Raw genomic sequence first — 140,095 nt, forward strand, 5'->3', positions numbered from 1 at the left:
GACAGAGGACAATTTTTTGAGATAAGGTCTCACTCCCATTGTCCAGGCCAGAGCACACTGGCGTGATCTCAATTCACCGCAGCCTTGACTTCCCGGGCTCCAGTGATACTCCCACCTCAGCCTCTCGAGTGGCTGGGACTACAGGTGCAGGCCACCATGTCTGGCTAATTTTTTGCATTTTTGGTAGAGATGGAGTCTTGCTATGTTGCCCAGGCTGGTCTTGAACTCCTGGGCTCAAGCGATCTGCCTAACTCAGCCTCCCAAACTGCCGGGATTACAGGTGTGAGCCACCGTGCTCTGGCAAGAACAATGTTTTAAGAAGCATGAGGATGTTGAATATCAAATGCCGCAAAGTTCGGGTGAGAAAACTGAAGAGTCTACTCGGCAATCAGGAGTTCATTGGAGACTCTGGCAGAAGTTTTCTATAGTAGAATGGCAGGAAATGTAGCCATACTGAAATTTTGTCAGGGACAAACAGGTGATGAGGAAATGAAGAAAATGAGAATGAAGACTGTTTTTAAGAAACTGGAGTCTGAAGAAAACAGTAGGACAATAAGTAAGAAACCTCAACGGGGTGTGAGGACAAGTTCCCCAGGATAAAGTGGATAAGATGGAGGTTGGCACTTAAGATTTGGAGCAGGTTCAACAGAGAGGAATGGCAAGGTTTGAGGGATGGTTCCTGACGTCTAAGGGCGTATTTAATATTCTTTCAAGGTTAAGGTGGGGCAAGATCTGGAGGAGAGAGGATAGTACCCCAAGTGTCATCATCCATTGACAGGTCAATAGGTAGTACAGCGACATGGGAACAGAGCAGGTGTGCACAGAAAGCATGGTTTCCCAGGGAGGGCAGTATTTTTCCATGAGGATGCAAGAGTGAAAAGCCTGGGAGATTCCACGAAGAGCTGAGGGGCTTCTGAGCCACAGCTTAAACCTTAACCCTCCTCCTCTCAGATACATTCAAATCCAAGTACTGACAATAATCTAGTAAGACCTGGGCTTCCCTGGCTACCGTCTATCAAGGAATGCCAGTGTCTGCCTCTGGGCAGTGCGCGTTGGATTTGGGTTCTCTGCGGGGTCTTGCTGATCTTAAAGACAATGCAGGGGCCTTGTGAGTCTCACCTCTGTATCCCCAGCACATAACAGGTGTTCAACACATTCGCGAGCGGAGCGCTGAGCAAAGCGGAGGCCCGGGTTCCCTCCTGGAGAAACCTGCTTCCCCTCCAAGGCCTCAAGCGTCCGCTCCTTCACTGACCTCAGTCGTTGATTTCGGCTGCACTTCCTATCCCTGGGGGAGCTTTCAACGCTCCGCCGTCCAGGCCGCCGGGCCCCGCAGCCCGCGCCCCGCTCTCTAGGGCTGGGCCCCCAGGGGCTGGACGACCTCTCTCGCCTTCGCTTTCTCAAGCGTAAATCGGGCGGCGGGGGCTGCAGAGCCTTCATCTCTTCCTCTGTCCCGGGATGTCGGAGAGACGGCAGCCCAGCCTCCGCCATCGCAAAGCTGCTTAACGGGCAGCGCGAGTCCCTCGGGCACCGTTGGATGCCGTTGCTCACCGTTGGGCAAGTGCTTTAAGAAGCACGAGGATGTCGAGTGTCAAATACGGCAAAGGGCTCAGAGCTCGCCGCCAAGGGGCGAGGCCTCCGGGCCGCGGCGGCCTCTGGGAGTTGTAGTCCCGCCTCAACCTGTGGTGGCCTCTTTAAAAAAACAAAAAACAAACAAAGAAAAAACACTGGCGCTTAGGTCCGTCGCTGCCTCGGTGTCCCTGTCGGGCTTCCCAGCAGCGGCCTAGTGGAAAAGTAAAAGATGTCTGAATATATTCGGGTAACCGAAGATGAGAACGATGAGTCCATTGAAATACCATCGGAAGACGATGGGACGGTGCTGCTGTCCACGGTTACAGCCCAGTTTCCAGGGGCGTGTGGGCTTCGCTGCAGGAATCCGGTGTCTCAATGTATGAGAGGTGTCCGGCTGGTAGAAGGAATTCTGCATGCCCCCGATGCTGGCTGGAGAAATCTGGTGTATGTTGTCAACTATCCGAAAGGTAACAAAAGAAAAATGGGTGAGACAGAAGGTTCATCAGCAGTGAAAGTGAAAAGACCAGTCCGATTTAATAGTGTTGGGTCTCCCACGGAAAACAACTGAACAGGACCTGAAAGAGTACTGTAGTACCTTTGGAGACGTTCTTACGGTGCGGCAAAGCCAAGATGAGCCTTTGAGAAGCAGAAAAGTGTTTGTAGGGCGCCGTACGGAGGACATGACTGAGGATGAGCTGTGGGAGTTCTTCTCTCAGTATGGGGATGTGATGGATGTCTTCGTCCCCAGCCGCTCAGGGCCTTTGCCTTTGTTCCATTTGCAGATGAACAGATAGCGCGGTCTCTTTGTGGAGAGGACTCGATGAAAGGAATCAGCGTTCACATATCCAATGCCGAACCCAAGCGCAATAGCAATAGACAGAAAGAAGTGGAAGATTTGGTGGTAATCCACGTGGCTTTGGGAATCAGGGTGGATTTGGTAAGCGTAGAGGCGGTGGAGCTGGTTTGGGAAACAATCAAGGTAGGAATATGGGTGGTGGGATAAACTTTGGTGCGTTCAGCATTAATCCAGCCATGATGGCTGCCCCCCAGGCAGTGCTGCAGAGCAGTTGGTGTACGACGGGTGTGTTAGCCAGCCAGCGAAGCAGCCAGGCCCATCGGATGATAACCAAAGCCAAGGCAACATGCAGAGGGAGCCAAACCAGGCCTTCGGTTCTGGAAATAACTCTTATAGTGGTTCTAATTTTGGTGCAGCAATTGGTTGGGGATCAGCATCCAATGCAGGGTTGGGCAGTGGTTTTAATGGCGGCTTTGGCTCAAGCATGGATTCTAAGTCTTCTGGCTGGGAACGTAGACAGTGGGGTTGTGGTTGGTTGGTATAGAATGGTCGGAATTCAAATTTTTCTAAACTCATGGTAGGTATATTGTAAAATACATATGTACTAAGAATTTTCAAAATTGGTTTCTTCAGTGTGGAGTATATTCAGCAGTATTTTTGACATTTTTCTTTAGAAAAAGGAACAGCTAAAGGAATTTTATAAGTTTTGTTACATGAAAGGTTGAAATATTGAGTGGTTGAAAGTGAACTGCTGTTTGCCTGATTGGTAAACCAACACACTACAATTGATATCAGAAGGTTTCTCCTGTAATATTTTATCCCTGGACTTGTCAAGTGAATTCTTTGCATGTTCAAAATGGAAGCCATGAATTAGAACTACATTCTTTATTCCTTGTTTTAATTTGAACCCCACCATATGGATTTTTTTCCTTAAGAAAATCTCCTTTTAGAAGATCATGGTGTCACAGTTTGGTTCTTTTGTTTTGTTTTTTAACACTTGTCTCCCCTCAAATACAAAAGTACAATATGAAGCCTTCATTTAATCTCTGCAGTTCATCTCATTTCAAACGTTTATGGAAGAAGCACTTGATTGAAAGTAGTGCTGTAAATATTCTGCCATAGGAACACTTCTGTCTACATGCCTTCTCATTCAAGAATTCGTCATCACGCATCACAGGCCGCGTCTTTGACGGTGGGTGGCCCATTTTTATCCGCTACTCTTTATTTCATGGAGTCTTATCAATGCTGTGAACGCAAGGCTGTGATATGGAACCAGAAGGCTGTTTGAACTTTTGAAACCTTGTGCGGGATTGACGGTGGTGCTGAGGCATGAAAGGCTAGTATGAGTGAGAAAAGGAGAGAGCATGTGCAGAGACTTGGTGCCTAACGGATATTTTTTAACTTGGCGAGATGTGTTTCTCAATCCTGCGGCTTTGGTGACAGTGTGCAGACAGCAATGATAGCAAATAATGTACGAATGTTTTTTGCATTCAAAGGACATCCACATCTGTTGGAAGACTTTGAGTTTTTGTTCTTAGATAACCCACTTTATTTGAACGTGTTAAGTGAAATGATACTTGTACTCCCCCTACCCCTTTGTCAACTGCTGTGAATGCTGTATGGTGTGTGTTCTCTTCTGTTACTAATATGTAAGTGTGGCAATGTGAACTGAAGCTGGTGGGCTGAGAACATGGACTGAGCTTGTGGTGTGCTTTGCAGGAGGACTTGGAAGCAGAGTTCAGCAGTGAACTCTGGTGTCTCAAAGAAGGGTAGAAGTTCTAATGTCTGTTAGCTACCCATAAGAATGCTGTTTGCTGCAGTTCTGTGTCCTGTGCTTGGATGCTTTTTATAAGAGTTGTCATTGTTGGAAATTCTTAAATAAAACTGATTTAAAAAAAAAAAACCAAAACTCTAAGTAAAGGGGTTGGAACTACATCTCCCAGGAGGCCCAGCGGCTCGCCTCTGGCGGGGCGGGGCTGGAGGGGGCGTGGTCAAGGCCTCGGCTCCTCCGAGCGCCTCCCAGCTCACGGCGCGGCGCCCCCGAACCCGGCTCCAAGGGACTCGGTATTCCCCAGCGCCGGCTCCGGGCAGTCCCGGAAGGGCTCAAGGGCTGGGCGCGCTGGCTGATCGAGACCGTCCGGGTCCTGACTCTCGGGTCACTTGCAGAGGCCTGAGCAGAGCGTAGGGAGGGCTGGAAGGGAGGAGCCCCGGGGGGCGGCGGTGCTGAACCGGGTAGAGTCTTGAAGGTCGCGGTCAGGACTGGAGTGGGAGGGGAGTCAGAGGCCTGCTGCGGAGGCCCGGGTTAGAAACGAGGCTGCCTTGGACTCGGTCGGTGGCAAAGAAGACGACACGTGGAGGCAGGGCTTAGAAGTAGAGCTTGGCCGGGCTTGGTGGCTCACGCCTGTAATCCCAGCACTTTGGGAGGCCGAAGCGGGTGGATCACGAGGTCAGGAGATCGAGACCATCCTGGCTAACACGGTGAAACCCCGTTTCTACTAAAAATAGAAAAAATTAGCCGAGCGGGGTGGCGGGCGCCTGTAGTCCCAGCTACTTGGGAGGCTGAGGCAGGAGAATTGCTTGAACCCAGGAGGCGGAGGTTGCAGTGAGCCTAGATCTCCCCACTGCACTCCAGCCTGGGTGACAGAGTGAGACTCCGTCTCAAAATAATAATAATAATAAATTAATAAAAATAAAAAAGAAGAAGAAGTAGTGCTCATGGGCTTGACTGATAGGAAGTGGGATGGCAGGAAGAGGGTGAACTTGAGGGTGACGTCTAGATTTTTTTGCTCAATCCATGGGGTGCCAAGAAGTGGTAATGCCTGAGGATCTGTTGTTTTGGTGGTGGTGAGCCCATCTGACATCTAAGTGCAGTCACTGAGTGGACAGGAGGATAGAGAGGAGCCAGCCGCCTGGAGAGGGGCTTTGAATCAAGGGCATGGGATTGGCAAAACGGGCCAGATGGTGTCACTGGGTGTGGGGGCGGCAGGGAAGGCTGAGGACAGAGCCTTCGGAAGAACACGTCCAGTTGGAGGTCGGCAGGGAGGAGCATTGAGTACAGGGGACTGAGGATGGCCGATGAGGTAGAAGGAAGGCTGGTGTGGTGCCCTTGAGACTGGAGAAGGAGCCTCCAGATGGATGAGTCATAACCCAAGAGAGGTGAAGCTGACATGCGGACATGCCCACTGGGTTGGGAAACATGCTCGTTACTGGAGATTTTGACTGTGCAGTTCCAGTGGAAGGGTGGACAATAGCTTGATTGGAAAGGAATGAAGAGGAATGGGATGTGTGGAAGTGGAAGCAGTAAGTGTAGATGACGCTTTCAAGGAATTTTGCTTTAGAGCAATGAGACAGAAGCTAACAGTATGTCACATCCAGGGAGGTTCTTCCGAGTGGAGGTATTCATATTACAGCCTGTTTGTAGGTTAATGAGAATGATCCAGAAGGGAGGAGAAGCTAATGGTGCAGTGGAGAGCAGAGTCCCTGAGCAGGTGAGCAGGGATGGGGGCCCATGGCCATGTGGGAAGCGGGCGCCACACTGCTTCACGATGGAAGGCAGAACGCCTGGGCCAGGGTGCAGGCAGGTGTCACAGAGAATGTCCTTCATGACCACATCCTAATTCCCAGAACCTGCGAATATGCTACTTTACATGGCAAAAGGGAGTTTGCAAATGTGATTAAGAATTAAGCTAAAGACCTTCATACAGGGAGATTATCCTGGATTCTCCAGGGGGCTGGTGTCATCACAAGGATCTTTAAAAGCAGACGTAAGGAGGAGACGTGACCAAGGAAGAAGGGTCAGAGAGACGCAACGCTTCCGAGGAACTCTGAGGATGGAGGAAGGGACCATCCTCCAAGGAATGTGGGTGGCCCCTGAATGAAGAGGCAGGGGAAGGAACACAGCCCTGCCTGCCAACACCTTGATCTTAGCCCAGTGAATCCTGACAGACTTCTAACCCGTGGAACTGCAAGACAATAACTGTGTGTCTGAAGCCACCAAGAGTGTGGTCGTTGGTTTTGGCAGCCATAGAAAAGTAATACAGGGGTCAGGGATCCGGGTGGGAAGGAGACAGCCCTCAGAGAAGGGATCCGGGTGGGAAGGAGACAGCCCTCAGAGAAGGGATCCGGGTGGGAAGGAGACAGCCCTCAGAGAAGGGATCCGGGTGGGAAGGAGACAGCCCTCAGAGAAGGGATCTGGGTGGGAAGGAGACAGCCCTCAGAGAAGGGCTTGTGGGGAGCCTGGGGGTGCTGGGAGAGGAGCTGGTGTGAAACAACCAGCTGACTGGGAAGCTGGTGGCCCCAGGCCGCACCGCAGGCAAGAGCAGCTCTCAGCCCCAGGAGGCCAACAGTGGTCACTGGTGTGGGAGCCAGTTACATTTCCAAAAGAAGCTGTACTTGAGGATTACTGTGAAGCTGACTTTAGGGCTGGAGGGGCACAGGGCCAGAGTTCTGGGTTAGTGGCTTCTGACCCTGGTCCTAGCAACGCTTTTACTCCAGGTCAGCCTCCTGCACCTTGCCTCCTGGGCTTCCCCTTGACGCCCTCCTAGGGCATCTGGGAAGGTGTGATGAGTGGACTTGAGAGGTGAAAGTTGTTTCTTTGAAGCAGCCCATGGCTGACGCTCCCTGAATGGCATGAGAGCTCATTGGCATGGCCTCTGGGTGCTACTGGGAACCAGAGCTTTCAGGATGGCCCATTATCTATCCGTGTCCCGGTGGGTACATCCTACATCAGCCTGTCTGAGGACATTAAAATAATCCCAGGAATGATATTTCCATTGCTCAAGCCTTCTTCTGTGGCACTGGCTCCCCCACTGCCCCCATAGCTCGGCTCCAGATGATAAAGTTAAGCTGCATCTGGTTATAGCCCAGTGGCTTCTATGATTGAATTGAGGTGAGCCAGAGTGAACCTCAAACTTTGAAACACCCCTGGTGGCCAGGACCTGCTTGGGGGCTTTTGTAAAGGGACTGCTGGGAAAGGTGTTCTTAAGGCAAAAGCACATGTCCAGAGAGGAGACCCCGACGTCAATCCTAAGTTGTCAAACCTTGGCCCTAGCCTGGGGACTGCCAACCCACAGTGAGAAGCTGCTGCTTTGGGGTCCTGGAGCAGGAGGAGGGGGCTAGGCTAACTGTGGCGGTGACTTCAGCCGGCTGACCACGTGCTATCTGCAGGTCTGGCCCAGCCAAAGAGGGCAGGCTTCCGCACCCCAGCTGCCCATCCTGCCACCCTCCATCCCTGAGGGCTCTGACCTCCTGGACCCAGTTTGACCTAAGGCTCAAGCCCCCTGGGGCCTTGGCGCTTTCATTTCAGGCCACAAACTGGGTGGGTCTCCTTGACCCTGAAGTCAATGGCAGCAGTGGGGAAGTTCCTTCTTCAGTCAAGATAAGCAACAACCTCACACAAGTAGACTCATGTCTATGTCACGCTCGTGGGTCCTAAAACAGGTCTTTGAAAGATACTTTCAAACCAAATAGGTAGCAATTAGGCATTATTTTATTATTCCTGAAGCTCATGAACAAGAAAATGGCACAGAGACAGGTCATCTCCCTATTGCTGAGTTACCCTGGAGACAAGCCTCATGCAAACAAAATCCTTCTCCAGGACACACAATGCCCAAGAACAGGCTGGGCCTGAGGACCTGCCTAGCATGGGGGGCAGAAGCACTGCCTGCTGCAGAGACAGCCACGGAGTGCATCCCCACCACCATCACACTGCTCACTCTGCTGAGAAAGGGTGAGGTTTTAAAGGACATTCACCAGCCTCAGATGCAGGGGAAATGTGCTTAGTTTAGCATTTACATATCTGACACAGTAATGACACATCACTCAACAATACTTCAAGGGTAACTAACTCCAAAATTCTTTATTTAGTAAAATTGTCACATTTGATGTCAATGGAATACACAAACTCAAGTGTGCTACAAACAAGATGTACAGAGCATCACAGCTCTGGGCAGTGCAGCTGAGTGCACCTGCCTCTCATCTCCCCGCTGAAGTGGCAAGTTCAAGCTTTTGTTTAGCCCAGGGCTGCCTGGAACACTAGTGCCCAGCACCATTCCTGCCACCTCTGCCCCCAGAGCCCGCACAGGGCTGGTGAAGGCTGGGTGGGTGAACCTGGGAGAGCGCTGGCAGCTCTACAAGATTCTTCCTCCTGCCTGTAGCTCCCTCCCTCCACCCACTCCAGAGCTGCAGGGTCCCTAAAAGTTTCTTAAGAAACGGGGCTGGGGCCTGACTGGGCTGGTTACCAGGGGCTGCCCTGCAAGCCATCCGAGGAGGGAGGGAAGACCTGGGAGACTTCCAGGGCCCTACCCCACCACATCTGAACCCCTGGGAGGAGGGAGGAGATCCAGGGAGGGCCAGGCCCACCCCCGCAGGACTCTGGCTGGCATTGGTCACCAAGGCCTCCAGACACTCCGGGCTATTTCGGCTGTGGTCAGGCTGCCCAGGGCTGCGGGCACCAAGTCAGGCCCCTCAGCAGGAGCCCGACTCAGTTCAGCCTCAGGGGCCTCCTCCAGGTCGGAGCACAGGTCGTCCCCAGGACCGGGGGGGCTGGGTATTGGGGATCCCGGAGCGCCCCCCGCAGGCCAGCCACTCCGTCCAGGGGCTCCAGGTGGCCCCGCCAGGGCGTCCCCCAGCAGATCCTGGAAGCTGCTGCCCTCACGCAGCGGCATGGACTCCAGCAGATGGTTCAGGAGCTCGGCAGCGACGGTGGCGTCGATGGCCTGGCACGTGGACACGAACGTGTGCACCTCGTGCATGCACTGGATGTAGCCGGCAGCGAAGCGCTCGCTCGCTTCCGCCTGCAGCTGCTCGCGCTCTGGGCCCGAGGGTGGGAGGGAGAGAGCCGCGTCCCGCGCGGTGAGCGGCGACTGCGTGGCCCAGCCCACCCGGCCCGCGGGGACGCGGCTCACCCAGGAGACGCGGGGGCGCACCCTGCTCCGGTGGGAGCCCTCGCCGCCGACAGGACACGGGCGCCGGGAGGGAAGTCCTCCGTCTGGCAGGGGTTACAGGCGCCCGCGGCCGGCGCCCCCGCCCGCCCCGCCGCCACTCACCGCGCGCCCGGCCCCGCAGCACACCCTGGACCCGCCGCACCGTCAGCTCCAGCACCTCGGCGTTCTCCAGCTTGGCCTGCACCTGCGCGGGCGGGAAGGGCGGTGAGCCGGCAGCGCGCTCCCGGACCCGCCCGCCCGCCCCGCAGCCCCACGGCGCCTGCCCGGCCGCCGCACCTCGGCGCCCGCCAGCAGCAGCCGCAGCTCCTGCAGGCTCTCGTTGATCCGCGCGCGCCGCTTCTTCTCCACCAGGGGCTTCCGGGCCTGCGGGGAGCGGGGCATTGAATCCCAGCCCCGCACGGCCTCCCGCCCGCTTGCTCGCCCATGGCCCCGGCCAGCACCTTGCGGTCCCCTCGCGTCTCCCAGCCGTCCTCATCCTCACGGCCCATACGGTCCCGGCCAGGCGCCGCGGGTGGCGCCATGCCCGCTCCGCCGGGGACGCGGCGGGGACGGGGAGCGGCAGGGACCGAAGCGCCGGCGCCCTCCGCTGCCCCGCGGCCGCCCAGCAGCAGCCCAGCCGTCCGCGCTCCTCGCGGCTTCCGGCCCGCCGCGGTCCCGCCCCTTTTATAGCTGCTTATTTGCATCTCAATGCGCCGATTGGCCGCGCGGGCCCGGGGCGGCCGACCGCGAGGCGCGCTGCAGCCAATCGGGGCAGCGCGCTTTGTCCGGCCCCGCGGCTCTGGCGGGCGGGCAGCTGGCTGAGCTAGGCGGGGCCCCCAGCCCGGCCTTCCCTAGACCCCCGCGGGGGCGGCACCGGGGCGGCGACCCCGGGGAGCTGCGGCCCTGCCCGCGCTTGTTTCTCTCCGTCTGCTGCTCTAGGACCACTGATCTGCCGCGCGTGCGAGCAGGCGTCCACCCGTCCGTCCGTCCGTCCACTCATTCATTCACCCATTAATTCATTCATTTCCCTCCTTCACCGATGGCGCCTCCAGAGTTGCGCGCTGGGGCCACTGGCCCCAGGAGATGCGTCCCTGGTGTGCAGAGCCACAGTCAAGTCCGCGGTCTCTGGACCTAGAGGGGTTTCAGGTCCTGTCTGGGGTGGCTGCCAAGCCCCGGAGAGGCAGGGTCCAGTGGGCAGCGGTGGCGGGGCGGCCCCTGAGTTTCTTCCGGACTCGTCCAGACGCCGGGCCGGACCCCCGACGCCGCCCTCCGCCAGCACTGGAGTCCTAGTGGGGAAGGGTCCCGGGTGCTCCCGCCCGCGCCGCTCTCCCCCTGGGCTCTGCGGGTCACCATCCCCGCCCCCCTCTGAGCTCCCCCATCTCCCTCTAGTCCCCTTTGGCCCCCGGGGCCCCCTCCCTCCCTTCCACTGCCCCCCGCCCGCCTCCCTCCTCCCCTCCTCGTCCTCCGCGCCCCGCCTCCCAGGCCCGCCGAAGCTGCCGTCTGGTCCTGTAACTTGATGCCCGTGACAGTTGGCAGCTGCGGCCGCTTCGGCGGAGAAAAGCGGCGGCCGCGCCAAGAGCGACAGGTGTTGGCCGCGCCTTTGTCTCGCACGCTTTGTCCCGCGGGCAGGCGGCGGGCGCTTGTCCCGGCCAGACGCCCGCGACTCCCCCATCGCGGCGGGCCGCCCATCTGCTGGGTTCCTCTTGGCCGCGGGCGGGGTGCGTGGGCGGTGGGGCCGCGCCCTCGGGCAGCGTCCTGGGGACCCCTGCCCGGCTCCTGCCCCGGCGTCAGTCCAGACGCTGTGTGGAGGAGCCGGAACGCGTAGACGCCTTCTCGGACCCCAGCCGGCCGACTACCAGCCTGCCCCGCACAGCACCTGCCTTCCTCAGTCCCCACTACTCACCCGGGCTGGGATCGTCAGGGTCTGTTCTGAGCCCCTCCAGGCTATACGCGTCCCTGGACAAGGGCACAGTCTGACCTAGGACCCCCTGTCCACCTCCCCGCACCCCCAGCAGAGCCTGGCCTCACAGAAGCGCTGGTAGGTAGGGAAGGTGAGGGGTGGCCCTGGCAGGATGGGCTGGAAGGCCGCGTGGGAGGGGAACATCACGGGACCGCAGCAGCTGAGCGGAGCGGCAGGACTAGGCTGCAGACCGACCGCCCCACTGCCCCTAGAGAGGTCTGACAGGCCTCCCACGGCCCCTTTACTTGCGCCTCTCCACCAGAGGGACCCCTGCAGGCTTCCTGCTGGGTGAGTTTGGTGAGAGGTTTGAAAGCTCCCAAAGTCACCTCACTGACCTCTGTAGTTACCTGGCACCACCTCCCGCCGGCTCCCAACTGTCCCTGCTCTGGCTCTTGGTTGCTCTATGAGCAGGGTCCTGAGATTTCCCCCAGCCCAGCATCACTCACCTGGGTGTGAAACCACCACTTTACTTCACACACTCCCCACCTGCCCAGTAGTGGGGCTGGCAGGGTGGGGCTGGAGTGGTGGATCCCAAGGAAGTGGATTATTAGCTTGTGACTTTACTCTCCTTCACCACTTAGACATCACCCCAGGGAAGGAGAACCCCCACTCCCCCAAGTGGCTACAATGACATTTCCACTACTTCGAGAAACTGTGATAGGGAAAAATAAACTCACTGATATTTCCTGTACTCCCAAGTTTGCAAACTGATTTACACTCCTCTCATTATCCAAACGAACAAGGCCAAGTAGATGTTTTAGGATGCTCTCATCCTAAAACATCTGCTTTATGTTAGGCAATTTATATTGCAACAGGATGATCAGGGCCCCAAAGGAGGACTTTGGGTAAAGCCTGACTGAACACTTGATTGGATGGGGAACTGGATTTGAGGGGCAAGGAGGACATGATAAAGGCAAATGGTGCAAGCAAAAAAAAAGAAAAAAAAAAAGAAAAGCAACTAGGAACTCTAGGAAAAACAAAAAGCTTCCCAAGAAATGTAATCTTAGCACATTACTCGGCTCAGGAGACAACAATTTTCACGGTCACAACAATGTAACACTGTTCATAAGGTTTTAACATTTAGAATTAATCTATACAGAAGGCAAGGAAGGATTGTTTATGGTTATGGGACATGATATAAAGTTGACCTTGTAAAAACAAAAGGACAGGTGATAGGAGTTATGAGAGAGGAGGCTAAAGGGAGGAGTAGGGACCTCAAAAGCCCTGTCTGACAGTGGAGTGGGTGGGGGGTTGAGGAATGCTGTCTAGAGTTGAGGGAAGGAGAAATTAAGCACTGGGATATGCCTCGGTGTCACCAAGGACCCTTCAGGGAAAAGAGCTTAAGTAGAGAAGGCTGTACATCAGCAAAATCCTTCTTGGTTGGACTGGAAGTTGCCCAAGGTCCCCTCTGCAAGGTCAGCTTCAATTCCCTTTAGCGGTGCACTGGCCAGCTGGCATGGCCTTTTTGTCCCAGAAGCCTGGCCTATCTTGAGGTCACCAAGCCCTCCCTCCCTCCTTCACAGCAGCCTCCCCTAGCCAACACTTCCTGCCATTTGTCCCTTGGGCCAGTCCTGCCTTCAGAGTTTGCCTGAGTATGGACTTCCTGAGCATTTGAGCCCTTTGATCCCCCTAGAGCCAGGAACAGAGGCCAGCAGAGGCTGGGCAGGGTGGTGGTTGCTGCGGGGATACCAGTTAGCAGTGGGGGTGGCAGGCCATAAATCCCTGGGGGAACAAAGGCAGCTGCGGCCTGTAGACTGTCCAGGCCCCTTGTGGGCAATCTGCCCAGGAGACTCAGAGAATCTCCGTTTGGTTTGGAAATAAATCCCTTGGGGTTATATGGTAAATAAAAATATAATTAAGAGTCTTCCAAAAGCACTCAGGTTCAGTGAAACAACCATATCTGGCCATTTAGAGCAGTTTGCAGAGGCCTCTGTGCTCACTAGGAGGACTTTGCCTTTTATCCCATCAGCACTTGGCGTTAGGCAGCCAGGCTAGCAGGCAGAGGAGAGCCCCTTCCTTCTGCTCAGGCAGCTTCTCAGAGGCTGGGCATTGGGTTCAGGATCCATTCAGCTCTCTGCTCCCACCCCCAGGGTCATGGTTGGAAGAGTGGGAGGGACGGGGAGCAACTCTTCGGGCTTCCACAGTTTTGGCCTCACAAGGCTTCATTCATCACTGTGAAAGAAGGGCTGGGGTCAGGGGACTATGCCGCCCTGCCCATATCATTCGCAATGGAGACATGTGACCTTGCTGGTGGAGCCTCCTGACCGCCCCACCTTTAGCCCTACCTAGCCCGATGACCAGAAGACAGGCAGCCAGCCTGGAAAGGCCAGGTAACCCAGGGCAGGGATGCAGGGAAGACAGAGGTGCGCGGAGGCAGAGCTGGGGGCACTCTGGGGCTGAGCCAGACAGCTGCACCCCTCCAGCTGAAAGTGAAAAGACTGTGGGGCATGACACAATCAGGTTTGCATTACATGAGTTCACTCCTGCAGCCTGAAGGAGGGTGTGTGTGTGACACGCACAGGAAGAAAGGGAGCCAGCAAGAAGCAAACGCTATAAGGGAGCTGACCGCCAGGAGGCCTTTGGGATGTAAGATTCTTTAATGCAGAATTCCTGGAGTTCTTTTAAAAAAATTTTTTTTAATAATCTTTGCTCTCTATTCAGGTTTTCCTTTGTGCTATGTGAAAAATACATACAAGTAAAAATAAAAATATACTTGCTTTATTTACCAATTTTCTAAAAGGCAAACAGGTCATAAAAAGACACAAGCAGTCAAACAAATCTATTGCACTGGGTAAAGAAAGTTTGGTTTGCACACAAACAAACCACTTGTCCGGCAAGGCTCAACAAATCATCACACAAACTCTGAGAGCTTATTTACATATCTCTTCGGGAATATATTAAAAAGAAGGCTCAGTTTAAAATAGAGAAAAACTGTTTAACACCTGTGTAAGCACACACACTAAAGAAAACATGACTTGATGCTTGGCATCATGTAAACAAATTCACAAGATGATCCTATTAAGTCAACTGCTTGGCACGCGCTGAAGCTACAGTTAACAATCAATGAGCACATATTAAATGATAAAATAATGCTGATGGTAAACATTCATAACAGCAGAGTAAGATTTTGGCAGTTTTGTGTTTCGGTAACACAGCTGTGACCTTAGATTAACACCTATCCCTTCATGATCTGACTTTAGAGGCAAGGAGTTTGTAACATCTAATGGCCATAAGAATGCAGACTGCTACCTTATCATAGGCATAGGCAGCTGATGTTACTTTGTAAATTAATGAAAAATTAAAGTGTTCTTGTGTTTATGAAGAATAGGTTTAATAGGCATAAGATGGTTTTACGATGAAAACCTAGTGGATTACAAAGAGATTTCACCTCCATCAAAAAACAGAAAACCCTGGTCCCAGTCGGGCGCGGTGGCTCATGCCTGTAATCCCAGCACTTTGGGAGGCCGAGGTGGGTGGATCACTTGAGGTCAGGAGTTCGAGACCAGCCTGGCCAACATGGTGAAACCCTGTCTCTACTAAAAATACAAAAAATTAGCTGGCCATGGTGGTGGGTGCCTGTAGTCCCGGCTACTCAGGAGGCTGAGGCAGGAGAATCGCTTGAACCTGGGAGGCAGAGGTTGCAGTGAGCCAAGATGGCACCACTGCACTCCAGCCTGGGCAAAAAGAAACTCCATCTGGAAAAAAAAAAAAAAAAAGAAAACCCTGGTCCCTTTTAAGCCTCATAGTCTTGGTCCAATTTTAAGTCAACTGTTCTTCAGTGATAACTCTGAATTCCCACCAGGGACCAATATTAAATTTTCCAAACCATCTTTGGAATATACAATGCAACATGAGGTTTTGTAAAAAGCCGGGCAGACTGGCTTCACTTTTCCCCAAGTGTCCAAATGACCTAAAAGTGCTGGGGACACTGGCAGAGGCCTGAAGCTGCTCCGAGAGAGGTCGGGCTCATGAAAAGAATGAGGGCTGTGCACCCAACCCAGGGTGCAGTGGGAGAGGTGAGCTCACTGCACCCCTGAAAATACAGATGCAGTCGCAAGCTGTTGGACTGAGTGGCAGTGGCTGCTCTCGGCCAGGAGATGTGATGTGGGCTTGGCTGGGTGGAAGCAGATGTCTGGGTGGCTCCAATGGAAGAAAACCAAACAGGACTGGGTCTCACATGTGTTGGTCACAGCCTGGTTTGCAAAGGGAAGTCACCATAAAGAGATGACTGATGACATATTTTAATCTCCATATTGGCCATCATGGTCTGAAAAGGAGACAAGAATGATGCAGAAATATACAGAGGGTCTGTCTGTGTGTGCATTCATTCGATGGAGTTGGCCACACAAACCACTAGGCTTCTTTAGTCCAGAGCAAATGTTTCAACTTTGTTCACTACAAACAAAACCTATGTCAGATTGAAATATTGACCACACCAGAAGCCAAAGCTGTTGGTTTGCCAAACAATGCTTCACACCATTTAATGTGAAACGTTTTGAAATAAAACTAGGAGAGGCTGCTATCTCCATTTGGTATGTATAAAAAAACACTCTACCTTGACTAAATGATAATTCAGATAAAAAGCAGTCCCCAAGAGAGGACAAAATTTGATCTGATCCAAACACCCTGGGAAAGCTCTGGAAGCCAGAGTCCCCAGCTGGTGCACCAGACAGAGGTCTCGTCACAGTCACAGGACTTCTGGGAGCACTGAGGCAACTTCCCTGACACTAAGAGGCGCTTAGTCTTTCTCAAGTTAAATAACAACTAAAATCTCTTCCCCATCCCACAAAACTCCACATATATATTTTATATATAAAAACATATTTCTTTCCGAACCCTCCCCATTCTCTACAGTTTTAAGTCGCCCCTTCAGAAAACTATTTTTTTTTTTTTCTAAAACAAAAAAAGCAACATGAGCATATGTGTCCATTTCAGTGGAAACAGCCATGAAGATCTTTCATCTCTTCCAAGCACCACCTGGTGTACCTCACTGGCTGCCGGGCTGAGGTGGGGCAGGGGTTACGTCTGCTCTTCGATCCTGTGATTCAAGGGGGATCCATTTTCGTCTTCTTTGGTGTCCGACACTTCGCTGAGTCCCAGAGAAGGAATATCTTCCTCATATGGTATGCAAATATTACCTTTTTCCTTGTTTTCACAGTAAACACATTCCTTAAAAGAAAAAAAAAGAGAAATCAGTAACAAACTTGAGATCTGAGTTGTTACAAAAGTCATTCAAACTGGCCGGGAGCGGTGGCTCACGCCTGTAATCCCAGCACTTTGGGAGGCCGAGGCGGGCAGATCACGACGTCAGGAGATCGAGACCTTCCTGGCTAACACGGTGAAACCCCGTCTCTACTAATAATACAAAAAATTAGCTGGGCGTGGTGGCGGGCGCCTGTAGTCCCAGCTACTCGGGAGGCTGAGGCAGAAGAATCGCTTGAACCCTGGAGGCAGAGCTTGCAGTGAGCGGAGATCACGCTACTGCACTCCAGCCTGGGCGACAGAGTGAGACTCTGTCTCAAAAGATAAAAAGTCATTCAAACTGAGTAAGGTGCAGGTGACCAGGTGTCAGCCAGGAGGTGGCTGGCAGCAAAGGCCAAAATCCCTGTCCCAGGAGCTGGCACTCTAGTAGCAGAGAGAGACAATAACTAAGAAGGCTAAGAAGGGCTCCAGAGGCATAGGGTATATAGAGGACATCTGTGATTTTCAACTGGACATTCACAGCAGGCCACAGAAAAGGTGACGCAAGGGTTTTGAAACGCGTCCACACTCTTTGCCACTCCTCCCTCAAAAGGTGGGGCCTAATTCCTTTCTCCTTAAACCTTGGCTGGACTTAGGCATTTGCCTCTAACAAAGAGTACCTGACTTCTGATTCTAGGTCCTAAAAGGCACCTTGGCTTCCTCTTTTCCTCTCTGGGGAAGTCACCTGCTACACTGTGAGGACATCCAGGCAGCCCTACGGAGAGGTCCCCATGGCAAGGAGCTGAGGCCTCTGCCAAGAGCCAGCAGTGTGTGAGAGGCCTGCAAGTGAGGCTCCTGGAAGCCAGTCCTCCAGCTGGCAGGTGACAGAAGCCCCCACCAGTATCTTACCATCAACATCAGGAACGACCCTGAGCTAGAAGTACCCAGCTAAGCCGCTCTCAAATTCCTGACCCAAAGAGACCGTGCAAGGTAATACAAGTTCATTGTTGAAGTCACTAAGTGTTGGGGCCATCTGCCATGCAGCAGTAGATTACTAATGCAGCAGCAGGTGGAAAACAGACTCTAAGGCAGCCAGGGTGAGCCACGGGTCTATTTCAGGAAAAAGGATTCCAAGCAAAGGGCTGGGCATGTGCGAAGATCCTGTGGCAGGGGCCTGCCAGGGCAGTCGGGGAAACAGCCAAGGGGCCAGTGTAGCTGGAGAGGAGGGAAGGAGAGGAGAAATGGGAGATGAGGTAGAAGATGTGGATAGGTGGTCAGATGTGTATGGCTTTGCAACCATTTATTCTGATTGAGGTGGCACAGCACTGGCAGGGATCTGAACTGTCACCGGAGGTGACACAGGGAGCAGTGAGTGCAGCTTCGAGGCCACTCTGACATCCAGGGCTCATGGCATGGAAGCATCCTCATGGCTTGGACCTGTGTGGTGATGGGCTTCATCTACCTTCAAGGTTAAACCCAGACAATTTGCCAACCCACTAGCTGGGGCCTGAGAAGTAGAGCCCAGGATGCCTCCAGGGCTTGCAGGGTGCAGGTGGGGAAAAGAGGTGCAGACACTGAGCCCGAGGGTGGGCAGAAGAGGAAGAGCCTGTGGGGAGGCCAAGAGGTCAGAAGGACAGGCTGAAGAGCACAGGGCCTGGAGACCAAGGGCAGCAAGAGCTCCCTGGAGAGAGCCGCTCACTGCTGCCAATGGTCCCTGGGACGAGGACTGAGAAGTGACACTGTGTTCGGCTGCTGGAGAACTTGAGACCTTGACAAGAGCAGCTTCCACGGTATGTGGGAGGGAGGGGTCGGCAGAGAGCAGGAGAGAGGGGCTGGAGTGCCCACAGGGCCGCTGGAAGGACATGTGCCTGAGAGCACGCCAGCAGGAACTTGTTTTTTCCACCATTATTTAATGTTCTCCAGGGACACTGAGGGTTTGTGACAGGAGAGGGTTTTTTTTTTGTAAAATAGAAAACAGAATTGAAAGAAAGAAAAAACAGATTTCAGCAAGTGACTGAGATTAGATTTTTCAGCCTTTTTGGAAACAACACTGAAAAGCCACTGGAGAAAAGTTCTTTGAAGTGGACCTAGTGCTGTGCCTTTAAAAACATAAACCTTTAATTTTAGAAAAAAATTTTTTTTTTTTTTTGAGATGGAGTCTCGCTCTGTCGCCCAGGCTGGAGTGCAGTGGTGCCATCTCGGCTCCCTGCAAGCTCTGCCTCCGGGGTTCCCCCCATTCTCCTGCCTCAGCCTCCTGAGGAGCTGGGACTACAGGCGCCCGCCACCACGCCCATGTTAGCCAGGATGGTCTCGATCTCCTGACCTCGTGATCCGCCCGCCTAGGCATCCCGAAGTGCTGGGATTACAGGCTTGAGCCACCGCGCCCAGCCTAATTTTAGAAGTTTTAAATTGACAGAAAAGTTGCAAAGACAGTACAGAGAATCCCCATCACAGAGCCTTTTAGGGCCATATCAGAAATCGAGTCCCGTGAGCTTACTGCCACGTCGATGGCTGCGGGCAGGCTGCCCGTCTGCATCCACTGGTGGACCTCGTGCAGCTCCTGCTTCTGACTCTCCGTGAACCTGGGCTGGAGTTTCTGTAGGAGCTTCAGCTTCTCTCTGTCCTCCTTCAAAACCGCTTCTAAATTTCTTCGCAAGATATTTAGAAATCGGTAAGCTTTCAAATGTCTTAAGGGTATCTATTTTTATTCTTTCAGAATAATGTAGTTTTAGATGATTTTGTTTAATGCAAATTTCCTTTTCTTTAAAAAAATTTTCATTTAAGGCAACTTAAGCTCCCTAGTAAAGAACCCGTAGTTTTTCTATGAAAATGATGATTCTGGTCAAGATTTAATTTTTCTGTATTTTACAATAGGCCTGGGAGCTGCGTATCTGCAGGTGTAACCTTGTCCCCTGGGGCTCAGGTCCACACAGGCATGGTTCATCTGGGAGATTCTTGCCAGCAGGACGGCATTCCCCTGCCACTGGCCAGTGCTGGGCTGGACTACAGCTGCCCTGGAGATGGAGCCCCCATATCCACTAGCTGACCAGAGGACTTAGGGGTTTGATATGGTTTGGCTCTGTGTCCCCACCAAAATCTTATCTGGAACTGTAATACCCATGTGTTGAGGGAGGGACCTGGTGAGGGGGGACTGGATCATGGGGGTGGTTCCCCCACGCTGTCCTGGTGATAGTGAGTTGTAACGTGATCTGATGGGTTTATAAGTATTTGGCAGTTCCTCTTTCGCTTGTGCTCTTTTCCTGCCACCTTGTGAAGAAGGTGCTTGCTTCTCCTCCCTTCCACCATGACTGTAAGTTTCCTGAGGCTTCCCTGGCCCCGCAGGACTGTGAGTTAACTAAACCTCTTTCCTTTATAAATTACCCAATCTCAGGTATTTCTTTACAGCAGTGTGGAAACAGACTTACACAGGGTTCATTTTTCCTTCCTTTCTTTCCTCCCAGCTTCCCATGCCAAGCGGGTGCTCCGCAGGGGAAGGGACCACATGCAGTTCCCTATGGCAGCCTGATGTGGACACAGAGCCCCGGGTCACTGCAGAGCAGCCCGCTCCCTGGGCTGGTCACCTACCTTGACACTTGGTTCCTTCAAGTCTAAGTCAGACAGCCAGACACACCCCATTTACCTCACAGGGTTACTGGGCAACAAAGCAAGAGATGCTGGCACCAATGCTTTGTGAAAATTGAGCGTGGCACTGTGAAGGAGGCACCAGGAGCCTGTCTTCCTCGAAGGCTGTAGGGTGTGAATCCACATGGCCCCGGCTTATCCTGGCCACACTGCAGGGCCAGGGCCACCCTGTACTAGCCTGGCAGAATTGTCCAGAGGGAAGCCTGCTTCTCTGCTGCACTCAACTAAATCTAAGTCTTTCAGAGGGGCGTCCCGCCCCATCTGAATGACCTTGACCTTGTTGTTTCTGGGAACTCCTGAACCCCATCCCTCCCCAGGTGCCTAGGAAAACGCTGGGTGGTTACCGGGAAGGCAGCTGGTACGTCATCATGACGCTGCTGTCCGCATCTGCCATCAGCAGCCAGATGGGATCCTGCAGGACGCACTTAATGAAATGCTCACTTTCTTCCATACCAGTGTTCATTTTTGCTTTGTGATTATTCTCTGAGGAGTCAATGCTTCCAAAATATTTGCTGGTATGACTTGTGTCACTACTGCCTTTAAAAACAAAAAACGTGGTGCGTCAAAACATTGACATATGAAATTAAACCTTGCATAATGTGCTTCCTCAAAGTCAGAATGATTTGAGAGAGCCCATTGCCTTCTTAGGTATTGGGTATCTAGGCCGGTGCATGTTCCCCTTCTCTCCCACTTCTTGAATGCTCTGGGTAATTAGGAAACAGGATCTCTGCTAGTGCCATGCAGGCGATTCTTTCTTGTGAAGCCCTGAGCAGCTCAGGTGGAGCTGCGTGTTAGAAGCCTTGACCTTCTCTCCCAAGCTCTCACCATCTCCACTCATGTGGACCACAGGGCACTGCAGTTTCCCACAAGGGGAGGCAGCTGGCCTGGAGCGCTCCCTAGCCAGCCTCACCTGTGCAGCAGGCCTGCGAAGGGAGGCGAGGTGAAAGCTCACTCCAGAGAAGTAGGGGAGCTTCAATTTTGTGGAGAGTGTGTACATTTCTGGTGCCTGAGATTCCAGATCACATGTGAAAGATCCCAGCGGGTAGAGGCTTGCAGGTGCTCCATACCCTCAGTTCACACAAGTGGAACTAAAGCAGGAAGGCAAACCACTATCTGGGGAGTCAGAGGGCTGGTCCCACAAGGAGCCAGGGTGTGAGGCCTGTAGGCACTGAAATCAGAAGCAAACAGGGAGGATGTGGAATTCTGACTAGCTAGGGCCGGCCATGCTGAACAGGGAGAGTGTGTCTGTGTGGGTGTCTGCATGGGCTCTGACAGCTGCTTGGGGAGTGCCGGTGATCCCTGTTCTGAGCACAGAGGCCGGCCTGCGATTCTGGAGCAGTGCATCCTGCGGGAACCTCCCAAGTGCCTAACACCCCGCCAGGGCCAACATACCTGCCCCACTCGGGGAGGCGTCACAGCCCAGTGAGCCAGAGCCCAGAGACTCCGAAGCAGCAGAGCCCGAGGCTGAGCAGAGGTCCTCATTCAGCAGGAGGTTTAGGAGGCCGCTTGACGTGGAAAGGGCGTCACTGTTCTGTGTGTCTGAGGGTTCATCACGCTTTAGGGACAGGAAGCAGATACTGCTGTTCAGGGGCTCAGTCAGGACACAGCATATGCAGCGGGGTGGGGGTGGGGGGCATGAGTGGGGTGAGGGTGGAGGGGTGCTGTGGAGCGGCTGCAAGGTTCACGGCCAGGGATGGCCTAACGAGCAGACCACGCATCACCACCAGGCCTACGGTGCAAATTCCACTGATGCTCTATGGATGCCGTCTAGTTACATTTAATTTTCGGAGAGTCACATGGAAGACGGCAATACCTGGGCTCCAGGGGGGAAAGCCTCAGGCTGCTCCTTGGCCACAGCCCCCTCCTCACATGCAGCAGACAGGGATGGGGAAAACGCCTCTCACAGCACCCGGTGTGGGGGCTGCCTTGGGAGTGAGGGCGGGGCCTGGCCTGGGGAGCATCCCTGACCCTCCTCTCCTTGGAAACCCAGACTGCAGGCCCAGGACTCCAGAAGCAGGAGCCCGGAGGTGGCAGGAGGACTGGGAGAAGCTCCACAGATCTACATGCTTGCACTTCCTCACCCGGGAGCCCTAGGTCCTCTGGCCAAGGCAGGGAATCGCCTGAGGCCTATGGACTGCACTGCTGCTGGCGTTCCCACACACTTGAGCTTGTTCAGAAACACAAGTGTTTAACTGCAAATACAACTACCGTTTCATTAACTGGTTAAGAATCCCACACAGTGTCCCTACGCCTGCGGAGGATGGAAACTGAGGTCACGCTGGTTTTAGGGCTGTGTCCGCCTCCTTCTCCGCCTTCACCGGGGCCACCGGAGCCAGGCTCTGGCGCCACACCCTGAGGAGCCCTAGCTCTGGTATTTAACCTGACTGTGCTTTATCTTTGAAGCGTCATTTAAAAATTCGAAGCCCATAAATACTGTCAAGTCACATGCTGCTTTCTGGAGTCTGTATCACAATCTCTCCTCCTTCATTCAGATTCCACGACAATAAAAGGCTTCGAATAATCTACTCTGATAGGATTAAGTGGGAAGCATGAATTTCTGGCACACACATTCATGGCAAAACCTACAGGGTTTGGTGGAAACCTCAATCGTGTAACCCCCATGTCTGAACTGAGGATGTGTGGCCGGCCTGCCAGGTGTGCTGTTTGCTGCCTGCTTTGGGGAAAGAGCATCAGAAAATCCTTACGGTCAGAGGCGCCTTCGGCTGCTGGTCCCGAGAAGTGCCAGGTTTGCAGTCCGCCCCTACAGCTGCTGTCTCTGTGGCCCCTGTGGTCCCCATGGCTCCAGTGCCACCCTCAGGGGCTTCCTCCAGCTGCAGCAGGTTGAGCTGCAGGGGCGAGCTGCTGCGGGACTGAAAGAGCGGTGGGGAGGCCCTACCCATGGCCGATGGTGGGGTGGCCCGGGTGGCTGGACAAGCGCATGGCTGTCTGGGGATCGAGGTCCGGCTGGGGAACTCAGGCTGTGAGGCAGAGGCCACCTCGGATGTGAGTGTGGGGTGGCTCGGAAACTGAGGCTGGCTGGGGAAGAAGGCCTGGGGCAGGTTTGGGGTCCCCGAGGGGAAGGAATAACTGGGTAGCATGAATGCCATGACAGGCGCCAAAGGGGCAGGGAAAGGTGGGGGCTGGACTGCAAACTGGTGCTGGAGGTCCACGGGCACAGCGGGCACTGTGAAGCTGGCGTGGGGAGGTGCCGGGGGTGCTGCCACAGTCCCTGGCGCTGGAAACACGGGCAGTGAATAAGCTGCTGGCACTGGGGCGGGAAAGGGCACGGCTGGGCAGCTGGACTGGGACGTGTCTGAGGGTGACCAGGCTGTGGCGTTCAAGCCCACCAGCGGGGGCCGGGCGGACACGGGCCCCCCAGATCCGGTGCTCTCAGATGACTCTCGAGGTTTGACCCGCTTGGACTTCAATTTTCTGTTCTTTCCTGTTTTTTTCCAAGATGAATCTATTCCGGAAGTATTTCTTAGTCCTGGGGCAGCTAATGCAGAAAAACAAATACTCGGAGTTAAAATTTTAACTCCAAATTTGAAGACACCTCTTCGTTCAACAGTCCTGGGTTTCCAAATGCTGGCCCAGGGCCTGCCTGGTCCACCGAGCGGTTTTCCCTGATCCTCAGTGAAGTGAGAAAAATCAGGGCAAAACATCAGGTTTTTCCATAAAACTAGACTGAATCAACTTAAAGGACAAGCTCTTAATTGCAGGACACATTCCTTATTTTCTTCTGGTATTAAATGTCCTTTCTTTTATGAAATGCTAATATGATAAGTGGTAATACAAAGTTCTATTTGTTAAATAAATACACTAAAAAGCTGTCATGTCTCTGCTGTTCCCCAGTATTTGGGGGAAAATTGGTTAGTGAAATCTGAACGGGACAGCCACTGACCTCCTCTATTTTTCAAAGTATAAGCACTGTCACTGCTGTTCCTTAAAGAGGGATGTTCCCTCTTTCACCTGTCAAACAGCCTGGGCAAGATCAGAGGGGAGCACTGCCTTGCAACCAAATTCTTCCTCGGCAACAACAAGTGCTGTTGAGTAAGGCTTTCTTCAGGAAGACGGAGGGACTCAACTAGTAAAGGAGGGACTCTGGGTATGTCCCCATGGCCTCCCTGGGGAGTGGGAGGGGGATCCAGGGAACTTTGGTTTTCCTCTCACGTCACGCGGAGTGACTTGGGGCTCTTGCAGCAGGTGTCTGGGACATCTGTCAGCTGTGCCAAGGCAGTCCCATGCCTTTGGGATGTGCTGAAGGGAAATGGGCTCGTCCAAGGCAAACGCCTATGTAAATGGAGGTTTTGCAATTCAGCCTGTCTATCTGGTGTTCTTCTCACAAGAAATCTGTCCCCTGGTGGGAACAGTGGCTAAAGCACTGGGTTCCTGGGATATCATGTCTGGGTCTGGCAGGGCTGCCCTAGACAGCTCTGTAGTCTGTGCACTGCATAAGGCTACAGAGTTGTCTAGGGGGCAAGCAAGAGCGGGAACTCTGCACTAGGCTGGTCCCATGGGGTGCGTCTGCTCATGGCCATGGAGTACACCTTTTTCTAATTTCTACAGAGGTTCTCTATGGGCTGGCAGTAACTCTTGAATCTGGGGAAGAAGGAGAGAAAGGAAAGAGTGGAGAAGACATAATCCTCAAGGAAGCTGTGGGCTTAATTTCTTACACATTTCCCTTGGTGCGTCTGCCCAGAGATCCGGGGGAGCTGGGTCCTTGTGGTGAGTGGCTTCCTGGGCTCACTGGCTCTGATCCCTGTGCCAGTGTCCCAGGGGGAAGGGAAGAGGCAGCATCTCTAACAAGTGTCTGGGGGTATGGGAAGGAACTGGGGGATCAGGAGCCAGACTTCTGGGCCAGGAAAGGGGTGAAGAAGCTCATCTATTTTACTTCATCCCTTGACCTTCAACCCCCCAAGTGGCACCTGGCCTACAGAGCAGCTTCCCACACCATGACCATGGACTCTACCTGACTTTGGAGGCCAAAGCCCAGCCCTGAGGCTGGCCCAGTCAGGAGGGTGCATCTCCTGGGGAGAAGGGCACCAGAAATGGTACATCCCTCCTTCCTCATGTGCCCAGCACTACATGCCCACTATCTTGAGGTTGAATTCGCTGATTCTCTGGAGGTCCCGTCCAGGTGGGGCCCCTGCCCACATGGTTACTCAGGCAAGAAATGTGGACACGGCAGCACTGCCCTGCCATGGTTCTTCCCTCCTCGGGCACTAGCCTGGTGGGACTATTCCCCAGGGAATGCAAGCTGACAACCCGAGAGCACTCCCCCGGGTGGGAAGTTCTACAGAAACAGATGGCGTTGCCAGGGAAGTTCCAACAGCTGTCTTATATGTTAATGCTTCTGAAACTGGACACATTTCACATTTTGAAACCAGCACTGGACTCAGCACCAACAGGAATAAAGTTTTTTAAAATGCACTTTTAATTCGGGTATCACTTACTTCGTTCACTTGGCTGCCCCTTGGATCTTTCTTGCAAGTAGTAATGGCAGTGGGACTGGAAAATGCTGAGTTTTCTTATTTCTTTGAACTTCTGCAGGAAGCTCTGCTCCTCCTTCTGTGTGTGTGCAGCGAGTACCTCCTTGGTGAGGCCCAGCTTCTTGAAGGGCTCCTTCTCTTGGCTGAGACCACAGGCCAGGGCAGGGCCTGCCAGGCAGTCCAGGGATTCTGGCCCACTCGCAGCATCTTCCACCATCTCTGTAACACAAGAACCCAGGGCTCTGGTCCACACGTGCCCTGTTTATTATTTTAAGGCCACACTATATTCACGAACAAGACAAATCATTCACGTATAAAGTAACTTCATGATGCCTGTGGCATGAGGATGAGACTCACAGTGTTTTCATTTAGCTTTCTGAGAAAGTTCATGGCAAAAGGCAAGAAGCAGAGCAGGACAGCCCTGACAGCCAGGTGCTCAGGAACCTGGGGCTGAACAAACGGAAACGTGGGGAACCTTGGGCTTCAGCTCTGCTGCTGAAGATATCCCTGGGCTGTCCTTAGCTTTCAGAACACCAGAAACTTGGATCAACGTGCTGAGTCTTTCCGGGTTTGGGACCAGGCATGGTGATAGATGGGACCCTATGGGCCCATGGGGCAGACAGGACAAGGGACAGGCAGGGCCACTGACCATCCTGAAAGGGAGGGCTTGGGGACTGGATCTTGGACATACCCTTTTTCCTTATCATTTCCCTCTTCTTAGTAAAGAACAAATTCAGGATTCATTTTAATCATAATATTCTAAAGAACAAGAACACTCAGCCACCGATGCGCTCGTTGTAAATCTGTTTACCACCTGTACTGGCTCCTATCCACAAACAGGGAGGGCTAACGGTCGCACCTTCTGCTGGGCAGAGCTAAGAACACCAGGCCCACCCAGGGAAGAGGGAGGTGGGGCCTCGCTCCCAGTGCTCTCCGCACCAATTAAAGGGGATAAGATCTTGCACCACAATCAACCCTCCTGCGTTGATGCCAGAACAGACAACTGCCACTGGAGGGCACCACAGGGCAGCAGAGACCTGGACAGGTTGCTGCCTGGGCCCTGGCTGGCCGCACTCCACCCTGCATTTTACGTAACTGGATTTCCTGAAACGCCCCCTATCGGGCTATGGTGGAGTTCTTCTGCACTTAGAAAAATTTAAGATGGCAAACTTCTTGTTTTCATGTTTAAAAATCAAACTGCTCTCTGATCCAAGAGCCCATGGTCATACCTAACTCCGGCTGCGGCTTCTTGTCTCCCACATGGACGATGGTGCTGCTGTAGCTGCACTGGCTGGTGAGCGACGCCACACTCTCTGCCTTGCCCGGCAGTGCCAGCGAGGTCAGGTGCGTGCCTCCTCCCGTGCGGCTGTTCACCCTGGAGGGCGGCTCTGCCTCTTCATGAGAGGAACGGGGGAACAAACATTAGCGTGTCATTACAATGCACTGTGCAGATGAGAAACCCACACCCAAGTGCCCATATAGCTTCCACACCAGGGTGCACACAACCCATCCCATCCCATCCCACAGATGCTCTGGCCCAGGCATGGGGTGATTTGTCCCCAATGTTTATTCATAGGAGAATAGTGGAAAAGAGAAAGTTCTGAAATGGGAGCAGTTACACACTTAAATCCTGAGTCCTCTGCAGGGAGGCGCAGCAGCTTGGCAGCTGCAGGGCACGCTTGGTGAGGGGCTCTTGCCTGCAGCCAGGCAGCCCTTCTGCAGGCCTGTGGGGAGGGGCTTTCCGACAGTCAGGAGCCAACCATAATCCGGGATACCCTGTTTCTTTCTTTTTTCTTTTTTGAGATGGAGTCTCGCTCTGTCACCCAGGCTGGAGTGCAGTGATGCAATCTTGGCTCACTGCAACCTCCGCCTGCCAGGTTCAAGCGATTCTCCTGCCTCAGCCTCCCAAGTAGCTGGGATTATAGGCATGCACCATGATGCCTGGCTAATTTTTGTATTTTTAGTAGAGATGGGGTTTCACCATGTTGGCCAGGCTGGTCTCGAACTCCTGACCTCAAGTGATCCACCCACCTCAGCCTCCCAAAGTGCTGGGATTACAGGCGTGAGCCACCGCGCCCAGCCGGGGTACCATTTCTAATCCTGATGGTGAACATCAGCAACACTGACAGCGTTGTGTTAAGCAGCCTGGGATTTAATGTGATTTGTGGGGCATGTTAACATTCAGGCCAAGGGCCCCTCTGAGACACACTGGAAAGAGGGCCTGCCCTAGACTGACAACTTGAGACCAGTGTGGCTGCATGAGGGGGTCAGCAGACGGCCCCTCAGTGTGGCCGCATGAAGGGGACCAGGAGATGTCCCTGCAGTGCGGCTGCATGAGGGGGGTCAGGGGACGGCCCCAGGCCTCCAGTAGCCCCACTGGGTTCCTGTTCTCAAAGCCAAGGCTCTGACAGAACCATCTTTGCCTCTAGTTCCTAAGAAGGGTGCTGACTTTTGAACTACTTTCATCATTTGAAAAACAGCCTACACCCTTACACTGTGTCCACAGAAGCCATGGGGACGTCTGACTCTACTCCAGAGGATTTACATTATTTCACATGTACATGGCTCTAAACAGATTAGATACCTCCAGCGTGTGGCCCTGGGCTGACTGTGGCCTTCCGCTTATCACTGGACCTTAGCGCTGGGACGTTTGCTGGGAACTCGCATTTCCTCTTCAGGGTGGCAGCCTCATTGCAGCTCTCCAAGTACCTGTGTGAAAGGCATGAACCACTGGTGAGGCCACACAACATGAGACGAGGGAAGGTGTGTGAGATGGTGGAGACTCGGCTGGAAATGCCGGCATACCTGATGACGCTGTCCAAGCAGCTGATCTGCTGGTAGGAGCAGGTGGGCTGGTTCTTGCAGGCCAACTCCTCGGGGAAGCTGACCCCCAGGCTGTCCTTTTCCATGGCAGGGACAGCTTTCTTCTCAGCTGGGGGATTAGTTTGCATTTCTGAAGGAATGGCAAAATTGTTCTTTCATTCATTTTTCTCCCAAAGAAAACACTGTGTATTTAGAAAGCATTTTCGTTCTACCTGAAGACAGGGCTGGGGACTCAGAATCTGCTTCATGAGTATGGAAGCCTGGGGACAGCCTGGCATCTGGCAGCCCTGTGGGCACGAGCACCACAGTGCCGTCCACAGAGAGACCTGGGGGGGAGCTGCTGCCCAGCCTGGTGTCTGCTTCTCTCTGGGGTCTAGGCTGTCCCCAGGGGTCAGGGACTCAGCAGTGGGAGACAGCAGTTCTCACTTGAACTCTTAAACTTTCAGGGCCAATGAGAGCCCACGTACTTTATGCTCCTCCTGGGCCAGGCCAGTGTTTTCAAGGTGATCCCTGCTAGTAACAATTATGATGGCAACTGCCTGCTCACTGTGCTGCAGATTCAACTCTTGCCCCAACGACATTCATCACATGCCTGTCCCCTAGGGACCCTCAAGCAAAGAGCTGTGTCCAGCTCATTAGTGGGTCCCCAACACCCAGCACAGAGTCCAGCAGGCAGCATGTCCACCAACACATCCCCAAGGCCAAAAGTCCTAGCGGTGTCTGGCCAGAGTGTTCCCCACAGGAGGCTTCGGCCTGAGCACAGAGAATGAGCAAGGGCCCACCACGGGGAGGGGACTGGGATGCATGCATATGTGTGCACATGCGTCTGTGTGCATGCTGTGTGAGAAATACATGGGGGACAGAGGAGCAGCATGAATCTGAACCCGCGCATGACACTGTGAAGCTGCCTGGGAAGTGTGGCGCTGTGGTAGGAAAGGGCTGCTGCAGTGGGGGTGGGTCGGCAGCCCCTGGGTGGTACTCCCCACTTCAGACAGGTTTGGTTTGAGTGTATGTGGATGCTGGGCAAACCGTCGGCAGTTGTATGTGTGTGTGAGTGAAGGGTTTACAAGTGTAAACACACAGCCATACAGCTACTCTGTACAGCAAGAACAAGCGGCCCAGGCCGTGGCTCCCAGGCACACCCTGCTGGCAGGCCAGGGTGCAGGAAGGCACACTGGTCACGGCTCCCCAGGCCTGCACACCTAGCCACACCCCGCCAGGCCTGCAGGGCATCAGGTGCCCAGTGTGGACATCAGTGCCTGCAGTGGCTGAGTGCAGGACTGGGCTGCTCTCGCCTCTTGGAAGCTGCAGACTGTGCTGAACGCAGAAGGGGGTGTGACACGGCTACAAGGTAGACTCCCTGCCAGCCAGAGTCAGCATTTAACCCAGGTTGCCTCTTCTCATGTGGCCATACTCTAGTTTCAGTAAGGAAATGCTGAATATTTTTTTTTTTTACCTGTAACGGATTTTTTCTTTTGTTCTCCAGATTCATGAGAATAATGACTTCTATTTTTGGTCTTGTTACCATTTTTACAAATTTCCTTGAAGAAAAACAAAATGAACACGTTATTCATTCTAGGAGACCTCCTTCAGTCTGTCCAGCAAAGTGGAAACAGAGGATGGCTGAAATAATTTCAGCAACACAGAAGGAAACTGTGAATGAGAAATCTGACAGGTGTAGAGCTAGATAAAACCTATTTGATGATCCTAAAGAATAATAAAAAATAAAGCAAAACGGCACATTACATATATATATATATATATATATATATTTTTTTTTTTTTTTTTTTTTTAGACAGAGTCTTGCTCTGTCACCCAGGCTGGAGTGCAGTGGCGCGATCTTGTCTCTCTGCAACCTCTGCCTCCTGGGTTCAAGCCATTCTCCTGCCTCAGCCTCCCGAGTAGCTGGGATTACAGGGGACGCGCCACCATGCAAGGCAATTTTTGTATTTTTAGTAGAGATGGGGTTTCACCACCTTGCCCAGGCTGTTCTTGAACTCCTGACCTTAGGTGATCCGCCTGCCTCGGCCTTCCAAAGTGCTGGGATTACAGGTGTGAATCACCGCACCCAGCCCACATTTTCTTCTTTCTATCCTAGTTAAATCTTCACTTTTGCTTGTTTTGTCTGTTTTAAATAATTTTCAACCAACACTTAGCTATGGTTTCTAGCTCTTTCAACTCTTAAGAGATTAAAAAGTCCCAAGTGGACAAAGTTTAGAAAGGAAGCAGCAACAGCTGCAATCATGAAGCCCCTCCTAACTGCCAAAGGTTGTCTTGAGTGTGCTTTTTAACTCTGGAGGGACATCCACAAACTCATTTTCTCAGGGAGAATGGAAGGAGACGTACGGCTCTTCTCCGGCGTGAGTCCTCATGGCCGTTGCTGTCGCTGGAGGAGGTCTGGCTCATAAGGTGCTCGTGGGACCCGTTGCTGCCCAGACTCCCGTAGCCGCTGGAGCCGCTGTGGGGGACGGGCTGGGGAGACAGCAGACAGCGCTACAGGCACAGCCAGGGCTGCTGAGCTACGCATGTGGCCCCCTGCCAACACACCCTGTTTCACAGAGAGGATGGCGACCCGCCTAAGGCTACATGGCAGAGACCAGGGGAGCTGAGGTTTGAACCCCAGGGTCAGCTCCAGAGGTAGACTCCTGGCCTCCAGCCACGGTGCCTTGACCCAGACATGCAGTCACTGAGGAGACGGCACCAAAGGAATGTGTCCAACCTGCTCATCAACGCATGGCTGCAGCCAGCCACGCCTCTGTGGACGGGTTTAAAACAAACAAGATGCGATGACAGCTTCACTCCACAGTCTCCGGGAACTGAGAGGCAGGCGCCTACTCAGGTGTGGGGTTGACTACAGTGGGCCTGATTTTTTTAGGGACCTTGAGTACAATGTCCCTCCCCTAAGTCCCACTGCTCTGGATTAGAATGAGCCCCCGCACCACTGAGAGGTCACTCTGGAACTATGCAGCCTGTGTCAGAGCACGGGGTCTGCACACGTCCTTCAGCTACTCACTCAGGGCTGCAGTTCAGACAAGGTCGAATGCAAGGCTGGAGAGAGCCAAGGGTACTATGGACTGTCTCGGACTAGCACAGTCTATGCCCAAACTGTCCCCTGGGGGACGTTCAGAGAATGACAGATGAAGCTGTCTGAGTGGGTGTGCCAGGACCAGGGTTCAGAGCCTATGTCCTCTGCAGGGGGCTCTCAGGCTGCTACCTGGGAGGAGGGCATGCAGGCACCACACCCACCTGCAGCAGGAGCCGGTGGATCTGCTCTGTGAGCTCCTGAATGCTGGGGTGCAGGGCCTTCTCCTCTGTGCAGGGGTGGGCTGCAAACACGTCCTCATTCAAAGGGCCCCTGCGTGGTTTTAATTCATCTTGTTAGATGGGGCCCCACAGGAGGACCTCTCTGGCGTGACTGTATAGCCACTACATGCTGCATGCCTGGGTGGGCCCTCTGCCTCTCCCCTGCAGCCCCCCAGGCTGCTGCCTGTCCACTCCCTACTCTGCTTGAATGAGGTCCCTCCCACTTGGGGGCAGAGGACAGGTCATCCCTGCCTACCAGTCTGGGGCTCCAGATTGGTGGCAGGAAGCAAGGTTTCGGTCTTGGCCTCTCAGCCCCTCCCTATGCCATCTGTTGCTGGGAGGTGAGGACAGCCCGAGACCCCCGCCCGAGACCCCTGAGCCACCTCGGGCCCTTGGAGCACTCACACCCTGACTTTGTGCCTCCCAATGATGAAGGAGATTTTCCTGCTCCATGGGTTGATGAAGCTGGACCAGCTGGTGTCCAGCGTGATGTACTCTCCGTTCCGGGCGCGAAACCGAATGGGAGAATAGTCAAAAGGCTGCCCGCCTGACTGCAGGACTAGGAGAGCAAAAGCCAGCATTCAGGGGAAAAGGGGAGCAAACAGGATTTATAGTAGAGAGAGACAAGTCAAGATTCACTCAGGCCCGGGATCATTTGCAAACTGTAGGGGTATGAACACTTCTTCAAAGCCACTGCTTTCAACCTCCTGTTTTTGCTGTAGATTACCAGGAGGCTGTTTCCAGCAGGAGCTGTTTCATCCCATGTTTCACCTCTGCTAGTGTCACTTGCATCTATGAGGGCTGGGCTTGGTGAGGACATGCACTGTGCACTCCCCTGGCCTGGTGAGAACCTTCCTAGCCACAGATGAACTGGTCTCCCCTCCTCCCATGCGCCACTGAAGCCAACAGTAAACATGAGATGCTACGGACTCAGGCCACGGACTGAGAAACAACTGGCCACAAAGGAACTCACATGAGTTTACCCCTCTCTCTCGGCTCCACTGGGCACTGCAGTGCCAGGAGGGAGGCGTCGAGGTGGGCGTCTACCACCTGCTTGTCCTTAGCTGATCTGACCTGTCAGAGCTAGACTGGTCCCAAGAAGCAGCCCCAAGGACACACGAACTTCCACCAAACACTTCAGGATGTACCATGAAAAGGGGACCTACTCTTTTTGTGGATGGCCAGCATCAAGGGCCTGTCACTAGGGTGGAGCTGCACGAGCACTGGGGTTTCAATCAGGTCCTGAGGTAGGTAGCCCAGGAGAGGGACCGCCCTGGAAGGCAAGCAGACACACGCTAGGATTGGCATCCAAACAGCGGAGGAGATTGTCACTAAGAACCATCTTATTCCCTGGAAAGAGAAGATACACTCCAAACCCCACCCTCTCCCCCACCCCCGGAGATCAAAAGTTGGACTAACAGAACCAGCTAGACTTTTAATCAATAGCAAACGAAGGTTCACTGTCCAGGACGCTGAAGGAGGCTCCCTCTGCTGGGGCCTGAGTGCTTCAGCTCTGCGTTTCACCTCCCGAGAGATAAGTCATGATCATGCTTTTGTTTTCTTCCTTCCAGCATCTTTTTCTTTTTCAGTGTCATTTATTAGTTTGGCCACATGTGACCTGGCATGGATTTTTGCTTAACAAGTTTTGCCTGGGCCTCGGAAAACCCTTTGTATGTGCTTCTTTTCCAGCCTGGTCTCGTGTGACTTTGGCCTCAGCATCCAGTTGGTTTACTGTGGCTTCTTTGGAGTCTCGGTGGCTGGCTGGGCCTCTGCCCTTTGCGCTCATGCCTCCTCCCGGAGCTGTGGCTTTGCTCCATTGCAGGACGGAGCTGAACTTCAGCAGCACCTTCTGCTTCTGTTTGTGTCCAGCACCCTCTGCCGGTTCCACCGACCATTTCTTCTCCCGATCTGCCTCTTAACACTTGTTGCATCCAAACCAATGTTTCCTCAAACTCTGCTGCTTGTGTAGAAGGATTTTTCCCTGTGAATCTTTAGACCGTGGTGCAGAACTTTCTCAAGGGCCTGGCGTTATTCTTTGATTTCCTCCTTCTTGTCTGAGGCTCTCTCTTCAGGCCTCATGTTTTCCTTTGGACAGGATATACAGAATGTTCCTGGCATCCGTCCCATCAAGGCCTTGCTGAAGGAGGAAGAAGAGGAAGGAAGAGGAGTGGGGGAACAGGAAGGAAAAAGAGGGGGAGGAGGAAGAGGAGGGAGCAGAAAGGGGGTGGAGGGTGAAAAGAAGGAGGGGAGGAGAAGGGGGAGCCCTGGCTGGCCTTGGGCTTTGTGAGCCAGGCCACACACAAGGCTTCATCAAGGAGAGCTTGGCCCATCATGCCAGGTGAACCTGTCTGCCAACCTCCCTGCACAGGGCTGAGCTGGACACCAAGTTGGCATGGGAGTGGCTTAGAGACAGTTCTCAGATCTCTGAAGGAAGAAAAGTCTCCCGAGGCTGCTTTACATATACGGCCCCAGGCCCTGCCCTCCAAGATCCTGGTTCCACAGGGCAGGGTGGTGTCCAGAAGCCTGCATCTGCAAACTGGCTCTGCCCCAGGCAGCCCCGCAGACACACCTGAGCCACCTGGAGCTGGAAGTTGACGGATCCCTTTTTACCCATAGAGCCTCCCCAGGAAGCTGTGTGGCCCTGACTCCAAGAATGGGGGCCTGTGTCCCTGGGCCAAGAGTAGAGGAGGGAGAGGTCTTGATCCTCCAGCTTCTAGGTGACCTGGTTCATTTTAGGAACCCAGCACACTGCTGCTTCTTGGTCCACTTCCTGTGGTATCTTCGGAGGTCACTTTTCGGTGACTACTGCCAGTGGCCCACACATTTTTTTTCTTTCTTTTTATTTTTTTGAGACAGGGTCTTTTGCTGTGACCTAGGCTGGAGTGCAGTGGTGCAATCATAGCTCACTGTAGCCTTGAACTCCTAGGCTCAGTGATCCCCCTGCCTCAGCCTCTGAGTAGCTGGGACTACAGGTGCACAGCACCACACCCAGCTAATTTTTATTTTATTTTGCAGAGACAGGGTCTTGCTACGTTTTGAACTCCTGGTTTCAGACAGGCTGGTTTCAGACTCCTGGCCTCAAGTGATCCTCCTATCTCAGCTTCTCAGAGTGCTAGGATTATAAGTGTGAGCCACTGCACCTAGCTGGCCCAAGTGTTTTTGGAGTCTTCATGCATTTGTGGAGGAGCTGGGAGAAGATGCATGGTGGGGGCAGAAGCCACTCAGAACATGGGTGCTCCCAAATCTCACTGGGACTGTTCACACCTGCTACAGCACCCTGAGGGGGAGACCCAGAGAGAGGGACCCAAGTGGGACTCTGAGGCATGGAGAAAATCCTGTCCCCTGGAGAAGCCTCTAGCACACAGGCTGGAAGACAGACTTCTGCTGGATCCAGCCATGGCATCTCCGGCTTCCACCCTGACACTGGTCCCAGGCAACGGCGCCTTTGTCTGGACCATTATCTACTCCGAATGGGTTTATATGGGAGAATTAAGACAGGCTTAATTAGATCAACAGCTCTCCAGAAAGCCTCAATTACACCATGTGCATATCTTAGGAAGTTTTCAGTGTAATTCCATAATTATTTCATTGCCTGTATATAATTACATGTTTTTGTCCATTATCATGTAATTATAAAACCAAGATGCAGTCTTGGCTTTGGCTAAATAGCTTTTATATTAAAAACATGAAAAAGGGGGTGGGTCAAGACCACGTACCTTTCATCCACATCCTGGAACAAACAATTTGGTGTATGGGTGGTTGTAAAAATTCTCTTTTCAGGAGGAATTCTAGGGGCTGAAAGAATAGAATATTGCACACATTTGTGATCCTAAGAAATGCATATTTAATGTTATATTAAAACTACCAGAAAACACCCTGTAGATTCAGAGTAATGAGCAGCTAAAGAAAAAAAATTAAAACATGGACTCTGAACAACAGAGACTGCCACACTGAGAACCTTACGCTGGTTGTGGGATCGTTGGCCAGCCTTCTTAGCTTCTTTGCATGCTAGTTTTAGTCTAGTAAATCGAAACTGCCGTGTTAACAAAACCACACAGACCACGTAAAGACTACTCTTAGCAAAATAAAGCTGGAAGGCCATCTTTACGATTTTTTTTTTTTTTTTTTTTGAGACAGAGTCTTGCTTCGTTGCCCAGGCTGCAGTGCAGTGGCACGATCTCGGCTCATTGCAACCTCCGCCTCCCAGGTTCAAGCGATTCTCCTGCTTCAGCCTCTCCAGTAGTTGGGACTACAGGCGCGTGCCACCACGCCCAGCTAATTTTTTGTATTTTTAGTTGAGGTGGGGTTTCACCGTGTTAGCCAGGATGGTCTCGATCTCCTGACCTCGTGATCCGCCCACCTTGGCCACCCAAAGTGCTGGGATTACAGGCACGAGCCGCTGCGCCCGGCCCCATCTTTATGATGTTTAAGATGAAACTACAGTGATCTGACACATTATTTTTAGGAAAATGAGTTACATACTTGGATTCAAATTTCTTTTTTTTTTCTTTAATGAGACAGGGTCTCACTATGTTGCCCAGGATGGTCTCAAATGCCCAGGCTCAAGAGATCCTCCTACCTCAGACTCCCGAAGTGCCAGACCACAGGCATGAGCCACTGCACCTGGTCTGGATTCAGATTTCTTAGCACATGTCACTATACTGGAGAACTTCACAGTTTAGAAACTAGACAAAGGTGGACAAAGCTGATAGAGTAATTTGCATAAAGTGAGTCATATATCCAAAATTTTCCTCAATTCATGGACAAAACATTCAAAATTCCAACATTTTCATTCTTGAAGGAGACTGGTAATTTGGGGGGAATAACTTGTTGAACTCTAAGTACCCTCTCTAAACCTTACTATTTGGAAAAGAACATTCTGTAATACACGCAGGAACACAACAAACATTGTAGAGAAAGTCACATACTTAAAATATTTCTATCACTTTTAAGAGGCTGTCATTTGGCCGGGCGCGGTGGCTCGCGCCTGTAATCCCAGCACTTTGGGAGGCCGAGACAGGTGGATTGCCTGAGCTCAGGAGTTCGAGACCAGCCTGGGCAACACAGTGAAACCCCGTCTCTACTAAAATACAAAAAAAAAAGAAAAAAATTAGTTGGGTGTGGCAGCATCCACCTGTAGTCCCAGGTACTTGGGAGGCTGAGGCAGGAGAATTGTAGAATCCAGGAGGCGGAGGTTGCAGTGAGCCAAGATAGCACCACTGCACTCCAGCCTGGGCAAAAGAGCAAGACTCCATCTCTTAAAAAAAAAAAAAAAAAAAGCTGCCATTCACCACAGAGAAGGTGGTGAACACAGCACAGCAGACTCAGCTGGCTTCCCCGGGTTCAGCAGTTGCAGACTGCACCTGCCTTCAGAGAATCTGGAGATCATGTGACTCGCTCAGCAGCCATGGTGAGCACCTACAGTTCCTGGCCAGGGATTTCGGCCAATACAAGGACCAAGGTGCCACAAAGCAGGCTCTTAAGAGGGACCACAGGAAGGACCCATCAAGGTGGCACAATGCCTTGTATCCTCTGAGCTTCAAGAGAAGAGCCCAGATATTATTTTGGGGGTTGGGTAGCGAGAAGAGCTAATGGACCAAGAGGGTCAAGGTGAGGTGAGCTGGATTCTGTGAGTGAGGTGGCAGCAGGAGCAGAGACTGTGGTCCAGAATGCTGGGCATACAGAGGCACAGCAAGCCTTGTATGGAGGCTGACTCACCTGGAGAGTCATGTCAGTGCATGTCTGTCTGGGAGGAAGGGAAATTCCAGGAAAAGTTAGGATGGGCCAAGGTGGGGAGGGAGGGATGCCCAGCACTTCATTTCTTGGGGACTGAGGAACTGTTTGGGGTTCTGGAGCAGGCAGCGACATCAGTGCCCTTCACAGGGGCCCATGAGGCTGAGGCATGGGGCAGGGGATGAGGATGGGAAGGATGTGGGGCCCCAGACTTGTCAGGGCTATTCCCACTTTGTGGACAAAAGGCAGAGCAGCCAGGGAAAGGGGAGAAGGGGTCACAGCACTGGTGTGGATAGGGGTGAGAGATGCTGGCACCCAGATGCCATGATCTGCCATGGGCAGGGCCGGATGACAAGCAGGGTGTGCTGAGTCTCCAGAAAGATGGAGACCCTGCCCAAGGTGAGCTGGAGAGGCCAAGGCTGGGGAACTGCAGCTGGGAGTCCATTGTACAGATGTTATGTGTGAACCACAGGAGTAACTGAGGGGGAGCCAGAGACAACATCTGCCCTCGCCCTGGGCTTGGCTGTTACCTTCATAACCAGAGTGCACTCTCTCTGCCAGCAGAAGGCAGCAAAGCTGACTCTCAGCACCTTGTTGGTCCTGCACCTTGACCAGGTAGGGCGTCATGCGGAAGGGGTGGTAGCGGATTTCATTCTCGTGGCTTTTCCCGACACTGTGGAGAAGAGCCACGCTCAAAGTTGGGAACTGTGACACAGGAACAGTCCCCTGTTCTGTTCCCTCCTCACCTGGGCCCCATGCCATGCTGCAGGTGATGTGTACCTCTGCTCTGCCTGAGGAGCTGGGCCTGCCCCCTGCCCTCTTCGGTCCCTCCCTCAGTCCCATCATACTGAAGGACAAATCAGAGTTAACACCCCCACCAGTGGGGCAGCCTGGAGCAGCCTGCACTCTGGGTTGGTAAAGCAGACAGGAAAGGGGTGCTGCTCCCGCCAGGGGTCCTCGGCCCTGACTCCTGAGGGTAGCAGGGTCTGGCTCGGGGTCACTCCTGACAGTGCAGCTGGATGCTCAATCAGCCACCCTGGTGTGGACCAAGACCCTTGTCGGGAAAGCTACGGGTCTCTCCCCAGAAAAACGCACAGACAACCAAAAGACGCAGTGCTTTCAGAAACTCTGTCGACCCTGGGGTACAGGCCTTTGCAAGACACAGAGAGAAAGTGCAGGGTCCCCTGGCCACCATTTCCCATGAGGGGCAGGTTAAATGACTCCACTGCTGGCCGCATTCTTAGCGACCTGTACACATTTAAAATGTAACTGACTGTGTTTTCTGGTAGACTTCAGAAACAGGCGTGCTGAATCCCTGCAGGCAGGGATCACACCCCCCAGCCTCAAGCGGAGCAGTGCTGGGGTGAAATGTTTATACGGTTTTCTAATTTAAGAAAACTGGGAACCAGGCTTACCTGACACGGCAAAAGAAAGATTTCTCCTCCATGCATTCTTGAGTAAAAGAATCTAAAAGAGAGAGCCCAAAGTCATTCATCCAAACCAACAACTAAATACAGTGTTCCTCATTTCTCACAAACAAAAGAGGAGCAGCAGAATCAAGCAAGATTCAAGGTGAAAACTGAAAATTTATGGAAGCACAAAGTAAATCCTTTATGTGAGAAACCTTCTATTACATTTTTGACTAAAATTACATACACTTCATGAGTGTGGTGCATTACAAATTATGCAGCGCTAAAATTTTAGCACCAGGAGGCTCACATTTTCAAAACGGTACATGATGCTGCTGCAAACACACCAATTAATTAACCACCGAGCACGCTCACGGTGCACTGCTGCAAACACACCAACCTACAACTGAGCACACTCATGGTGCACTGCTGCAAACACACCAACCTACAACTGAACACGCTCACGGTGCACTGCTGCAAGCACACCAACTGACCTGCAACTGAACACACTAACAGTGCACTGCTGCAAACACACCAACTAACGTACAACTGAGCACACTCACGGTGCACTGCTGCAAACACACCAACTAACCTGCAACTGAACACTCACGGTGCACTGCCGCAAACACACCAACCTACAACTGAACACACTCATGGTGCACTGCTGCAAACACACCAACTAACCTGCAACTGAACATACGGTGCACTGCTGCAAACACACCAACTAACCTACAACTGAGCACACTCACAGTGCACTGCTGCAAACACACCAACCTACAACTGAACACACTCACGGTGCACTGCTGCAAACACACCAACTAACGTACAACTGAGCACACTCACGGTGCACTGCTGCAAACACACCAACCTGCAACTGAACACACTCACGGTGCACTGCTGCAAACACACCAACCTACAACTGAACACACTCACGGTGCACTGCTGCAAACACACCAACCTACAACTGAACACACTCATGGTGCACTTCTGCAAACACACCAACTGACAACTGAGCACACTCACGGATGTCCAGAACATTGATAAAGAAAGCTGTGGAGGCCACAGCAGCTACATCTTGGAAGCTAAGCCTCCATGCTGATTTTTGATTAACCCCACTTCTGGGAAGGCCTCGGAGATTTCATCTACCTACTGTCCCTGAGTAAGAGCAGGTACTTAAGGTAAATCCTGCCCTCAGGGCAAATTCCTACTGGTTCCCTCTGAAGCCCGTGTGCCAGTCCCACAGAAGCCCTGGGTCTGGGGGAATGGCAAGACTGGGATCCAGTCTTGTCTCATCGCCACCCACAACATGCACGGCCTCTGTTCTTAAGTCCCTGTTAAATATTTCTTTCTAAGAAACCGAATTTGTCAGCCTCTTTCTTTGGCCTCTCAGCTGCCTCAGACTTTGGGGTAGGTGTGCAGAGGCCTGGCCACAGTGAAACAGAAGCCCCAAATATTTCATGCTACATATTTTTGGGATAGTCAGTTCTAACAGAAACAACCTGGCATTCAAGGCTTACATTAGTATTTTGGTAAAATAGTAACTTCCTTTAAAATGTGAAATGTCTAGTGAAAATATGAAATCAATTGGGCAACCTCATCAGAAATGAAGGAAGAGGTGTTTCCCTAATAGTTGAAAGGGATTTAAAAAACAGAAATCTCTGCTTTCGTGGGAATCTAAACTAAAAAAAAAAAAAAATCTTAGATCTAGGTCTTTCATACATTTCATCTACTCAAAAGAAATTAGGAAAGAAGCAATGACCAGTTACGGAAAATGATATAAAATCAGCAGCTTGGAAAGGCCCCTGAGAATTCACCTGGTCCTTGACTTAGCTGGGCAGGGAGGAGAGCTGGGGCACAGGAGGCCCTGAGGAGAGTGGGGGTCAGAGGCACCGGCAGAGGCCCAGAGGCAGGCACACCCCCAGCTGGCTCCAGGGACTGGACCAGACCCGGCTGGGAGGGCCTGGCTGGGGAGCGGAGCCTGGAAATGAGGCAGGGTAGACGGTGGCTACAGGGGCAGGCCCGGCAGCCAAGAAGGCTGCCATCCACAGTGCAGCACACTTGGCCTGCGGTGCCTCGGGGGCCAGCGGCATCTGTCCAGGGATCTCACAGTCTGTATACCCAAAGCCAGCCCTGGTCAAGGCAAAGAACCCTCAGGAAGTCACTCTGGGATATGACCCACTCACTGGTTGTAGCTGCTACGGTGGCAGGGGGACGCCTGTGTGCAGGGAGCAGGGTGCCTTGCTCATGCTCCCCACTGCCCCCACGACCCGGCCTCCCACGACTGCAATCGCAGCAAGATTCCAGCTTTTCCAAACAACTTCATTTCTAAAATGCCTAACGGTTTTCTCTCTCTGAAATGTATGGAAAGACTATTTTTTTCTCTAAATTTATTCTGAAGGGACGAACAACTGCTTATCCTTTACCTTTGCCAGAGCAGGCAGCTGGCGGCCCCCACAGGTGGGCTCTGAAAGGTGAGGCAGGGTGCCTGCACCACATCTGGGTTGGGCCCAGCTCCTGGCCCCTTTCCCGACCCCAGAGGGAACAAGGCACTACCTCAATAACCTCACCTGCTCCACTGCACATGCTCCACAAGGGAAGCTTGTACGGGGAGGTGAAACTGTGGAACACGCCCACATCGTGAGGCGCCAGGAACTCCACAAACTTGGCATCGCTGAAGGCATCTCTTTTACAGTGAAATATGGATGCAACCTGGTCAGAGATGTACAGGATCTTCCCAGACACCAGGGACACGGCCACCGCAAACATATCCTGAAAAGGAAGAGTAGGGCTCTGGTGACAAGGTCAGATGGGGTCGGACGCCACATCCGACTCAGGCAGGCAGGCTGGAGGGAGCCGCCCACCAGGAGCATCGGAGGTGGGGGGCTCTCTGACCCCCTTGCTTAGCCCTCACCAAAAAATCCTATCTTGCCTGTTGACAGAGCAGGAGCATCGCCATCTTGGACAAGCCCCTCATTCTAAAGTTCACCTTAATAAAAAACAGCCTACATCCAAAGGGCATCAGCCTAATGGCTAAGGTCAACATGACCATAAACCACAAATAACATCTCCAACCAGAAACATTCCAAACTCCTCCCCGACCAGAGACATACTAGCCCCGAGATGACCCCAATCCGGGCCGGAAAGATGCCTGCCCCAAGATAACCTCCCCTCCTCCCAGAGAGATTCCAGCCCCGCCATAAACTTCTCCACACGCAGAAACATTCCAAGCTTGTGATAAGCCCCCTCACCCTAAAACCAACATATACTCTCAGCCTGTAAGAGAAAGCGCTCCTGACCAAAATCGGCCAGGAGTACCTCTCAGGTTTTAACTAAAGAAAACCTGTCTTTGACTGCCAAGCTGCATTTCATGTTTCTTTCCTCTTTAACTCTTACACCTGTTACAGATACTGGGAGGTCCAGCATGATATTATTTGGAACAACACATCAGGGTTCTATGGCTGGAAGAAACCCCAGCTGTCTCCACCCCCTGGGAGGCGCCACTCACCCCGCTGTCTTGGACATGGCACCTGGTGTCCAGGCTGGGTGACTGGGAGGTGGGGGACACTCTGCTCACTTGGCCTGCCCTAACAACCTCCACCAGCCTTGCTGTCTCCCAGGGTTCTAGGGGCTTCCTGGGGAGGAGAGGCCTCTGGTTGGGCCCCTCCAGCCCACCATGGGCGCTCTACCTGCTGGCTGGCCCTCTGGGCTCAGGGTTGGGGGCTGCCTGGGGGTTACGCTGGAGGAAGAAGATGGGAAGGATTAGGGAGCCCTGTTATGAGGCCAGCTTCATGATGGTCCCAGCACATGTGGGATCCCCACTAGCCCTCACATCTGTTCTCACCGGCTGAGAACTCAGGGTGGTAGAGTAGGTGTGTGTGTATGTGGCCCATGTGCCCTCCAAGGGGCCCACCTTTGGGTGTGCTTAAAAATGCACGGGCTTTGGAGTCTCAAATCCCAGCTCCCCCTCATGACCGCAAAGCCCTGGACAAGTGAACTGACTGTCACCAAGTGTGTCTCCTCACCTCGAGGACATGAAAACCCAGAGCCCCCCAGTTCAGTCACACTGGGTTTGCCCTTGCACCTATGAGCTACAGGACAAAGTTGATCAGGGACGAGGAAGACAGTCTCACAGAAGGCAGAAGTCCAGAACATGAATGCCACTTCCAGAATCACTGACTTCACATTCTTCCTTTTAAAGGTAGGAACTTATCTGCTGAAACCCCAAACGCTCCTGCCTTACAGCCACCGGCCGCAGTGCTGAGCTAGCTCGCCTGCAGGAGGAACTCCTGCCATTTTGCGGAAAGAGGCTTACGGCATTCTTCACAATGTGCTCAGAGGTAACGCTCTCCATCTCCTCCACGGTGTAGGAGGGCACATCTGCTCCACAGGGGTGACCCTCGCTGGACATCAGCAGCTGGTAATACTCTTCATTGGCTGCAGGAGAGACAGTGTTCACACTCAGTGGGCAGAACCCAGCGCTTGGCCGGAGACAGTCATTAGCTCTTACGAACTGAGGGCTCTACTTTTCTCAAATGAAAAGGCAGGATATAAATCTCGTCTTCCTGGGACACAGAACATACGGAAACGTGAAGGCAAAACAAACTCACAGGCAGAAATCGGGATATTTTTCCCTGAAACATCAGAAGGCCTTTGATTATAAAATTTTTTAAAAGTGGCAACTACATTATTTAAGGTAATACGGTCGCAGAGTTCCAGCTGCCTCTCACGTTCTCCAGAAGGTGCTTTTTTTTTTTTTTTTGAGATGGAGTTTTGCTTTTGTTACCCAGGCTAAAGTGCAATGGCGCAATCTCGGCTCACTGCAACTTCCGCCTCCCAGGTTCAAGCAATTCTCTTGCCTCAGCCTTCCAAGTAGCTGGGATTACAGGAACCCGCCACCACACCCAGCTAATTATTCTTTTTTGTTTTGTTTAGAGATGGAGGCTTGCTCTGTCACCAGGCTGGAGAGCAGTGGCACGATCTCAGCTCACGGCAACCTCCACCTCCCAGGGGTTCAAGCAATTCTCCTGCCTCAGCCTTCTGAGTAGCTGGGACTACAGGCGCGTGCCACCACGCCCAGCTAATTTTTGTATTTTTAGTAGAGATGGGGTTTCACCATGTTGGCCAGGATGGTCTCGATCTCTTGACCTCATGATCTGCCCGCCTCGGCCTCCCAAAGTGCTGGGATTACAGGCGTGAGCCACCGCGCCTGGCCCCTAGAAAGTCTTTAATCATGATGGTATATCCACTTTTCCACACACGACCACATGGCAACCCCTGCACATCTGACTCCCTGGGTGATGCCATCAGACACCCCCATCCAGGCAGAATTGACTGCTTAAAAAAATAACAGGCACAAGAAACATTTGAAAGAAAGTTTTCAAAATAGAATCTGAAGAGGAGGGCCACACCATCTGAGTTCCCACGTCATCCTGGGTGTATCCGGCGGGCTCTGGGGTGACAAGCCTGTCTCTGGGTGTCGGTGCTCATGGCCACAGCGGCCCTCACTCCAGGCGGGAGCAAAGGGGCCAGCTCGAGGCTGCCACTTGCCCTCAGGGCTCAACAGGCCCCGGACACATGAAACCTGGGGCTGCGTTACGAGTCTGACCCAGGATTCTGCCACGCGTGTGCTTCCTGCAATGTGGTGAGGAGACCTTTGGACCCACAGCTGGGTCTCATGTGCTTTCAGTTTTGCCACCTTCAGTAATTTCAGAAACAGGCACATTTCTGAGTATGCTCTGAAATCAAGATATAAACTGCTGGAAAGTGTGGAAAATGTCCATGTGGCAGAGCTTCTGAGCTCTGAAGTTACTGTAGAGGCCAACAGGGAAACACCTTAAATGGACATAATCACTTGAGAACGGAGCAGCCCAACTGATCAGAACGAACTTTCCCTTCTGGCTCCTCCTTCTGGAAAACGGGGCCTCCACAGGCATGCAGGCCCAGAGCGGTGCCCTCCATGGTGGGGTGCTCATCCCAGGGGCACCGGATTTCCATGCGGTATCTTTAGACCTGACCAGCACCGACGAGTAGCCCAGGCACCTTGTTCTGTCTGTATCAACCCTCACAAAATGGACAGTGGGATTAGGGAGGAGCCTGCAGAGAAACTGAGAGGACACCCAAAGCCAACACCCAAAAATGCAAGAGTCCAAGCTAGCACATGGCAGAGCAACCCTTCCACACCTGGCTCAAGGGACCCCAGAGATGAGTGCTGATGACCTGCTCACTGCTGATGAAAAACTACCCAAACATTTAAAAATATGAAGACTGCTTCAAATACGAGTTTATACCCATGATTACTAGTGAAGAACTTTGCCCTAACTGTACACTGTGCTTTGAAACGACTGATAATAGGATACAGCTACTGCTTCACCTTTAAGCCTTTCAGATTTTTCTATTTTTATGCATGTTTTTAATGTACAAGATCCACCAGCCCCTTAGTGCATGTGTGCAACACATGAAAAGGCACAGCTCCACAGTCGGGAGGTGCTCACACACCAACTGGCAGGAGGTGTGAAGATGCTCTGCAGGGCACCTTCCTTTCCCACCCTGGCTGACACTGATGGTCTCTGCCTGCTCGTCACAACAGACCAACACAGCTAAGGAATTCTTCAAAGTTCTGGAGGTGGTAGTTTCCACTCTAAAGAAAAAAGGCCAGGCCAGGCACAGTGGCTCACACCTATAATCCCAGAACTTTGGGAGGCTGAAGTGGGAGGACTGCTTGGGTCCAGGAGTTCGAGACCAGCCTGGGCAACATAGTGAGACCCCATCTCTACAAAAAATACAAGAATTAGCTGGGTGTGGTGGTACACGTCTGTGGTCCCAGCTACTCAGGAGGCTGTGGCAGCGGAATCGCTTAAGCCCAGAAGTCAAGGCTGCAGTGAGCTGCAATGAGCCTCAAGTTTTAGAAAGTCAACACAATCCAAGCTATAATTTGGGGGGATTTAAAACATATTTCTATAGGTTTGGAGCAGATGTGCGAGGCAGACGTACCTTTCACCTGCTTCACGCTCCTGAGGGCGTACTTCAAGGTGGCCAGCGTACTGGCCTTGCCCTTGGCCTTCTTGTCTGCAGGGAGGTGGACCTTCAGCTCCTTTAGTGTTTTTATCAGTTCTTTGTGTGTGTCCACTTTCGAAGACTGGTCGCTACTGCAGGATTCAAGAAAGAGGCAGCCAAATGTTAGCTTCCTAGGTGTCCTTTCCTGAAGAAACGTGCCTCTTGTCCATTTTCTCAGCCTCGGCTCTAGAGATGTTTTGGTCTGGGTGGTCCTCTGTGGGGCTCTGTAGGACACTGAGCAGCATCCCTGGCCTCACCCACAATAGACCAGGAAGACCCTAGCCAAGTATGACAATCAGAGCTGTCAACAGACATTGCCAGAAGTTTCTCGCTAGGAGACAAATTATTCCTGGTCAAGAGTCACCACTCTAACCCAACTGAACGCTGGAGAAGTCCCTCCAACTGTGTTCTTTTCCCTCAAGGGTTAGAGCTAGGCTTTGCTCAGGAAAGGATACTGGTCAACCCACAGTCTGGTGCAGTGGACTGTGCACTAAGCTGTGCCCTTCTTCCCTGCCCCAGGTTAAGAAGGACTGAGTGATGGGAATACAGAGGACAGCAAAGTGACTTCCTGGGACATAAAAGTGAGCCATGAACACAGAGAAAAGGGGATTGTGGAAAAGGGTCTTCAAACATTAATTGAGGATACAGAGATGTTATTAGAGAGACAGGACAGCGGGGCACTGGCTGATGAAGATGGGCCTGTTTGGAACAGAGGGTGCAGAAGGAATGATGGAAATCAAGGTTTCTCAGGCAATGCAAAGTGCCCACATGCCCTGGACAAGGAGCCGGGTCCTGCTCCCGAGGTGACATGAAAATTGACATAGGGTAAGTTTGTTACAAACACCTACGAAGGGTGAAGAATGTTCCAGATGAAAATGCCCAAGACTCAGGCAAAGTCAGCTTCGAGTAGAGCTGGGAGGAGCTACAGGTACTGGAGCGACATCCCGGGGGCTCTGGACGGTGAGGGGACACAGTCAGTGTCTGAAAGGCCAGAGTGAGGCTGGGTTCGTACCCACATAGCCACACAGATGGGTTTTAGCACAGCTTAAAAAAAGCCACGTCACTCCCAGAAAACTAACCTCCAATAAGAAGTCTTTCAATTTCTCTAAAAACTCTATGTATGAAGTTCTAATTGGCCTTACCTGCAGCCACTTGTAGACGGGTTGTGTTCAGATTTTGCCATCATCAGGCTAAAGGTGTCTGGACTATGAAAACAAAAAATAAAAGCAAAATTTAGGCCACTGTATGCACCAGACACATCTTCCCCTGCCATCCTACCAGTGATAACAGGCTAGATAATACCATGGTAAGACAATTTTTTAAAAATACAAGGTTAAGATAAAACTGGAATATAAAACCTTCAGACATCAGAAAAACTAAGTAGCAGGACACAGAAACACATGATAACAGGAGCCAGTTCCTTTTCTATAAACTGCCCAGTGTTGTATAAGCAGCCGCTGGCTGGGTTACCCACCACTGCTACCTCCCAAGATCTCCTTACACTACCCAATACCTGTCTGTTGGCAACTGGATCTGCGAACTCGACAGGGCCTCGTTATGAGGAAGGACAGACACTGGCACATTTTAGGCATTTTCAAAAATCTTGAAAAACTTGGTAATCATGATTTAAAGATTGCAAAAGCAATCAAATCACAGCAGAAATGAGCCACTGAGAAAACAACCTGCCCAGCCTCCATCTGGCCAGAGGCTGAACTCACCTCTGGCGGGCATCCGGTGGCTCCACCAGCATCCCCAGCTCCTTCCCACTGTCGTCACAGTCACTGCCCTGCGAGTCCCGCCCCGTGGAGCAGTTTTCGTTGGTCTCATGTCCACTGGAGCCACTGCTCATGTCCACATCTTCCTGCAGTGGGACCTGGCTGGGCTGGGGCTCCACGGGCTCCTTGGTGGGGTTACTGGGGCTGGGCGGAAATTCCGCGTATCCATTCATGCTGGGCTCTGGAACGAAGCTGGCAAACAGAGGGATGCTGTCACGCATTAACAAGCACACGCACAAGGGGCGCTGCAGTCATCAGGTAGAGCACCCATTTGACTCTTTCTGTTACTAATGAAACTGCAGTCTCTTTCTTTCTTCTCTCTCTCTCTCTCTCTTTCTTTCTTTTTTGGAGACAGGGTCTGGCTCTGTTGCCCAGGGAATGCAGTGCCTGGGCTCAAGCGATCCTCCCACCTCAGCCTCCAGGGTAGCTGGAACCACAGGCACTCACCACCATGCCTGGCTAATTTTTTGTATTTTTGGTAGAGACAGGGTTTTGCCATGTTGCCCAGACTGGTCTCGAACTCCTGAAGTCAAGCGATCTGCCCGCCTCAGCCTCCCAAAATGTTGAGATTACAGGCCAACCGCACGCAGCCAAAACTGCCCTTTCATCGGGATCAATCACACGCACATTAGTTCATCACATCACTTATTTGTTCTTATTGACAAGAGCTCCTATCTGCCATGGATTAGGAAGATGGTTGAATGAGGCAGCCTCAGCCCCTGACACAGAGCTGCTGATGGCCTCATCAGAAGGCAGACAAGAGCACTGATAATCACTACCCGGCCTGTGGAGTGCTGGGAAAAACACATGGTCCCTCTGAATAGGTGATCTGCCTTTTATAAATTTCCCCAGATGATGGTGGGGTGGGGGAGCCGGGTTCAGAAATCTTGGCTATTACAGCACAGCACAGTTACAAGAGGAGGAGCCAAGGCTAGCAGGAGACATGGGGACAGACAGGGTTTGCGGGCAAAGAGGGCAGAGAGGCCTGGCAGGTGTGGAACCCTCCCAGCAGCTCGGGGATCCCAGGCCCCACAGGCATGTACAAGTGGGATGGAGAGGGGCCAGGACAATGTGGCTTCACATTTACTGGGAATGGTTGGGAGCTGCTGAGGCACTCTGAGTGCCAGGCCCACGGAACTCAGCTTGCATTTGGACAGGCTTGCACTGCTGTGCTGGTCAGAAACTTTACCTCTGCACTTTGGGGTAGGTGGGTGGAGTGGCTGAAATTAGAGACAGACCAGCGATCATCCTGGACACAAACTGAGGGGGGGTGAACAGAGACAGGGAGTAGGGAGGGGTGGGACTGATTAGCAGGTGAGAGGCCAAAATGCCATCCCGGGTCCTCCCTTCTTCACCCAGTGATGTCTCCCCATCCCCAGGACAGCGTTTTCAGCAGGGTCCCAGCAGGAAGCAGGCACCCACTCAAGCGGGGCACTGGAGAGAGCCAGATGAAGGCCCTGCTTGACACAAGTGGTAACGCTTGAGGAACACAGCTGTGAGGCTCTGGGGTGATGCTGCTGACTACAGACATGATGCTAAGCACCCAACACACAGCTTCCCAGAAACTCTGGATCACTGTCTACATGGTGCGCAGGAGATCGTTCTACGGAGGAGCCAACAGGGGTGGGTAGCTCACCCCAGGCCACACAGTAGCAGATGACAGCCCTGGATTCCAGGCCTGCCGGCATCTGAAGATGGGACCCCCACCCTACACCCAGGCTCAGCTGTGTGGGGACCTCCTGCTTCCTGCCACAGCACTGTGCTCAGCCCCAACTCTGGCCCAGTGTGGCATTCCACTTCTGCATGGCATCCGTTTGGCCCTTCCCAGGGCAGCTGGAACAAAGGGAGAGAAGGGTTTCTGGATTCCACACCCCAAATCTTGTGAAACATCTTATGCTCCAGTTCCCATCTAGCTCTGGGAGAGCCTCCCCTTCCACCTCCTTCCCACCAGTACCCACGTGAAATGACCAAGGATCATACGATTGGTCGGGGGGAGGGATCATTTTCAGCAGCCCTAGAAGTCCCAAAGGGTCCCAATCATTTGCCACAAAGTGAAGGTGCGTCCTGCTGCTTGTCGCTCAGATGGAAGGAGCATGAAGAGTGCACTGGAGTCCAAATCCCCCTGAGGAAGTGGCTAGTGCTGAGATCCCTGCTACCCCCGGCCATGGAAGGAGACGGCCCAAGCCACGGCCAAGGCTGGACAGTCAAGAGCTTTACCACCAGGAAGATGCTTCGTGAGGAAGCTGTGGGAGAAGAACGGACACAGGAACAGAAATCCTGTGGGAAGGAGAGGTTCTCCTGGAGACGCTTCACCCACTGAACACCCCCAGGTGCGCTCCCCAACAGGGCAACTCTAAGAAAGGGCTCGACACCAGCCAGCAGTACTGAGGGCTACACACACAGGGAGGTGGATTCCGACAGCTGGCCCCAGGAACTGAATGGCTAAGCTCCAACAAGAGCCTTCAGCATCCCCTTCCCCAGGTCGAGTCCATTCGCTGGCGAGCCACTCCAGGACAGCCTGGTGAGAGGCGGCGCTCATGGAGAGTCCACCCACATCAGTGTCTGGAGAACAGCAGGGCCGACTAGACCTCACCCTGTTCACAAACTAATAAACAGAAGAAAGCCAACACGGGGCTGTGGAAAACACACACAGCAAAGACAACTGAACACAACCCTCATGCCACAGAGGAAGCAGCAAATTAAGACAGCATCTACTTTTCATCCTAAGAATTCAAGAAACGATGGATTCAATGAAACAAGTAACAAGGGAAGAGATAAGGCCACAGACTGAGATGAAAATGCCACATTAGAGTGGAAAACTAGAAAGGACAAAGTTCAGAATCAATAAAAAGAAAACGGCTTCAGTGAGAGAGAGGAGACGCGTGACAGACTTTTAAAATGCAAAGGGAAAGGAGAAGAGAAGAGAGATGGAGGACAGCCGGGTTTTACCTGTGGGTTACAGCTCTTTCTGAAAGAGACGAGAATAAAACAGAAACCATAATGAGCGAGACACATAAAGAGAACCATCCTGAACCAGAGACAGATCTGAATCTGCCAATCAAAGGACAAGGGTCCAACACCTAAGTGCATCCAGATGACAAACGGTATCTTCAAGGATAAAGAAAGTCCTACCAACATCCACAGAGAACAAGTTACCCATAAAGGATGAAAAAAAATCACACTAGTCTTGGATATCTCTTCAGCAATATTACATTTCCAGAAGACAATGCTTACACTTTTTTTTTTTTTTTTTTTTTTGAGAGGGAGTCTTGCTCTGTCACCAGGCTGGAGTGCAGTGGCGCAATCTCGGCTCATGGCAACCTCCGCCTCCTGGGTTCAAGCAATTCTCCTGCCTCAGCCTCCCGAGTAGCTGGGATTACAGGTGTCCGCCACCACGCCCAGCTAATTTTTGTATTTTTAGTAGAGATGGGGTTTCACCATGCTGGCCAGGATGGTCTTGATCTCTTGACCTCATGATCCGCCCACCTCGGCCTCCCAAAGTGCTGGGATTACAGGCGTGAGCCACCAGGTCCGGCCGTCTACATATATTAATAGCTTTGAGAGGAAAAGCTTATGGTCAAAGGGAGGAAATCTCAATTACAGGATACTTGATTGTGGGTTACATAGCTGGTTTTATCAACATCCTGAGTCACATAAAACCCAAAATGCCAGCATCATTCCCCTTAAAGTCAGGAACAAAATAAGCAAATCTGTTATTCTAGTCTTTTTTATTTTACATTTAATGGCAGTTCTAGCAAATTCAATGAAAGATGAATGGTAATACCTTTTGGGAACAGAGAGACTAAGCACGAAGACTGCCTAGGCCATTCCCACAAAGAGAGACACCAAAGATTTGTGAACTTGTAGAAAGAGGCTCAACCTCATTAGCATCAGGAAAATGCAAAGGACGAGGTTATCTTGCCATCAGGTTGCCAAAAATTAACAGGACTGATCACACTCAGCGTTGCTCAGGTGGAGAAGAGTGGCTCTTGTGTGTGGTGGTGTAGTAATAGGGTATTTCTGGAGAGAAATTTGAGTTCCCAGCAACATTTATAATCTGCATACTCTTCCCACCTCCAGGAATCCATTGCAGAGAAGTGCTTATTTATGTGCTCAGAGATGTGTGAGCATTGAATATAAAAACCTGGAAAGAACCATCAACAGGGAGGCTACGCATCCTGTCCACGATCATCCTGGCCAGGAGCCAGCCTCCAATTCCAAACTGGTCCCCTGCCTCCACCTGGCCCTGCTATGGTTAACACAGCATCTAGAGCGATCCTGGTGAAGGGGCTTAGCGTACGCCCGGCCCGTGCTCAGACCCTTGCTCAGAGCACAATTCTAGTGGGCACAAGGGCCAAAGGCTCTCCAAGTCTAGCTCCTACAATCTCCTGGGCATGTCCTGTTAACTGCCCACCCCTCAGCCCCAGCCCTGTGTGCTCTGACCACAGGGACTCTGCACTTGCTGCTCCCTCGTGCCCACAGCCCTCTTCTTGCAGATGCCTGGGCAGCCTGCATGAACAGCACCGCCTCCCCACCAGCTCCTTCTCTGTGCCTCCATCACTGCTCTGTGGGCTTTCCTCACCAGCACTGAGGGGCTGGGCTGTTTACTCCCTGCCTCCCCTCTGGGACCTAAGCTCCATGGGGGCAGGGGTTTGAGTTGGTCACTGCTGGATCCCCAGGGCCTGGCACATACTATTGAAGACACAAACCTGGGACATCCATACTATGAATACTATACGCCCACTAAAAGGATAGAGGCCAGAAAGACTGATGTGGGGAGAGTCTCAGACATAGATGAACAAGTCCAAGAACAATAAATAACAACAACAATAAAAAGGACAGATGGCACTCAGGCGGGGCCTGCCCGGTGCCAGCAGTTTCCCACTGACTGACTTGCCCTTATTCGCTTAGCACTGAGGGCTGGCACTGGGGCAGACAACAGAGCAGACATCTTTCCTGCCCTCAGGGAGCTTACATTAGGGGGAAACAGACAATAAACAAGAAACTAGAATATACAGTACAGCAGGCAACTAGCAAGTGGGAATAGAGGGGCTGGGAGTGACATTTCAATGAGAGTGGCCCCAGGTGTAGGTGGCATTTGACAAGGACCTTGCGCACGAGCCCTCGTGTGTGAACTGACTCAGGGTCCCTGGGCTTCGCTCTCTCAGGCTTGCAGCCACGTGCTTCAGCAGGTCCTTCTGGCTTCACACCTGAGGCTGGCACTGGGCATCTCTGGCTCTGCCTGCCCTGTGTGGACTCGGATGATGTGCCACACCACTGTGGGGGCCCTTGCTGCTCCTCACTGTCCCGCCTGCTGCCAAAGGGTCTGATGAGGCAGCTGGACAGGAGGGAGAGCTCGCTTGCTGGACAGGAGGCAAGGAGGAGCTGACAGAAAATGCCCCCTCCCTCTCTCCCTCAAATGGACCTTTCTGAAGTTGTCTTTCTTTCCTTCCTTCCTTTTTTGGCACAGCCTTTCTGAAGAGGTCCCAAGGGGGTGAGCACCCAGCTGGATGTCTCTGTAAGGCAGAGCCTCATCTCAGCAGGGTGTCGTCTTGTGTGTGCTTTCCAGACTTTTCTTCCTTACCTCCCTTTTCCTTTTCTACTGCTACCCTGGGACTGCAATTCCCAGTAAAGTGCTCACCTCAGACTCCATTCTCAAGAGAGCCTGAAGGCAGACCTGAAGAGAGTGGAGAGTGAGCTACCAGAGGAAGAACATTCTAGGCAGGGGGACAGCACACACAAAGGCCCTGCGGCAGGCAAGCACCTGACCTGTCTGAGGAAGGTGCATGAGGCTGGAGCAGAGCGGGCAGCGGTAGGAGGGCGGCAGCAAGGCCAGATCACGGAGTGCCTTGCGGAGGCAGTCAGAACTCCGATAGGGAACTGTGGAGAGTTCTGTGCAACAAGATCTCACTTACACTTCAATGGAGTTGCAGGGTTGAGGTAAGGTGGAAGCAAGGAGACCTCTCAGGGGGCTCTTGCCATGGTTCAGTGGAGCTGCCAAGGGGCCGCCCAGGGTACCAAGGGCATTCTCTCACTCCTGACCCCCCAACACCCTGGACACCACCCATCTCACCCCCACAGCCCTCCCCCAGATAAGCAGCTGGTCCTTTCTGCTCTGAGTGAGTCATTAAGGTGATCAGAGGCAGCAGCAGAGTGGTTAAGGGCACAGGTCCTGGGTGGCCTGGGTTTCAGCTGGGTTCCACCACCTCCTGTGTGATCTCGGACAAGTTCCTTAACCTCCCTGAGCCTTGTGTCCTCATTCGTGAGATGGGGTAACAGTAGTTCCTGCCTCCTACTGCTTGTTAGAAGGATTAAATGACACAACCCATGCAAGGTATCTGGAATGTAATATTAGCTTATCACTGCTAATCACTACAGAAAAACAGACGGCGGCTGGGCGCGGTGGCTCACACCTGTAATCCCAGCACTTTGGGAGGCTGAGGCGGTGGATCACCCGAGGTCAGGAGTTTGCGACCAGCCAGACCAATATGGTGAAACCCGTCTCTACTAAAAATACAAAAATTAGCCAGGCGTCATGGTGTGTGCCTGTAGTCCCAGCTACCTGGGAGGCTGAGACAGGAGAATTGCTTGAACCCAGGAGGTGAAGGTTGCAGTAAGCCAAGATTGCGCCACTGCACTCCAAGCTGGGCAACAGAGCAAGACTCTATCTCAAAAAAAAAAAAAAAAAAAAAGAGAAAACGAAAAAGAAAAACAGATGGGTAACAAAAGTAATTTTGGAAGAGAGAGAATGAATTGTCATGGCAGCTGTCTCTGGCTTGTATTCTTATATTTAAAGGACTAAGAACTCCGCGCCACCTCCAGCCCCGGCAGTCCTCAGAGGAGCATCAGGTATCTGAAGCCACCATGCTGTCTGGGCCCTGGGCGCTTTGCACGTAGCTCTCCTGGTTTTCACCCCTGAGTCCATCCCCTGTGAGCCTGTCTAAATACAATTCACTGGTGCCCCGGCATTACCTCAGGTGGAAGATAAGTATTTTTGCAAAGAGGGTAGAGTAAGCTTGGCAGAAATGTGAAAGCCAAATTATCAGAAACTTCGTCATTCCAGAAAATGCGTCTCTCAGCCTCAGCGGCTCTAATAGACCAGCCTCATTTTGAGAAGCTGGCAAAACCAACGTCCCTGTCAAAGTGGACTTTGCCTCCTGCCCTCCACAGATGTGTGCCCATAGCCAGCTGGACCAGCTGTTCCTGGGGAGCTCCTAGGAAACCTGTTCCTACCTCAAGGCGGGTAGGGGGAGGAAGGGCGGGCATGCACTTATGCGCTCAGGGTGCCAAAGCCCAGGAGGGAAAATGGCAGCCTGGTTGAAAAGGGGCTGCCAAAAGCCAACATGAGCCTCTGGGCGTGAACCTGCCCTTGAGGCCCTATTTGCATGTCCGCCTACTGGCTCTGCCCCTAAGAACAGTCAGATTCAAAGAAAGAGGTTAAGCTCAGACCCCTGACCAGGTCACTTGGCCACATTTTTGGTAGCTGGGTTGCCTCAACTTGACAGAGCACCATTCAGAAAGTGCAGTCCACCACAAGAACGGAGAGCCTGGGATCAGGAGGAAAAGCAGCTGGTGGGGGTGGGGAAGGAGAGGGGCCAGGAGCAGAGACTACTGGCTGGTGGGGTCGCAGGGGTTCGTTACCCTATCCTCCCCACTTTCAGAGATACTCATACTTTCCATAATAGTGTTTAAAAATTAGGAACGAAAGCAAGCCTGGGACCCAGTTCCAGCCTCCACTGCCACTGCCAGGACTGGTAAAGTCTTACTGTACTCAATACCTGCAAACCTAAGGCGGAAAAGCATTTTTTGTGGAAATCAGAAATCAGTGTTCAATCACCAGAGGAGTCCCACCTCATGAGGTCACAGCTTGATGTATATCCACAAACAACATGCCATGTCACATGTCACCAGAGGCAGGACAGTGCCAGCCCCCCCAGAGGCTCCTGGTGGCCCTCCCAGCCACCACCTACCCCGCGGGGACTCACTAGCTTGGCTTCTTGCAGCCTAGTGAATTCTGCCTGTTTTCGAACTTTACATAATAGGGCTCATACAGCATGTACTGTCTCTGCAAGCCCTGCAGGATTTTACAACCCCAAATATTCTAACATGTTTTCTACTTCCTGGTAGGAGCCAACTCCCTGAGGCCAGCCTGCTGTAATCCTGAGAAAATGTTTGTCCTGCTAAATAAACAGCCGCGCTCTCCATGGCAACGGTTGGGTAACTGAGGAAAATGTGACCGCAGCCATCCAAATATGGAGGGAAGGAGGTGCACCGGGGAGGCATTGTCTTGGCCTCACTAGGACACCTTCAATGATCTCAATTCAGACTTTTAAATCCCTACATTTTTAGAACTACAAGACTTTAAAGCAATAAGAAAGGCAAAAGTGTCAGCCTCCTAGCTCCCCGGTGGTCAGGGACTGAGCTACTCTGAATTGCAGGAAGCTCAGGCATCTGCTCCTCCTGCACCTGGTTTCTTAAAGAGTGGATTCTGATTCCTCTATGTCACCCCAGGAAGAGCACGAGGAACCCTTCGAGGCCGGTGAGGGTTCAGCACAGCAGCTCACTCTGTCTTGGGAACTACCAGTCTCTGAAAACCAAGTGGCCTTGACTCCTGTCACCAGTCACTGCTGTTCATTTACTGCTTCTAATTTGCTCTAGACTTGGAAATACGGTAACAAACTTGTTACAAATGTGTACACGATGAGCATAATGAGTTGAAAGGAGGGCCTGGTCCCTAGGGGGGAGTGCGTGGGCTGGGGGAGTGCGTGGGCTGGGGGAGGGGTCCATCAGAGGCCCCCTCTTGACTGATTCTCCCTTGGTTCCCAAGGTGGGCCAGCTTTCCAGAAGTGTGGGGACAGTCTCTGCCAAGCTTATGGAATTGTGTGTTTCTGGCTCTCTCTGCCAAACAGAGTAATTTTCAAAAGGTAAAAGCACATCCAGAGCCTGTCTTTCTTCTGACTAAACGCCAAGTGGCCCTGCCAGCTGTTCAATGACCTGACAGAGCCGTGGTTTGCCGAGTCCTGGTGAAGTTACATCATCGCTTAAAAACAGCAGTGTGACTACCAGTATTTTTGAGAAAGTTCAGTGGGTACGAGAAGCAGTGCACAGGAGAGGAATCTTTCCTTTTTCCTTGTAAGCACTGCAGACGTGGCTCACAGGAGAACATTACTTGGCCCAAAGGCAAGAGCATATCAGAAGCCTCTGTCTCCTGCGAGAAACCTGGGAAAAATCATCTGTAGGGTAACAGAAAACCAAAAACCTGGGAATTAAAGTAGACCTCTGAGACTGCCCAATCTGAGCCCCTCCAAACAAACAAGGAAACTGAGGCCCAGACTGGGAGCCAAGGCTCCCAGCAGCAGCCAGCTGGCTGACACAGGGCTCCCCCTTCCCACCTGGCACTCCAGTCTCCACAGAAAGCCAGGGCTGCGTTAGTTCTGTACCAATGAATCATACCAAGGCAACAGTGACAGATAACTGCAAACACCCACGGTGCCATCCCCGCGCTGGCACACCACACAGCTTCCACTCAAAAAAAACGGAGTCCCTTTCTTCATTATAGTCATATAGCACACAAAAATCAATTCACCTTGTATTTTAAAACTCAATTTCCAAATAAAGCCTTCAGGTAGAGTCCTGTTTTCTTCTCAGGCACACCCAGCCTGGGACCAGAAGCCCCAGGTGGGGGTAGAGGGTGGGCCAAGAAGTCTAGCAGTCCTGCTGTGCCATATACAGGTGAGAGGTGTCCATGTGGGGCTTTAGCCACGGTGTGGGGTTCTTAACACATTTCCCGGACTTAAGGCCCTTCCTCCCAAATTCCAGCCCACCCAGGGTTCAGCACGCAAGTTGAGGCCATCACTGAACCTCTGAAGCTCATCCTGCCCCAGGACGATGGGAAGATCCTGCAGACAGCCTGGGCCTGGGCCTCAGTTTGCTCATCTGTCAGGCTGAGGGGTTACTCTGGGTGATTTTCAGGGTGCCTTCTGGCTCTGTTGTTCTGTATGAATCAGCTTTCCAAACGGGTTCCTTCTGTGTAGGTTACAGAAACCCTGGCAACCAACTCGTCATCCCTTACCCTGGCCTTCCTGAAGGGGGAAGCAGGCCACCTCCCACCCCCTGATCTATGTCTGGGACTTGGCAGCCAAAGTACATCCCAGAAGGTAGGCGCGACTGCTGCACCAAAGAGTGGACACCCCCATTCCCTTCTATCCAGTCCGGGGAAAGGGAATTAATACAGGGTGGTCCAGGGGAGGCAAAGGGGCGAACATTAGAGGGTCTCCCTGCCCTCAGGTTCCCAGGCCTGGCTTGGCACCGGGACTTCCTTGTCCCTCTGATCACCCATTCCAGGAGACCCGTGGGTGTCCAGGAAAAGCTCCTAGATCAGCGCCCCTCCATGGCCCTTCCCCAGCCCAGGACTTAGCCCTGTGGCCTCAGAAGAGGCAGTCAGCTCCCCGAGGGTCCTCCAGATCCCAGGGCCGGCTGCGCTGACCCTTGGTTTCCTTGGCCTTCCCCATGCGCGGGGAGGGAAGGTTCCCAAAAGAGAATCGCCCACGGAACCGCAGCCCGCATGCAGTCACTCGGTAGCTCGGTGCCCTACACACGCTGCCTCACCTTTCGGACCTCAGGCTCCTGAGCTGCGAAACGGGGGTTCGAGTCCCCAACCCGCGGTGTCACCGCAGTTCAAACGAGCGCACCCTGCGCGCGGCTCGACCACCCTCCACCTGGGACAGGGCCAAGGGCACACGCCCCCACGCCGGCGCCGTTTCAAGCCGAGGAGTCCAGCAGCCCAGGGAACTTCCGGCGGCGCCTCCGCTGCCCGAGCCGGCGCTGGGACCCCGACCTGCCCGAGGCCAGCGCGCCGGCGGCGGTTACGTAAGCCGCAGCGGGGCCGCGCCGCGCCACTTACCGCCGGCCGCGCCCGCGTCAGCCCGTCCGCCGGTCCCTCCGCCGACTCGCGGCTCTGTCCGCCCGGCCCCGCGCCCGCCGCCGCCGCCGCCCACAGCTGCACGTATCCCCTCAGCGCCGCCGCCTCCGCCGCGGCCGAGTCGCCGCTGTCACATAGTGGAAAACGTGACCGCGCGCGCCGCGCCCGCCCCCGGCGTCCGCCATTGGCCGCGACTCCGTCTCATCTGCATACACGAGGGGCGGGGCCTGCGAGCGCCGCGCGCCCATTGGTGGCCGCGCCCGTCGCTCTTTTTACATAAGACGCACATGGAACTCCATGTTCACCTCGTCGGTTCCTCAATGGAGACGCGGCGCGTTCGTGCTACCCGTCGTCCTCCCTAGTGGTCTCATCCACTTCCGGCGTCGGCGCCTTCCATTCACTACGCCCTCAAGTCCGCCAGCTCGGGGAGCGCGGAGTGGCGCGTACCATTGCGGGCGGGGGAGCTGGGCGCGGGGCTCATGCGCACCTCCGGCCGGCCTGGCAGACCCGGCGCGCCGAAGCCGGACGAGGGAGACCTCCACCACCGGCCAGAGGCGCGCCCCCAGCGGCCAGGGCCGCGGGAAAGTCCGCGCGGCATGCTTCATTCACGCATTCACATTCATTCATTTACTCATTCACTCGCTCATTCATTGCGGGGCCCCGGAGCAGCCCAGGAGAAGGTGGCAGCACCGCCCTGCAGCCCCTCCGGGGGCACGCCCACCCGGGCCTCCGAGGTGCCTGTGGTCGACACTTGTCCCGGCAGCTACCAAGTGACCTTTCTTATTTTTGAGACCACGTGTTGCAATTTTTGGTTCAGGAAATAGAGTCATTGTTACTCTGGGGAGGTACAAAAGGAAGAAATGATGTTGTCCCTGCCCCCAAGCGCATCACTAGGGAGAAAGGACTATCTCATAAAAAGGAAACTTAATCAAATGCTAAATTGGGCGATGTGGGCTATAAATTAATCAGAGCTATCCCCACAGGCTCCGTGAGAAAGGCAGCACTTCCAAGGCGGGTAGGATGGGCCCTGAGAAAGGGACGCCTTACAAAGGTGCAAGCCGTAGAGACGCAGGAGCCAGGGGTGGGAGGTTGTCCTGGGAGACAGCGCGGGACCCTGCATCACCTTGTTTCGGTAAGCATTGTGTGAGGCATGTGGAGCCTCTAAACTTCCATTTAAAGTGTCAGGAGAGAGAGTACAATTTCCCCGGGTCTGGGTAGAAGCCTGAGACTTACAGGACAGGAAGGAGCTTTCAGGCTCCCACGCAGCGGGCTCTGAATGTGTAGGCTCTCATGGGGAAGGCGAGACTGTCCAGGAAGCTGGAGCCCGCAGCATCTCTCTTTACTCTTCTTGTTCTTCTTTACCTGGACTCACCTGGGGACCAGGGATGGGACAGAAGGAAAAGTTATGAACCCACATCAGGAATTCCAGAGTGTGATAACTCCTTCCCTTCTACTTGACAAGGTGTGTGTGCAACTTCTCAGATGCAAACCAGGGCAAATACCAAGTTCATCGGGGCAGCCCTTCCCACAGAAGCCCCGGGAGGCCTGCATGCTGTTCACACAGTCAGGTGGCCCCTCCTCCTGTTCCTCTGACATTGACACCTCGACACACTCCCCGCCCCCTCTCCCTAACACATACACACACAAATGCCAAGCAAACCCAAGCCCGGCTGCTGCGCCCTGCACACACCCAAAGGCTCTTTTGTTTCTTCCCTCCCATTGACGTCAATGGGGAGCTCCATTGTTCTGGAAACAAGAGTAAACAGACCCCTCATCCACACCTTACCGAGATTCTTCTTCACGCTTTTGCTGGGTCTTGCTCCATATTCAGCCTGCTACCTGATGTCACATTTCCTCCCTAAATGTAGCCTTTTTTATTTCCACCAATAAATCTGGTAGAAAGATATTGAAATCAATTCTTTTAGAAATTATCAAGTGCTTTGGGCTCTAGGACTCTTCAGAATCTCATCTATTTTCAGTGATTCACAGCCAGTTTCTTCTTTCCTATTATTGGAAATTTTTGTACACTCCACAAATACTTGTTGACACCTGAGTGTTGAGGGGCATGCAAAAATACATCTCACTGCATCCCTGCTTGTAAGGAGTTGGTGATGTAAAAGGGGGGAGGAGGCAGATTCAGAGGCAATTTTGTCTAAGTTGTGGTGTGTAGGTCCTGAGGGAATAGGACAGCCATGGACAGAAGCCTCCATCCCAGCTCCAACAGAGGACAGCGCTCAGGGGATGAGCTCCTACAATCAGGCCAAGTGCATGGATGCCGTTCTTGCTGAACCAAGATGGTGACAGAGAGAGAGCGCAAATTGGGGCAGTCAGATTGGAGAAGGAAGGGGGATGAACCCTTTCCTAGCCAGCCCACACTGGCCAGCTGTCACCTCCAGCACGGAGCTCAGAGCTCTTGGATAGGGGAATTGCTGTTGGCACTATGGGAGGCAGGCTGGCTAGGAGACAGCTAGTCCTTTAGTTGGGGGTGGAGGTGGAGTGGTAAGCCAGGGTCCCCACCTACCTTGGGAATGCTGCCAGTGGGAGGAGCTGGCCTCCCAGCTAAAGGCTGCTTGGCCCCTGCTCCACCCACTCCCACCAGCCTGTTTCCACCAGTAAGCCTGGCCCAAGTTGGCCCACCCATCTATGTCTGGGCCTGCCTGTAGGGCCTCTCTGCACCCAGGCCTCCATGCCCTTGCCAGTCCACTCACTGGCCCTCTCATTCACTCATGCACCCAGCCAATTGTTTACTGAGCAACTACTATGTACCAGGCAACTGTGCTGATCACTGCTTCCTCTCATTGTAGGTGGCATGGTTTGCGGGTTGGCTAGCTGGAGGGCCAAAGGACAGGCGGCTAGGAAGAGAATTCCCTCTGCAAATGGAGGAGGTGATGGCCAGCAAAGTCTCTCTAAAGAGATGGAGGGGACACTGTCAAGCTTTCTGGCCCCCTAGTGCTGGAGCCCCTTTCTTGGGTCTAGGGACATTGGAGATGGTAATGCCCAACCCTTACTCTCCAGCCTCCCTTGAACCCAGCGCTGACCTACGGCTGACCCCAGCTTGGCATGGTGGCAGCTCCTGGCAGGGAGACCCTCAGCCAGCTCACAGAGGTGACCTCAAGGGTGTGGGCACCTGTGTCCAGGGTCTCAGGGTGAGACAAGGACAACTTGCCTCTAGTGACCCGAGGGCAGGTGCCTGTCCCTGGACATGAGGTGGTTTGCGGACCGGTATAAAGAAAGTATCTTCCAGCTCTTTGGGAGGCCGAGGTGGGAGGATTTCTTGAACCCAGGAGTTTGAGAACAGCCTGGGCAACATAGTGAGACACTGTCTCTACAAAAAATAAGAAAGCCAGGCATGATGGCATGTTCCTGTGGTCCCAGCCACTTGGGAGGCTGAGGCAGGAGGATCCCTTGAGGCCAGGAGTTCGAGCTTGCAGTGAACTGTGATTGCATCACTGCACTCTAGGCTGGGCAACAGAGCAAGACTGAGATCCTATCTTTTCAAAAAAAGAAGAAGGCATCTTTATCATGCTAGCTACCTACTGAGAAGGCTTTTTGATTTTTAAACTAAATATAGATCCAGGGAGGCTGTTCTTTGTTTGGGGGAGACATGTGGGTGTGATGTGCACACACGTGTTCTCATATGTCTTCCCCAAGGAAGTCACAAGATTGAGCCATCCACGATGGGTGTGCAGTCCCCATCTTTCTTCGCCTCACCCTGGAGAAGAGCCTGGGGAAAGGAGCTTGCTTGGAGCCTGGAATGTAAGCATCCATGTCCCAATGGCTCCTTTGCAAAGGATGCCCTAGAGATCACAGAGCTGGTGGCACAAGCTAGGACCCGCATTTGATGTGGAATAGAATGGTGAGAGTGGGCATCCTTGGCCCATTCCACCCTGGGGGAGGAAGTGTTCAGTATTTCACCACCAGGTATGATGAGCCTTAGATGTTTGTTTTTTTATAGATGTCCATTGCCATATATTCTAATTCGCTAAGATTTTTGTTTGTTTTTCTTTTTCTTTTTTTTTTTTTAGACAGAGTCTCACTCTTTTGCCCAGACTGGAGTGCAGTGGCATGATCTCGGCTCACTGCAACCTCCGCTTCCTGGGTTCAAGAGATTCTCCTGCCTCAGCCTCCTGAGTAGCTTGGATTACAGGCGCACGTAACCACACCCAGCTAATTTTTGTATTTTCAGCAGAGACAGGGTTTCATCATGTTGGTCAGGCTGGTCTCGAACTCCTGACCTCGTGATCCGCCCGCCTCGGCCTCCCAAAGTGCTGGGATTACAGACGTGAGACACCGCTCCCAGCCTTGTTTTGCTTTTTTTTTTTTTCATCATACATAGATGCAGTGGGCTTTTAATCCATGGCAATAGTTATTACTTCAAAAATACCTCTCCAAAATACATCTAATCTTTTCTTTTTTGCAGATCTGCAAATAATTTAAATTGCCATAGCTCTGTCTCTGCTATACAATACTCTGTATAGACTTGTTTACTTCATTATTGTATCCTAAGACAAAAAATATAAATGAATAAAATAATTAGTACCTGAAGATTCTGTCTTTTTAATGTTATACATGTCCTCTTTATTGCTATAGGAATTCAGTGATTAAATGTGTACCCAACTGACTTCTCTTATTATCAGTTTTGCAAATAAAAGGCATGCTTTTAACCAAAGCCAAGAAAAAATTTGCTATCATGTCACTTGAAAAAGGATTAAAACTTCAAACTTTCTGGTCATTAAGGCCATTAAGAAAAACCAAGGATTTGGGAGGCTGAGGCAGGCAGATCACCTGAGGTCAGGAGTTCGAGACCAGCCTGGCCAACATGGTGAAACTCCGTCTCTACTAAAAATACAAAAATTAGCCGGGCGTGGTGGCGCATGTCTATAATCCCAGCTACTTGGGAGGCTGAGGCAGAAGAATTGCTGGAACCCAGGAGGCAGAGGCTGCAGTGAGCCAAGATCATGCCACTGTACTTCAGCCTGGGTGACACAGCAAGACTCTGTCTCAAAATAAAAAAAAAAGAAAAATAAAAAAGAGAAAGAAAAACCAAGGATTTCACTGAGACGAAAGCTGTGCCCTTTGGTGGGGAGGGGGTAGCAGTGGGTAGGTGATGCTGTATGGCGCTCCTGGTTTGAGTTGCAGGTCAACTCTCTGCCTCAGGAACTTGTGGACTAATTTGTGGATCAGGTTTTCTGGTCTCAGGCAGCTTGAGTTTCTTTCCAGGGCTTCTGGGCAGTCAGTACCCCTCACTGTCCTGAAGGAGCCCAAGGAGAGGCAACTTGCCAAAAATGCCTGCCCTGTCTGAGCTGATCCCCCCAACACCCAAGGTGATGCCCCCTGTCTGAGGTGATACCCGTGTTCAAGGTGATCCTCCACGTCCGAGGCGTCTCTTCCTTCCCAGGTGGAGGGTCTCTCATTGGTCAGGGTGTCATCCTGCTGGCCTTCTGGGCCATGGACCTTACCCGGGCAGGCCCCTGCAGCAGGCTCCCTGGCTCTGTCCCTCTCTGTCTAGTGTGCGTCCTGCAAGGCTGTTGCCTCAGTGTGGTTCTGCCAGCATTCCTGGGGGTGTCACTGAGGGGTAGCCCAGTTGGCACCTCCAACCATGGACATCTTGGAGTCAGGAACGGGAGCCTTGCATGCTCTGGGGACCAACAAGGCCTGCTGTCATTAGGGTCCCTGATCCTGGGTGACACTAACAAGAATGCAGGAGCCCGAGTTTGGGGCTTCACATTCATACATGAGTATGGCCGTCGGGCCCCCCGTGGCCTGTAAACAAGCTGTGATGGAGCACGTGCTTGCTGTGTTTAGGCATCACGCTTGGCGCTTGGCACACATTCTCTTCTTTCATCCTCACCACTCTATAGGACATGCGCCTGCATTCCATTGCCCCTTTGCAAAGGACATTCTCGACACCACGACGCCAAAGGAATCCTGTGTGTCTGTGTTGTATGTCATCAAGGAGAAACCACCTTTGTCTGCAGAAAGATCTCATGGCCACCCTCACCACCCTGCCCCTATGAAGCCTGAGAACCAGCTGGCTCAGCAGGGAAGGCTGCAAAGTCAGGAGCGACCAAAGTCCAAGCTCCAACGTGCCTCTCGTTCTCCAAACATTCTCCCCACCCAAAAGCTCCTCTGTGACTTGGCGAATGCAGGTGCTCCCTGCGTTCTATTAATATAACTCCGCTCTGAGTCCACAAGGGCTCACAGGTGGAGATGGCTGGGGTGCAGGTCCATCTTGGGGATCACCAGCCCACCAGCGATGCCAGCTCACAGTGCCCTCCTTGGGAGGGTGAAGGCTCAGGCCTGTGCACCTGCCTTGCCCTCTGCCTGCGACAAGCACTGCTTCTGTGGCTCACAGAGTGTTTCCTTTGGTGTTTGGGTGTCTGTTCTCTCCTGCTGGCTTCTCCCTGGTGCCCAACATGGAAAAACATCACTTATCCCTAAACGGAGTCTTGTTGGTTGGAAGCAACAAAGTTGTTGTTGTTGTTGTTGTTCTTCTTCTTCTCCTTCTCCTTCTTTCTTCTTCTTCTCCTTCTTCTTCTTTCTCCTTCTCCTTCTTCTTCTTCTTCCTCTCCTCCTCCTTCTCCTTCCCCTCCTTCTTCTACTTCTTCTCTTTCTCCTCCTTCTTCTTCTTCTTTTAGAGATGAGGTCTTGCTGGAGTGCATTGGTGCAATCATAGCTCAGTGAAGCCTCAAGTCCCTGGCCTCAAATTGTCCCCCTGCCTCAGCCTCCCAAAGCTCTGGGATTACAGGCAAGAGACAGGCAAAGGGGTCTGATTGGGTTACCTCAGGGTGGAGGCATCCCCTCAAGCGGTGAGTGACCGCTTTCCTGGCTGAGGGCAGAGGCAGGAGCCCGAGTGACTTAGACCTGTGACGGCAGTGATCGTGGGGCCTGAACTGTGGTGGTTCCATTGTGAAGAGCAGCTGGGAGCGAAGACTGCCCATGTACTCATCTTCTCGCTCCTCCTCAACAGATGGAGTCCTGCGATGAGGAGGAAGGGAAATTGGGAGACACCCTACCCACTCCCCAGGCCACCACTGAAGCTGGGGAGCTTTGCTACAGGGAGGAAGCCATGTGTAGGTGGACTGTTGGGGTGCACAGAGGAAAAACAGGCTCCCTCTGGCCCTGCTGCCCCCCACACCCGGGGAACTCTTTGCAAGCACGGATGGTTTGTTTGCATGATGAGGGTGACACGTGCTGCTGAATGAAGCAAATGGTGGGTCAGGGGATCCACACAGCACCCCTGCTGCAGAGTCAGTTGTGTGCCCTCCTGCTGCAGAGTCAGTCATGTGCCCTGTGACCACAGACACAGGCAGACACTCCCGGGCACTTCTCGCAGTGGGTGCTTGATGACCACGGTGTGGCGGCCCCAGGGGGGGTTCCCTGAGACCTTGAGCATAAACCCAGGCATCCCCACCGAGGCTGCAGCCACTGTGGAAGAGCTTGCTGGGCTCATGTGGTTGATGAGAACGCAGAGAGAATCCCTGCCAGCACCACACTCTGGGCTCAGAAAGTGCTGGGCGGTTCATGGCAGGCAGGGCCCTCCTCGCGGGGGGACATCTTCAGCTTGATTCCTCTGGGCACTGCCGGGCTGGAGCAGTTTTTCCAGGCTGGTGTGTGACTGGCCTCAAAATAAGAGTCACAAATAACCCCCAAAAGGGGTTCAGATCTCTACTTGAGACAGGAATGAGGAGCAAAGAACAGGGAGGGCCTGAGGCTGCACTGCCAATGCAGACCTTCCACCACATCCACCCCGCACATCCACCCCGCACGCTCTGCGGCTGGCCAAACCCTAAACCAAAGAAGGCGAGAGGACCAGGAGAAATGACAAAGGAAAGGGGCTCTCGGGAGGAAAGGCATTGCATGGAGAAGGTGCTGGAAGAATAGTGTGAAAACTGGAGAAGCTATCAAGAGGAGGAGCACAGGCAGGAGCCTGGGGCCAGGAGTCCCCCAGGCAGGGAGCTTTGAGACCAGAGCCTTGCATTGTCACCTCCTGGTCCACCCGGCAGGGCCTCTGAATCCTCTGAGAAGGGACTCAGAGGGTGAGTGAAGACACGACTGAAATGGGATTCCTAAAGAGCACTCTTGTAACGCTAGGGTCCACCCTGTGAGGTTCACCTGGATCTGGGCTTCCCCACACCCTGTTTGAGTCTTTCAAACCACAGGAAGATGAGGAATGGGACCCTGTTCCCCGAGCTCCCTGCAGGGCAGTGGCAGACTGTGTGCCCTGGACCACATATGCTGGAAACAGAAGGGGGCCCAGATGTCCCGGGCTTGCTAGACACAGTAGCCTGGGTGGCTGTCACTGCTGGCCCAAGAAAGGCCACTGCCATAGGTGCTGCCAGGGCTCTTCCCAAAACCTTTCAGTGGGAGGCAGGAGAGAGCCAGTGGATAATACCCTTACCCTTTGCCCTCTGTTGGGCCAAAATCCAAGGCATGGTTTCCCAATGGGCCAGGGCATTGGCGTTCACAAGCTGCATGAGGACATGCCGAGTGTCTGGCTTGCCTCGTGTGGCTCATCAGGAAGCAGCAACCAGCATGGGGATGCCTCACCTTGCCTTTTCTTCCTTTTTTCTCCACTCTCCCTGCCCTGGGATTGTGCCTCCCAATAAAGCTTTTGTTCTTTTTTTTTTTTTTTTGTGATACGGAGTCTCGCTCTGTCCCCCAGGCTCTAGAGTGCAGTGGCATGATCTCGGCTCACTGCAGGCTCCACCTCCCGGGTTCACCCCATTTTCCTGCCTCAGCCTCCAGAGTAGCTGGGACTACAGGCGCCCGCCACCACGCCCGGCTAATTTTTTGTATTTTTAGTAGAGACGGGGTTTCACCGTGTTAGCCAGGATGGTCTCGATCTCCTGACCTCGTGATCTGCCTGACTCATCCCCCCAGAATGCTGGGATTACAGGCATGAGCCACCGTGCCCAGCCAAAGCTTTTATTCTTAAGCCTGTTCCCTGGCTCTGTTTTCTAGGGAACCTAAACTAAGACACTGGATACTGAAAATGGTTTGACAAAGCAGACCCTCACTCAAGGCTTCACGTTGGAATCTATCTTCCCACCTGTTTCAGAGTCATAGGGTCTCCATACCTCTGGTAAGTGGGATTGTAATGACCAGGGGGTCAGCAAACTATGGCCTGTTCTTCCATGGCTTGTGGGCTAAAGGGAAAGGGAGGGGGAAAAGTCAGAGAATATGCTGCAGATATCACACAAGGCCCACAAAGCCTGAATTACTTACTATCTGTCCTTTTACAGAAAAAGTTTGCTGACCGCTGGTGACCGTTCATCACACAGTGGCGTTATGATTACTGGAGTTTTCACCTGTGGTCAGTTATGATGGGTGCAACCAGAGAGCAAGGCATTGGGTGGTGCTTCCTGAGTGGGAGACAATGATAACGATCATGATTATGCAGAAGGGTGGTGCCTTCTTATGTTGGAGCTGAACACTGAGAAGAAAGGAAACAGTGGGCTTGGGAGAGTTCATTGCCAACCTAAGACAAACTGTGAATGCCCAAGGGCCTCACTGGCAGCTCAGGAGATTTACATCTCCTACAGCCACTGGGTAGGAGAAATCACTGTTGCAAATCGGCCAGGCACAGTGGCTCACGCCTGTAATCCCAGCACTTTGGGAGGCCAAGGCAGGGGGATTACCTGAGGTCAGGAGTTCGAGACCAGCCTGGCCAACATAGTGAAAATTAAAAATTAGCCATCTCTACTAAAAATACAAAAATTAGCCGGCTGTGGCAGCGTGTGCCTATAATCCCAGCTACTCGGGAGGCTGAGGCAGGAGAATCGCTTGAACGCGGGAGGCAGAGGTTGCAGTGAGCCAAAAAGAAAAAAGAAAATCAGACCTCGAGGCTAGGCGCGGTGGCTCACATCTGTAATCCCAGCACTCTGGGAGGCCGACGGGGGCAGATCACTTGAGGTCAGGAGTTCGAGACCAGCCTGGCTAACATGGGCAAAATCCCCCTCTCTACTAAAAATACAAAAGCTAGCCAGGCGTGGTAGTGCGTGCTTGTAATCCCAGCTACTCGGGACGCTGAGGCAGGAGAATCGCTTGAACCCAGGGGGCGGAGGTTGCAGTGAGTCGAGATCACGCCACTGCACTCCAGCCTGGGCAACAAAGTGAGACTCCGTCTCAAAAAAAAAAGAAAAAAAAGAAAAGAAGACCTCAAATTCGATAAGGGTTGAAAGCTACAAAGGAGACTAAAGTCACAACCTTGACAGGCCTGCTGCATCAGTCAGGAGCCAGATAGTGAATGGTCCTGAGACCACGGCTATGGACAATTGAGTAGATAAGCTGAGAATCTCAAACCCCCAAATTCTCAGAAGCCTCCAAGCCAACAGAAGCAATTACTTCCTCCTTGCCGGAGAACAGGTTGTTCTTACGGAATACCTTACCTGTGGTAGGTGTCCTGCAAGGTGTTTGTTCTCAAGACCTGCCCTCACCACTGCTCCTTGATGCCAACATCCAGGGACAGGCTTCACCATATTTAGAGCAGAGAGGCATATGCTCAGCTCTGGTCAGAACTGTCCTATTCTCCAGAGGAATTGCAAAGCTAATGTGTGCCAGCGGGAGCTGAAGGAACACAGGTGACGCTGGTTCTTCGCAGTGTGGTGGCAGAGGAGCATAACGCTAGATGGGTGGCTGGAGAAGAATTCATTGGCACAGGGACAGTCATCTGTGATTTAAAACTCGATGCTTTGGCAAGGACACCAGGAACTGATTCCAATCATTTGTTGGGCTGACTCCAGTGGTGTGCTAGTTAACGTTTAACAATTGGCTCTCTGGAAAAATAAAAAAAAGAAAGAAAAAATATGTAGCATTTATCTATTTCTGTGACACAGATACGCCCACATGGCCAATTTCAAGCTCCCACCACGACCCCCTGTGAAAGTGGTGATGCATGTAGGGCCACATGCATGGAGGGAAGAAGCCCGCCCTGCTTGCCCTGGGTTCAGGCCAACGTGGCCAACCTAAGCGATTCCTTAGAAAATAGAGTTTTGATCTGCCCAGTTACAAGGAGAAATGGAGCTCCCAAAGTTCGACATCTAGAAGACTATTTTTCCAAACTCTTTGTTAGAGGATTTTAAAAGGGGCTGTTCTTACCAAATCTCAATAAAGTGTCCATTGTAAGATATTTCTCAAGGTTATTAAGGCTTCTTATAAACTCCTTTTGCTATAAGTCAGTTCATGTTGGAAGCCAGCCACAAAAATGATAATTTTGGATTTGTAATCATTGCCATTGAGACATTGTTTGTGGTAGGGACTGGCCTTTCTGTGTTAAGCCACTCCCCCTCTTCGTGGCCTTAAAATCTACCATCAATACAAAGGAGGCTGTTGTCTGCTGAGTGAGGGCCTGGGTAGGGCAGCGTAGCTCTCCCGCATATTGATGTAAATCATTAGGGTTCCAGTGGAAGATGCAGGTTCTGTCTGAGTGAGGAGAGCCAGAAGTCCGGGCTGACCTCAGCATTTTAGTCCCCAACTTATTCCAACTCTTGAGGTCAAAGGCCAAGAGGAGGTCCCAGGAAATCTGGGAAGAGTTTGCAGTGTTCCCGATTGTTTCCCGGATGCAGGAAGGGTGAGCGTTGTCAGCCATGGACTTGGCAGGCATGAGACCCTGCTGATCTTTGTGCCTCATGTTGGCCTGAGAAACCAAGATTTGCAATTTGGTTTGAAAAATATGAACTTACCAGCCAGGCACGGTGGCTCACGCCTGTAATCCCAGCACTTTGAGAGGCTGAGGTGGACGGGTCACCTGGGATCAGGAGTTCGAGAACAGCCTGGCTAACATGGTGAAACACCATGTCTACTAAAAATACAAAAAATTAGCCGGGCGTGGTGGTGCACACCTGTAATCCCAGCTACTTGGGAGGCTGAGGCAGGAGAATCACTTGAACTCGGGAGGCGGAGGTTGCAGTGAGCCAAGGTCGCGCCATTGCACTGCAGCTTGGGCAATAACAGCGAAACTCTGTCTCAAAAAAAAAATGAACTTACCTTATAGAGGAGGTGTATAAATTAACAGATAGGTTTTTAGGGGTGTGCCTTCATGTCAGTGTATATCTGGAAGAAAAACCTGAAGGAATGCCCAAACTTTCATAGTGCTTTCCTCTGGGTGGTAGAATATGGGTGACATTAGTTTTCCTCTTTATATATTTCAGTATCCTTCATATTCTATAATAAGCATTTACAATAATTTATATAAATTATAAATTATATGTAATATACTTTTATATATAAGCATTTGATAATTAGAAAGCATAAATATGGTAATGCTATAGACTATTAAATATAAAATAAGAAGCCTATTTTGAGCAGGATATTCAGCTTAAAATGGCTTGCTTTGTTAATAGAGATGGAGAACCTGCATAGTAAAAAGCAAAAGCATTAAATTTTTTGTATTGTGAAGTTATTTTTATTTGACTTCTATTCATTTCCAGTCTTTGTCTTCAGTAATTAGATATGAGTTTCATGCTATTTTGAACAACTGTTGCTGGAGGTTTACCAAGCTTATGTTTATCAACCAAACCTCTGTAGAGATTATAAACAAATAAAGTAGTCTATAGAGCAAAATTCAGATGATGAAAACAAATAAATCACAGAAAGCAATTCAACAGATACAGACCAGGCATGACTGTGAGGGCAACAAATAGCTAACATAGGAGCCGTGAGCACTCAGATGGGATTGAAGATATTCAATATTTGAGGGCTTTTCAGTCAAATCGGCACAAAAATGCTACAGAAAAGTAAAACATAAAATAATGGGCATGGGCATATCTGTGAAGCAAAAGAAGGCAGAGGTGGCAATGTTGCTAAAAGACAAAGCAAAACATGTGCTTTTCTCGGCCAATATCCTATTCTGACAGCCATAGAAAAGAATGTGCCAATGGAAAGTCCCAGAAGGGGAAATGTGAAAGTGTCTATTTCCATTGGGGTGGAAGGAGGAATGTGTCTTCCTTGCTTGTTTTCTCAGCTCTCCACATGGTCTTCCTGCTTTGCTCAGGTGGACTCCCGTGTTTTCTCACTTGGATTAAAAACAATAACAACAACAACTTTTTTTTTTTTTTGAGATGGAGTCTTGCTCTGCTGCCAGGTTGGAGTGCAGTGGCATGATCTCAGCTCACTGCAACCTCCGCCTCCTGGGTTCAAGTGATTCTCCTGCCTCAGCCTCTCAAATAGCTGGGACTACAGGTGTGTGCCACCACATCCAGCTAATTTTTGTAGTTTTAGTAGAGACGGGGTTTCACTATGTTGGCCAGGCTGGTCTTGATCTCTTGACCTTGTGATCTGCCCACCTCGGCCTCCCAAAGTGCTGGGATTACAGGCGTGAGCCACTGCACCCGGTCACAACAACTTTCTAGGAGTGTCTGCTTAAAGGCCATGTATCTCTGAGATGTGGAGGTGAGGGTCTTCCCAGAACCATTGGGGCAGTGTGGAGGGGTGGAGGGGGCCCTGCTCCTGCTCAAGACTCTGGATGTCGCCCCCAGCCAGGTCACTGTGCCCTCTGGGGCAAGCGCTTGTTCAGGTGGTTTGGGCCCTTCCTCCTCTGATGCCCAGAGGCGCCCAGGTTTGAATGTGGGGCTGCCCTACCAGAGCTCATGTTTTCCTATTGATGAAGATGAGGCTGGGCCCTGTGTGTCACCCGGTGCAGACACTGAGTCCTGCCACCAGGACGTCCATCTATGCTGGACTCATTAGAGTCCTGGCCCTCATGGGATGAGAAACGACTTCCCCTGTCCCCAGCGTTCACTTCCTGCGTCCCCAGCATTCACTTCCTGCTAGCACCTGAGACCAGCGACTTGGGTCTCATGGTGCCTCCCACTCCGGTTTTCCAGCTCCCATTCCTCTTCGTCGTCTCCATGCGCCCTCTCAGGACTCCTGAGTTCTCGAAAACTCAAAACTCATCACACAACTGTCCCTCCCAGGCAACTTTTGATGGCATCCCATGACAGGGATAGTGGAGGCTTTTTTATTTCTAGGAATTAAGTTCTTGTCATCTTGGGCTACAGGTTTAGGGCTTCTCCCCAAGGCAGTTCGGAACTCACTCAAAGTAAGAATCATTTCCCCCTTCTCCCAAGGATGCACTTCACCTGATCCTGTCCAAGGCTTCTCATGGTTGTTTTTACTCTTTTCTCCCCATTTCTCCTCCCTCTCCCCAATATTCAGGACATAAAGGTTTCAGGCCATATTTATCTAACTCCAGAGATGACTTTCCTTTAGGACATCTTATGTCGGCCAACAGAGTGCAGCGGCATTTGCTGCCTCATCTGGGGAGGGCTCCCTGCAGACCTGTGGGTGGAGCTTCTCCTACTGGGAATTGCCCCTCCAGGGCATTGGAGGGGAGGCCAAGGCCTACGACACCCAGAAAAGCCGTTTCTAGCCCTGGCAGCTCTGTACCAACAGCTGCATGGCCCAGTGTGGGGTGTGTGTGTGTGTGCTACCAGCAGGGACCAGCATCTTTCACTGGCGTCAAAAGACTGACCCATTTTCAGCAACAATATTTTTGCAGCCGACGAAGCCTTTGTTGGGTTTGTATAGGCGACCAGTTGAGCCGGGTTTGTGTTTTAGAGAAGTGGTGAAGTCTTAGCAGGTGGGAAGGAAGCTCGGCCATGGCTCTCCAGTGAACTCCCCCCTCCTTTCTTCCTGGAAAATTTCCAGGACCCCATCTGAAGCGTCCCCTCCCAGGACTGACTCTGGTTTGTCTCTTTGCTGGGTTAGGTAGGAGTAAGGCTAGTGGGATGACCATAGCTGATTTTTGTCATCTACTGCTCAGTCTGGATTCCCCACTTCCTCTGCTAGCACCTCTGCTGCGCTTGGGCACCCATCTAGCAGGAGGACACAAACCCTCATCCCAGCCACTACACCCTCTTCAGGCTGCAACTGCTGTGCTTGCTTGTCCATTTCCCACCAAAACTGGGCAGGAGCGTGCCAAGTGATGCCCCAGAAGCTAACTGTGTGCCAGGGTGATTCTCCTCCACCCCGGTTCCAGCAGCCCTTCCTGCTCTTGAGGATCAGAGCCAGTCACCCCTGCTGGGACACCGACTCCTTTCCTTGCTTGCTGGTCTTTTGGCACAGAGCCTGAGTGACCAGTGACAGCCATCGCTTATTGTCCACTGGATCCCCTGGTGGCAGTGTTCCCCCTCTGGAGAACAGGCCTCTAGACCTGCAAAGCACAACATGGAGGGGACAAGAAAATTCACCAACTGGATCCCTGGAGGTCATGGTTAGGGGGCTCTTCCTGCTTCTGCTCCTGGGTTCCCAGACCCATGCCTTTCATCAGCTGGAGACAGCAATTTATGATGGTCACTGATTTAGGGTATATTTTGTGTCTTAAAGGATGGAATCCCATCCTCAAAGGGTATTTTCTCCTCAGCAGAGCTAACAAGAGGACCACTCCATCACTCACCCAGATTGGCAGCATCTGAACGGCATGGTAAGGAATGGGCCCAGTGGAGCCCACGGTCATGTACCCAACACCATAGCTCCTTTGCTGTAAAGTGAGTCTTTTTGGTCCAAAGCAATGTTATGTGGTATTCTATATCCATTGATCAAACATTTTATAAACCTCCAGATAGTGTTCGTAAGGGCAGGAAAGACAAATCCACACTTGGGATATCCAAATCCACACTTTGGGTCAGTCAAAATGAATCACTGCCTCACCTTTAGGGCAATATAATTGAGTTTAAGTCCAGTGTAATCAACCTTCCACCTAGTGGCCAGTTGAGTTCCTCCCGGTGGCACTCTGCTGGGAGCTCAGCTTTGGTGTCTTGCTGTTAAGCTGGATGTTTAGCAGTTGCTGGAACTAACTCAGCCTCGGTGAGTCGGAGGCCATACTGTCAGGCCCACACCATCCTGCCTCCCTGCCACCACTGCTACTCACTGAATGGCCTATGACAGAGGCAGGCTGACTCCGAATGGTCAAAGCATCTTCCTACATGGCTGCTGGGTGCCTTTTCTGTGGTGGTGCTCTCTGGTGCGAGCAGGGATGCAGAGACCTTCACATGCATGTCCACTCCCATGGTCCTAGCTGCATGCATGACCCTTCCACTAAACTCCTGGTCCCCAACCTTTGAATTTTCCAGGCCCAGAGCAGCAACAGCCGAGTCTTTTGCCGCTGTCCATGGGTCTGAACATATTCTTATGCCAAGCCACTTCTCTTTCTACACAAAATGGAGAGCTACGTGTACTGCCTAAGCATGGTGGGCAGAACGGTGGGCCCTCACACACGCCCATGTCTGGAACCTGTACATCTGTTTTGGTACAGGGTAAAAGGGACTTTGCAGATGTCATTACATTGAGGATCTTGAGATGGCAACATTATCCTGGATTATCTGGGTGGCCCAACGTAATCATAAATGTCCTTATAAGTGAAAGAGGGAGGCCGGGTGTGGTGGCTCATGCCTGTAACCCTAGCACTTTCAGAGGCTGAGGCGGGTGGATCACCTGAGGTCAGGAGTTCGAGACCAGCCTGACCAACATGGTGAAACCCTCTCTCTACTAAAAATACAAAAAAAATTAGCTGGGCGTGGTGGCAGGCACCTGTAATCCCAGTTGCTCGGGAGGCTGAGGCAAGAGAATCACTTGAACCCGGGAGGTGGAGGTTGCAGTGAGCCAAGATCGCACAATCGCACTCCAGCCTGGGCAACAGAGCGAAATTCCATCTCAAAAAAAAAAAAAAAAGTGGAAGAGGGAGCCAGGAGGGCCAAAGTCCGAGAAGGAGGCATGGCCATAGAAACAGACGTTAAAATGATGTCGTTTCTGGAAAGGTTGCATGAGCCAGAGAATGCAGGTAGCTTCTAGAAGGTGAAAAAGGAGAGGAAATGGATTCTCCCCTAGAGCCTCCAGAAGGATTACAGCCCTGACCACACCTTGACTTCAGCCCAATAACACCCAGTTTCAGCTCTGACCTCCAGAATTGTAAGAGATTCCATTTGTGATGTTTTAAACTCCCAAGTTTTTGGAAATTGGTTACAGCAGCAACAACGAACTAATACACCAAGTTTCTGTCCATGGGGAGATTGGGAGAGGCAGTCTGTCAGCACTGCCTTTCAGGGAGGCCCCGGAGTGAGGCTGCAGTGCAGCAGCTATCTATTTTTAGGCATTTTTTGCATCCCACACTGAGCCAACCCATGCATGAACCAAGCTCGGCCTATTTCTTCCTCCACTAGGTGGTCATAAGTGACACCGCCACCCAACACAGCAGTGATGAAGGTGAGGGACCTCCAGTGGTGCAACAGAGGCAGATGATAGGAGGGTCTTGTGCAGTTTATCTGTGGCTCTGGCCCTGCATAAGCCCAGTGCTGGATGTGCCCTTTCATCTTATCATAGATTTCTGTCGAGCATGCCTGACCTATGCCCTGGAGGCCCTGGCAGAGCCCGGCTCAAGGCAGGCAGCTCTAGTGGTGTGATCACCGCTTGGTGTCTCCCGCTCTGCTAGGGTGCAGAGGCATACCAGCATCTGTCTTCCTTTGCTGCAGATAGCATGGCCTTGCTCCAGAACCCCCAGGGTCCAGGTTGTGATTCTCCCACTGGGGCTTTGCCATGAAGTTATCACACACTCAGAGATTTAAAGCAACAAGGCATCTTTTCCACCATAGGTTCCTCTAGAACCATAGAATCTTCCAGATCTTTTGACCTAATTTGCTGGGCTGCTAGCACCATAGCCTGTGCCCGCTGCAGAGTTCTTCCCTGCGCTGGCAGCCTTTCACACCACCTGGTAAATGTAACCACGCAGTATTCCCAAGTGTGGCACGTGCTGCCTCCAGAACCCACAGAGGCGACCAGTCCTCGTGGTCCTTCTTAGTGGTGGGAAGTACACAATGTAGTCCTTCCTTCACTGTGGAGATGCCTGTTATGCTCCAACCACTGGGCCCCTAAAAACTTCACCAATGCAGCAGACGCCTGGAACTTCACAGGGTTTCTCTCCCACCCTCTGCAGCACATGCACCTTACTAAGGCCTCTGAGGTTTCTCCTCATCAATCTGGTCATCCAGTTTAATTAATAGGGTTCAGTATACTGAACCAATGCAGCAGTGTGCAGAGTGTCTGGTCCATCCAGACTATATTAGGAAAGAGGGAAAAGAGTTAATATGGCCCTGGGGTGAGACAATCAGTGTGTATTCTTCTTCTTCTTCTTTTTTTTTTAAGACGGAGTCTCAATCTGTTGCCCAGGCTGGAGTGCAGTGGTGCAATCTCGGCTCACTGCAACCTCCACCTCCCAGGTTCAAGCGATTCTCCTGCCTCGGCCTCCTGAATAGCTGGGATTACAAGCGCCCACTGCACCCGGCTAATTTTTTTATTTTTAGTAGAGACGGGGTGTCACCATGTTGGCGAGGCTGGTCTCAAACTCATGACCTCAGGTGATCTGATGATCTGCCCACCTCAGATCCAAAGTGCTGGGATTATAGGTGTGAGCCACCGCGCCCGGCCAGTGTGTGCTCTTATCCATCCTGAATGAATGTAAGCGGCTTCTGGTTCTCCTCTTAAGTAGGGATGGAAATGAATGTATTGGCTTCCTACCATGGACTTGAGACTGTGTTGACCTGCTATAGCAAAGATACCACAATTGGGGCTCCTATTTGTTTGGGTTTGCAGTATTCCACTGTCAATCCCCAGGATCCATGTGGTTTTTGCAGGGGTTTGGCTAATTAAATGACTCTATAATGGGGAGAAAGCATACCTGCATCCTTCAGGTTTTAAGTGGAATCTATTCGTCCCTTATAATTGCTGTAACTCTCTTCAGCATGCGATATTGGTTTTTATTTACTGTCTTGGCTGGGGGAGGGGCAGTGTCAGAGATTCCCACTCAGCTTCCCAGGTCTATAGCTCTTATTCCACAATCCCAAGTATCTGGCCAACATGGGGTTACCCCATATGCCAAGTGTGTCCACTTCAATCATTGCATTTGAGGGCTTGGGAAATGACCACCAGGTGGCTCCATGGACCCTGTGGACCTACCAAAATCCAAAGCGGGGCTAGGGCTCTATCACCTGACCCCATATGCCCTCCCTTTAACAGGAGTCAAGATGATGCTCCATGTCCCCAGGATTCTGTGTGCAATAGTCCTTGAAATGGTTCTGTATTCCCCCTCCCTGTGTATAGTTACTTGAATGAGTGGCCTTAGGTTTCTTTGGGGAAGGACTGTGGGGGCAGATTTTGGCTCCCTGCACCAGCAGTGATGTTGGGAACCTGGCCTTTCAATGAGTTCTAGGTCCGAAACCAGGCAAGGGATTGTAGCCGGGGACTGGGGCAGCCACTCTCAGCCTCCTGCTCATCCATGTTTGATTTATTTTAGTTTCGAAAGCTCAGCCACACCCTTGCTGACTGCTCATCCCCCTGGTCCCTAGGAACATTTTGTTGTATTATCCGGCCACATAGCTCTCTGCATGTCAGGTCTTCCTGGCCACCACTCTGACCTTGCCACTCTTGGCTATAAGAACCAATATTACATGCCAAATATTGTCACTTTGGTAAACGAAGTGACCTCCGAGCCCTCTCACAGGACACAGTGGGCTGGTAGGTTTGCTGGCCAAACATCATGTATGTGCTCTAGTAGGCTCATTTCCCTACCATCCTCCATGGTGGGGCTGGAAGTTTTCCTTCACTTAGTGAAGGCCGTAGCTCTTTGCAGGTGTCCAAGGGCCATTCTAACAGCCCATTAGCACTGTCTCCCTGGGACCCAGCCAGGGTCACAAGCTTCTATCACGGAAAGTCCTCCCACATTCATCAACTCTTGTCTTATCCGTCTTTATATTCTGTCCCCTGCTGGGTCCAGCACTCTTGGGATGCAGTCCTGGATGTGCTCTCCTGGATCTTGCTGGTCCATGCTAGGCAGATCCTGCAGTTCCTTCGGAATACAGTCTCTTCCTCCCTTAGCAGGCCAGCATGTCCTAGCTAGGTTATGTTGTTGTTTGACCCTCATGATTGGTCTGGTGTCAGGAGGGGGATATTGGCATAGATCCTGAAAAACGCATGCGTTGTCTTGCAAGGCAGACATCTCTCTCTCTCTCTCCCCCCTGCCCCCCAACTATAACACACACATTCTCTCTATATAAAACACTTCAAGAAAGGGGGTGCTAGCCTTTAACAGGAGCAGTGGGCCTCCTCTGTAGGTCCAGATGATTCAGGAGAATCTGGGAGTTCTAGTTTGTTTGTTTGTTTGTTTGTTTGTTTGTTTTTGAGACAGTGGTCTCTCACGCCCACCCTGGGGGCTTCACTTGAGCCGGTCAGTGGTGATTCAGCTCCGAAATCTCAATTTAGGGTCCATTTCCTCACACCACTTCTGAGAGCAACTCTCTTGGGTAGAGATCTCTGGGAAACTGGGTTTGCACCCCCAACTCCATCAGTCCTTGAATGCGGGTGCCCATAGGGAGCAGGAGGCACAGTAGGCTCCTTTGGCTAAGTCTCCCCAGAAGGGAACCTGGCTGTCAGCCCACAGGGAGCACTGCTTCTGGCAGCTGGGGCAGTGTGGGCCTCAGCCCTGAGTGGCACAGCACCCGCCACAGGGACCAAGGCAGCCATAGCTGAGAGGGCCACGCCTTTTTTTTTTTTGAGACGGAGTCTCGCTCTGTCACCCAGGCTGGAGTGCAGTGGCATGATCTCAGCTCACTGCAAGCTCCGCCTCCTGGGTTCATGCCATTCTCCTGCCTCAGCCTCCTGCGTAGCTGGGACTACAAGCGCCCGCCACCACACCCATCTAATTTTTTGTATTTTTAGTAGAGATGCGGTTTCACCGTGTTAGCCAGGATGGTCTCAATCTCCTGACCGCGTGATCTGCCCGCCTCGTCCCCCCAGAGTGCTGGGATTACAGGCGTAAGCCACTGCGCCTGGCCAGGTTTTGTTTCTGGCGCCCGGCTGCGCCACTCCTTTTTAAAGACTTCCTCCTTCCTCCTTCAGCCACCCACACATTCATGCAGCCAGTATTCATGGGGTGCCCTGAGGAGACATATGGACCCTGTCCCAGCCTTCCTGGACCTTGTGCCCTAGCTGGGGAAAGTCATGCCCTTGTTTAAGCATGGGCCAGGGAGAGCTGGACAGCACCGCCGGAGCTTGGAGGAGGGCCCCTGGGGTCAGTGGGAGTCAACTGCAGGCTTTCAGGGAGTGGCAGGTGGGATATTTCAGGTTGGAGGGCTCAGTCAATTAACTTCAACAAAAGTGCCAAGAGGCCAGACGTGGTGGCTCACACCTGTAATTTTGGTATTTTAGGAGGCTGAGGTGGGAGGATAGCTTGACCCCAGGAGTTCAAGAGCAGCTTAGACAATATAGCAACATCCTATCTCTACAAAAAAAAATTAAAAATTAGCTGATGGCCGGGCGCAGTGGCTCACGCTTGTAATCCCAGCATTTTGGGAGGCTGAGGCAGGTGGATCATTTGAGGTCAGGAGTTTGAGACCAGCTTGACCAATGTGGCGAAACCCCCTCTCTACGAAAAACACAAAATAATTAGCCGGGCGTGGTGGCGCATGCCTGTAGTCCCAGCTACTCGGGGAGGCTGAGGCAGGAGAATTGCTTGAACCCAGGAAGTGGAGGTTGCAGTGAGCCGAGATCGCACTACTGCACTCCAGCCTGTGCAACAGAGCGAGACTTCATGTCAAAAACAAACAGACAAAAAATTAGCTGAGCATGGTGGCACACGCCTGTAATCCCAGGTACTTCGGAGGCTGAGGTAGGAGGATTGCTTGAGCCCAGGAACTTGGGGTTACAGTGAACTATGGTTGTGTCATTGCACTCCAGTCTTGGATGCAGGGCAAGTGACACTCTGCCTCAGAAAAAAAAATGCCAAGAACACACAATGGGGAAATGATGATTTCTTCAATAAACGGTGTTGGGAGAACTAGATCCATATGCAAAAGAATGAAACCAGACCCTCATCTTGCACCATATACAAAAATCAGCTCAAAATGGATTAAAGACTTAAATTTCAGACCCCAAACTATAAAACCATAGAAGAAAACATTGGGAAAAACCTTCTTGACAGTGGTCTGGGCAATGACTCTTTGAATAGGACCCCAAAAGTACAGGCAGTGGAAGCAGAAATAGGCAAATGGGATAATATCAAACTAAAACGCTTCTGTACAGCAAAGGATACAATCAGCAGAGTGAAGAGACAATGAGCAGAATGGGAGAAAATATTTGCAAACTATACATCTGATAAAGGGTTAATATCCAAAACATATAAAGAACTCAAACAAGTCCATGGCGAGGAGAACAAATAACCCAATTCAAAAATGGGCAAAAGACCCGAATAGGCATTTCTCAAAAGAAGGCACACAGATAAATGGCCAACAGGCATATGAAAAAATGCTCAATATTATCAATCATCAGGAAAAGGCAAATTAAAACCACAAGTCATTATCATCTCACATGTGGGAGAAAGTTATGATCAAAGAGACAAAGGATAACAATGTCAGTGAGGATATGGAGAAACGGAACCCCATACACTGTTGGTGGGGATGGGAATCAGAGCAGCCATTATTGAAAACAAGATAAAGGTTCCTCAAAGAACTACCAATAGAACTACCTTATTTTATTTATGTATTTATTTACTTTTGAGACTGAGTCTCACTCTGTTGCCCAGGCTAGAATGCAGTGGCATGATCTCAGATCACTGCAACCTCCACCTCCTGAGTTCGAGTGATTCTCGTGCCTCAGCCTCCCGAGTAGCTGGGACTACAGGCGCATGCCACCATGGCTGGCTAATTTTTGTATTTTTAGTAGAGACGGGGTTTCACTCCATTGGCCAGGGTGGTCTCGAACTCCTGACCTCAAGTGATCCGCCTGCCTTGGCCTCCCAAAGTGCTGGGATTATAGGCATGAGCCATTGTGCCTGGCCAAAAAATAGAACTACCTTATGATCCAGCAGTCCTACTTCCGGGTAGATGCCTGAAGGATGTGAAATCAGTATGTCAAAGAGGTAATTGTACTCCCACGGTCATCCCAGCATTATTCACAATGGCCAAGACATGGTATGAATCTAACTGTCCATTAGCAAATAAATGGAATACAGAAAATGTGGGATTTACACACCATGGAATATGAGTCAGCCTTAAAGAGGGAAATTCTGTCCTTTTCTTGGATGTTTGAACATAGAGGACATTACATTAAATGAAATAAGCTGGCCAGGTGCAGTGGCTTATGCCTGTAATCCCAGAACTTTGGGAGGCTGAGGCAGGCAGATCACTTGAGGTCAGGAGTTCAAGACCAGCCTGGCCAACATGGTGAAACCCCGTCTCTACTAAAAATACAAAAATTAGCCAGGCGTGGTGGCGGGCACCTGTAATCCAAGCTACTTGGGAGGCTGAGGCAGGAGAATCACTTAAACCCAGGAGGCAGAAGTTGCAGTGAACTGAGATCACACCACTGTACTCCAGCCTGGGCGACAGAGCGAGACTCCATGTCAAAAAAAAAAAAAAAAAAAAAAAAAGAAAGAAAGAAAGAAAGAAAGAAAGAAGCCAGAAACAAAAAGACAAATATTGCATGATCTCAACTCATATGTGGAATCCAAAGTTGAACTCATAGAAGCAGAGAGTAGAATGGTGGTTGTCAGGGACTGGGGAGTGTTTGTGTGTATGAAATGCAGATATGTTGGTTAAAGGGTACAACATTTCAGTTGGACAGGCTGAGTAAATCCTGGAGATTAATGTATAGCATGGTAACTGTAGTTAGTAATAATGTATTAATTATATACTTGAAAATTCCTGAGAGAGATCTTACATGGTCTCACTGCAAAAAAAGATGAGAGGAAATGGATATATGAATTTGCTTATTTTAATCATTTCCCAATATATACATAAATCAAAACATCATTTTGTACACCAAATATATAAAATTTTTATTTGCCAATTATACCTTTGTAAAGCTGCAGGGAAGGGGAAGAAAAAATAAATAGCATGGCAAAAATATAAAACTAAATTACAAAAATAAAACGTGCTCTGTGTAACTTAATAAGAGTGGAGAGTATCTGCCAGGAGTATAACTAGGGGCTCCCTTGAGACACCTGAAAACTTCTTACTCATGGTGGTCTCTCTTCTCAGATGTGGTTGGGGCCTGTGGCGTGCAGGATCCCCCAGCTCCACCCTCCTGGTGTCATCTTTGCATTGACTGGGCAAAGGAAGGGTGTCTTGGGCTGCCTGGGGAGGCAGAATCTTACACCCCTCACCCAAGAGTGGCTACTCACCAGCAGAGCTTAAGATTGTTGGGAAATTGGCATGGGTGGCTCAGAGGCCTTTGGTGGATGATGGGACCCAGGCCCCTGCCCCTTCAAAGTCATGGGACCCTCCTGGAAGGGCCTGAGGGCCTGTGAGAGGGAGGGTAGTGAATCTTTCCCTCGGACTGCCCATGGGGGAGAGCTCCAAGTATTATGGTCTGCTCGCTATGTACTGCACCCCCATACTCTTTGTGGGACCCAGAGGGCCGTTCAGCTTGCACAAGGCAGACATAAAGATTCAGTGACAGGGGTGAGGGGGTGAGAATATCTGAGCTGGATTTCAGAAAGGTGAGGGACCTTCTTTTGTACCCCAAGCTGGGGAAGCAGATGCGACAGTCACAGCAAACACTTCCTGCTTGTGATGGAAATCTGTTTCTGCTGGGCCTCTTGGGCCTAGTTCCCCTGTCTCTGCCCAGTGGACATGCATTTGCTCCATAGTGACCCCCCACCCCACTCCCTTGTGGATCCAGGGCTGGTGAGCCCATCTGCAGCTCTGCACTTCTCTGACCTGGTATCTGCTCCCCAGCCCTTCCCAAAGCCTGACCCACATCTTGGGCTTTTGGTAGAAATGGAGTTCAGGGTGGGGCCAAGTCAGCCTCCCCAGGCCTTTGTCTCTGGGAATGTCTGCCTCCCGGTGAGGGGAGGCAGGGCCTGGAAGACACATTGGAAGCTTTGTGGCTTCTCTCTCCTGGAGCGAGTCAGGGCCATGGTTATCATTCATTCAGAAACTGTTCATTTCAAAACATCTCCTGCCAGCCTTTTATGTTTCCAACACTTTCTTTGCTGTGATTTTCTATAGTTGTTTAATCAATTATCTTTTTTCTTTTTTTATGAATGACTCTTTTTTATGTTCTCTGCCTTTCCCTCTGATGCTTTTAGGACTCTGAGAAGCTTAGGGGTAATTTAGGGTACATCGTCCCTCCTACCTGGTACCTGGCTTGGAGCCGTTAGAACTGGAGGCTTCAGGCTGCCCTCTGCACCCTCCTGCCCTGGGAGGCCCTGGTTGCAGGTCTCTTTCTTGGAGTCAGGAATCCTTAGCTGCTTCTTCTTAGGCCTGCTTTCCAAGCACCCCGGATGCCCATCCGCCCTCCCGCTCTGTGCAGAGGGTGAGGACTCACCTCGAGGCAGTGTTGGGGCCTCAGGAGACACAGTGGGTGGCATGGAAGAGAGTCCATGCTCCTCAAGCACTGCACTGTCCAGGGACGCATGTCCACTCCCTGGCCACCTCCCCCGCTCCGTAAGGATCTTGGTGGGACTGGGTGACTCTGCTCCCTTGTCCCAGATCTTCTCAGAGCTCCTGATGCCCAGGTGGGCAGGAGGGTCTCCGATGGCTCACAGTTCCAAACAGCCAGGCCCTGTGCCCTCAAGGCCTCCACAAGGCCTTGGCCCACACGGCTCCTGCTCTCCATAGGCTGGGGGAGAGATAGGAACCAGCTTCCCCTTTGGGCAGCACTGGTTCAGGGTCCCTGGCAGAACCTCAGGGGCCCAAGTGTTCTCCAGGCCGCACCTACCTCTCCCACCACTCAGGCTGGCCACTGTCAGACAAGCGGGTTTCTGGCCATCAGGCCCAGAGGAGGATACTGCCCCGATGGGACTTTCTGGGGTGGGGGCTGGGGAGCTCTGCTCTTGGGAACATTGTTCCGAAGGCAGGGCGCTTGTGGTCTCTGTGCTCCTTCCACCGCTGCTCAGGCTGACTCCAGCCAGCTCAGAGCTCAGAGACGGATGGGCCCTTGCAGGAGCCTCTTGGCTCCCAGCTTGGCCATGGTGGGCAGATCAGGGAAGGCGGCCCAGCCGGGCTTCCTCCAGTTTGGGAAGACGCTCCCGCTTTCAGCCACCACAGCATCACCTGCATCTGGTGCAGCACCCCTGAGGGCCTCCCTGTCATCCTGTGAAGATGACCGCCCTCTCTCTAACGCCTGGGAGCAGGAGGCTGCTGCAGTCTTGTCTAAGGGCTTCATCGTTTCACAGCTTTAGGCCAGCCTCTGCGAAATGAGGGCCCAGCCACGAAGAAGTACAGTCTCACCATGCTCCTCCCCTATAAAAACTTCCAGGGAGGCCTGAGGAGAGGTTGGGTGGTGGGCAGGAAAGGTGAAATGCAGGAATGAAGGGAGCTAACAGCATTCTCCATGTTCATGGGAAGTGTTAGTGTCACTGGGTGGGGGATGTTGGCAAATGACAGGGCAGTATGGAAACTGTTTATTTTTCTTTATGGGGTTTGATCAACTGTGTAATTAATGCTTGTTCTTGGGAAGGAGGTACGTGTGTGATAAGGACACGTGTGGACAATCAGGAGAAGAACGGGAATTTGGGAGCCCTAGAAGGAGCGTGATTCAGTGATTCAGTGTCCACCGTCATCCTGGACTGTTCCAAGAGACTGCAGTGCCAAATGTCACAGTGGACTGTCCTGCAGAGGTCCTTGGGATGGTGTGAGTCTGGACTGGAGACCATATACTCTGGGAAGTGTAGTGCTGAGAGAAAGGGGATGGATGGAAGATCACAAAAGCTTCTGTGGGTTGGGAGTGGAGTTTCCAGAGTCAGGAAGATTTCATGAGGCAGGAGTCAGAGGCTGGTGGTGCTCTGGCCAAGGAGTAGGGTTATAAACGGAGAGCAGCCAAGATGGAATCCCTCTCAGGGTGCAACTCTTTGGGGGCTTGTTTTCCCCACGGAGCATGGGATGGTTCTGTATGGTGAGTGTCGTTAAATTCCCTCTATCATGGGCTGTCTCTCTCTTAGGTGTCTCCCAGCCTCTCGGCCGAGTCTCACACAGCCAGCCCACCTGCAAGATGCAGTGTAGGAGGAAGCAAGGCCAACAGTTAGAAGGAGATGAGCCCTGGCCCCTTTCATCTGGCCTCTGTCTAGGTGACCAAAGCTCACTTGGTCCCGGATATAGTTAGCAGCATGAGGAGTGATGTTCCTAGGACCAGTGGACAGCATGGACGCTGCCTTCTAGAAGGTCTTAACTCCCCATTAAATCCCCAGCACTCAGACAGTAATCCATACATAGCAGTGATTCAGTAAATGCTTGAATGATACTTGATGTGGTATCTTCACTAGAGATATATGAATATTTAGCCAGGGCAGGGAAATATGCTCAAAATCACTAATCACTACAGAAATGTAAATAGGAACCATAACAAGACACCATTCCACACCCGTAGAAAGATGAACGTTAAAAAAGACTGACAGGGTTGGGCGCGGTGGCTCACGCCTGTAATCCCAGCACTTTGGCAGGCTGAGGTGGGTAGATCTTGAGGTCAGGAGATTGAGACCATCCTGGCCGACATGGTGAAACCCTGTCTCTACTAAAAAATACAAAAAATATCTCGGCGTGGTGGCAGGCACCTGTAGTCCCAGCTACTCAGGAGGCTGAGGCAGGAGAATGGCATGAACACGGGAGGCGGAGCTTGCAGTGAGCCAAGACGGTGCCACTGCACTCCAGCCTGGGCGACAGAGCAAGACTCTGTCTGCGGGGTGGCGGGGAGGTGCAGGTGGGAAGACTGACAGGCTGGGCACAACGGCTCACACCTGTAATCCCAGCACTTTGGGAGGCCAAGGCGGGCAGATCACCTGAGGTCAGGAGTTCGAGACCAGTCTGGCCAACATGGTGAAACCCCATCTCTACTGACAATACAAAAATTAGCTGGGTATGGTGGCGGGTGCCTGTAATCCCAGTTACTCAGGAGGCTGAAGCAGGAGAATCACTTGAACCCAGGAAACAGAGGTTGCAGTAAGCTGAGATCATGCCACTGCACTCCAGCCTGGGCAACAGAGCAACACTCCATCTCAAAAAAAAAAAAAAAAAAAAAAAAACCAAAAACAAAAAGAAGAAGAAAAACAAAAAGACTGACAATACCAGATGTTGGCAGGGATTCAATATATTGCTGGTGGGAATGAATGATGATGCAGCCACTTTAAAAACAGCATGGTAGTATTTGCAGAGTTAAACATATTCTTACCATACAACCCAACAATTCCAATACAAGAGAAATGAAAACTTTCACAGACTTGTAAGTGAATGGTTATAGCAGCATTTTTTTTTTTTTTGAGACAGAGTCTCACTCTGTCACCCAAGCTGGAGTTCAGTAACACGATCTCAGCTCACTGCAACCTCCGCCTCCCAGATTCAAACATTTCTTGTGCCTCAGCCTCCTGAGTAGCTGGAATTACAGATGCACCCCACCACGACTGGCTAATTTTTGTATTTTTAGTAGAGACAGGGTTTCACCACATTGGCCAGGCTGGTCCTGAATCCCTGACCTCAAGTGATCTGCCCACCTTGGCCTCCTGAAGTGCTGGGATTACAGGTGTGAGCCACCATGCCTGGCCAGCAGCATTATTCATAAAAAATAAAAAACTGAAAGCAACCCAACTGTCCATCAACTGATGAATAAACAAATTACACTATGAAATACCATTCAGCCACAAAAAGGAATGGCATATTAATATACGTGTAACAATATGAATGAATCTCAAAAATATTATAAGAGAAATAATGAAATACAAAAGACTATGTACTGCATGATTCCATTTATATGAAACTCTAGAAAAGGCAAAATTATAATGACAGAAACCAGATTAGTGGCTGCCTGGGGCCGGGGTGGGGAAGGAGATGGGCTGCAAATAAGCAGCAAGAAATGTTTTAGGGTGCAGGGACTGTTCTATATTTTGATTGTGGTGGTGGTAACATAATTGTATATAATTACCAAAATGCATCAACCTGCACACTTAAAATGTGTGAATTTTATTGTATGTAAATAATAAAATATAAATTTTAAGTAGAAGAGACCCCCACATCTAGATATACCATGTGCAAACTTCTGGCAAACCAATAATAAAAATAAAATCTTGAAGGCAGCCAGAAACAATAGACAGAAGAACAAAGAATTACGGAAGACTTTTATTCAGAAACTATGCAAGCCAGAAGTCAACGGAGTAACATCCTTAAAGTACTGAAAAACAAAAACAGTCAGTCTAGAATGCTACACTTTTCTTTTTGTTTGTTTTTGTTTTTTAAAGACAGAGTCTTGCTCTGTTGCCCAGGCAGGAGTGCAGTGGTGCCATCTTGGCTCACTGCAACCTCCAACCCCTGGGTTCAAGCGATTCTTGTGCCTCAGCCTTCCAAGTAGCTGGGGTTACAGGCACACACCACTACGCCCAGCTAATTTTTATATTTTTAGTAGAGACAGGCTTTCACCATTTTGGCCAGGCTGGTCTCAAACTCCTGACCTTAAGTGATCTGCCTGCCTCAGCCTCCCAAAGTGCTGGGATTACAGGCGTGAGCCACTGTACCCCTAGAATTCTTTTTTTTTTTTTTTTTTTTTTTGAGACAGAGTCTCACTCTGTCACCCAGGCTGGATTGCAGTGGCATGACCTCGGCTCACTGCAAGCTCTGTCTCCTGGGTTCAGGTGATTCTCTTGCCTCAGCCTTCCTAGTAGCTGGGATTACAGGCGCCCGCCTCCGCACCCAGCTAATATTTTGTATTTTAAGTAGAGACGGGGTTTCACCATGTTGGTCAGGCTGATCTCGAACTCCTGACCTCCCAACCCTAGAATTCTAGACTTCTATGCTTAATAAATATTTGTGGCTGAATTTATTGGAGGTGGTTGTAGGGGAACATGGAAGGAAAACTATAAAAATGCAATTTAGTATTTGTTGATAAACCATACAGCCTGACTGGCATTGCAGTTGGTTGTCTGTATAACTTTTCCATTACCAACTGAATGTGCTAGAAGAAATATTAAAGGAAGTTCTTCAGACAGGAGGGGTATGACACCAGATGGCGATTTAGATCTCCACAAAAAAGAGGAGGCCTGCAAATGGTAAAAATGAAGGTCAATTTAAAAGTTATAATGGGGGCGGGCGCGCACGCCTGTAATACCAGCACTTTGGGAGGCCGATGCGGACGGATTGCCTGAAGTCAGGAGTTCCAGACCAGCCTGGCCAACATGGTGAAACCCCGTCTCTACTAATAATGCAAAAGCGAGGCTGGTGTGGTGTCGGGGGCCTGAAGTCCCAGCTACTCATGAGGCTGAGGCAGGAGAATCACTTGAACCTGGGAGGTGGAGGTTGCAGTGAGGCAAGATCGCGCCACTGCACTCCAGCCTGGGCGACAGCGTCAGACTTCGTCTCAAAAAAAAAAAAAAAAAAAGGTTATAATGATGTGCTCATTAGAAGAACTACAGACCCCAGAGCTCTCAAATCGCCGGAAGGATTTCTGCGGTAGGCCTGTGCATGATGGACAGAGGACAGGTGGGAAAGAATCACGGACACCTAGTAGGACAACTAGGCATGGCTTTGTCCCGGTTTCAGAGCACCGACACAGCATTTAGTCACCATTTACCTTCCTGGGAGGTGGGTTAGGCAGCGGGCACACTAGTCCTGCTTTGTGGGAACAGAAGTGAAGTCTCAGAGAAAACAGGTGACTTGTCCAAGAAGCCTTATTAATTACCAGCCAGGACAGCGTATTTTCTATTCCGTGTGTTTTGGGACAACTTAGTGCCGTCCCCTCCGATGAACCAGTGCCTTCGAAAGCCCTTGAGATTTGGGAAACAGGCGGCACAGATCTTGGAGGTTACCTTGTTCTTAATCAGTCCTCAGGCAGTCGCCTCTAACGCGAGCGAACACCCGCTTCCCGAGGCCGTCGCTCGGCAGAGGAGGGGCCAGGCGCCCGATCCCAGATCCCCTTTCTCCGCCCCGCCGCGCCCCGCCTGCGCTGGCACAGCCGCACTCCCGCAAATCCCTCCCGCGGAACCCCCAGTCCTGCCTGCGCGGGCGCCGGAAGGCGGGCAGGGGGCGGGGCGCCGCGGCGCGTCCGTTGCTAAGGCCGCGCAGCCCTAGTGACCGAACGCCCTGCGGCGGCCGCGCAGGCGCTGTGGTGGGCTCCGGTGCACTGTGGGATGGAAACCCGAGCGGCGCGTCCTGGCGGGACCGGGCGGCGGCGGCGGGGCCGGCAGCGGCCAGGGACCCGGGCTTAGGCTCGGCCGGGCCGGCTGAGGGGCGCGGGCGGCCAGCGGGCGGCGGACGCCGTCATGAACGCGGCGGTGGTGAGGCGGACGCAGGAGGCGCTGGGGAAAGTGATTCGGAGGCCGCCGCTGACAGAGAAGCTGCTGAGCAAGCCCCCGTTCCGCTACCTGCACGACATCATCACGGAGGTGGGCGCCGGGGGCCGGCCCGGCCAGGTGCTGGTCGGGATTCCGGTGGGCGCCGAGGTCAGGGCCCGGGCCGGGTGGCGCCGGGTGCGAGCCGGGCTCGGGCTCAGGTGCGGGTCGGAGGTCGGGGGCCGGGGCTGGGCCGGAGTCGGGGCCCGGGCCGGGTGTGAAACGGGTGTGGGCCGGGCTTGGGGTGCAGGTCGGGGGCCGGGTTAGGGCCGAGTGTGGACCGGGTGTGGGCCGGGCTCGGGGTGCAGGTCGGGGACCTGTTCAGGGCCGGGTGTGGGCCGGGCACAGGGTGCGGGTCGGGGGCCGGGGTCAGTTCCGGGGTCGGGGCGAGAGTTCTGTGCGGCCCCTGCCTGGGAGCCCGGCCTGTAGGCCCAATTCCGCGGCGCCCTCCGTGAGGAGGTCCTGCCCCTCCCCCGGCTCCGGGCCGCCGCTTACAAGGAGGCTCCGGGCCCTTAGGAGCATTCTTACTTCTTCCCTGCCTGCCCGTGTATTTCCTTAGAGTGCATCTTCCATTATTCCTGGCAGAGCTGCTTCTGTGACTCCTGCCTCGTCTAACCTTGCAGAACCCCTCTCGCTTGTCCTGAAGTATGTAGCACGTGGAAGGCACTCCCTAAATCCTGGGAGAATGGAAATAATATTTTTTATACAACCCTTCTGCCCCAAAGTTTCCCTCCATACCACATTTTGGGTGCTTAATAAATGCCTGCGGGTGAATTTAGTGGAGGTGGTTGTAGGGAGACTTGGCAGGAAAAACTGTAGCAGAGATGCACACCCTGCCCTAAATTGAGATTGGTGGTCTCTGTAGCTTTTCCCACTTGCGGATGGTGTGCTCCTCCGTGACGGAGACCCTGGCTTGCTTATTAGCATGGCTCTGGTGATCTGCACTGGGTAAGGTACATAGAAATTGCACAACAAACATCCCCTGTTGAGTGGGACCTGTCAAGGCTCGTGGTAACTCCCTGGTAACTCTCAGGAGCGTCACTGCAGCGGGCGCAGCACCCATTTCCGTGGTGGACCCAAGGGCACGTGGGAACTCAGAGGTGTGTTTTGGGATTTAGGATTCAGGTTGGACTTGCAGACTTCCAGGGCCTCATGACCTCACCTGGTGATGGTCCTCAAGCTCTGTTTCTCACTCTTTTCAACAGGTTGGGTGCCTTATTCTTGCACAGACTTTGCTTTACCGGTTCTGCCCTCCTACCTTAGCTTATAGCGTGTGGCCTCCTGGAGCGTGTGCCTCTGTGTTAAAACAGTGCCTAAAAATGCTCTCGAATCCACCCACATCCCAGGGCATCGCCAGCCCTGGTCATGTCCTCCCAGCTGGTGCAGCACTTACAGCCTGTCCTGGACAGTGTGTGGGGAGAGGACCTGCTGTGTGGATAGCCCGGTGGGAGGGGGACAATGTGCCGCATCACCACCGTCCCGTGAAGTAGGCGGGTACCCGTCCTCTGACCCAGAGGGAACAAGAGCCAGTGTGAGCCCAGCCCACTCTAGCTGTGGCTGCCAAAACCTTTATTCTCCCAGGCCTGTCTGTCCCACTGAAATGCAGAGCCCCAGGAGGGAGGTGCAGGGAGTGTGCCTTATCCTTGTGGGGCAGTGATGGCGCTCAGCTCACGGTGGCTGTCCAGTCACTACCGCATAGTTGGTCAGAGGAATCCTAATGGGAGAGGAGGAGGAACATGGGCTGGGTGCTGTGGCTCACGCCTGTAATCCCAGCACTCTGGGAGGCCAAGGCGGGCAGATCACTTGAGCCCAGATGTTCAAGACCAGCCTGGCCAACATGGTAAAACTCCATCTCTACTGAAAATACAAAAATTAGCTGAGTGTGGTGGTGCACCTGTAATCCCAGCTACTCAGGAGGCTGAGTAGGGAAGATTGCTTGAGCCGGGAAGGTTGAGGATGCAGTGAGCCGTGATTGTACCACTGCACTCTAGCCTGGGTGACAGAGTAAGACCCTGTCTCAAAAAAAAAAAAAAAAAAAAAAAAAAAAAGAATTGCCTTCTTGGCCAGGTAGATAGGGTGTGTGGAACGAGTTGCATGTTCCCAATTAGGAACGACTGGTCTGCTCTTCTCCCATAGACTTCCTCATCTAATGCCAAAGTTGATTTCTCTCCCTGTGTAAAGATAAATAAATTATGACCTACTTGATAAAGATGTTAGAATGACTGACATTGGAAAGGATTTTCAGATAATAGGTGGAGAGCCTCTTATGAAAATGCTTTACTGTACTGAATATTATACACACATCGCTATATTAGTATTTTAGCTATAGCTAAACTAACCACCCCGTTTCATTAAGCTAAGTGTGGATACTGTGACGTTAATGTCTCTTGTCACTTACAGTTATTGCTCACAATATTTTTTTTTTTTTTTTTTTTTAGAGGGATTCTTGCTCTGTCGCCCAGGCTGGAGTGCAGTGACACAGTCTCCACTCACTGCAATTTACGCCTCCCAGGTTCAAGCAATTCTCCTGTTTCAGCCTTCTGAGTAGCTGGGACTACAGGCACATGCCACCATGTCCAGCTAATTTTTGTATTTTTAGTAGAGATGGGGTTTTGCCGTGTTGGCCGGCCTGATCTCGAACTCCTGACCTCAGGTGATCCGCCTGCCTCGGCCTCCCAAAGTGCCGGGATTACAGGTGTGAGCTACTGTACCCAGCCTATTGCTCACAATTTTAACTGCCAGCATCCTGGGAAAACCTCAACAGGGACAAAATGAAAATGTTCCAGGAATGTTAAATGCAGGATGCTCTTAGTATTCTACCTGTCATCTCAAGAAAAACAGTAGCATAGCTCTTACATAGTGTGGTGTGGAATGAAAACTCCTAGATTCATTAATACCTAACTTGATGCAAATTAAGGAGTTGTGGCTTGATTCCAGAGGAGGCTCTCATTAGGGTGGGACTGTCTTGTTTTTAAAACATGTCTCCCCGTAATAAATATGCTTTATTAGCTGACTTAGGATATGTGGCTATGAGCATACCTGTCCTTACCACATACCATGCAGCCTGCTGGTAAGGGTCCCAGCTATTCAAAATGCTTGTTGCTACAAATTGTATTGATTTTACAGTAACCTACCACATTTCAAAAAACTGCAGTCTGAGACAACCCAGGACCCTGGCTGGGTGTGGCGGTTGAGAGGAACAGGAAAAATAATTGCCCTAAAAGCTGGTTTTAGGGCTAATTAGGAGGTACAGGTTACCTGAGGGAAGGGATGATTAGGGAGAGAACCAAAGCAGTGAGGTGTGGAGCCTGCCACCATCTTAAGAAGTGAGTAGTGACACGTGGTGAGGAGAAAGACCCTTGCAGAACTTCTAGTCTTAGCAAACTAGGTTGAGAAATTCCTTTTCTTTTCTTTCTTTTTTTTTGAGGCAGAGTCTCACTCTGTTGCCCAGGCTTGAGTCCTGTGGCATGATTCTGACTCACTCCAACCTCCACCTCCCGGGTTCAAGCAATTCTGTTGCCTCAGCCTCCTGAGTAGCTGGGATTACAGACGCCCACCACCATGCCTGGCTAATTTTTGTATTTTTAGTAGAGACGGGGTTTCACCTTGTTGGCCAGGCTGGTCTTGAACTGCTGACCTCAAGTGATCCGCCCACCTCGGCCTCCCAAAGTGCTGGGATTACAGGTGTAAGCCACTGTGCCCAGCCAAAGTTCCTTTTCTTTTTGGAATCTGTTCCCTCCATTGCACCTGAAGGACTCTTGTAAAATGCCGTTCCAGGTCCTCCTCGTGGTCCTTCGGCTCAGTTCATGTCCCTGAGTGGCTTCACAGGGCCTCTGCACCAGGCCCCGAGTGTCTCTCTGGCCTCAGGCTTCTGCTGTCCTACATTTCTTTTGATCCCTTGCACGGGACTCTCTGGGTCCTGGACCTTGTGTGGACTTTCATTTTCTTTTTTTCTTTTGTTTGAGATGGAGTCTGGCTCTGTCGCCAGGCTGGAGTGCAGTGGTATGATCTCGGCTCACTGCAATCTCTGTTTCCTGCTTCAAGTGATTCTCCTGCCTCAGCCTCCCGAGTAGTTGGGACTATAGGCGAGCACCACCACACCCAGCTAATTTTTGTATTTTTAGTGGAGACAGGGTTTCACCATGTTGGCCAGGATGGTCTCGATCTCCTGACCTTGTGATTTGTCCGCCTCAGCCTCCCAAAGTGTTGGGATTGCAGGTGTGAGCCACCACACCCAGCCGTGTGGACTTTCTTATGTTTGGCATGTGCATCCGAAATGTCCCCTTGCCCAACTCTTCTGTAAGCCTGGTCCCCATCTAGGTATGATTCCTCCAGGAAGGGTTCCCTGCCACTCCTGCTCCCTCCCGGATTGTGGATTAGGTACCAAGCGTGAGTGCTTCCTTAGTACCTGCATGGTGTCATCTTTACCCGTCTGTCCACACAGCCAGACTAAGTTCTGAGAGGATCTGGCTGGCTTCTGCCCTGCACAGCATGTGTAGTAGACATCAAATATTTCTTAAGTGGATGATTCAAATCTGGGCTGCTAGTCAATTCTGACATCTCCCAAGTGTGGAGTTGAGTGGATGAGGCTGATGAGGAGGCTGTCTGTGAGGTGACATGGTGGCCTTTCTTTCTCTCTTGAAGGTGATTAGAATGACTGGTTTCATGAAGGGCCTCTACACAGACGCTGAGATGAAGTCTGATAATGTGAAGGTGGGTTTGAGTCGGGCTTCTCCTATTGACTCCTCGCCTTAACGGATGGGATTTTTTGTAGGCCTGGTAGTGTGGCTTGTGTCATTTCTCTGCCGCATGTGGTTGGAATACAAGGTCAGTGAATTCGTAAATTGATATATATACCCTTTCTCATTTCATTTTCTCATTGTGGCAACTGGATGTCATGCTAGTTTTATTCACTGAAAAATGGGATTAGTATTTCAAAGGTTAATGCTAGCCCATCAACTAAATTAAAGGCTTTAATGAATTGTTTTTGTTTTGTCAGTAAAAGGTCAGTATTTCTAGATTTGTTATATATCTAAAAACAGCTTTGTATGTAAACAGAAACTATCCTATGCCTGGTGAACATACTGAAGATAATGCACACTCTTCAAAGTATTGTAATATTTGTATTTTCAATGGAAATGTTTCAGGATAAAGATGCAAAAATTAGCTTCCTACAAAAGGCCATAGACGTGGTTGTAATGGTGTCGGGAGAGCCACTGTTGGCCAAACCAGCCCGAATCGTGGCAGGGCATGAGCCTGAAAGAACAAACGAGCTGCTCCAGATAATTGGAAAATGCTGTCTCAACAAGGTACTACTGCTGTCCTGGCATTTTGAACTTACTTAGTACTTGAGTAAAAAGTAGTCGGGGGTGAGGGACTCACATGTGCGGGCGGTTTAGGGAAGGAGTTTCAGTGGTGTCTGTCAAACGCTGTGCTTTGAATCTGATCCCACCCCTTCTGGAGCCCCAGAGATACAGAAGGAGTAATTTAATACTGAATGATAAAACAAATAAGGGTATGTAATACGCAAGTTCTGCAAGCTTTCAATAGAAAATCGGGAACCCTGTGGCTGGAGGCTGGAGGCTGGAGGCTGCAGGCCCAGGCTTCCATGCCCTCTGGCTTTCTCCTTTCTGAGGCTCCCTTGAGGACAGGTGGCTGCTTCCAGCCAGGGCTGCAGTGGCTGCAGGAGCTGCTTTTCTTCTTCCCTGGGTCTTATGGGAGTCTCTGTTCTCTTCCTCCATCTCCAGCCTCTGGTGTCTGCTTGCCTGTCGCCCTTCCTCTCTCTCTTCCACCTTTTCTCTCTCTCTCGGTTGCTGTTTCAGTTGTACAGGGAGTAGATTTTTTCCTTCTTGAGCTTTTCACTGTGGGCTAGAAGCTTGGGTGTCAGGCCTCAGGCTTCTCTGGTTAGGTCCAGCCTGGGCCTTGTTTGCCCAAATGTTGGAGAAGGTCTTTCCCCAGGGTCTTCCTTCTTTTGAAGGCCGAGTAGTGCCCTGTGGAGGAGCAGGTTGGACTTGTATTGAGAGTGTAATTAATACAGTTTTTCACATACCTAGTGGGTGGTTGGCTGGGGGCTAACCTTAAATGTGACCCAAATGGGAACAGGTAGGTTTCAGCCCCCTCAACAGCAGTGGGTCATGGAGGTGCATAGTGGTATCAGGCCGACTCCTAGGAGGCCCCCCCAGTGCAGGTCCAGAATGCAAACTTAGAGACTTGGAAGCAGATCTTGCCAGTACACTGGCCTCTGTCCCTAGGCTCCCCAGCTCCCCTTCCCGGGTCCTTTATGTTTCTCATCTTTCTAAAAAGCACATCTGGCTCCTGTCTCCTCTGCTGAATCATCTCCGGCTTCCAGTAGCCTCGGGTCTGGGCCAGCTCCATGGCACAGCTTGTGAGGCTCCTAGAGACCTGCTGCTACTTCTCTCCCTTCAGATCCTTCTCTCGTTTCCCATATCTGAGCCCTCCATTCCAGTCACCACGCACCCCTGCATTCGGCCCTGGCCGGCTGTCTCCCGTCGGCCTCTTGCCCTGGTGCCTGCTGGCTTCTTGGTGCCTGAGCTGCCTTCCTCCTCCAGCCTCACCCAGCAGCAATGTGGCGTCTGTGAGTGCTTCCTTGAGCCTGGGCCTCTCCTCCCTCCCAGGCTGACTTAGGCGCTCCTGTAGGCTTCCTATAGGCTGTTGTTTAATTGTTGTGTTTATCTGTGTCCCCAGTACACGGTGTGTCTTTGGCCTAAATGGAGCCTGGCACGCGGCAATCACGCAGCATGTGCTTGTGGAATGAGTGCGTGAGTCAGTGGGACTCCTGACTGAGGTGTCCTACACTCTGGATGGCTGTCAGGGATGCTGGAGAAGGAATTTTTGCGTTTGATGGGGCTTGAATCAGATCAGTGGTTTTTTACCCATAATTTTATTATTGTGTTAAAGTCCATAAAACATAAAATTTGCCATCTTAACCATGTTGAAGTGTACACTTCAGTGCTGGTAAATTCATTCATGTGCAGCCATCACCACCTTCCATCTCCAGGACTCTTCTCCTTGCAAAACAGACTCTGTCCCCATGAAACACTAACTTCCTCTTCTCCCGTACCCCGGCCCCTGGCACCCTCCATTCTACTTTCTGTCTCTATGAATCTGACTACTCTAGGGACCTCGGATAAGTGGGGTCATAGAGTGTTTGTCATTTTTTTGACTGGCTTATTTCACTTAATATAATGTTCTCAAGGTTTATCCATGTTGTGGCATGTATCAGAATTTCATCACTTTTTAGGGCTGAATAATATTCCATTGTAATGGATATACCATATTTTGTTTATCCACTCAACTGTCAATGGTACAGTTTGCTCCCACATTTTAGCTATTATGAATAATACTGCTATGAACATGGGTATACAAATATCTCTTCAAGACCCCGTTTTCTATTTTTTTGGATAAATACCCAGAAGGGGAATTATTGGGTCATATGGTAAATCTGTGCCTAATTTTTTGAGGAGCTGTTATACTATTTTCCATAATGGCTGCATCATTTTACATTTCCACCAACAGTGCATGAGAGTTTCACTTTCTCCTTATCCTTGCCAATGCTTGTTGTTTTGTGTGTTTTTTTTAGGAGCAGCCATCCTAATGGGTGTGAGGTGGTTAGATAAAATCTTAAGGCACTTATGGCTGGGATTCTATGATCCCATTAGAAGTTTAAGGTATTTGTAGTAGAGTTGCATGGGTCAGCTTTATTAACCTTGAACACACACATTCACATTTGACAGCTTGGGTAGACTTGAACCAGGATTCATTTAGCTTGGGTGGACGCTACTGTTAGTGACCAAAGTGCTGAAAGTAATAGTTATCAAGATATGCTATGCTTTGTATGTGATAATAACATGTTCAAAAAATATTTTATCCTTTGAATTTCATTGTAGACAGAGAATCTGTCTCATGAGCTATCTTTGAATGGCGATGTTCTATTTGTTACGTGTGTGGATCTCATTTCACCTAACACCTCATTTCCTCCCATTTGGACGACAAGCTCTCTAGTGACGATGCGGTGCGGAGGGTTTTAGCTGGAGAGAAGGGAGAAGTGAAAGGCCGGGCCTCACTGACCTCAAGATCTCAGGAATTGGATAATAAGAGTGTGCGAGAACAAGAGTCCAGAGTTCACAAAAATACAGAGGTGAATTCCAAGTCGCACATCTTTGAAAATGAAATAATGAGTCTTTTTGTAGTTTAGGTAAAAACATTCATAAATGATTTTATTTTTATTTCGTAGGATAGAGGAGACGCTGAAATAAAAGAGAGAAGTACAAGCAGAGATCGAAAACAGAAGGAAGAATTGAAAGAAGACCGCAAGCCAAGAGAAAAGGACAAGGACAAGGAGAAGGCCAAGGAGAATGGCGGAAACAGACACAGAGAAGGGGAGAGAGAGAGAGCCAAAGCCCGGGCCAGGCCAGACAGCGAGCGACAGAAAGACAGAGGCAACAGGGAGCGGGACAGAGACTCCGAGCGCGAGAAGGAGACAGAGAGAAAGAGTGAGGGGGGGAAAGAGAAGGAGAGACTGAGAGACAGGGACCGAGAGCGCGACCGGGACAAAGGGAAGGACAGGGACAGACGGAGAGTGAAAAACGGGGAGCACTCCCGGGACCTGGACAGGGAGAAGAACAGAGAGCATGACAAACCCGAGAAAAAGGTAAAGTCTTGCTGAGAACCTCGCCTTTTGCTTAGCAAGAGTTTGTGGTGGTCTCAAACATGATTTTTATCTTTCTTACAATATGACTAGGAAACTGGTTTTCTTTTATGCCTATTTAAAATGATGACAATCTTGGATTCTCAATAGAAACCCAAAGAGATACTTATTTCTTGTCAGTTGTGTTTTGGGTTTTTTTGTTCATCCCCTAATAGAAGTTTATTGTTCAGCCAATCATTTATTAAGGCATTATTCAGTGAGTTTTTAACCATTTCCTACTTCATGTCCAGGGAGAATTCTGCTGGATTATAAGCTCCCTAAGAGCAAAAGCCAGAGATTTCACTCATGTTCACTGTTGGATGCCCAGTCTGATAGAGTGTCTGACACATAGCAGCTTTGCAGTAAATATTTGGTGGTGGAATGGATTGAGCATCCAGGCAAGGGGTGATGGGCTTTTCAGATCATGAAACACTGGATGGAATTGATCAATTGATGGTGGTTTCTGAGGTCTCCCTTTATGGAATTTTGATCTGGGAGTGGTAGAAGATAATTTGAAGGGGGATGTCAGGAAAATATTAAATGCTTGCTCTTTTTAGGGTTTAATGATTCCCCACCAGGCATGTAGAGAAATCAACGTTTTTCAGAGTTTGAGCTGATTTGCCAAGTTGCTCTTGTCCTTGTCTTGCAGGTGTTTTAAGATGTGTTGCTTCTCCCGTGCGTGTCGTTTGTGTCATTTGTGTCACTCTCAGTATTGCTCTGAAGGCTTTGGAGCAGCCTCCACCTTAGCATTGCAAGCAGTGTTTATGCGCAGTCTGAGTTGTGCATGTGGTGTCTTTAGGAGTGTGGACATTGCTCAGTTATTAAGGATTAGGGCTGCTTTCAAGGGCTTTTAGGCATCAGCAGATAAGTAAATAAGACCTGAGTTTACTGTAATTATTGTTTAGTTAAATTTTCAGGTAAATTTAGGGTTTGCCAGAAAATCCTGTTGGTTTCAAACTGTTTTCTAAATGTGTGAATTCTTTCTGGACCCACCATGTGTGTTGGGGACGTTTTCCCAGACACCCATTCTTTGGGGGATGTCAAATTGTAAAGCATCCCGCGAAGATGTTGGAAATCATCTTGTCTCCAGCTGCTAGGAAGGAGGACACTGAGGTCGGGAAGGGATCCAGATCTGCCCAGTTGATCCGGCCGGGCAGTGAGGGGCAGGGCCTGAGCTGGTGCCATGGCCTCTTCCTCCCGGGACAGCCATCTTGTCTTGTGGCACTGCGTCTCAGGGTGTGCCTGCCCAGGGGAGGTGGGTGGGCACCACAGGACTGACCCTGAGGGAATCCTGTAAACCAGGCTTTCCTGTGGGGGTCAGTACAAGCCCGTTTTGCGATCTGTGGGTCACAGTGGGATGGGGGGTGCCTATTGGGCAAGATTGTGGTTTTGTTAGTAATTGAACGTAGTGTTCTACAAGGCACTTTGGAGTTTTACTATTTAAAATGTCACTGTTTCCCCCTCCACTGCACATCCTGGAGTAATGTACCCTATGATATGTGTCATACCTGGCTTTCCTTATGAGTCTTAGAAATTACAAAGACATTCCCCATCTTTTGCTCCTTTTTAGAGGTGTAAGAAAAAGTATTTTTCATGGACCTGATTTTTCTGAGGCACTAGTATATTCGGGTGTATTTTGCTGTGCATGAGGCATCTTAGGAAGGGGTCAACCTTCCTCAGCTCACAAGGCCTTCGGATTGAGGGTCCCCACGTTATGTTCCCTAAAACTGCTAATGAGGTGACTGGCTTTTTAAGTAGAGAGAAACCATTCCAAAGAAGTTCTTAGAGGCTCGGCTGGGCATGGTGGCTCACGCTTGTAATCCCAGCACTTTGGGAGGCCGAGGCAGGTGGATCATGAGGTCAAGAGATCGAGACCATCCTGGCCAACACGGTGATGAAACCCCATCTCTACTAAAAAAAAAAAAAAAAAAAAAAATACAAAAATTAGCTGGGTGTGGTGGCACGTGCCTGTAGTCCCAGCTACTCAGGAGGCTGAGGCAGGAGAATCGTTTGAACTCGGGAGGCGGAGGTTGCAGTGAGCTGACATCACGCCACTGCACTCCAGCCTGGGTGACAGAGCGAGACTCCGTCTCAAACAACAACAACAACAAAAAGAAATTCTTAGAGGCTGATATTTGGGAACATATCAGAGCCAAGTATAATGGTGGTTTTGTTTAAAAGCGTCTGAGACCATGGCGAAGTGATTTTTTCCTACTTGATGCTGTTGCTTACTTGGCTGCCGTGAGATTTGCGTGGATCTCGCATGGTGGTTTTGCTTGCCAGGCTCTTCTGTGGACGATCTGGGGGCTTCTTCATTGAGCCGCATAGGTCTGGGAGGCAGCTGCGTCCTTTCCTCTGGTAAAAAGCTCCAGGCAGGTGTGAGCTGCTGTGAGGTGCCTCCCGAGGAACCCCTGTTCCCAGGGACCTTACTCACATCTACGCTGGGGAGGCAAGAGACTCAAGTTCTAACCCCGGTTCTGCCTCAGTCATTCTTTATCCTCTTCCCCATTTTATTTCTGTCTAGTAGAGAGGCTGATGAGATCCTAGGCTACCTCATAGGCTTTTGCGAAGAAGAGGTGAAATAGTAGATACGAAAACACTTGGAAAATTAAGAGTGCAGTTGAGAGGCCAGGTGCTAAGTTAGACTGGCCATGTGGGGGTCCCAGGCCGCCGCTTAACTGCCTCTTTTATGGGTAGCACGTGTGCAGTGCCCAGCTTGCAGTCATGTGTAATTACTGCTGATACAATCTGATACCTTCATAATTAACTTATGAGGACATTGAATTGTTGAAATATTGAACAGGCATTCTTTGCTTTTCAGTCTTCCTTGAGGAAAATCTCAATGAAGATAATCATTTTACTCCTTCTACTCTGAGATATGTCTTCTGGAGAAGTGATTTAAGGCGTGAGATGAGATGGTGTTTACGGTTTTCATGCAGTTTATGTTATGAGAGTGCTTTCCTCACTTAAAGTCTGAAGCCTTTGCGTAAAAAGAATTGCCCCATTCTATTAATAAAGTTAGCCCGTGATCAGCAGAGGCGGCTAGGAGCAGTTTCTACGTGGGTGTTGGAGGTTTATATTGTTCATTCCCTCCCTCACTTCCAGATCCCCGGGTTTCACTGCGATATGTTTCCAAGAAGTTCGGTGTGGCGTAGGAATTCGTGTCCCGTGTAGCTTCCTGAGAGGCAGGAGTATTTGAAGTCCTTGCCCACCTACTCTGCCCTTATGGGAAGAGATCTCCCTGCCATTGGCTCGGAAGACTCTTGGGGAACGCAGGCAGCAGTAACAATTGTGGCGATCAGAGCTGGACTGGCGATGTGGTGTTCTCATGGGAAGAATGATTTCACTGTTGGTCAGTGTTATAGAAAATATCTTGGCATATTTTTAGATATTATGGATTGGAATAATTCTAAAGTTTGAATTTTTTTTTTTTAATAGTCAGCAAGCTCAGGGGAGATGTCTAAAAAGTTGTCAGATGGAACTTTTAAAGACTCCAAGGCTGAAACAGAGGTAAACTTTAAAAAATAACTTTAAGAGATGTCAACTTGTAGCTGTGTTGAAATAGTGAATGCTGTGCGCTCCCTGGGTCCACTGAAGCATGGAAGGAGCACATGGTCTGGGCCTATCTGTAATAGGTCCATTTTATTTGGTTGTAAAAGTAATCAGTTAAATGCTTTACCTCCTGGTAAAATAGATGGGTGTGTGTATTCTCTGATTTTCTGTGGGGCACTCCTGGGTTTACTTATGCCTTTATATGACACATGTGATGTGTGGTGTGATAGGGTTGTCATTTTGGGGAGAAGGGGGAGGTGGCACTCAGGATGAGTCTGGAAGAGGCAGGCGTAAGTCACTAGACAGACGGGGCCAGTGGGAGGGACCCCTCCAACCTCTGGTTGGCCTGTTCAGGACTCCGCGATGCATTTCCTGGGGCTGGGTGTGGTAGAAGCTCATCATCTCCACGTGGGCCGTCTTGTGGAGGTTACACTCATCCCAAGCAGTAGGGGCCACAGAGAGGTTGAAGCCAACTTTCGTAATCCAATTCGCATTTCAGGAGGTTGCAGGGAGATGGGTTAGGCATAGAGTAGAGGCTGGGAGGCCAGTTAGGGGAGAGAGGTGGTGAGACTGGAACTGTGCCAGTGGAGGGAGGAATAGGATGCGCTGTTTCCTTTGATTTGTGTTCTGTTTAAATATATGTAAATTTTTACCTTCCGAGTTGCTTACAAGTGCATTTAAGTAATTAAGTATATAGCAACAGAAGTGGAGTCCTCATAAGCACATCCAATAAGACAGTGTTTCTCCAAGTGTGGGGAGCAGATTGTTGACCTTTTTAGGGCTGTACAGAATGATGGAATTCTAAATAGAGTGTGAAAAGGGTTTTGGCCTCCGTGTAATTCACAGTCTCAGGTCTTGAGTCCTTAGTGGTATTGAGTTTTTAAAGCATATGGGCACTATTGCTGGATTTCATACTTGTTCTTCCTCAAGAAGAGCTTGAAAAATAAACCTGCTTATGATACTGCTGTGTAATACATCAATTAATTTTTTTTCATTCTTTTTTCTTTAAGACTGAGATTTCCACTAGAGCTTCCAAGTCATTGACAACAAAAACATCAAAACGGCGATCCAAAAATTCAGTGGAAGGTACTGCAAAACTTATATATGTAGCTGAAAATATGGATATTAGTTTTTTTTTTTTCTTTTTGTCTTAATCTCAATGTCTAGTAGGAAAGAACTCCTATGGCAGGAAAACAGACTTGCTGTGTCTGGGAATGAACAGCGTGTGGAAATAATGAAGATTTGTGGCTGTTACATACACATGCATGTGTGCACAAGTGTGTGAGCTGATGACATCAGTGCAGAGTAGCCCCTCTTTGCTGGAGATCTGTGTTGAAATCTAAAAGTTGTGATCAAATTTTCATTTTCCAGAAATACTTATCAGCCATCTTCATTTCAGTAGTTCTGTCCTTTGCGTTGGCAGTCTGCATTTAATCCTCATGCAGGTTGGATATAGAGCATGTAGGCAGATAATGTTTATGTGTTTAAAAACTGCAGAAATTATGATTGGAAGCCATGCTAAAAGCCGAACGTACAGGCCTGGCCTGCGGTCCGCTGAAGGATAGTACCTCATCATCTTGTCTAACATAAGAGTGTCAGGCAAATGCAGGGAAGCCCTGTTGGAGGCCACTGGCATTGGAGGCTTATTTTTCATTGAAGTATGAAGTTACTTTGAATGAGCAGTCCTAGTTTCTGAAAAATCATCCTTTTCCTAAAGTGTGTAAGTTAAAGAAGGGTGGCAAGATGTAGTAGTGGGAATTTTCGCCTTAGAAAGGAGGCTTAGATGGTAGGTTCCACGTGTGCACAATAATTAGTAATGCGTTTGTGACCAGCTTAGTGCCAGAAGCCTTTGCTGTCTTTTGGTTGACCGCTGTGGGGTGGGTTTCCAGAAGCGCAGTGGCTGGCACAAAGGGTGTGGCATTATGGCTACTGCGTGCCCTTAATGGCCCTTCACCCCACACCTTCTCCAGTGTTGTTAAGGCATGCTGATTTTGATGGACGAAAAACGAAAACGTTGATGACCAGTGAAATGGTCCTTGTCATCGCGTGTGAGTGTTTTGGGCGTCTCTGACCTGCCTGTTCTTTGGTTTCTCTGGGTTCTTACTGATTTGCTTGCACGTGCTGTATGTTAAGGACATCTGCCAATTTGCCAGTTTTTGCATGAGTGTTTCTTTTTCAGTTTGTTTCTACTAATTATATTTGGTTTGGTTTCTGATTTGCCTAAGTGTTAAACTGTTATGTGCTTGAGGCCTCTAATCTTTTTTTTGGTAATCTGTCCAGAGATTTGAGAGGTGAAGATTTGTGCTTTATCATACATTTTTTTTTACTTAATTTCTTATGTTATCTCTTACTTTAATTCATGGTATAAGGTGAGGCTCTGAATCTATTTTGTCAGAATAATTCATCCGTGGTTCCAGGATCACTTATTCATTGAATGCTTCTCTCCTGCTCTGTGATGCCTTTTGTAGTCTGGGTTACGGGCTTTTTTGTGTGTGGTGTTTTTTACTTCCACTTTTTTATTTTTACTATTAGTTTTCTATCATTGTTCTTTTCCAAAAAGTTTTAAGCCATCTTATTTGCTTATTCTTCCGGATGAAATAAAAACTCTTCATGACTCAAGAATTCCACTCTTGCAAAATAAACAAACTAACGTCTCAGAATTTAATTGGACTTGTGTTAAATATATGCTTTCATTAGTTTAGGAAGATTAGGCACCTCTAACTTCAGCTTAGTGAAGGTGTCCCCCTCTTCTGAGAACACGTTGCGTGTACTTGGTTGCGTATGTTGGTCACAGTGGTTGCTCGCTGGTTTATTTTATTTTATTTTATTTTATTTATTTATTTATTTATTTATTTAGAGACGGAGTCTCACTCTGTTGCCAGACTGGAGTGCAGTGGCGCAATCGTGGCTCACTGCAACCTCCACCCCCCAAGTTCAAGTGATTCTTCTGCCTCAGCCTCCTGAGTAGCTGGGATTACATGTGTACGCCACCAGGCCCAGCTAATTTTTTGTATTTTTAGTAGAGACAGGGTTTTACCATGTTGGCCAGGCTGGTCTCGAACTCTTGACCTCAAGTGGTCTGCCCGCCTCAGCCTCCCAAAGTGCTGGGATTACAGCCGTAAGCCACTGTGCCTGGCCTGTTGTTGCCTCTTAATCCAGTAGTTCTTCTGTTGATTCTTTTGGCTTTCCTAAGCAGACAGTTGTATCATCTGCTCTTCTTTTCTAATTGCTTCCGATATGTGCATCTGTGTTTACTGGTGAGCTTGTGCTCTAGGGTTCTTTTGTATGGTCTTAAGAGATTTTGTTACCAGACATTTATGGGCTTTTTGACACTGAGCTTCCCTGAGCTATCAACAGCTCAGTGGACTCTTGTCTTCCCCTCCTGCTAGCCGGGCACTGTCCTCCCTGTGGGTTCCCCAGCAAAGCTGGCACTCTGCCTGAACATTCTGCCTCGCTTAAGTAGGTTCTCATTTGGGCAAATGCCCAGTACCCAGAGGTGTGTGACACACTGGACCTCTGTGTCTTGCTCAAGGGGATGAATGAGACTTTACTACAGGGTGTGAGAGTATCACATTGTTAAACGTATTTAGACTCTTAAAGTCATTCTGGAATCCCTGCAGAATCCAGAAAGCATTCTGCCTGAGAATATTATAATTTTTGCTTATTTCTAAGTAGTGCATACAGAGCTGATCACTTTGACTTAATGAGTACATTTTAATTTCATTTGTTTGTTAACTGCTTTACATTACATTACAGATTAAGTTTAATATATATTTTCATTGTGCAATTTTATGTCAGGAAGAAGGGACCCTAAAACCAGTGAAAATAGTCTTTCCCCTGAAAAAGAACATAACTTTTCCTACTGTAAAGCTAAGAAGGAACATAGCATGAAACAGCTTGGTAAGCTAAGTGAACCATAGTGGAGGCTGTGAGTGAATGTTGAGAGTTGAAAGCTTTACTGCCTGGTCCTGTGCTTCTGCTTGGTCATTGAACATGTGGAAGTCTGTGGGGGTGGTTGGCATAGGTGTGGCCCTGCTTGACCTGGGGCCTGAGCTCTAAAACACTGCCTTCTGGCCAGGGTGGAGAGGGGGCAGAGGGACATGTTGGCCCCATGCAGGGCTGCCCCTGGCCAGGTGAGGATTTCCTACCCTGAGTCAATCACAGGCTTAAATTGTCCATGTGAGCCTTCCTTCACTGATTCTGCAGACATTTATGATAATAAAGAGAACACAGGGGTACATATGTGCATGTTAGTTTGTGATGAATCTTCAAGGAAAATGAAGCCAAGAGGAACAGGAATGAGGGGCGTGAGCAGGGAGGGCCTCTCCGAGGGAGGACATCTGGACAGAGAGCTGACTTGGGTGAAGGAGGACATGCAGGTGTGTGAGTGGTGAGGTGGGTGGAGAGAGGAACAGTGATAGGGGAAAGGGCCGGGCCAGGAAGCAGGGCCTGGAGCTGCTGGTCCCGGAGCTGCTGTTCCCGGTCCACAGCAGCTGTGTGGTTTACAGTGAGTGCACACAGAAGTCCTTGAAGAGTTTTAAGCAGCACCGAGGCAAGATTTGACTTAGGTTTTAGAAGGCCTCCTTTTAAAACTGTGGAGTGGCAGGAGTAAAGGCTGCAGTGCAGCGAGGAGGGGGCCATGGCATCTGGATGAGAGGAGGTGATGGTTCGGACCAGAGTGCCAGTGGTGACAGCAGAGTGGGTTTACTGTGCTGGCAGGTTGGATGCCACTTGTTTGAATGGAAAGGAATCAAAGATGAGATTCATTGTGGGAGGGGTCTGGGCTCCTAGGGGGTGGCCTTTATTGACATAGACGGTTCTGGGAGACACTGGTTGGTGGAATGGGTGGCAGTGTTAGGAATTCTGTGTTGGACAACAAATTTGAGATGGCTATGGACCAACCAAGTAGAAACATCTAGTCGACAGCTGGATATATTGACTTGGAGATCAGGAGAGAGCTGGAGAAACCAAAGGGAAAAACAAAAAATGGAGAGTTCTAGCATACAAGTGATGTTTGCGGACATGGACCTTAGCGCAGTAATTAGTCCAGGGGCGTGTGTAGGTAGGAAAGGACGTGGTGAACTCCAGAGCTTGCTGTGGTCCCCCAGGTCAGAAGAGGAAGAGGAGGAGGAGGAAGAGGAGGAGGGAGGATCATCCTTGCAAAGGAAACAGAAGGCCAACAAGTTGGAGGAAAACTTGGAGAGGAAGAAAGTGTTAGGGAAGGAGAGGGGGCTTCTTGTCAAGCTCTAATGAGGGGAGTCATGTGGAGGCTGAGAATTGACCATTTAGTTGACAAGACAGTTTGCTGGTGACCTTGGTGTAACCCTTATAAATCCCAGCTAAAACAACCAAACACAGAATCTTTTAAAATATTTTAATCTGTTGTTAACTATTTTATGTCAGGAAGGAAGGAGGATAATATTTCAGCTAAAAGTTTAGACTCCATAGTGTCTGGAATAAATAATGAGCCAAATCAGGAAACGACAACTTCAGAAATAGGTAAGAAAAATATATTGTTTAGTTTAAATTCCTCACCACTTTAATGTGAATGGTTATATCTCAATGTGGTTATACATTGTTAAAAAATTATTCTAACTACTTTAATGTTCATGAGACTTTTTCATGATGTATTGAAGACTGGACATAACTTGAGGTTTTATTTGCTTTAATATGCTAAGTTATGTAACTTTATTAACTCAGCTTTTAGTTAATTATATGCCTTTTTATACATAGATTATTTTTACATTTCAGTCAAAATGCTTTCTTAATCTTGCTATTGGGATCTCACAGTGGTGTGGCTGATGACATAGAGAAACGGTTTTTATGTCTTCATCCTGCTCTGCTTTATTCTACTCAGAAAATGCTCGCAGTAGAGATGTTTAAAGTGCTAGTTAGGCACGTTGGGGAAGTTGGCCTGTCACAGCCAATCACATTCAGTCCAGCCGTGTGGTGGGTGTGCCCAGCCCTCGTCCTGCTGCCTCAGAGGGGGTGGTCCTTGGTTCAGTATCAGTAACCACTGTCATCTGTGACTTCAGACGGAATTCTTCAAAATGCTAGAATTCTTCAATTGCACTTAAGGTAAAAATAGTGTAAAATTAGACTTTAGGGGAAGAGGAAATTTTTGCTGGGCCCAACTTGCCTTGTATCTGTCTGACTTTTACACATTCTGGAGCGTAGCTGGAATACCGATCAGCACATCCTTCTCTCTCTGTGTGCGTTCCCCTCAGAGCTGGCATTTCCAGGAGTGGGCGCACTTGATACAGCAGCCGCAGTGTGAAAGATGATCTGTGGTTATTTTATTCCAAGTAGGGTGACTATGTGGGAGTTGTCTGGGTCTTCAGTAGCATGGGATGGCGGAGTAAAAGGTGACTGAGCCGGAGCAGGGTGTTTCCACTGAAGAGAGCCCCTGCCATACAGGCATGCATGTTACCATTCAACCACATCTTGGTGATGTATGTTTTCTTTTTGTGGGAGCTTTCCTCATCCCCAGGCGCCTGGGGGGAAACACCCAGGCACACTGCAATCCTGCACTGCAGGAGAGGGCAGCAGGCAGTGGCGAAAGCCTGAGGGGTGGACTCCTGGTAGCCCCCACCCAGCTAGCTAGGACCTCATCTCTTAGGCCACAGGGATGACTCCCCACCTCCTGCTTACCTGCCTCATGGCCTTGAGCCAGCCGCGTGAGTGGGTTCTCTGAGCCAGTTTCCTCGTCATAAATGGGCGTAAAGATACCTGCCTTGAGGGTGAACGAGGTGTCCATTAAGTGGTGGCTTGCCCCAGGCACGCCGCGGTCTAACCCACTTTATCACGGATCACCTCTGCTGAACTGCCAGCCCCGGATCAGGGCGAGACAGCGCTCATCCTGAGATGGGCAATGGATTTAGAACAAATTGAAATCATTCTCCAGACACGTAGTGAGGACTGTATAGGTAATATCGACAAGCGTGAAGATAACACAAGCCCAGGCAGTAAGAAGCACAAACTGCAAACGTGGTTTCTGGGTTGAACTTTTTGCAGAGATTGGGATGGAGTCTGATGCCACCTGCTGGGGAGCAGAGTCTCCCGCTGTCCTTGGGTGGCAGTGTGGGGTGGGTGGTGGGGCGGGGGGTTGGGAACAGTGGCCAGGAGCAGAGTCTGGGCTCTGGAGAGACTCCCGGTCCCTTGTCTTTCTCCTCCCCCCGACCCTGGCCCTGCTCCCCTAGGGTCCTGCCATAGCACGGGCCTGGGGTCTCTGTCCTCGCAGTTGCAGGTGTTACCTTGCACTGGTCATGGTTTAACATTTGGAATTCAGAGTTTGCTGGCAGTTGTTACAGTTCTTTAATTTCTTCATTGAGGGTGCACTGTTATTGGGTCTGGTTAATGAGCTGGTCCTCACAGTACCTTTCCTTCTTAGTGCTTCAAAGAAAAGTCCATGTTTTCAAAGCCGGCCTTTGTTGCACTGACTGACCCAGCCCTCGTGAGCCCTGTGCCCATAGCCTGGGTCATCATCAGAGAATTTGTGGGTTTTATTGTTACCATTTTGATTTTTTGGGTGGATTAAAGAGTTCAACAAGGAATTTATCCATTTCTTTTTCAAAACATGAACAATTTCTTCCTGTACTCCAGTTGTTATGCAAGCTGTAAGGCATGCTTTGTTTGCTTTACAATTGTGTGACAGTTCCAGGTTTTTCTGGAACATTAAGTCAGGTCTTTATTTTGCTTAGTTTCCCTCATTTCATTTTTGCTTACTTCTCTAACTGTTTCTATTGTGAAAAATATGGAAAAGTAGAAAGAATAGTACAACTAGTGCCCATATACCTCTCACCCAGATTCACTAGTTTTACATGTTTGCCATTTTGCTTAATGTACAGTTATGCGTGTGTGTGTGTGTGTGTGTGTATATATATATATATATTTTGAGACAGAGTCTCACTCTGTTGCTCAGGCTGGGGTACAGTGGCGTGATCTCAGCTCACTGCAACCTCCGCCTCCCGGGTTCAAGCGATTCTTCTGCCTCACCCTCCTGAGTAGCTGGGACTACAGGTGTGTGCCACGATACCTGGCTTCTTATGTGTATTTTTGAGACAGGGCTTTGCTCTGTCACTCAGCCTGGAGTGCAGTGGTATGATCATAGCTCACTGCAGTCTTGAACTCCTTGGCTCAAGTGATCCTCCTGCCTCAGCCTCTTGACTAGCTAGGACTACAGGCATGTGTCACCATGCCTAGCTAATTTTTTTTTTTTTTTTTTGTAGAGAGAGCATCTCACTTTGCTGCCTAGGCTGGTTTGAACTCCTGGGCTCAAGTGATCCTTTCACCTCAGACTCCCAAAGTGCTGGGATTACAGGCATAAGCCAGCAGACCCAGCATATAGTTACATATTTTGATGAACTGTTTCAAAGTATGTTAAAAAACATCCTAACACTTTATCTCTAAATACTTCGACATGCAGCTTTAAAAAGAAGTACATTTTCCTACATAGCCAGAAAAGTATTGTCTAACTGAACTCAGTTATTGCTTCCTGATAGCATCTAAAACCCAAGCTATATTCTAATTGTCCCAGAAATGTTTTTCTATTCTTTAAAAAAAAAAAAAAAAACTGGCTATTTGATGACATTTAACTTAGTGTAGCTAAAATTTGCGCAGAACACTGGCCGAATGATGGACCTCTTTCAATTGTATTTATGGGCCGTATGTCTGATTAGTTTCAATAACAGTGACTGATAGGGACTGGCCCCTCCCAGCCAGGCACAGTGCTCCTTGCTGTATGCACAAGATCTCATTTGACTCAGGATGGCTCTGTGAGGCGGGACAAACTGGGCAAACTGCAGCTCAGGAAGGCTGAGGTACCTGACCAAAGCATAGCCCATGGAGAGAGGAAGCGCCAGTGTTCCACCCTAGGGCGTCTTGAGTCAGGGCTCACATTCTCACCTACAAGGTTCATTGGTTACCAGGTAGCTCTAGACAACAGATTGTGCTTATGCTGTGACTCTTTTTTTTTTTTACTTTGCCAATTCATAGTCATTTTTATTTTATTTTATTTCTTTTTTGAGATGGAGTCTCACTCTATTGCCAGGTTGGAGTGCAGTAGCGTGATCTTGGCTCACTGCAACCTCCACCTCCTAGGTTCAGGGGATTCTCATGTCTCAGCCTCCTGAGTAGCTGGGATTACAGGCGTGTGCCACTAGGTTCAGCTAATTTTTGTGTTTTCAGTAGAGATGGGGTTTCACCATGTTGGCCAGACTGGTCTCAAACTCCTGAGCTCAGGTGATCCACCTGTCTGGGCCTCTCAAAGTGCTGTGATTACAGGTGTGAGCCACCGCTCCCGGCTGTCATTTTCATTTTATAAATGCATTATTTATTTGTTTAAAGCTATTATTTGACAAATTGGTTAGTCCCTTCTCTGTGATTATGAATTGATTCTACAGTGTGGTATAATTAGTGAGCTATAGTCTGTTTTCATGTTCTTTCTCTCGGTGTGAACTTGGGGTTAGTAAAGCTTACATAAGAATACCACTAGAACTTTGAAAAGGTAAAATTGTGAAAGTGTCATTGGTCTCTGAACTACAGAATGAAGATAATGCATTTATTTATAATTTGCTTACTGTGATGGTGAATATGGTAGAGTATGGAAAACATTTGACACTTTGAAATCAAGTACACAACTTAAAATGATTATAGAGTGTTTTCTTCTAAAGTTGAGCATCTACAACCACCAAACTTATGTTTATTTTTAGATTTTTTTTTGTTAAGAACTTAATATTTCATGTTTATTCTCTGGTTACCCTGAGTAAAATATAAATAACTGTTTGAATCAGACTATTTAAGTCAGTATCATTTTCACAGATTGATAAAAATGTCTTTGCAAAATTATGTGTCATCTATTTTATGTAGTTCTATTACATTATAAATAAAACAGTTATATGATAGTTAATGTCAGGTTGATTCTGATGTAAGCTGTTTTGAATAGTTTTAAGAATTATAAGATTGTGTTTCAGGAAAGGGAACATTTTACAATTTTATTTTTGTCTCTCAGTTTCTTTTTAGAGTGGTAGGTCCTTTGACTGAAGCTAGTTTTCCAGCTCTGGGTCCTGCTGTAATATAGAACGTATTCCTCTAGCCCCTCATCTGGGCCCCCTATCTTTTTTTTTTTTTTTGAGACAGAGTCTGGCTCTGTCACCAGGCTGGAGTGCAGTGGCACGATCTCACTCACTGCAACCTCTGCTTCCCAGGTCCAAGAGATTCTCCTGCCTTAGCCTCCCAAGTGGCTGGGACTACAGGCATGTGCCACCACACCCGGCTAATTTTTCTATTTTTAGTAGAGATGGGGTTTCACCATGTTGGCCAGGATGGTCTTGCTCTCTTGAGCTCGTGATCCACCGGCCTCAGCCTCCCAAAGTGCTGGGATTATAGGCGTGAGCCACCACACCCGGCTCCTACCCTTTTTTTTTTCAAACATGATCTCGCTCTTACACGCAGGCTGGAGAGTGGTGGCATGATCATGGCTCACTGCAGCCTCGACCTCCTGGGCTCACGTGATTCTCCTGCCTCAGCCTCCTGGGTAGCTGGGACTACAGGCACCTGCCACCATGCCTAGCTAATTTTTGTAGATATGAGGTTTTGCCATGTTGCCCAGGCTGGTGCCTGCCTTGGCCTCCCAAAGTGTTGAGACTTCAGGCATGAGCCACTGTGCTTGGCCTTTTTTTTTTTTCCCCCCGAGATAGGGTCTTACTCTTTGCCCTGGACTGGAGTGCAGTGGCGTGATCACAGCTTATTGCAGCCTCAAACTCCTGGACTCAAGTGATCCTCCCATCTCAGCCTCCTGAGTAGCTGGGACTACGGGTGTGTGTAACCATGCCTGGCTAGCTTTTTAAATTTTATATTTTTTTGTGTAGACGAGTTCTCTCTGTGTTACCTAGGTTGTCTTTACTCCTGGGTTCAAGTGATCCTCCCACCTAGGCCTCCCAAATTGCGGGGATTATAGGTGTGAGCCACTGTGCCCAGCCTGTTTTTTTTTCACAGCAAAAATATTTTCTCAGGTATTTGATATTTTTTCTATCTTCATAAACTTTGGAACATCAGTCAGTAATTAGTAGACAGTATGTGGAAGTTTTCAATATGGCCAGGACTGTGCACTGTGTCCAAAATATTTTTCTTTTCTTCCTGCATTCCTGAAACAGCCGCCTACTTGCAGCCTCTCAGCTGCTGGGTCTGGCTCTAGTGGGGAGGTGAGTGGAGACTGGCAGTGTCAGGTAGCTCCAGAAATGGGGGGCGGGGGCAGTCTGCTCCTCCTGGCCTGAGTAGACCAAGGATACACTCATAGTCTGGGGTGTCCTTTCCCTTTCACCCCAGAGCCGCCCATGGGGGAGGAACATTCTAGATGCATGTTTTCTAAAAGCTGCCTTTGGTCAGTCCTTTGTCAGTCCAAACTTGCAGTGTGGGAAAACATAGATAAGTAAGTGTGTTCTATGTTAATGAAGCCGCTCATCACCGGCCCTTTGGTGTACAGTCTTAATGACTAATTTTAAACTGTTTTATGTCAGGAACAAAAGAAGCTAATATTAACTCAACTAGTATTTCAGATGATAATTCAGCTAGTCTGCGGTGTGAGAATATTCAGCCCAACCCCACAGAGAAGCAGAAAGGTAAGAATGGTCCCGTTTTGCCCTTTCCTGGCGAGAGCAGGGTGAGCCCTCCAGAACCTTCTTCCCAAAGGGCCGCAGCCCAGAGCCTGAGGTTTTCCTCTTGGGTCTGAACGTGGCAAGTGATTCACTTCTGCCTTTTTGCATAAACTAGAATCGAACATGGTGGTTTCTTGATAGCATGGGACCCACTCGTGTGCTCCCCCGTGCTTTGTAAGTGAGAGGAGGTGGCATGTTTCATCACTTAGGGGGTGTCATGAGTGGTCCCTGAAAAGTTTCAGGGTCACTACTTGGAGAGCCCCACCAGTCAAGAGGTGTACCCCCCAGACTTCATGGTCACAGTGCTGTGGCCACCATGATTTTTCTGTCATTTTCTTTGAGTGTTGAATTATACCTCAGTGAGATTTTACTTTCACCATAAATTTTCTCAGCCTTAAAAAAAACTTTGGTAAAATAGCCATTCAATGTTTGTGTTTTGAGGCCTTGGAGCTCCTAACAGGCCTGCAAGGGTACCAGTGCCCAGGTAACCAAGGCTTGTGCAGGTGGCAGCGGCAGGGTCGGGTGTGGCCAGGGGAGGGCTGATGTTTGTTGATTCGTTCAAACAGAAAATTATCTGTTGAAGGCCTACTGCATGTCAGCCCTGAGGCTGGGAGCGCATGAGCCAGTGAAGTCAGGCTGGCCTCCTGCCTTCCTGGTGCAGATGAGGCTCGAAGATCAACCGAAATCGTTTGATGGGGTGGCAGTCTGGGACGGGAGGGGCCTTGGTTGGTGAGGGTGGCCCAGAAAGCCTGCAGGGCAGAAGGGGCTGTATAAACCAAGATCCCAGCTGGGATGCGACTGCAGCAGGGCTGGCTCAGCCCAGAGGAAGGGCCAGAGCCAGGTCCCTGTGCCAGCTTATGGAGTTTAGCCTTTATTGGAAGAGCAGTGGGACGCTAATTATATCTTTAGGAGGAGCAGTATAATGATATTTAGATTTTAAAGAGTGGCCATGTTAATTAGGGAGGGTTAAAGATTGTGCAGAGAAGAGAGAGAGGCCTGGACTGGAGGCGCCCTGGGAAGGGAGAAGTGGTGGGATTCCAGGGCTGCTGGCACGTGCTGGGGGAGCTGGCCTGGAGCGTAGAGGGAAGGCCCAGGCTAGAGAGGAGCTGTGAGAGTTGCTGGCGCTGGGTGATGGCAGGAGCCTGGGTGGGGACTAGGTCACCTAGGACGAGATTGTGAGTGCAGGAGCTGGCAGAGCACTGGCGCCGTGGAAGCACAGGCGTCGGGGAGGATGGTGTGGGCCATGTGGCAGGTGCCTTGGGTTCTGGGTAACGGGGACTGGATGTATCCATTGAAAGGTAGAGAGTTCACTGTGCTGACTTTCCTTCTGGGTATCGGCCTTGTGGTTGAATAACTGCACCTCTCAGGCACCTTTTTGAGTGCTGTGTTAATCCAGGGTCTGTTCCCAACACCCTGGTGTTTTGAAGAAAGAGCTGGGGATTTGAAACTGTGTCTGCTGCCTGCCCCCAGGTCGCACGAGGACTCTCAGTGCTGGTTTCTGCTAAGCACACGCTCCAGGCCGCACAGCCATGAGGAAAAGATCTTCTGCCACCTGCTCTTGGTCCCCAGCAGTCCCATCCCAGGGTTGAGCTGAGTCCTCTGCCCCCATTGGCCCAAAGTGCTGGGGTCTCTGAAACTGCCCTTGTAGTGGCACTATCTGGAACCACATTCTCCAGGCCCCTGCTAACCACTGTGCCCTCCAGTCCCCTAGGCCCTGGTGGGTGCCAGGCTACCCCCTGTGCTGTGGCACTTTGTGGGGTGTGACCTCTGGAGGTTCCCAGGCCCATACTAATAGAGTCCTCTAGAGCCTCCCGGTTCCCCTTGATCCACAAGCTTGGCCCCCTCTCTCCCTGCCAGAGCCACCCTCTTAGGGCAGCATTTATGAGCTCGTGGCTGTTATGCTCACAGAAAGTCCTCCTGTGAATAAACGAGCTAGAGATGTCTGTAGAGTGCTCCTCACTCTGCTCGGTGTGGACCCTCACAATAACCCAGGCTGATTTCTCGAGGCTGCATGAAATGTTCCTGTCTGAGGCAGGGCCGTGTTAAACGAGGTGCTGCATCAGGCCCTGCTGCCTCCTCTCTGCCCGTATAGTGTGCTGGGCTGTCATGTGAATCCATGCGCTTTCCGCTCTTCTGCAAATGCGTTCGTGCATCTTAAGAGTGTGAAGCAGAGATTTCCCACCTGTGGTTTTGAATCCACCCCACCCCTGTGGTGCCACTGCTCATTTGCTTTGACCATTTAGGTCACATTTGTCCTCAAGACAACACTTGAAGAAAAAGGATCCTGGGTGAAGGTGCAGAGGTGGGCCTTTGTTGAGCTGGAAGATTTTCTTCTGCTTTCAGGAGCTGATGGAAAAATGCTTACCAATCATGTCTATAAGATGGGCTGTTGTTGACTGTCTCCCAGTCTTTGGAACGGCCCGGGATTTGGTTGGCCGGGTTCAGACTGTTGAGTCGTTCCCTCACATTTGGATGTGCTTTTTCTGTGGCTCTGGCTTTGTCGATTCTTGTCTCATGAACTTGTTTACTTCCTCTCCGATGTGCTTTCTCCACATCCCTGTGTCCTGTTTCTATTTAGTACCATTTTATGATGCACAGTTTGTTTGCTCTTTGTTTTTCTATCTTTGAAAATAAAACAAAATGGCAATAGGGACATTAGAAAAGCGGCTATGAGGAAATGATCTTTTTTTCTTAGCAGACATCCAAAATTATGCACAATGTGTTTTTTCTCCAATTCTGTTCTCATCATTTAATGTATTGAGATTGACTTACACAAAAGCTAATTTTCTGATGTGCTTTTTCTTTAGGTGACTCCACCAGTGATGCAGGTGAGGAATGGCCTTAGATACCTGTGTGTCATATCAATTGTATGCATGTGTGTGAATGTGAATGTGGACTCTCAGATTCATGCTTTATATAGTGCATTAGTGAAAGTAACTTATTTTATGGAAAAAGATCATAACTACCCAATTTATTTATTTATTCATTTATTTATTTATTTATTTATTTATTTATTTATTTTTTGAGATGGAGTTTCACTCTTGTTGCCCAGGCTGGAGTGCAATGGCATGATCTTGGTTCACCGCAACCTCTGCCTCCCGGTTTCAAGCAATTCTCCTGCCTCAGCCTCCCGAGTAGCTGGGATTACAGGCGTGCACCACCACGCCCGGCTAATTTTGTATTTTTAGTAGAGACGGGGTTTCTCCATGTTGGTCAAGCTGGTCTCGAACTCCTGACCTCAGGTGATCCACCCGCCTCGGCCTCCCAAAGTTCTGGGATTACAGGTGTGAGCCACTGCGCCTGGCCAACTACCCTAATTTAATTTGAAATTTAATTTATATGTTTTAAGTTTGAAAACAATACATTTCAGGATTTTTTTCCAGAATATAAAGTATATTTCTAATATTCAAATTCTGACTATTTTCTGAAGTGTTAATTCCTTTTACTTTAAATAGTGGAGTAAACTTGTCTTAATAGTTTAGGCCTTGTTATTTACTGATTAATTCTTTTTATCAAAATGAAGAAAACTTTGTTCAGATTATAAACATAATATGGTATACCAATGTAGAAAAATTTAAAAATGCAAAAAAAAAGAACAAAAATTAAAAGCACTGGTAATTCTACTGCTTATAACTTAAATGAATATTCTTCTAGAACCCTGTATATATATATATGCATATGTATATAATTGTTAGATATATTACTGTACTGGATTGTTTCACACAAAAGGGGGCTGACATGTGACTGTACCATAATTTACTTAGTTACTGATTGATTGTCAGTATTACCAGTGATGATGGGTGAACATCTTGACATGTGTCCATTTCTCTTCTTGGGTTGTATTTCCTTTAAGTGCTGAGTTGATCGGCCTGCCTTTTGAATTTTATTTCTGAAGTAGTTGAACCAGTTTGTATTCCCTGGGTTTGAGTGTGCCCATTTTCCCAAATCTTCACCGAGTTTAGATATCAGACATCGATTTTCTCTTCATCAACATGATTGATGGAAAAATTGCTCATTTGTATTTGCAATTACGAATGTATTTGATTGCAAATAACTGCAAATACAGATGCAAATAGTATTTTCAAATAGTTATCTGTGTGTTTTCCTTTGTAAATTGCTAATTGATGGTCATTTGTTTAGAAGGAGATGCTGGACCTGCTGGCCAAGATAAGTCTGAGGTGCCAGAGACTCCAGAAATTCCTAATGAGCTTTCATCCAACATCAGGTCTGTGTGCTTTGAATCCCTTTCCCTCAGCAGAGTGATCACACCTAGGACACTGCTGTGCTTCTCTTTCTGGCTGCTGCTATTTATTTAGTGCTTGAGCTAACTTATGAGGAATTACTTATACAAAGAATACAAGAAGTATATCAGTTTTCTGTACTGGAGTTATATCACTATATAGTGATATAATATTTTGGAGATTTAGGGGAATTCAAAATTATAGCTGAATTATGTGATGTTTTGATTAGTGACAGTTGTTGGTATTTTGAAATTACTGAAAATACAAGTGGAAAGATGGACACTTTCTGGTTGGTCGGGTTACTGGGACGTTCCTCCTCTTCTGCAGAGTAGCGCGTCCTAACCAGCACATTGATTATGGCCTGGAGATGAGAGTTAACATTCACCTGGGCTTTCTTTTCCAGTTTGAAATGTATAAGCCTTTCATACTCCTTTTTTGGTTTTCCAATATTTGGGTTTAGAAGAATTCCTCGGCCTGGGAGTGCGAGACCAGCCCCTCCCCGGGTCAAATGGCAAGACAGCACGGAGGCGCTACCAATGGATAGGTAAGGCTGGCTCAGCAGGGCAGTTCCAGCCACACAGTGTGTTCTCCAGTGGGCATGGTGCCTCTGCTAAGAGAAGGGGGAGGGAAGCAGCACATGGTACTGGAAATGTGCTATTGAGGAACAAAAAGTGAGGGTAGGCCCTCGCCTCACACCATAGGCCAACAGACATGTCAGATGGATGAAAGAGAAAAACCATGCATACATGTAAAATTACATCTTCACATCTATGGGAAAATGTTGGACTGCATTTCTCTGACCCCTAGATTGAAGACTTTCTAAGCGTGAAAACAATAGGGGAATTAGGAAAAAATAGGGGAAAAAAATTAGGGGCTTAATTGCAGAAAAATTAAAAATAGAAGGTGATCAAAATGTTATAAGCAGGCTGGGCCTGGTGGTTCACGCCTGTAATCCCAACATTTTGGGAGGCCGAGGCGGGCGGATCGCTTGAGGTCAGGAGTTTGAGACCAGCCTGGCCAATGTGGTGAAACCCCCGTCTCTACTAAAAATACAAAAGTTAGCCGGGCGTGGTCGCGTGTGCCTGTAGTCCCAGCTACTCAGGAGGCTGAGGCAGGAGTATCACTTGAACCTGGGAGGTGGAGGTTATAATGAACTGAGATTGCACTGCTGTACTCCAGCCTGGGCGACAGAGTGAGACTATCTCAAAAAAAAAAAAAAAAAAAAGTCGTAAGCAATATAAAGACAAACAACAGATAGGGTGGATCAGAGTGGGTTTCAGATCAAATAAGAGGCAGGAATTGGAGGCAGGAGTAGATGTGTTTTTCTAGGAGTTTTGCCACAAAGAGAAGGGAAGGAATAAGACTAGAAAGTGGGAAAGGTGGTGTCAAGGGGAGTTATTATTTTTCTAATGATGGGAATGATCCAGTGGAAAGGGGAAATTGATGACGTAGGTGACGTGGGACAGGGGTTTGGTGGAGCAGAGTCCCCGTGTGGGTGTGGGAACGGGCGTGGAGGTGGAGTCGGCACATGGTGTGATGCAGATTCTTAAGGTGATTTTCTGGTACTTATTTTTCTCATGAGCCGTAAGAGGGTCTGGGGGAAGAGGAGTGTCAGAGGAGAGAGGGGCTGGGTGAAGTCGCTGTGCACGAGAGTGGGCTAGTGAAGAGACTGGAGCAGAGGTTTTCCTCTAGGGGTGATCCTACTTTGGGGACACTGGGCCATGATCTGGAGACATTTTCTGGTGTTCTGATGAAGGGGAGGGGTTAGGGCAGGGCAGTTGCTGAACCTCCTGCAATGCACAGGACAGTCTCCACCACAAAGGAGGATGGGCTGCCTGTCCATAGTGCCTGGGCTGCCTGTCCATAGTGCCTGGGTGGAGGCCGTGGCTGACAGCTGACATCAGGGCAGCATCTGGTGGACTTGGGCGTAAAGAGACAGAAGATGGTGTGGCGGGGCCTGTTCTGCAGCTGCAGTTGGCTACACCTACAGGCATTGGGGGGCACAGGCTGTATTAAACAGGGCTCGGCTGTGCCAAGCAAGTGCACCGAGAGAGAAGGGAAGGAGTAGGAGTATGTGGAAGCGCCACGGTCATGACCAATGTGGGATTTATGCCAGTGAGTGAGGGAGGAGCCCTCGGGGTGAAGGTCAGGAGGAGGCATTAGGATTGAGAGGCTGAAGGTGCTGGATGGATAGAAGGATTGTTGGAGTCAGGTCCTAGGGCGGTGAGCTGGGAATATAGATAGTGGTGGTAAAGGAGTGGGGCGCTTGGATTTGAGGTTGGGGCTTGCTGTTAGTGGTAGTGACAGGGGTGCCCCTGGGAGTGGGCGTCGAGTGTGGGAGGTGGGATCATCCCAGCAGGGTTCAGGGACCCAAGGCCAGGATTTTGGAAGGATCATTTCTCAATACTTGAAATCACAAGTTAAGACAGGAGCACCGTTGGTGAGAGTGGCGGGTCCAGGAGGACTGGGTGGGACCACGGGTTGGCAGCTGATGGCAGCAATGATGGGGTTGAGGGTGACAAGATTTAAAGTTGGCAGTTTTTAGGGAGAGTGATCTGGAAGCCGAAGCAAGCATAAGGAAATTACTGACCTTCCCTCTGGGCCTGTGACAAGAGGCTGCTGGGAGGAGCAGCAGCTGCAGCTGAGGGCTGTGGGGAAGCTGTGTTCTGGAGAGCAAGGCGGGACAGAGAGGGCCTGCCGATCATGGCAGGCACAGGGGCGCAGGTGTCGGGGAGGTGGAACGTGGGCCACGGTGAGGGTGTGCTGGGAGCGTGAGAGACGAGGGATGGGAGCCTGGACTTCCTGGTACTGACAGAGCAGCGGGTACGAAGTGAGGTTGGTCCTGGTGGAGCCACACAGGTGGTTGTTGAGTGTCTCAAGGACCCAGTTGAGGAAGTCGAGGCTGTTTGGGGCAATGGGTGTTATTTTCAGAGGTCGTTCCCAAGTGTCTACATTCCCTCTGGACCTTGTGCATGGCACTGAAGCAAGGGAGGGTTTTGGTGTGTGTGTGTGTATGTGTGTGTGCGTGTGCGTGCATGTGCTTGTGTGTATGCGTGTGTGTGTGTGTGTGTATGCATGTGCACACATGCAGCACTGCGATAACAGGGCAGGGGAGTTAGGTGATTGCTTAAATCACGAGTGTGTAGGGAAGAAACAAAGACAGGAGGGGCCATTAAGGAGCCGGTAGAGTGTTTGGGTCGGGGGCTCACATTTGTACAGAGTGAGCTGACAGTGGCCTGAGTGAGGAGGAGTGGGGCAGCTGTAGGTGGGGCAGTTCTAGTGGGTGGCCCTGGAGAGCATGAGAGAGCCCTTGGGTGAAGGCTGTCACCAAGGAGGACAAGGTCTGGGGCTGGAGGGCCAGGCTGTTGGACGCTGACTTGCCCAGAATGATGTGGACTTGGGTGGAGCGCAGTGTGTACGTTGTGCTGAGCGGGACATAGGGCAGCCACTGTGACTAGGAGTTGAATGAGGGGCCTCCAGCTGGCTGTGTGAAGAGAGGTCTGGGGTCAGCCCTGGTCAGTGGGACCCCAGTGTGGCCCCTGCCCTGAGGTTTGTGACCCGGGGCAATAAGCGCCTCCAGGTAGAAAGCAGCAGGTGAAGGGCTGGCGTCACTGAGAGCGCAGTCGGGAGAGGCGGAGGCCCTGAGGGCCTTTGTGCAGTAGAGGGCATGGCGAGGCTGTGGGGACGGGAGGCCAGGTGTGGACCAGGAGGCCTGGGCAGCACAGGGACGTGGGGAAGCTGGGTGGGGGTGGAGGGCGAGGCTCACAGGGACTCAGGCCTGGAGGGCTTGCAGAGGACACTGTTTGCAGACAGTCCATCTTAGCTTCAGCGGGTAGCTTGAGATGCTGTTCTAGCTAGAGATGGTTGGTGATTAGATTCCTCTCTGCTGACCTCTGACACAGTTTCAGATGCTTGGGACTGATGAAAATGTGTAATTCTAATTTAATCTGATTTCTTTTTATTTAGGTCAGGGAGTGGTAAAACCGTTTCAAATGTGATTACAGAGTCACACAATTCTGACAATGAAGAGGATGATCAATTTGTGGTGGAAGCTGCCCCTCAGCTCTCTGAAATGTCAGAAATTGAAATGGTTAGTTAACCAAAATATGGTGTTTTTTAATAATAATGTTTTACCTTCATTGAGATTAATAGTCTAGCTTTTAGATTTATGTAGACAAAAATGTCCTGTAATTTTTCAGTTAGTTTTCTACCTTCGTTAATTTTGTTGTTCTTTTTTTGAGATCCACAGAAGCATGATCTTTAGAATTCAACAAGCCTGAATCTTCTTTTTCCCCCTTCCTTTCCTGCTCAGGTAACAGCAGTGGAACTAGAAGAAGAGGAGAAGCATGGTGAGTCCTGGGCACGAGTGTGCATGTATGTCCATGTGTGTGTGCTCATGCACCTTCTCCACGTGTGCCTGGAAGGATCCAGTGCAAGGGACTGTTGTGTGCCAGGTTCTGGTCTGGGTCACACTGGCGGGATCACACTGGTGGTACATAGGACCCTGCGGGCATGGATTACTCTTAAGGCAATGGCTGCTGCTCCCCATCCTTAGAGGAGAGGGAGGGCGCAGTTGGAAGCTGGAAACTCACTGGCAACTGTCCTGCAGATGACATCTTGTCTCATCCGTACGATTAGATTGTGGAAGTAGATGATCTCTGAGGCCCTTTGCAAGTCTAGTTCTGGAATGTTATTGTTGGTTTTCTAGCTGGACAACTCAGTAGTGCAAACCCCGTTCCCCACACCAGGGTTTGAGTATCCTGGAACACGGTTTCTGCAGAAGAGGCAGGCTGAGTACTTTCCTTTATAGATCTGTTCTCACAATATGACTTTGTTTCCTGGCACCTATCACAGGTGAGTAACGAGGGCTTGTTGGTTTTGGGGGTTTGGGGTTTTTTTTGGTATCTATATGAAGCCACCCTTTTTTATTTGAGGTGGAGTCTTGCCCTGTCACCCAGGCTGGAGTTCAGTGGTGCGATCTCAACTTACTGCAACCTCTGCCTCCCGGGTTGAAGCGATTCTCGTGCCTCAGCCTCACAAGTAGCTGGGACTACAGGCGTGCACCACTATGCCTGGCCAATTTTTGTATTTTTAGTAGAGACAGGTTTTCCCTACGTTGGCCAGGCTGGTCTCCAATTTCTAACCTCAAGTGATCCACCCGCCTTGGCCTCCCAAAGTGCTGGGATTACAGGCATGGGCCACTGTGCCCAGCCTAGTCATGGATTTTTAACATAGTGGATGTGTTTCATTTCAGCCCATCTCAGTTTTTCTTATTAATGTTCAGATTGCCCAGTATTTGACCAGGGGAGCCTATTGGAGTTATTTTCTGGGGGCCTTTAGACACATCCCAGTACACTCTTTAGCTTCCTTGTTTTCTGATACGACAAGGTGTTTCCGGCTTATTTTGTGTACTTCCTGCCCCTTAACTGCCTCATTTCTCCAAGGCACCTGGCTGCTTACTGCTCTGGGTTGCTTCTTGTTTCCAGGCATTTTCACTGCAAAAGCAGGGATATACTTTTTTAAAATAAGAAAGTATATTCTGACTTCGTGATGATATTTCCAATTCCAATTTAGGATTGTAGGGTTTTGCCTGCATTCTTTGGTTTTATATATGCATCTCTTCCATCTCATGCCAAAAAGCCTGGCTCCCAGCAACAGCGGCTGTCCCCATGCTTTATGATCCTTCATATGCTCACATAGCCATTTTAGAACACCACCACTGGTTTTTAACAACAATAGGATTACTGGAAACGCTGAAGGATTTTATTTTATTTTATTTTATTTATTTTTATTTATGTATTTATTTTTGACATGGAGTCTCGCCCTGTCGCCCAGGCTGGAGTGCAGTGGCACGATCTTGGCTCACTGCAACCTCTGCCTCCCGGGGTCAAAAGATTCTCCTGCCTCAGCCTCCCAAGTAACTGGGATTACAGGCGCCCACCACCACACCCAGTTATTTTTTTGTATTTTTAGTAGAGACGGGGTTTCACCATGTTGGCCAGGCTGGTCTCGAACTCCTGACCTTGTGATCCGCCCCCTTGGCCTCCCAAAGTGCTGGTATTACAGGTGTGAGCCACCAAGCCCAGCCCAAGGACTTTTTTTTTTTTTGGTAGGTATGTCTGCCTGTTTGTTGGGTATATCCTATTAGGGATGTACAGTCAGTTACCCTGTTTTAAAGTTGTGAAACAATTCTCTAGTGGCGCATGCTTGCCAATTGGATATCACTAAGTTTATTTCATTTTGCATTCAACCTTTAGGCATTAGTGTTGTTTACCTTTTTAATGTAAGATAATTCACATGATTTTAAGGTCAGATGTACAAAACCAGGTATAATCAGAAATGTGGGGCTTTGACCCGTCTTCTCTACCCTCTACTCTCCCTGTCTCCTCTACCCTGTACTCTCCCTGTCTCCTCTACCCTCTACTCTCCCTCTCCCTGTAGGTAACAGTAAAATAGGGCTTATACTTACATTTGAAAAACAAACAAATAAATAAATGCATATGCATGTGCATGTGTATTTACTGATACCTACACTTATTTCCATCTTGCGCTTTTTAATTTGACAGTAGATGCAGGCTTTCATTTTGCAGCAATGCAGAGAAACCATCCTCATTTCCTTGATAGCCACATCGTCCTCCACCGTGTGGACGTACCCTCGTTTATTCAGTCAGCCTCGGGCTGATGTATGCTTGGGTGAAACACTATTCCAAAAAACTTCACATGATATTTATCCCATGAGTAAATTCTGAAAGAAGTGGAATAGTCTTGCCCCAGTGTAAAAGAAGTATCCGTACTTAGAAGCATTTCTTGTTATTTCTGTTTGTAATAAATGGCTATATTTTTGGATGTCAATCTACACTCCTTCTTAATCTTTGAAAATAGAAAATCTATTTTATTTCTAAAGCTTTTTACTTTTCAAGGAGCTGATTTCCCCGAAACACTTTGAAATGTGATAATTTCCACTACCAGCTGTCTATCACTCTTGTGTACTATCTCCTTAACAAGTAAAGATTATTTGAAACTGTTTCAGCATAAAAAGAGATAGGATAAAAACTTAGTGTTTTTCCCACCATCCCACCCATTTAGAATAGGTTTTTGGGATAGAGAATAAACTTTTAACATAAAATCACTGATTTTTCAACAGGTGGACTTGTGAAAAAAATTTTGGAGACGAAGAAAGATTATGAGAAATTGCAGCAGTCATCCAAACCTGGGGAGAAGGTAATGGAATGATTTCCATAAACACTGGCATTTTAGCAGTCTGTTTCATGCATTTACAGACTTTTACAAGTTGGAGCGTCTTTCAAATATTACCATTATCAGTGATGTCTGTTTGCATATTTAAATGCCATTCCTGGCCAGGCATGGTGGCTCACGCCTGCAATCCCAGCACCTTGGGAGGCCAGCGCAGACAAATTACCTGAGCCCAGGAGTTCGAGACCAGCCTGGGCAACGTGGTGAAACCCTGTCTTTACAAAAAATACAAAAATTACCCGGGTGTGGTGGCGCATGCCTGTAGTCCCAGCTACTTGGGGGGCTGAGGCAGGAGAATCGCTTGAACCCGGGAGGTGGAGGTTGTAGTGGATTGAGATTGTGCCACGGCACTCCAGCCTGGGCGACGGAGTGAGACCCTGCCTCAGAAAGAAAAAAAAAAAGCCATTCCTCCCTCCTCCCAGTTGGGAGGATATAAAGTGTGGGACTTCCTCTGTGGGGCTACTTCCCTGGCCTGGTATCCAGCCCCGTCTTGGGAGGGGGCAGCGGCTTATTTGGGGAGCTCAGGAGCCAAGAGCCAAAGGCCTGCTGGGCTCTGACTCCCTGACTCTTCCCTTCTGGCCTTGCCCATCCCTTCTCCCAGGTCCTGTTTGCAGACTGGGAGGCTGGCTGCCTGATCCTGGCTGATTGCAAAGTAAGAGACTGGGAATTTTTTTTTTTTTTTTTTTTGAGGTGGAGTCTCGCTCTGTCACCCAGGCTGGAGAGCAGTGGCATGATCTCGGCTCACTGCAAGCTCCGCCTCCCGGGTTCACGCCATTCTCCTGCCTCAGCCTCCCGTGTAGCTGGGACTACAGGTGCTCGCCACTGCTCCTAGCTAATATTTTGTATTTTTAGTAGAGACGGGGTTTTACCGTGTTAGCCAGGATGGTCTCGATCTCCTGACCTCGTGATCCACCCACCTTGGCCTCCCAAAGTGCTGGGATTACAGGCGTGAGCCACCGCGCCCGGCCGGGAATGTTTTTAAGTCTTTTTTTTAAATACGTGTTCTATTGTACCTGGTTCCCCGCAGTCTCCCTCACACATGTGTGATGTGCTTTTGTTGGGACCTGTGGCCTCTTGCCAGCCACTACTCTTTCCTTGGGCACATGACCACTGGGGCGGGCACCTGTGGGCCAACAGGGTGTGTCTCAAATGCCACAGCCAGGTTTCTCTTACAGTCACTTTAAAGAGGAAGAAGAATTTTTTTTTCTTTTAAACAGAAATTTCTTGGTTAGTTAGCCTAATACCTCAACAATTTAAAAAAGTTTTATATATAGGGATGTGTGCACACATACGTACACACACATGCACACATATATGTATTTCTCCCCAGCTGAATTAATGGTTGTTTTAGATAATTCTGCTTAACATGTCCTAGTTTGTCACAAAGCTAGGGCCTGAAATAGCCAATGAGAACTGTGCAATTGAGACTAACAGTAGAGGGAGCCCTTTTAACAATAATAACTGGAGAATGTTGTCGGCGGAGGCTTTGCTGACAGCACCACTGTTGGCCTTGCTGAAAGGAGAAATGCCTTCTGCAGTTTGTTTTTTCATTGATGGAATGTTAATACATTATAGTCCTTTCTGTATGCATGAGGGGTTGTCCTGGTGTCCCTGGTGCTATTTCTGAGACCCAGTCGAAAACCCTGAATGTGTCCCTCCAGGCTCCTAGTGGAGGTCACCTTTGAAGCCTCCATTGGTTTCAATTTTATAGCTATGATTTTTACGCAAAGCATATTAGGATTGTGTTTCAGAGTCTCCTCGGAAGAGTAAATTATTTCAGATTGGTAAATCTTTGGGCTTCAGAAGATAAAAGGAAAAGTGTCCTTTTTTGGTGAACATCTGCTGTTTTGAAAAAGAGTGGTCAGTGAGAACTTCAAAGGCAGGGGTGATGTATGTTACAGTTAGGGGAAAATCAACAAGTGTCTGTATGATTTTCTTTAGGATATTGATAAACATCAGACTTAAATTTAACTTGTTGGTCTTCTTAAAACATTTTTGTTACTTTTTTTTTTTTTTTTTTGAGTCAGAATCTCGCTCTGTTGCCCAGGCTGGAGTGCAGTGGTGCGATCTCGGCTCACTGCAAGCTCCGCCTCCCGGATTCACGCCATTCTCCTGCTACATTTTTTTTTTTTTAATAAATAAAAATGTGGCCAGGTGCAGTGACTTACACCTGTAATCCCAGCACTTTAGGAAGCCAAGGTGGGCGGATTGCTTGAGGCCATGAGTTTGAGATCAGCCTGGCCAACATGGCCAATCCCCTTTCTACTAAGAATACAAACATTAGCTGGGCATGGTGGTGCACACTTGTAGTCCCAGCTACTCAGGAGGCTGAAGCACAAGAATCGCTTGAGCCCAGGAAGCAGAGGTTGCAGTGAGCTGTGATTGCACTGCTGCACTCCAGCCTGGATGACAGAGCAAGACTGTCTCAAAAAAAACATGTAGGAAGAGCCAAAGTCCTTTTTCCCCCTGCCCCAGTCCTGTTCCCCCGAGGGCAGTCCCCAGGATGAACTTGGTGTGTATCTCTACTTTGGATGTGCCTCGTGTTGTTTTGTGAGTTTCTAATGTCACCCTAGTGTTGATCTGTTATGCGGGTTGCTTTCTTCATGCAGCATGTTTCTCTCTCTCATGTTTTGATACATGTAGATGTAGTTTATTCATTTTAATTGAAGCCTTATAGTCCATTATTTGCTGATTAATTACTCTATTGATAGACATTTAGGTTTTTCAGCCATTTCCTTTCATAGACAATGCTTCTATGGCTCCTCTCCATGCCTCCTAGCATTCAAGAGCCAGTGTCTCTTCCAGCAAGAATCAGGCCACTTTCTGTAAAGGGCCAGATAAAAATACTTCAGGCTTTTTGAGCCAGATGGTCTCTTGCAACTATTGAATTCTGCCGATGTGGCATGAATGCAGCCACAGCATTAGACCATGTAAATGAGCATGTGTGGCTGTATTCAATAAAACGTACTTTACAAAAACAAGGTCCAGGCTGTGGGCTATAGTTTACTGATTTCAGCTTTGGGGGTATGCCCAGGCTTAGAAGTGCTGTGCCAGGAAGTACACAGATCTTTAGTTTCACCAGATAGGCCACTTTCCTCCTCAAAGTGGCTGTACCAATTTATTCTCCCAGTAGAATGAACATCTGTTTCCAAACATCCATGCCAACGACAGTCAAGATAGTGAACACACTCATCACCCTCCACAGTGTCATGTGCCCTTGGTGAGCCCATCCTCCAGCCCATCTCCATGTTCCCCTTTCCTCACGCCCCACCCCCAGCAGCCACCCCTCTGCTCTGGTTCACTGTGCCTTAGTTTGCATTTCCTGGAATTGTGTTTAAATGGAATCACGTGATGTGCACTCTTTTGAGGTTTTTTTTTCAGTCTGGCCGTTTTTACTCAGCATAATTATTCTGAGATTTATCCATGTTGTGGCAGCATGTATCCATAGTTTATTCGTTTTTATTGCTGAGTAGTATTCCATTGTATGGATATACCACAGTGTGTTCATCCATGTATCAGTTGATGAACATTTGAGTTGCTTCTAGTTTGGACTATTATAAATAAAGCTGCTGTGAACATTAATGTTCAAGTCTTTGTTTTGACAGATACTTTCATTATGTTGTGTCAATACAGTAGAACCCCTCTTATTTGCAGGGGATATGTTCCATGATCCCTAGCAGATGCCTGAGACTGTGGATAGTACCAAACCCTGTATATACCATGTTTTTTCATGATACGTTCCGATGATAAAGTTTACTTTATGAATTAGGTTCAGTAAGAGATGGACAATAACTGATATTAAACAGAACAATTTTAACAATATGTCAGCACCACTCCCTTGTACTTAGGGGCCATTGTTAAATAAAATAAGGGTTACTTTAACACAAGCACTGGGATACTGCCACAGTCTAGACTATCTGATAACTGAGAGGGCTACTAAGTGACTAACAGGTGGATGGTGTGTACAGTGTGTATATATACTGGACAGAGGGATGATATATGTCCTCAGCAGAACTGTGCAAGATTTGATCACCCTACTCAGAATGGCATGCAATTGAAAACTTATGAATGAATTGTTTATTTCTGGAATTTTCCATGTAATATTTTCAGATTGCAGGTAACTGAAACTGCAGAAAGTGAAACTATGGGTGGGGATAGGACTGTTGTACCTAGAAGTGGGACTGCTGAGGCATACGGTAAATGTGTGCTTAACTTTTTAAGAAACTGCCAGACCATAGGGCTGGGTGCTATGGCTTACACCTGTAATCCCAGCCCTCTGGGAGGCCGAAGTGTGAGGATCACTTGAAGCCAGGATTTTAAGACCAGCCTGTGCAACATAGGGAGACCCTGTCTCTACAAAAAAACAAAAACAAAGATTGCCAAACTGTGTTGCAAAGTGGTTGTATCATTTTGCATTCCTACCAGCAGTGTATAAGAGTTTCAGTTCCTTCACATCCTCGTCAGCACTAGGTACGGTCAAACTTTAAAATTTTTCAGCCGGGTGTGGTGGCTCACACCTGTAATCCCAGCACTTTGGGAGGCCAAGGCAGGCAGATCACGAGGTCAGGAGATTGAGACCATCCTGGCTAGTGGGGAAACTTTGTCTCTACTAAAAATACAAAAAATTAGCTGGGCATAGTGGCACAGGGCTGTAGTCCCAGCACTCAGGAGGCTGAGGCAGGAGAATCGCTTGAACCCGGGAGGTGGAGGTTGCAGTGAGCCGAGATTGCGCCACTGCACTCCAGCCTGGGGGACAAAGTGAGATTCCATCTCAAAAAAATTTTTTTTCATAGTTGTAATTTGCATTTCCTTAATGGCTAATGATGTTGAATGTCTATCCTATGGTTGTATACATAATATATAATGACACCCTTGTGTCTCATATGTTGTAAATATTTTTCCAATCTATCGCTTGTCTGACTTTGCCTTTTTATTTAAAAAACTTTTTTTTTTTATTGAAACAGAGTCTGGCTCTGTTGCCCAGGCTGGAGTGCAGTGGTCTGAATCTCGGCTCACTGCAACCTCTGCCTCCCAGGCTCAAGTGATCCTCCCACCTCAGTCTCCCGAGTAGCTGGGACTACAGGCACACGCTACCACACCTGGCTAATTTTTGTATTTTTTGTAGGGGGGTTTTGCTATGTTAGCCAGGCTGGTCTTGATCTCCTAGGCTCCAAGCGATCCTTCTGCCTTGGCCTCCCAAGGTGAACCACTGCACCTGGCCAAACTTCTATTTTGATGTAAAATTTAAACAGCCTTTTTCTTTATACATTATTTATTTTTTTCTTTTTGTTTTGGCCAAGAGTTTAAGGTGCAGTTATACTTTATTTTTGAATTTGTCTGAAGAAGCTGTCCTATCCTGGTTGTAAAGGTAGTCTCTAGTTTAGTCTTCTTTTTCACGTCTAGGTCTCTGCGTGGTCTGGAAGTGTGATTTTCTGCTGTGTGGTAGCCAGCCGAGGCTTCCTTACCCTGCCTTTGTACCCCCACCTCTCTAGGGAGCCCAGGCACTACGTGTTTCCGGGCTCTGCTGTGTCTCTCCTTGTTTCAGCACTATGGTTTTACCTCTGGGAAAGCCTTTCTAAATGTTCCTCCACTCCTCCCCCACTCTCCAGGTTGTCTTGATTGTGAGTAAGTCTTTATGGCTTTATATAATTGTGGGATCAGTTTGTGTGGTTCCATGAAAAACCTTGTTGTGACTGGAATCGTATTGATCTTCGCTTGACTTGACTTTTACCACTAACTTCCACTCCATTGCCTTGCCTGTCTATGTAGCAAAACGCCTTAAAATAATCGCTTATCTTTTGCTGTCTACAATCTACCTCTTCCCACTCTCTCCTAACCCCATTCCAGGGAGGCCGCTGGCTCTCCACCTTCGTCCGAGTTGCCTGAGTTGCCCTCTGCAGGGTCACCTGACCTCTCAGTTGTTATATCTGCTGGTTATGTCTGTGTCCTGCGACAGCGTTTTGATGCTGTTGGCCACTCTCTCCGTCCTTGGCATGGCCTCCAGCACAGCACTCTCCTCTGGCGCCCCTCCTGCCAGGCCAGTCCCCCTTCTCTCTGTCCTTTGCTAGTTCCTTCTCTTTTCATTCTTTTCTTAGTATCACCATCTTAATGTTATTAGCTGTCCTTTCAAACTAATTTTTTTTTTTTACTAAGTCAGCTTCCTTAGTGGTTATATTCCATTTTTCTGCTTTTTCTTTCTTATTTTGGTAATTAATGTTTGACTCTGTTAGGTTTAGATTTACCTGCAAGCAAAAGAAAGCTAAAACATTAGTGGCGTAAATGAAGTATAAAGTGTTTTATCTCATGGGTCAGTCTAGAGGTAGCCATCCAGGTGGCAGTGACCCTGACGCCTTCTGCCTCATTCCTCCACAGCATGATGTGGCCTCCCTTCCTCAGGGTGCCTCACAGGCCAGCATAGCTTCAGCTTCCAGCCAGCAAGAGGGAGAAAAGGGAGGAAGGAGAAGGCCTGCCCTCCTCCTTCAGGATATTTACTGGAAGTTGTACAGCACTTCCACTTACATTATGTTGGCTAGAACTTTGTCACAAAGGAGACCATGAAGTGAAATCTCTATTTTAGGCATCCCTTTGCATAGCCAGAAATCAGGAATTCCATTATCACAAACTAGAACGTGTCAAATTTTCTCAGTGCCTGCCATACTCAGACAATGGTAGTGCTTGCAAGGCACGTGGGTAAGTGGAAGAGGCTGCCTCCCTGGCTAGAGGCCGAGGGTTCCTGGACCCAGCACACGTCTCACATGTGGGCCGCACACAGTGGCGGGAAGCCTTGCCAAAGCGGAGATCAGAAACAGGGTCGACCAGCTGTCTCTTCCACAATGTTTCTCTAGGAAATTGTTTATTTCATTCATGTCTTACAGTCATGGCATAAAGATGTTTGAAGTAGCCTTTATGATTTTAAAATATCTTATCTATACTTAGTTTTTCTTTTCTTCCCAAAATTTTATGTCTTTTTATTTCTTGGTGAGACTTTGAAAAAACTATTAAAATAAACACTCTCTAGCAAAGAATCAACTTTCAGTTTTATAGATACTCACTTTTGTTTTATTTGATTAATTTCTACTCTGTTATTCCTTTTAATTTCTTTGGGCATTGACTTTTCCTAGTCTCTTGAATAAAGCACACAGCTCCTTTATTTTGAGTCGTTGTCGTTTTAAACCTACATATATTTCCAATTGCACAGCTCCTTTTAAGCATGGTTTATCCTTGACTTCTAAATTCCTTGAATATTGAATTTGATATTGAATATTAAAAATTCCTTGAATTTTAATATGAAGTACTTTGTTACAATTTTAACATATGGGCAGTTGGGATTCTTTTTTTAGTTTTTTACACATAAAGATTTTTAAAAGTCTTTTTAATAATAATATCTAATGTAATGAAATTGATTATTTGGAATTGATGAGACTTTTAATGTGGCCTATTTGGTGGTCAGTTTTGTGTTTCAAAGTGCTTGCAAAGCTGCTTACTTCTAGACATACTTCAGGTCCAGGCTTCCACATACCGTTGTTGATTTCACAGAGAGGCAAATGTAAGACTATATCCTCAGGCCAGGTGCGGTGGCTCACACCTGTAATCCCAGCACTTTGGGAGGCCGAGGTGGGCGAATCACGAGGTCAGGAGTTCAAGACTAGCCTGGCCAACATAGTAAAACCCCGTCTCTACTAAAAATACAGAAATTAGCCGGACATGGTGGTGTGTGCCTGTAGTTTCAGCTACTCAGGAGGCTGAGGCAAGATAATTGCTTGAACCCAGGAGGTGGAAGTTGCAGCGAGCCGAGACTGCACCACTGCATTCCAGCCTGGGCAACAGAGCGAGACTCTGTCTCAAAAAAAATAAATAAATAAAAATAAAAATATATCCTCAAAGCATGTATGCTGAATCTATCATCATTATCGATTTATACATATTATCATAATAATTGCTTATTTTCTCTCTGTCTCATTAAAAAATACAAAACAGGTGTTTTCTGTGCTTTTCACATAAATTGTGGTGTGCCCTTCCTTAGTCTTGATACTTTTTATTTTTTTGGAGGACTTTTTCAATGCCAAAGAAATGCATATTTGTGATTTGGGCCTCTCTCCAGCCTGTCTTTGAAGTTGCATTGGAAGTAAAGCCATTTCTTATTGTACTAATGGACTTGAATAATACATTATAGAATAAATATGTGAATCAGATTGCTTTAAGCGTTTTCTTCATTATCCTGACTTTTTTGCTCTCTTTTCAAGAGGAAATATAAACTTTGTTAATAGTAAGATATTAGCTCCTGCCAGCGTTTTTTTTTCTTTCTTCAGGTTTATGAAGAAGTTTTTGAAAAACCATCAAAAGAACCATTTTATTACAGTGTTTCTTACGCTTTCTAAAGGTTTATATATGAAGATGCTTTAGGCTAATGGCCAACAGTTTCAAAGACTGTTCACTCACTTTAAAGTATTTAAATATTTCTCACTCCTAATTTTTCAGTCTCCTTTTACATGATCTTCCCTTTGTTTCTCTTTTTCATTTTATATCTAATTATTAATAAATATGATTTTTAGATGCTTTTTCATTTAAATTTTTTATTTTGAAATAGCTATTGGAGTACTTCTTTTTGTAGATTTCCTTCTTTCTTCATTTTAAGGTTTTGTGACTGCTCTCTTCTCTACTTTCTTGATCTTTTAAACCGTGCCTTGTTCTGAGACTGCTAGACGTCATGCCCATATCTTGTCCTGGTGAGAGCAGGTGGGCATGTATTGAATTTGACCTGCATATATGTTTTTTGTTGCCATTCTGAAAGAAAGTTGTAATAAGCAAGCAAATATTGCTAGAATGACTAGCATGGATGACTGTCTTAAAGAGGCATTTATTTGGGAATGTAAGAACTTCTTGTATCTTGAAATGCCTCTTGATGGATACAGTGACCTTATCGTGAACAAGTTATGTTTTAATTAAAGTCAGTGGCATATAACAAATAGTATTTAGCTAAATTGTTGATGAAAGTCAGGGATTTGAGTCTTAAATTATTTCACTTTGGTGATAGGAATAGATCCTCAAATTTCTTTTTTTGGTAGATAGATGGTGCAGTTTCATCACAAATACTATAACTCTTTCAGAAAAAAGCTATTCAGAATCTCTCCTTACCTGAAATTCTACACCTGACAACAGTATTTTTAGTTTGGATATTTTTGGTCCTAATATTATTGGATTTTTCCTTTGCTAGGAATATTGTTTCCATTGAAATTGTTGTTAAAGAAATAAAAATGGGCCAGGCGTGGTGGCCCACGTCTGTAATCCTAGCACTTGGGAGGCCAAGTCAAGCAGATCACTTGAGCTTAGGAGTTAGATACCAGCCTGGGCAACATAGCGAGACACCATCTCTGCAAAAATTAAAAACAATCAGATGTGGTGGTGCATACCTGTGTTTCCAGCCACTCGGGAGGCTGAGGCAGAAGGATGGCTTGAGCCCACAAGTTTGAGGCCACAGTGAGCCAAGCTCATGCCACTGCACTCCAGACTGGGTGATAGTGTGAGACCTGTCTCAAAAAAATAAAATAAAAATAAAAATAAATAAATAAAAATAAAAAGAGACATACTCTGTTGGTAAGACTTTAATAGTTAAATTGGGAACTACTGAAATTGATTCTAATCATGAAGGTTTATATGGTGGGGTTTTTTGTTTGTTTCTTAGAAGTTTTGTTTTTGTTTTTAAAGAAATAAGGTGATAGTTTTATGTTCCCAAGTAAAATCTCTGAATGCAGTATCTTACAATATGCAGGCTGGAGATTTTAAGTTTTGGATATAAAATTTGTTACCACCCCATTATCTTATAAAAAATCAGACACCAGCTGGGCGCAGTGGCTCACACCTGTAATCCTAGCACTTTGGGAGGCCGAGGAGGGCAGATCACAAGGTCAGGAGATCGAGACCATCCTGGCTAATATGGTAAAATCCCATCTCTACCAGAAATACAAAGTGGTGGCAGGCGCCTGTAGTCCCAGCTACTCGGGAGGCTGAGGCAGGAGAATGGCGTGAACCTGGGAGGCAGAGCTTGCAGTGAGCAGAGATCGCGCCACTGCACTCCAGCCTGGGCGACAAAGCAAGACTCCGTCTCAAAAAAAGAAAAATCAGGCACCAGCTATATCATTTAAAATATTTATAAACATATGCCATGGGTGTATTATAGACCACAAAAATGGTTTGGAAGCCATTAAAATGTTACATGTATATGAACTTTATAAAGATAATTAGAAGGAGATAGGCCTTTTCTCTATAGACAAATAAGTTCATGATAAGGATAAAATATGAGTTCTTTACCTGAAAAAAAAATAGATACACATATAAATGACTTAAGAAAACTGTATGATAAAAATGTGTTTAGCTGTATTGTCACAAACATTTCCAAATTGATATGCCCGTTATCTTCTGGTTCATGATTACTCAGCGAATGATAATATAATCAATAAAGATTTTATTTTTACTGAAAATGTCACTGAAATTCATATTATGTCCTCGGTTTTTTAGATTTTAGTCAGTTGTGGCCTGGTAGGTTATTTCTGGTCTTAATTTCTCCAGTACCCTTTTCTGTGCTTTGCATAAAAAAAAAATCTTTATTTTGATTGGTTTTGACAGCCTGCCTTGGATGTCAGTTCAGTTTCTAAGTAGTGTAGACCCTGGTGTTTAAATACACTCACTGGGACACATTAATGGATATATGAGGGAATGATGTTGTGTTAGCCCCAGGATGAAAATTAGTGGAGGCTGGGTGTGGTGGCTCACACCTGTAATCCCAGCTCTTTGGGAGGCCGAGGCGGGCAGATCACGAGGTCAGGAGATCGAGACCATCCTGGCTAACAAGGTGAAACCCCGTCTCTACTAAATATACACAAAAATTAGCCGGGTATGGTGGCACGTGCCTGTAATCCCAGCTACTCAGGAGGCTGAGGCAGGAGAATCGCTTGAACCTGGGAGGCAGAAGTTGCAGTGAGCCGAGATCGCACCACTGCACTCCAGCCTGGGTGACAAAGCAAGACTCTGTCTCAAAAAAAAAAAAAAAAAAAGAAAAGAAAAGAAAATTAGTGGATAAGGATTAGAATTAAATAGAATTTAGTCACATTGACTACTAAACAATGCCCCAGCTCAGTGGAGAGAAGTGTAGGAGGTATCTGGAGAGCAGTAAGTAGAGAAATCAAAGGGGATGTGGCACAAGTTCCAGAAGCCTCAGCGCCCTGCAACAGAAGACTGAAGATGTGGATCTCACTAGTTTGAAGAGGTGTGAAGACTTTAGAAGCTACCCAGTGAGACATCATGAAATTGTTAAAATCTGTTAGTCATTAGGCCTTGAAAGGAATGGTTTAGAAACGACCTAGCTGAGCGAGTGGGCTTGGGCCTTTGGTGCACGCTTGGCATGGGCTGGGGTCCCCTTAGCATGTGGTGGTGGCTGTGACAGCTCTTGCTCCTTGTGGGACTGAGCTTTCTCAGAGAGACTGTGGGACACGGGAGAGACCGCAGTGGGACCGAGAGCCTGCGCCACCGAGCCCTCTCTGTGCAGGGCTTCCCACGCATGGCCTCCTGCACCTGCACCACAACTCACTGCTGAGGAAATTGAGGCTTAGGAGAGTCTGAGTCCCTTGCCCAAGGCCTTGCACTCCAGAGCCTGGATCCAAACTCTTATCTAGCCCCAAAGTACAGGTTCTGACCACAGGAGGGAGCATCACGCGCGGCTCCAGCATGCCCCAGGCCCGGAGCCTGTGCCTCCCTGTCTCAGTGCGGGGTGGGCGCGTTGAGCTTCTTTTTTTGGAGCAACTTATTTCGAGAATTATTTTAATCCTTAAATTCCATATTTCTTCAGCTTCCCTTTGAAAAAAAAGGGGAAATTTGTGTTTTTAAAAAGTGTTAGTTAGTATTTTTGTCCTTTCCAAAACATATTCACTTGTGCTTACTGTTGTGAGACACACATGTATTTTTCTAGTTCCCATCTATTATTCCTTGCTGTCTGTTTCTGACCTGAAAAGCAGCTTCCAGTGAAGAGCTATCACTAGAGGAACAGGACTTGGCTGAATGAATTAGGTTTTATTGAGTTTTTAATTTAATGTGGGTAAAGCAGGCTCAGGAGGGCTGAAATGGACGAAACAATGGCACAACTTTATTACTTTTCTCCAGGGTATGGATTATAGGGGATATTTTAGAGTAAAGAAAAACTAAGATTCTTGGCATTAAAATGCTTCGATTTCCTATTTATAGCAGTGATGCATATATAATTTTTCATATTGGACTGTTATTAAGGTTTTTCTGATTGAAATCTCCGTACGGTTTCTTCTGGCCAGTAGACTTCCTCCATCTCCAGATGTGACCCCTTTTAGACTAATAAAGCCTCTTGATAATACTTATAATACTTGTCACAGAGGGCAGGACTGACATTCACTTAGTGAAGGGCTTGTATTATACCAGGCTTTGCTCTATGTAAGTTTTATATTTTCAGGAATATTCTCAAATCCCTTAAAGAAAAAAAATGAAAATAAAGTAGAAATACATTTATTTTAGATATTGTTATTAATAATTTTTTTTTTGAGACGGAGTTTCACTCTTGTTGCCCAGGCTGGAGTGCAATGGCGTGATCTCGGCTCACTGCACCCTCTGCCTCCCAGGTTCAAGCGATTTTCCTGCCTCAGCCTCCCTAGTAGCTGAGATTACAGGCGCCTGCCACCATGTCCAGCTAATTTTTTTTTATTTTTAGTAGAGACAGAGTTTCACCATGTTGGCCAGGGTGGTCTTGAACTCCTGACCTCAGGCGATCCACCCGCCTCGGCCTCCCAAAGTGCTGGGATTACAAGCGTGAGCCACTGTGCCTGGCCATTAATAAATACTTTGTAAATAAAATACACTGTGTCTATACTCTTACATGATGCACCATGTTAGTTTTTAAAACTTGGGAGTAATTTCTGTATATTAGTATTTTGGGTTCTGACTAGGTTTCTAGGTAGCTTAACAAAGCTTTTATTGTAGTACAATAAAAGTACTTTGTACAAGTAGAGTTCATTTACAGTAAAAAATGATAGAAAATAATGCTGTTATTTTAATAGTAATAACCAAACCAAGCAATTAAAGTAAATATATATTTTTAACAATTTTGAAATTAGCTTTCTAAGAAAAGCGGGTTTAGAAGCAGGCAAAGCATTCACTTGTGAAAGACACTTTTGGGAACTTCAGAGCCTTCAGAGATTAATGGTAGTGATATTAAAAGTGGAGCGCGTTCCACTGTCTTCCATGCGGGAGCTTTCTGGCTCTGTTGCTTTTTGTTGCAGAAGCATCCAGTCCAGAATGAGTTAGGTGTTTTGTAAGTTTCTTTCAGTCTCAAACAGTCTGTGCTCTTTCCTTGATTTGACCTTGACAGTTTTGAACAGTACAGCTATTTTCCTGACTGGCCCCCGGTTTGGATTTGTGTGGTGTTTCCTTGTGATTAGAGTCAGACTTTGCATCCTGGGCCGAAACCTTCCAGAAACGAGGCTGTGCTGCCTTTGCTGCGTCCTGCTGAGTGGTTCAAGGTTTCAGATTGTTCCTGACTGCAGATGCTCTCCGTGGCCTCTCGATGAGGATGCTGTCTGCCAGCTTCTCAGCTTGACTGCAGTCAAGCCGCTCCTTTTCTCTTTGTAATTACTAGCATTTTGGAGGAAGTACTTTGTACAATCGAAGTACCCTGTGCTTCACTAAGTTTAATCATTTGTTTGTATCATTATGGGCTTGTGCCTTCCACTTGGACTCTGTGGGCTGTAATCTCTTACTGCCATGATTTTCATGCGCAGATGGCCTCAGATTTGGCTCTGGAGAGCTCCTTCAAGCTGGCTTTGTGTCCTTTCAGCCTGCGCCCAGCATTCTTTGAGCTGTTCCTTGCTTTCTGGCTCATCCTGTTCTTTCCCTGCTCCAGCCCCAGAATCAGCCATTTCCCCAGGAGACCTGGGTCCTTTGATTGGAGAATGGAGTGTTTGCCACTTTTGGAGGTTCAGCTCTCAGGTCATCTCAGTGAACAGAGCTAGAGGGGGAAAATGTACATGTCTGTGTTTGTGTATATATGCGTGTGTGCATGTCTGTATGTATGTGTGTATATATGTGAATGTGTATGTGTGTCTGTAAGTGTGCATGTGTATATATGTGTATGTGTGCATGTCTATATATGTGAATGTCTATGTATGTGTGTGCATGTGTGTATGTTTATGTCTGTATTGTGCATGTCTGCGTATGCGTATGTGTGCATCTGAGTGTATACATGTATACGTGTACATGTCTGCATGCATGTGTACATGTGCATATATGCATGGCTATGTCTGTGATATATGTGTATGTACGTGCATGTCTATGTATGTGTGTGTACATGTGTATGTGCAAATGTCTATGCCCTCCCTACCTGGTCTCCCTGGCTGTGTGGGTGCCCTCTCCCTCCTGTGCTGGGCTCCTGCCTCCATTCTCCCTACCCCGGGCTCTCCCACCCCCAGCCTAGTGTACATGCTTCCCTGGCATTGCCCACTTCATGGCTTCAGGACCAAATGGCTCAGGAGGGAAGATCAGTTACTGACTTTCCCCTGGAATGGGCATCTCATAAGGTGAAGACCAGTGCCTCTCATCTCCCTCTCGTGGCTAGCATAGCAGTGGATGTTAAGTGCATGTCATCAACTGTTGAAGAGATGAATTTCATCGCCAGTTGAACAGAAGTTAGAAGAGAAAGGGGGAAGTGGAAGGGAATGAATGATAAAATGTGGGGAAGCACTTGCTAGAGGTGAAAAACGAAGCTATGCGCATTTAGGGGAATTACGGACATTTTTCATGCTGTA

The 140,095-nt window shown here is 49.6% G+C and overlaps 4 protein-coding genes across 18 annotated transcripts in view; 2 read left to right on the forward strand and 2 right to left on the reverse strand.

Moving 5' to 3' along the window:
• The first annotated feature begins 1,572 nt into the window (after positions 1–1,572).
• On the forward strand, positions 1,573–4,274 carry LOC101136944 (TAR DNA-binding protein 43-like). 4 transcript variants are annotated; one of them, XM_063695341.1, is made up of 3 exons: positions 1,580–2,036; positions 2,352–2,506; positions 3,418–4,274. In XM_063695341.1, exons 1-3 carry the CDS (start codon positions 1,799–1,801, stop codon positions 3,457–3,459), a joined length of 435 nt encoding a protein of 144 aa, XP_063551411.1. In that variant the 5' UTR covers positions 1,580–1,798; the 3' UTR covers positions 3,460–4,274. The 4 variants fall into 4 exon arrangements, with proteins under 4 accessions (XP_063551410.1, XP_063551411.1, XP_063551412.1 ...); XM_063695342.1 differs by having other exon boundaries at positions 2,352–2,470; XM_063695339.1 differs by lacking the exon at positions 3,418–4,274 and adding an exon at positions 2,620–3,317 and having other exon boundaries at positions 2,352–2,470.
• Positions 4,275–8,195: 3,921 nt separating this feature from the next.
• HES6 (hes family bHLH transcription factor 6) lies at positions 8,196–9,970 on the reverse strand. 2 transcript variants are annotated; one of them, XM_031008662.3, is made up of 4 exons: positions 9,750–9,966; positions 9,586–9,672; positions 9,412–9,493; positions 8,196–9,176 (listed from the first exon to the last, which is right to left on the reverse strand). In XM_031008662.3, exons 1-4 carry the CDS (start codon positions 9,828–9,830, stop codon positions 8,752–8,754), a joined length of 675 nt encoding a protein of 224 aa, XP_030864522.2. In that variant the 5' UTR covers positions 9,831–9,966; the 3' UTR covers positions 8,196–8,751. The 2 variants fall into 2 exon arrangements, with proteins under 2 accessions (XP_030864522.2, XP_030864523.2); XM_031008663.3 differs by having other exon boundaries at positions 9,048–9,176; positions 9,452–9,493; positions 9,750–9,970.
• A 3,980-nt stretch (positions 9,971–13,950) lies between these two features.
• Positions 13,951–69,232, reverse strand: PER2 (period circadian regulator 2). Of its 3 annotated transcripts, XM_055379888.1 has the most exons (24): positions 68,969–69,232; positions 59,811–59,949; positions 47,600–47,848; positions 47,024–47,086; positions 45,819–45,973; positions 43,141–43,262; positions 41,396–41,597; positions 38,835–38,886; positions 37,950–38,092; positions 35,403–35,481; positions 32,853–32,959; positions 32,092–32,245; positions 31,630–31,738; positions 30,730–30,855; positions 29,840–29,924; positions 28,366–28,513; positions 28,145–28,269; positions 26,790–26,954; positions 25,525–25,779; positions 22,777–23,567; positions 21,464–21,626; positions 20,416–20,608; positions 18,927–19,077; positions 13,951–16,417 (listed from the first exon to the last, which is right to left on the reverse strand). In XM_055379888.1, the coding sequence occupies exons 3-24, from the start codon at positions 47,827–47,829 to the stop codon at positions 16,268–16,270; spliced, it is 3,768 nt and encodes a 1,255-aa protein (XP_055235863.1). In that variant the 5' UTR covers positions 47,830–47,848; positions 59,811–59,949; positions 68,969–69,232; the 3' UTR covers positions 13,951–16,267. The 3 variants fall into 3 exon arrangements, with proteins under 3 accessions (XP_055235863.1, XP_030864524.2, XP_004033482.2); XM_031008664.3 differs by lacking the exons at positions 59,811–59,949; positions 68,969–69,232 and adding an exon at positions 58,560–58,717; XM_004033434.4 differs by lacking the exons at positions 59,811–59,949; positions 68,969–69,232 and adding an exon at positions 58,265–58,711.
• A 20,405-nt stretch (positions 69,233–89,637) lies between these two features.
• Positions 89,638–140,095, forward strand: part of TRAF3IP1 (TRAF3 interacting protein 1) — an 80,015-nt gene continuing 29,557 nt past the window's right edge. The window contains exons 1-16 of one of the 9 annotated variants that reach the window (XM_063695347.1): positions 89,848–89,925; positions 92,310–92,383; positions 94,516–94,584; positions 95,019–95,180; positions 97,886–98,029; positions 98,126–98,542; positions 102,017–102,088; positions 103,141–103,216; positions 107,534–107,629; positions 113,647–113,748; positions 116,592–116,612; positions 117,925–118,009; positions 118,486–118,569; positions 121,992–122,115; positions 122,338–122,374; positions 125,170–125,246. In XM_063695347.1, coding sequence (XP_063551417.1) covers positions 94,525–94,584; positions 95,019–95,180; positions 97,886–98,029; positions 98,126–98,542; positions 102,017–102,088; positions 103,141–103,216; positions 107,534–107,629; positions 113,647–113,748; positions 116,592–116,612; positions 117,925–118,009; positions 118,486–118,569; positions 121,992–122,115; positions 122,338–122,374; positions 125,170–125,246 — 1,557 coding nt within the window. In that variant the 5' untranslated portion in view covers positions 89,848–89,925; positions 92,310–92,383; positions 94,516–94,524. Of the gene's footprint in view, positions 89,926–92,309; positions 92,384–94,515; positions 94,585–95,018; positions 95,181–97,885; positions 98,030–98,125; positions 98,543–102,016; positions 102,089–103,140; positions 103,217–107,533; positions 107,630–113,646; positions 113,749–116,591; positions 116,613–117,924; positions 118,010–118,485; positions 118,570–121,991; positions 122,116–122,337; positions 122,375–125,169; positions 125,247–140,095 lie in introns of all 9 variants that reach the window. The other 8 variants (XM_063695346.1, XM_004033436.5, XM_019022795.4 and 5 more) reach the window with 8 other exon arrangements.

This window comes from Gorilla gorilla, chromosome 11 (genome assembly GCF_029281585.2).
Source record: "Gorilla gorilla gorilla isolate KB3781 chromosome 11, NHGRI_mGorGor1-v2.1_pri, whole genome shotgun sequence".
In the NCBI taxonomy this organism is placed as follows: Eukaryota; Metazoa; Chordata; class Mammalia; order Primates; family Hominidae; genus Gorilla; species Gorilla gorilla.

Bases quoted from the DNA above. Each gene is read 5' to 3' on its own strand.
- LOC101136944 (XM_063695339.1), top strand. From the start codon at position 1,799: ATGTCTGAATATATTCGGGTAACCGAAGATGAGAACGATGAGTCCATT. The intron at 2,037-2,351 runs GTAACAAAAGAA...TTCCATTTGCAG, and splicing joins TGTTGTCAACTATCCGAAAG to ATGAACAGATAGCGCGGTCT. The intron at 2,471-2,619 runs GTAATCCACGTG...GCTGCCCCCCAG, and splicing joins AAGAAGTGGAAGATTTGGTG to GCAGTGCTGCAGAGCAGTTG.
- PER2 (XM_055379888.1), bottom strand. From the start codon at position 47,829: ATGAATGGATACGCGGAATTTCCGCCCAGCCCCAGTAACCCCACCAAG. The intron at 45,974-47,023 runs GTAAGGCCAATT...TGAATCCTGCAG, and splicing joins CCGTCTACAAGTGGCTGCAG to TAGCGACCAGTCTTCGAAAG. The intron at 41,598-43,140 runs GTAAGCCTCTTT...CTTCCTTTTCAG, and splicing joins AGCACATTGTGAAGAATGCC to GATATGTTTGCGGTGGCCGT.
- HES6 (XM_031008662.3), bottom strand. From the start codon at position 9,830: ATGGCGCCACCCGCGGCGCCTGGCCGGGACCGTATGGGCCGTGAGGAT. The intron at 9,673-9,749 runs GTGCTGGCCGGG...CGCTCCCCGCAG, and splicing joins AGACGCGAGGGGACCGCAAG to GCCCGGAAGCCCCTGGTGGA. The intron at 9,494-9,585 runs GTGCGGCGGCCG...CCGCCCGCGCAG, and splicing joins TGCTGCTGGCGGGCGCCGAG to GTGCAGGCCAAGCTGGAGAA.